Below are 123,267 nucleotides of genomic sequence, written 5' to 3'. Positions count from 1 at the left end.
GCGATCTCCTACACTGGCCGTACACCTCTGGTGATCGTCGAGGGGACACTGAATAGTGCACGGTACATCCAAACCAACCTCGAACCCATCGTTCTACCATTCCTAGACCGGCAAGGGAACTTGCTGTTCCAACAGGACAATGCACGTCCGCATTTATCCCGTGCCATCCAACGTGCTCTAGAAGGTGTAAGTCAACTACCCTGGTCAGCAAGATCTCCGGATCTGTCCCCCATTGAGCATGTTTGGGACTGGATGAAGCGTCGTCTCACGCGGTCTGCACGTCCAGCACGAACGGTGGTCCAATTGAGGCGCCAGGTGGAAATGGCATGGCAAGCCGTTCCACAGGACTACATCCAGCATCTCTACGATCGTCTCCATGGGAGAATAGCAGCCTGCATTGCTGCGAAAGGTGGATATACACTGTACTAGTGCCGACATTGTGCATGCTCTGTTGCCTGTGTCTATGTGCCTGTGGTTCTGTCAGTGTGATCATGTGATGTATCTGACCCCAGGAATGTGTCAATAAAGTTTCCCCTTCCTGGGACAATGAATTCACGGTGTTCTTATTTCAATTTCCAGGAGTGTATATATTACAGCACTAGTCGAAGGGTGTACATCCTCCATTATTCAGATTATGCACCTGAAAGATATGACACAATAAACAATAACTAGTTACTACAGCATAAACAGATGAGCTAATTACTACAAACTACGTACAGTACTCGTCATACGTTAATTATGGAAGAGCGCTGTATTCATTGACAAAGCGTATTTGATTTGATGCATTAATGACAGAAAAATCACTACCTGTATCCACGAGGTTTGCGGCAACCTAATATTGGGAAACAACTCTTTCCGATTGACTTTTATAAGGCTTGTGCTGGACAACTTCACTCTTCCACGTTCACAACTATGATATGACAAAGAGGCAACCGGCAAAACATAACTCTTCCCGTGTGCATTCTGTCCTGTGCCTCACTGGAAACAAGCATCGCAGAGTTTGCTATCTGTGATCCCTTGTGAGGAATTCGCAGCACCCTTACTCAGAGTTGTTTTCATGTGACAAGGATTAAAAGTTTAATACTTTACTAACTCACAGTGTTTGGGAAATTAGTTTGCCTACCTTATTATTATCATTCCTTATTAATTTACTTACCTTATTAATCCTCCTATCCCTGTCAATTGAGATATGGAAAAATACAAACAAAAAGAATAACATCCGCTACGTTTTTTCAAGATTTGAACCCGGGTTTTCCAATTCCCAGCCAATTACCTTGGCTGTTACACTATCGGCACCATTGGAGAAAAGTGTTTATCACGTGGGTACAGAAGCGCCAGTTGTAAAAATTTCATTCCTCGATTTCTGGAAAAGTTTGCATTTGTGGACCCCATACCTGATGATGAAAAATGCTCTATTTACAATTATCTATCGGTCCCTCCAATTTTTAGTCGATTGCTCATCATAACCTTTGGGGCGATTTTCTCAAAATAGCAGGAGTGTTGACCCAACATATCTTAGGTTTTACACAACCAACCTGCCAAATTTGAGCCCAATCGGTTGGCCATGTCCGAGGCCTTCCCCTTGTTAGTCAAAATTGTGAAAACTGTGCAGTGCCAACAAAGCACATTTTCCACCAGTAGCAGCTAACAATGTTGATGATTTGTCCTGGTAACAGTATGGCAACCCAGTGCACTGAACTCTGCACCGGAGAATGGATGACTGTGGGTGTCTGCATCAGGCCTGAGTGGTGCCAAACTGGGGAGATCTTAGTTCATGCCCCAGAACATGGGAAGGTCGCTGGATCCCAGCAAGTAGAGCTTGGGCCACAGTAGAATTCATGGCTGCAAAGAATCTGGACAGTAACTTAGCAGTAGAGGGTTCAAGACCCAATGATAGTGCTGGTAGCTGTATCATAGGAGCATCATTGTCTCTGTGGCAGCATTTGACACAGAAAGTGCATCATAAAATAGCCCAGCCATTGGACAGTACCTGGCTGGACTCACGGGGATATAAATATTACAGTTAAGAGGCTTATAATAAGGAAGAGGTAGCATTGCTCTAGTCTTCCATCACACAGAAACTATAACTAAGTCCTCAGACACTGACTACTCTTTGAGGGGCAGACAGTGTCTGAAGACTTAGTCATTGCCTCATGGAAATAAGTTGGAGCTTGGAAGTGGCTCATTGCACAAACTACTGTGGTGGTATGGGACACTGACTGCAGTGGTCAGTGGCTGGAACAGGGTACTGAGGTTACAGTCACCATTTGGTTCATTACACAACCAAGAATTTTGTGGAAAGTTACATTCAATAATTTGGTTATTTCATAAACTAACATGTTATTTTAAAAAGTTATATATTCTTGGAAACAAAATTCAAGAATACAGAATTGTAATAGGGTTTTTAAATGATTGTATTTTAAGATTCAGATATTCTGGAACATGAAAATTTTGAATGGGCCTACTAATAACTTGTAAAATATTAAGGTTTCAGAAAAAGTAATATGTTTATTGTAAAGTGGATAATGAGGGCTCTTAAATAGCGTACATCAGTCAAAAAAACAAACAATTTATGGCAGGGTTGAATTTTGATGCACACATGGGTTATAGTGAATACTCCCTTATATAAAATGTTTCCATAATGTATCATAAGAACACAAAAACTATAGCATGAATAATCAACTTTAGTTAAGTACTGCATCAATAATAACTTAGCAGTTTTGTGTTATCAGTTGGCTACAGTCGTATCTCAAGACAGAAAATAAAAAGTTGTATTGAATAGCTCAGGTGCAGTATATGTTGTTTCATCACATTCATAATGGAGTTCCATTACATGTGGTGTGCCTCAGGGCTCAATTCTTGGGCCAATATTATTCCTACTTTTTATAAATGATCTACCATCATGTACAAACCTGCTGTGTAAATTCACATTATTTGCTGATGATACTAGAATTTTTATGAAGAGTAGAACAGATAGTAGTCTTGATGAATCCATTAATTACATACTCTCAGGTATGGTTAATTGGTTCTAGGTGAACCGTCTCTCATTAAATTCCAGTAAGACCAGCTTTATTCAGTTTGTAGTGATTTGCCTACTTTGTTTCTTAATTGATCATTTGTTGATTGCCCCCAGTGTTGACATACTGGCAGAAAAATGGGGTTTCTAGACTCCGACAATGACTACTGTAAATAATGTAGCCGACAGGTGCACAGTTGCGTTTCACAGTATTTTAATTTCACTGTTCACAACTCCCTAATAATACACAGTTCTATGACCAGTGCACTATTGTTTACCTTTCAATAAGTCTCATTAATAGTGTGCAGGCAGACCTCCACGTTCTGCTACAATAGTTTACTATTGAACACCTACGAGCAGTAAAAACCTAACCACAAAGTTCACAGTTCTTAAGAATAGGAAGGTATGTATGGAGCAGACACTGTAATTGTTTTAATAGATGGCCTAATTGTTTAACGCTTATTCCACAGTTAAGTTGAAGCATTGTTGTTGTTCTAGCCAACACAGATTTCTCATCTGAAACTCGGCCATGGACTGACTGTCTCATGACCAAAAACTGGGCCCTTATTTATCATCACAATAATAGCTACTGAAACTACACATTGTACAAAGTTAAATTTACAGAAAAAATAGAATTAAAACTTAACTCATTAAATTAACTGAATACATAAAATAATTGAGTCTTTTTAACAATTTCTTCTACTACAAGAGTTAGGCTGAATTATTTGTTAAATTATGAAATTAACAAATGTAAGAATGTAAACAATACTTTTGACAAAAGTGTTAGTTACTTTGGAATTAATTAAGGGCTGGATTGCTAACATGTTTTCGAATAGAGTCAAATAGATACTTTAAGATTAATAGCATTTTGTCTTCCAAATGTTTATACTTATTAGACAATTTATATTTGCTTATAAGTCAACAATAGAATTTAAGTTATGAAATGATCATTGATTTCACCCAATAATGAAAGATACTAACAAATAATAGACAAAATAAATTAGAAAATCAATTACATACATAACACTAAGCACAAAATTAGATCTGATGTTATATTCTTTAAAACTGAGAGTCAGCCTTTCTCTATTATGAAAATACAGGTTATATACATACATGTTAATGGTATTTAGTTAAAATTAAAAAAACTAATTTAAGGAGGCAGATGGCATAACAAGAGGGGAATTAAAAATATCCCAGCTTTCTTCATCACAAGTTTTGTACAAAATCAGAAAAAGAGAGAGAGATAAGTGTGACATGTGGTAATCAGTGAATAGAAAGAATGGAAATAACAAAATTTCCTGGAGTGCACATTGACAGGAAAATTAACTGGTCTTCGCATATTATAGATTTCTGTAAGAGGCTTAGCTCTGCTACGTATGCTTTACGGGTTGTCATTACGTGTATTGAACCTAACGCTGCAAAAGTGGCATGCTATGCCTATTTTCACTCACTTATTGAATACGGCATTATTTTTTGGGGCAACCAGCCACTAGAAGGAGAGTGTTCATTGTTCAGAAGTGAGCTTTAGAGGCTATATGTGGATTGCACCCAAGACACTCATGAAGAAATAGCTTTTGAAAACTTAACTACATGCTAATATATTTTTTTCTCATGTGTTTTGGCTGTAAAAATATAGAGATACTTCAACCAAACAGTTATTTTAATAAGCATAATACATGGACGAAGAATGGCATACACAGCGAGTGTAGAAATTTGAGCTTGGTGCAAAAGGGTGTCCACTACACTGGAACAAAACTCTTCAATGCTCTTTTACTGAAATAAAGACAGAGATTCATAACAAGAGCAAGTTTAAGAAAGCCCTAAAATATTTCTGCTAGAAAAAGCTTTTTACAGTCTAGATGAATTTTTAAGTAAATAAATTGCAAAATTTTAACAATGCCAGGTGAATTTTATTTAACTTGAGCTCTGTATCCATTTGTGCTCTGTATCTGTTTTTTACATAGTGCTTTAATGGTTCTAAGAAAATATGTATAGTCTTTTTTCTGTATTGCTGCTCAAAGAATTACTGTATAAATTTTTATATAATTATGTATTCAAATGTCTGTATATGCTAATGCGAATGTCTGTAAAAAAACTGACATGTTCCACATCCTTGTGAACCCAACACAATTGGACCTGTGGAACATGAAATGAAATCAATCAATCAATCAATCAATCATGGTATGTAGATTATGTGTATAGCAGAAAACAGAAAAAAATAAATCTCAAAGCATGGGAAATTTTCCGATTTTTCCATGCAAATATACTATAATTAGAACAACTTTAAGGACAGAATTAAAGGGATATAACAAGAAAATTAAAAACTTAATTTAGAGTTGAATTTTAGTTGACATTTAATGTAAATAATGTGGGAACCATGAAAATCACATTAAACGTTATAAAAGCAGAATACACTTATTGATACTTTTCCTGAATATTGTGAATCTTGAAGCAAGGTTCCATACATAAGCTCATAAAGGGAAGGTATATGTGTAAGTATGTGAATGAGACTAGAGAACATGTAAAATGTGACTCTTGATGTTTCAAACCAAAAGAAAAAAAATCAAGAGGATAATAGTGACCTCTGATGTTCCAAAATAACTGAAAAATATTTGACATGAAAATAGCAGCCTATATGTGTGGGATCAATAGAAAAGTATTTGAAGAAAAAATGATAACTTCGAACATGCAAACAGCACTTAAATTACATTCAATGCAATAAAAAAAAGAGGCCAACAAAAAAAAATCTGGAAAGAGCTGAACACACATGTTTGCACTGCCCACAGCTGGCAAGTTAAGGAGTACAACTGTAGATAGTGAATCGATTCCACCTTCATACATTCCAATGTGTAAGCCAAACTTTGATGGCAGGGAAGAACAAAACTAAAAATCAATGACAAGAAAAGAGCTGAGTATCACAAGATCATTGAAAATATGTCCATCAGTGGGAATGTGATACATTTCAGTGAGCTGAGACAAGTGAGGGTTAAGCCAGGCCATGACAGTCCTTTCATTTTACACTGTTGCTTACCGTCATGACCTGGTGCCAGTGGATACATGACTCCCTCTTGCGCTTAGTGGTGCCTCTTTGGATGACGCATAGTTATAACAACTGACATATTGATACATCTGGTAAGATTAGAAGAGAAATGTCTATTTTTACTTAAGGTAATATAACTGAATTCCACAAAATTTGAATATCTGTGACCACAGTAAAAGAAGAAAATATAACTTCATGAACATACAACTATAAATCCTTTCATTAAATATCATTATTTTCATCAAAGCATTCAGATACACAACAATTTGGCAGTAGAAATATAGAAAAAAAAATACAATGTCTCAGAGTTTTTTCTTGGAGGAATCTGACAGTATTCTTGTTTGTTTATTGTTTCTAAATTGTACCTGAAATTTTTGCATGAGTTGAAATAAACATGAAGTCTTAAAATGAAGATATTATTTTCATAAAATAAATGTGTAATAACGTGAAAGTTCTGTGAATAAATGTTTCACATACATAAAATGTATAACTATTTCTATCATTTATATTTACTGTTGTGTGTGATAAGAGATATAGAGAAACACACACACCCACACCCACACTCACTCACTCTCTCTCTCTCTCTCTCTCTCTCTCTCTCTCTCTCTCTCTCTCTAGCTCTCTCTCTCACACACACACACACACAATGAGTACTAACACAGTTCTTGTAAGTACAAAAGTCTAAGACAGCTATTTACTAGTTTATTTGTGTGCTGACTCCATCTCCTTTGCTTTTAATCCATATACCAGTTAATTTCACAAGTAGTGTTTCATTTATTGTATTGTAATGGGAGGCCATTTCTATTCCTGTGAGACTGCTGTTTGTCATGTGTTTCCTCCATCCTGCCAAGTGAGCAGGGCCGCTGTAAAACTCTGGGTTCTTATCAGCAAAGCCTCAAAGAATAAAAAATGAGACAAAGAGATTCCCAGTTGGGAATACTTGACAGGTCCTGAGAGAATTAACAGATCTAGCATGTGCCGACAACTAATGGAAACCTTCTGAAAACCTCAGTTAGAGAAGGGAATTGGAACTACTTTCAACTTCTTTTTTCCAAAAGTAATAACATGTCGTTTCTGAGTAAATATGAAGACCTAGTGTGAGTACATGTAAAACATCCACATGAGTAAGACTTGCTCAGCATGTACTACATGATACTTGAAGACCTATTCAGTAATCTTCATGAAAACAACAATAAAATAATCAGCCTCACAGTAGTGACAAATAAATTTAACAACTACTTTTCAAACATAGCACACCATCTGTTTACCAAACATTACAACTCACAACCAGACTGCAATACACTCCAGTCAGATACAAAAATTCTTACAAGAACCCTATTTATGTCTCCTACAACAAGTAAGGAATTATCTGTCATTATAAAAAGGTTACCCAATAAATATTCAGCAGGTACTGATGAAATACCAGATATTATCTTCAAAGCAAATGTAACATCTATTGTAGAACCATTAATGGATATTTTCAATTCATCATTCACGAGTGGTATATCCCGGAAAATTCTGAAAATGGCAAAAGTGACACCACTGTACATGAAAGGGGACAAACATGAAGCTGCAAACTATAGACCTGTATCAGTATTGTCAGGCTTTGGCAAAATTCTTGAAAGACTATTTCTTAGAAGGCTGACAGCCTTCCTAAATAAAGCAAACGTAATAAGTGATGTGTAACATGGATTCAGAACTGGCAGATCAACATGGTCAGCTATTTATACCTTATTAAATGAAATTCTAACAGGAATAGATAATAAGCAACATGTATCTGACATATTTCTTGACCTTAGTAAAGCCTTTGATGTAAGTGATCATAATATGCTGTTGTAGAAGTTAGGTAATTATGGAATATGAGGCCTGCCAAACAAATGGATACATTTCTACCTTCATGACTGTCAACAGACCACTCAACTGAAATACAAAGACATAAAAACACAAAAAATGTAATTTTTACAGTAATGCATAAAACATTACATATGGAGTTCCTCAAGGGTCAGTCCATGGGCCATTTCGTTTCATTTTTTATGTTAATTATTTCCAGAAAAAATAACTACAGGGACAACAGAACTTTTGCAGATGCCAGAAATATGCTAATCAAATCATGTGATGAGGAAACCGTACAAAAAAACAGCTACAGGTATAATACAAAATTTAACACAATGATTCAGAACAAAGACGCTAATAATAAACAATGATAAAACAGTGACAGTCAATTTTCACAGTTTACAGAAACTACATCCTGCAAGACTGATTTTTAAAATTGATGGAAAAACTGTTGCATCTGTGAGATATACAAAATTTTTAGGTATACATATTCAGCAAAACCTAAAATGGGAGACACATCTTAATCATGTAAATAAAAAGTTAAACACACTTACATATGCATTAAGAATCCTCTCACAAAATTCAAGCCGTGCATCAGTGATCACAATGTACCATGACAGTATTCAGTCGCTGCTGATGCACAGTATTATCTTTTGGGGGAACTCCTTAGGCACCAACAAAACATTAAGGCTACAGAAAAAGATTGTTAGGATAATAAACCATGCTGAGTACAGGGACTCCTGTAGCCCAGTATTTAAAAATCATAATATACTGTCTCTTCCTTGCTTATATATGCATGAAATACTAAATTTCACCAAAGAAAGTATTTTAAAAGATGTAAATATCTTCAAGTATAACTGTGATTTCCACCCTCATGATACTAGGCAGAAGCATTATTTGCATGTAAATACAGTAAGTACAAACATTTGTAAGAGAGGAGTGTATCATACTGGCATAATGCTGTATGATCACATGCCAAACTATCTCCCACAGATGCAAAATTTACAAAAGTTTAAGGTGAAACTGAAAGAGTATTTGCTTGACCACTGCTTCTATTCTGTTTTTGAGTTTTTAGAGTACCAGAAAACTGTAGTGTAATTGCTCAAATGTTCTTAGCCAATCTATCACATTATTTCATTATATTAATGTTGTCATCAATATTCAACATGTATTGAATAATTTTTAATTACTTATCTTTTCAAAATAACAATGTGTATGATGTTCTATATACTGTACCAACCTGACTTGTCCTACATCATTTGTGCCAAATGTGTACCTAAACATGATTTACAGGACTAATAATAAAAAAATACAAATACATCTGAGGTGTGTATGGGATGGTTGTGTTTACGCTCTTGATTACTATATCTTGTCATGAGCAAAATTTACAATTCAGTGTCATCTTTTTGTGAACTGGTTGATGAATACTTATCAGACAGCAAATTAATTTATTTGTAAATACAATGAGGCTATGAATGAAACTGCTGTTCCACATTGAACAACAAAGCAAGATTTGGATATTTACTTCATCACATTTTTATAAAGCTATCCACAATTATTCGACAACCATTTTCCACAGTTTCAAGTGCCATGTAGTTGTAGGTTGTAAGCGTGTACAGAAACGTACAGACTAACATGCTGTTACTTAAATTACTGGAAAAAGAAAGATGGTTCTTGACATGTTGTCTTCTACATTAAAACATATTTTTATTTTCATAATTTTTATTTTACAGTAAGTCTTAAATTGACACCGATGAAAATATCAGTAAAACTGGAGATTTGTTCATTACCACATCACAAATAAATTCATTCTCATCATGGGTAGGCCGTGAACAACAAAAGAGAAATGTATTATGCAATCATTTGTTGTAAATGTTATTTTTCATATTATGCTTATTTAATGTTGTTGTGAAGAACTGATTCCAATTTAATTATTTTCTTTGTGATACTGAGGTAATAAGCTTTCTCAAGTTGTACTGTACATTCAGCGTGAACGGTTTGAAGGCTGTTGTTGTCGATATTTCAGCATTTCAAGATGAGCTTCATAGTAAGATGTCTTATGGTATGAGTAGTATTCTGGATTCTTATATTCACCATCTTTGGAAGCCCCAGGGCCCACTTCTGGAAGAAGAGCTGCTTTGTTTACTTGCATCTCACAACCATACAAAATCAATGAACATCAGTATACATACCTCCTGAACTTAGCTGAAAAACAGCAGAACTTAAGGATGGAACTTCTCCTGAGTCAGTAACAGGTTGTTCTTCACATTCAATTTCATCTGGTAAATCAGGAGAGACCGGTCCTCTGACTATCAAGTAGTCTGTGTAGTCTCTGTTTTCAGACACCTGTAAAATTGTAGTTTTTAATTCAAACACACAGTTTACACAAATTCTGCACTGTTTAAACCTTTCTCAACATATTCAATATAGCTGAGACTCTAGAGTGTTGTGTTAAACAGTGTGAATGAAACTATTCGCTATTATAATGGACCTCCTACTTGTCATCATCATTATCATTTAATGGCCCATTTTGATCCATTACATACATTGTTAGCACATAAAAGGGCTCATTGTCCAAAGGTGTTGACAGGAATATGTTTCAAAACATTATGACTTTTAGTAATAGAATGGTAAGAATCTCAAACAAACAAATACAAAAGCTTCCTTCCTTTGTGCTCACCTCTGATTCTGCATTTGTTTGTTCTTCACTTTCATCTGATATTTCTGGACAGACTGGCCCTCTGACTATCAAGCAGTCCATGTAATCTCTGTCTTCAAACAGCTGTAAAATTTTAGTTGTTAGTTCAAACATAAACATTGCACAAATTCTGGACTGTTTAAATCTTTCTCAACGTATTAAATACAGCTGAGCCTCTAGAGTGTTGTGTTAAATGGTGTGAATGAAACTATTCACTATTGTAATGGAACTCCTATTTGTCATCATCATCAGCATAACCATTTATTGACCCATTCAGATCCCTTACATTCTTTGTTATTACATTAAACATAGGGCTCAATTTCTGAAGGTGATAATAGGAATCTCCATCAAAACATTGTGACTTTTAGTAACGGAGTCATGAGAATCTAGATAAACCGATATAAATGCTTCCTTCCTTTGTGTTCACCTTTGATTCACCATTTGTCTGTTCACTTTCATCTGATATGTCTGGACAGACTGACTCTCTGACTATGAAGTAGTCTCTGTTTTCAAACAACTTTAAAATTTTAGTTGTTAATTAGAGTACAAACTTTATATAAATTCTGCACAGTTTAAACCTTTCTCAACATGTTAAACATAGCTCAGCCTCTAGAGTGTTGTGTTAAATGGCGTGACTGAAACAATTCAATACTATGATGAATCTCCAACATATCATCAGCAGCAGCATAATCATTCAATGGCCCATTTTAATCCATTACATACAGGATGCCCATAATTAATGTTCTAGTTTCAAAACGTTGCAGAGAAAGAACCACTGCTCAGAATGACATCAAATCTGAACAGCATAATATTGACACACCCCAGTGGGGATTAAGGTAAGTTTCACCAGTAGCTGGCACTGTAAATATCTAAACACAAATCAGATCAGCTACAAATGACAGATAAATCACAATATGATTAGAGTTGCACATTACATCACCCATTATGCTCAATATGCATGACTTTACAAGTCTGGCAGTCAACAACTGTGGCACAGCTGGTTAGGTAAGCTGATCCACCAAAGCAATGTCTTGCCATACTGGATGAGAAGAATTGGTTTTCAATTGTCCTGGGGCCAAAAAAATGCATAAAAACAAAATACATTGGTTTTCAATTGTCTTAGGGCCAAAAACCTCATAAAAAGGAAAATTCATCAGTTTCTAATTGTTGTGACACTGGTGCAAGACAAGTTGAATGTGCTGTCCACCGTTTTCTGACACAAGTTGAAATCAAGAAACATCATGTTCCACAACAGATCATTGTCTTGGGGGTCATTTTCATTAAGTGTTACACAATGCATGCTTTTGTTTGACCTACATTTGTAATTGGAGTACTGAATATAACATCTTTCAGATAACTCCACAGCCATAAGTCACATGGATTAACATTAGGTGATCTCAATGTCCAGGATGTAGGGAAACCACGGCTGATAATTCTAGCTTTTCCAAAAAGCCTCTGCAACTCCCATTCCACTGGCTGTGTAGTGTGCAGAGGAGCATCACCTTGCATAAAAATGATCCTACTGACACATCCATACTATTGAAGGGGTGGGGTGATGATGCACAAAAGATCGACATAGCATTTACCAGTGAAAGAACAGGTAACAGGATATGCAGGACTCATCTCTCAAAAAAGTACAGCCGTACAATAAACAATGGTATCATCCCACACTTCAGTCAAATCTGTGGCACTGGTTGATATGTATGTGGATTTCTGGTTGGGGTTGATGTGGTGGAAGAGACCAAACAATGAGGTCATCGGTCTCTGGATTTTCAGTAACACTCTGTATTGACATGTCTTTGAAGATGGAAATGGGCTTTGTCTGTCCACAGAATGTTCCTTCATCATTCATTGTGCACTTCCATGCGAGCCAGAAATTCCAGAGTAAACATTTGTCTTGCTGGTAGGTCATAGGAAGTGTGGTATTGATAGCCATGATGCCACGGCGTAGGTTGGCACTATGACACCAACACCGACAACAGTGCCCTCTAGCCGGTGCTGTTCTCTATGAGCTCCACTCCAGTTTCAGCCCATTTGATGAAGAGCAGATGGCTGGGCACCTCAGTGAAAAGTTATTTATTACTCTTCTTGCACCATAAACCACTTTTACTTTCTTGCAGTACTGACATGTATTACCTTTTCCTGCTCCTGCTCCTACCCACCCACCACCTTCCAGGTAGGATACGGAGGTTTGCGATGAGATTTTTATTTTTTCTGCTCTCCTATCAGTTGCTTTCTTTGCTCAGTCCTGCTTTCTTTTCATGTTAGTCTCACTATAAGACTCTCATTTGTGTAAACTATGGCTTTGCCACAGGAACAGGCTTCACTATCCCATCTTGCATTTTTTCAGGCTCAGCAAATTATGCAGCTGCTTGCTGCCATAAATGGACTGGTCACACTACAAACTGCAGCTACTTCAGCACATCTGACACCACCACCTGTACTGACACTGTCGCCGATGGTGCCGCCATTTTATGCCTTTAATCCTAGTGTTGAATGCTGACCAGAATACATTGACCAGCTCAAGGCACACTTCACAGCTAACAACAACCCAGATCCAGAGCAGCTTGCTTTTTTTCATTGACAACGCAGGTGTTGTGTTGTACCTTGTACCCATTAAATTGTTTCCCACCACCCGCCCAGAAACTAATACGTACCACAAAGTGATTGATGCTTTGAACTCCCACTTCCGTGACAGTGTAAATGTTGTAGCTGCACGTTAAAAACTCTTTCGTCTCTGGCATGGCCCTACTCAGTCAAATAAATCTTGGTTAGCGGACCTTCAGGGACTAATTTCTGATTGTGACTTGAATTGCTCATGTGGACACTCATATGTGTATATAATGATTAGAGCCACTATTGTGGATCACCGCATCTGCGAGCAAATCCTAAAATTTAAGAACCCATCTTTTTAGGGAGTAGTGGACTTGCTAGAAAGACAAGATACATTAGACATGGCTACTACCGCATTCAACATAACCCCAGGAGTGTCTACTGTTAGCACGACACAACATGTGCCCTTCCATCCAGCCCAGCCAGCCACGCTATGCTGCTTGTGCACACGTATACATGATTCAAACCCGGCACCCTCTAAGAAACTAAAATCATGTCCAAACTGCTTTTGTGCCCACCCATGGGACAGTTGCCCTTCCCGTCAAGCACAGTGTTCTTTTTGTAATAAGAAAGGACATGTGCAAGCTGTGTGTAGTAAGAGAAACTTTAATTTACAATTTGTCTCCCCTTCTTGTGACTCGTGTGGGCATCGCCACAATGACAACCGCCGTGACCATGATTTACATCAGCCTATGGATGTTAATGCCATTTATTCAAAGCCTTCTGGTTTACATACTTCAACAGCTCATTGTGTGAATCAAGTTTTGCCTGACACTTCCTCTCACATTCAGCACGATGCGAGGAAACTTTTTGTGACTTTGAACATTTGTGGACATTCTGTTTGCGTGCAGCTGGACACTGGTGCATCAGTTTCTTTACTGAACAAATAAACATATGGCTTGCTTGGTTCACCCCCACTTCTATGTTCACATTCAACACTGACTGCATTTACTGGACAGGGAATCTCAGTGCTCGGCATGTGTAGTTTGCAAGCCAGTATGGTGCGACAACCTACACAGTGTCTTTCCATGTGCTCTGCTCTAGTGATGTACTATGCATCAACCGTAGTGACCACGCAGACAGTGTTGCCACACTATGCGATGATTTTGCTGAACTCTTTTCTGATGGCCTTGGTTGTGCTACAGACTTTGCAGCACATGTTGTAGTGACAGACAATGTCATGCCTGTTTTCAAGCGCGCATGCCTGGTACCGCATGCACTGCACGATGCCGTAGCTGCTGAACTTACGCATTTGCAAGACAGCAGTGTCATCAACCCTGTTTCTGCTTCACCATGGGCTTTCCTCTAGTGTGTGTGAAGAAACTAAACGGTTGTCTCTGTATTTGTGCCGACTTTAAGTCTACAGTAAATCCCCAGACAGTGGTAGCTAAGTTTCCCTTACCACGTCCTGAAGACATTTTTGATAAGCTTGGTGCAGGAAAATTCTTTTCCACAATTGACTTATGGGACACATACTTTCAGATTATGCTTGACAAACAGTCACAGCCCTACTTTGTGATCAACACCCATCTTGGATTGTTCAAGTTTCGCTGACTTCCGTTTGGCTGTGCTTCGCCTCCTGCTATTTTTCAGTCTTATTTGCAGCAGTTGCATGCCACTGTCCCTGGTTGTTCCAACTATCTGCACAATATAGTTCTATCAGGTCACACCCCTGAAAAACATTTGCAGAATTTGTGTGCCTTATTTACTGTACTTTTGCAGGCAGGACTAAACTGTAACAGATACAAGTGCAAATTTTTTCAAACTGAAATTCAGTATTTAGGACATATGATTAACGGACAGGGTATCCACCCCTCCCTGTCACATCTCAGTGTGATTAGAGACTTGCCAGTGCCCATGAACGTGAAAGAACTTCAATCTGTTTTGGACAAAATTTCATATTTATTTGGTTTATACCAAATGCAGCGCAGATTGCAGTGCATTTGCATTCCTTTGGTTTGTTCTTCAGAATGTGACGCTGATTTCCACAAGCTCAAATCTGCTTTGTCGAGTGATCACTGTTTGATTCCGTCCCGTCTCTCCAAACCAGTTGTTTTGGCTCTCGATGGATCTTCTCACGGCATCGAAGTGGTTCTCTCACACCGCATTAATTCTGTTGATCACCTGATCACTTTTGCATCTAAGTTGCTCAATTCTGCCCAGCAAAACTATTCTCAAATCGAGAAAGAAGCTTTAGCTGTTATATGAAGCGACAAAGTTTCATTGTTTTGTGTACAGTCGCAAGTTTTATTTGGTCACCGACCATAAGCTTTCACGTCATTGTTTCACCCATCAAAGCCAGTTCCGGCCCATACTGCAAAAAAGTTGTAACATTGGTCTTTGTTTTTGTCTAACAACAATTACAAAATCTTGTTTTGGCCTATGGCGCAGCATGGCAATGCTGATGCTTTGTCTCGTCTGCCTATCAGTCCTGACGAAGTGTTTGATTCTTCCAAATTGTCATGCATGTTTATTGCTTAGCTGATGGTTTTCCAGTGGATTTTCATCACATTGCTGGCGCAACAGCTGCCATTGCTTCTTTGCAGATTCTTTTGCAGTATATTCGTACTCAGTGGCCTCCATCTGCTATGCAGATTTGAGATCCACTTGTTTGACGTTACTTTGCACAACGTCTTAACTTGTCTGTACACCATGGTGTTATCTTGTTATGAACTGACAATGATCAGTCTCGTGTGGTTGTACCTCATTCGTTGCAGTCGGAATTTCTCCACTTGCTGCACCCTTGTCATTGGGATATAGCACGAATGAAGCAATTAGCACATTGTCATTGCACTTGGATTGGATTTGATAAACATATTGAGAATTTGCTTGATAACTGTTACTCTTGTGCGGAACATTAATCTGCTCCGCACCAGCATTTCTTTGCTTGGCTGACTCCTCCTGCACCTTGGCAGCACGTTCATATTGATTTTGCGAGTCTGTTCTGGGACACCCACTGGTTGATCATTATTGATGCATACAGCAATTTTCCTTTTGTTGTCCCTATGTCTTCCACTACATCTGCCAGACTATTCGGGCTCTGATGTCTATTTTCTGCATTGAGGGCCTTCCTGAAGTTATTGTTACTGACAATGGCCCCCAATTCGTGTCATCAGAGTTTGAAGCATTCTGTGCTGCTAATGGCTTTTGCCATCTGACCTCAGCCCTGTTCCAACCCCAGTCAAATGGCAAGGCTGAACACATTGTGCGTACATTTAATTCACAGATGAGCAAGTTGCACACCACTCACTCTCACGAGTGCGCACTTTGGACTTTCCTTGCTTCATATTGCTCCCAGTTGTGTGGCACTGGTTCCCCAGCAGAACTGCTACATGGCCGCACCCATCGGTTGCTCCTGCAGCTATTGCACCTGCCACTGTGCGCTCCCACTGCTTCGCCTCGTTCCAGCTTGACTCTGCATGCTTTGGCGTTCTATCGCATTTTCTCTGGCAGGCAGCAATGGGAGCAGGGGCGCATTCTTTGCCAGCTTGGCCACACCTTATTTCTCATTTCTGGTCCCTCCGACACTGTCAAGCGACACGGGAACCAAATCCATTTGCGCCGTCCTTCGTGTTCTGTCTGCCTCTGGTTGTTTTCCGGCAGGATTGGAGGCTTCGCAGCTTCCACCGCTTGAGCCCACAACTCAACCGACAGTACCCCCCAGCTCTCACATCTCCCCGGGCTTGCGTCCCATCGTCAACGCTCCAGTCCAGTCACCTGCGCCAGATGGGCTCCTCTCGCCGCTGCCATGGCTGCACCTCCGGCTGCCACCGCCGCCCTCGCTGTCATCGCCGCCCCAGCCACGTTCATCTGTGGTGCCGGAACCAATGGATGCTGAGGCTGTCATCACGCTGCCGCTGCCGTCACTCATGCAGGTCATTGCTCCACCTCCGTCTACTCATCAGAGCATTACCAGTAGCAGTGCGAGGCCTGGGCAGGTTTCCACGGGGCGTTTTCCTCATCACCTCGCGAGCTGTTCAGGGTTGTGGGTAGACAGCATGTCCCAGCAGTTCCGCTGTCTGCCCCCTCAGCTGCACCGCACCTGGGTTGCTCCACCCACCGTCAGAAGCCATATTCAATGATGGTTCATCATTTCAGAGGGGGAGGGATGTGGCATCACTAGCCACTATGCCATGGTGTAGGTTGGCACTATGACACCGACACCAACAACAGCACCCTCTAGCCTGTGCTGTGCTCTACGAGCTCTGCTCCAGTTTCAGCCCATTTGATGAAGAGTAGATGGCCGGGATGCTTCACCTCAGCTTCGCTTAACTTACGACGGGTCTAAGGCTGCACACCTCAGTGCAAAGTTACGTATTAATCTTCTTGCACCAGTAAACCACTTTTACTTCCTTGTAGTACCAAAGTGTATTACATTTTCTTGCTCCTGCTCCTACCCACATGCTGCCCTCCAGGCGGGATACAAAAGGAAGCAGCTTCTGAACGTGGGTGACTTTCTATAGATAGCAATGCAGGTTAATTTGTAGGATTTTATGCACCATGCTCACATTCATGTCCAACATTCGGGCAATTCCTCATGCACTGCATGTTTGCACATCACTGCTCAACCCTTCCTGCAATGCTGCAGCCACATCTTTCACAGATGTCAGGTCAGCTGCTTTCTTCCCTCAGCCACCTTGCACTTCACAAGAATCTGTCTTTTCAAAATTTGTAAACATTTCCTCCAGACCCTTAGGAGACATCGAACTGTTTCTTTTCTTATACCATTGAGTGTCCAGAACTTCTTCAGTGCTACTGGCACACAGTCACTGTTCTTGTAAAAGAGCTTTACCACCAGTGATGATCCTTCATGGGGACTGTCACGTTGGGTGTCTCGGACTTATGAACAGCTATGTGATATGCGTCAGTTGGTGTGCATCATCTGCTACTTACTGTACTGTCTATTGGTAAAGTTTTTGTTAAAATATTTTTGTCCCATGACATTTCCCTCTTCATCAATAATATTCCTTCTGATTTGATGTAATTCTGGGCAATGTTTCTCTTTCTACACTGTTTTGAAAATGGAACTTTGATTATGAGCACCCTGTACTTTATTAACTTAGTACATTAGGTACTGGAGACTCCATTGTCTGACTTCTATCAACAGAATGCTGAGAATTTTGACAAATAAACATAAATGCTTCCTTCCTGTGTGCTTAACCTTTGATTCTGCATTTGCCTGTTCTTCATTTTCATCTGATACGTCTGAACAGATTATCAAGTAGTCTCTGTTTTCAAATATCTGTAAAATTTTAGATATTTTTTCAAATATGGAGTAGATACAAATGTTACATTACATATAGCTTACACAACATAACAAACATAGACGATGTTCTTGTGCATTATTTGAATGTGGTGACTGCAACTTTGCAATATATTATTATAGTACAGATTAGTGTAGAAACTGGTCCCCTAACTTTAAAGAAGAAGCTGATATGAAGTTTTGAAACATGTTAATGTTTTGTATTTATTTTAAACCATAGTCATTTTCTAATCTAGATGAATTGTCTGTCCCCACAGATGTAATTATACAAAAAACTATGTAACCAGATTTCAAAATTATTATTATTTTATTAAAAGCTAGTTTGCAGAACATTCCAGACAATACTGGAAGAACTTGAAATTGCTTTAAAATATTTCCCAACTTTTTTTTTGAATATTTGACAGTAACAGTTTGTTAATCTTGTGCCAAATGCGCAGGGAGAAAATTAGGAAGAAAAACAATTGCGTAATTAAAATTTTGGTTAGAATTAGTCTGGAATAATAATTCACAAAATTATTTCATTAATTTTGATAAGAAAATATATTTCTACCTAAATTATATATTTTGTAAAATATTCTGTAGTGAGAAATGATGCATCAAATTGTCAAAGATTAGTAATTATTAGCTGTACTTCCAATTAAACACCGATCTAAACAATAATAAGTAAAACGCTAACTGTTGATGTTTATTGATCAACAGCGGCAGTGCTCACCTATTTAGTTGCTATTATGTTCAACGTTAAGGCAGGTTATCTGTGTTACTTGTTACCAGATCAAAACTGTGTTAGGTTATGTTTGTTTTTGTCTAGGACATTGCACACAATAGACGAAAAATGATTTGGAACAGCTGTGTAGTTATTAATGTAGTTTCCAAAAATACCAGCAAATAATTCAATCACACTTCCCATAACTAATTTGATTGTTAAAACTTTTCTTAGTGATATGTTTTACACTCAGAGTCTTACACAGGATGTTAAACCGTAGTACTCCTTCCTTCTTCTTTTCGAAAACTGCCACATGGTGATGTACATTGATAATTGTTCGAATAAAACCAACCATAGATTTTCAAAGTATATTTCCACATAATGATTACGATATTTTTCATTTCACATTTTTTTAATGGCAAGATCATACATGGTGGAAATGTATTGTTATTGTATGTAATTGTTAATAAACCAGAAATAAAATACAAATTTAAAACTATCCAGACACCTTTTGTACAATGTAAAATTATGTTACGGAATACGTTTTTATGATTTACAAATGCAACAAGACACAAAACTAAATGATGAATATGGAATGAATTGGGGTTGTTTTCAAAAACTGGAACTAAAATCTGAACTGTAATAAGTGTAAGAATTAGTAAAATGGGCCTGGGATGTCAAAATAAAAAAATAAAAGGCCACTTCTAACCTACATATTTGGGAGAGAGATTTAACAGAGCATGTGATGAAACTTCTTTGTGAAATTTCAGACTACTAGTAAATGAAAAAAATGTTGAAATCATTGCCATGGTTAATAGACACAGAAAAGGAAAAAAAAATGTTGAGGAGGAAAAACTTAGGACCAACTAAAAGAAAAACAAAAAAGTTTTTTAATATCAGTGAGCAGAATATTTTATGTTATTGTGATTGTTGTTGTTGTTGTTGTGGTCGTTACAGTCCAGAGACTGGTTTGATGCAGCTCTCCATTCTACTCTATACTGTACAAGCTTCATCATCTCCTAGTAACTACTGCAGCGTACATCCTTCTGAATCTGCTTAGTGCATTCATCTCTTGGCCTCCCATTACAACTTTTACCCTCCACGCTGTCCTCCAATACTAAATTGGTGATCCCTTGATGCCTTAGAACATGTCCTACCAACCAATCCCTTCTTCTTGTCAAGCTGTGCCACAAATTTCTCTTCTCCCCAACTCTATTCAATACCTCCTTGCTAATTATGTAATCTACCCATGTAATCTTCAGCGTTCTTCTGTAGCACCACATTTAGAAAGCTTCTATTGTCTTCTTATCCAAACTATTTATCATCAATGTTTCACTCCCATTGTAACATTACAGGACATATTGGGACATATTGAAGTATTCGATACTGTAGACTTTTAGGGGATGTTGATACAGATATGCAAAATGTAAAGGGAAACTTTGGTGATGTTTAAATATTGTACTGTGCCAATATTAGGACATTTTGCACAGAAAGAACAAAAATAGAATTAGTGTAAATAAATATTAGTGTTAGTAACCTATTATCATTCAATTTTGTAATTATATTTCATTTTGTAAAAGAAAGACTCACTGTTTGCTGTAGCTCTGATTAATTGTATAAATTATCAGTTTTGAGCTAAATTATTTCGTATAATATGGACAAAATACTTTTAAAAACTCACCAGCTAAAGAGAAAGTATGTAAATGAACGTTTAATGCACACTTCTGGAACTTTCTATGGAGAAATTCTATATTATGATCGCAAAAATACGAAAACTTGTGAAAACTGTTTCATAACCTAATTTCGAAAGATGATTTGTATCAAGAAATATTGCTAAAAAGATTTATTTACGTTTTGAAACACGATTTAAAGCATTTTACATATAAATAGTTGTTCTAAATCACTCAAGAAATATCCAGAATCAAATGTCAAAATATTTCTGGAAACATCGGTACAAATCTGGTGAAGGTTATCCAGAAGCTGGTAGAAAAATGTTATAAAGTCTATTTGGAAATTATGCTTGTAAGAATTTATATGTGCTGATCCTTTTACTTGCTTTAATCTGTGCTAAAGTTCTGTAATGTCTGATTTGGTTTTAAGTCGTGAATTGCTATCGTATTGTAAACAAAACATTGCCAAAGACTCTCATTGTTTGGAAAGATATTAATACACCTAGGAGTTGTCAGTTTGCCAGTTCGGATATGCAGTGCGGTTAGCTCGGAGAGTGAGTTGTTGAGTCTGTGAAGTCTGTCAGTTCTGTTTGTAAATAAACGTCTGTAATGAAGAATTACTTGTTGTCGTCAATATGAACTCAAGACCTTTTGCAAGAAGCAGACACCTCCTAATGCAACGTTTTAATTTGGTGTTGAGGAGCTGAAATGATATAATTTGGTGCAGAAAGTCCTGGGACGTTATAATTTGGTTGAGGAAGCTGGGATGTTATACCGTACATGGCTGCACTCCATACAAATACTTTCAGAAATGACTTCCTGACACTTAAATCTATACTCGATGTTAACAAATCTCTTTTCTTCCTTGTCATTGCCAGTCTACATTTTATATCCTCTCTACTTCAATCATCTAACTAATTAATGGAAAATCTCATATAAAGATGTGAAACAATTACTAACAAAGAGATAGAGGGGTTGGCCAGTACTTACCTCAGCTCAGTACAGCCGATAGAAACACAAAAAACAACCGAAAATTTAAGTTCCTAGCTTTCGGAATAAATGTTCCTTCATCAGGGAGGAGAGAGGGGAAAGAAAGGGAAGAAGGGAAAGTGGATTTAGTTACTCACAACCCAGGTTATGAAGCAACAGGGAAAGGAAAACAGGGAAGGTAGCAAGGATGGAGGCATGGTTGTCAGAGGGAAGCCAAAGATATTCTACTGTAGGTTCTGTGCCAGCTTCAAACAAAAGAGGATGCATACAGAAGTAAGGAGGTGTAGAGTATAAAGATGTAGGATGAAAAGATGCATGAATGGCTAAAGAGGAAAGGGAAAGAGGAGAAGACTGAAAAGTAAATGGGAGTGAGGTTGTTTAACATAGGTTCAGTCCAGGGGGATGGCGGGATGAAAGGATGTGCTGGAGTGCAAGTTCCCATATCCGCAGTTCAGAGGGACTGGTGTTGGGTGGGAGAAGCCAAATGGCACATACGGTGTAGCAGGTTCCTAGGTCCCTACAATTATGCTGGAGGGCATGGTCCACTACTGGGTATTGAACATCTCCTAGGCGGACAGTTCGTCTGTGTCCGTTCATGCGCTCAGCCAGTTTAGTTGTTGTCATACCAATGTAAAAGGCTGTGCAGTGCAGGCATGTCAGCTGATAAATGACATGTGTAGTTTCACATGTGGCCCTGCCTTGAATTGTGTATGTTTTACCAGTAGCGTGGCTGGAGTAGGTGGTTGTGGGGGGATGCATGGGGCAGGTTTTGCAGCGGGGTCGGTTACAGGGGTAGGAACTGCTGGGTAGAGAAGGTAGTCTGGGAATATTGTAGGGTTTAACAAGGATGTTACGGAGGTTAGGGGGACGACGAAAGGCAACTCTGGGTGGTGTGGGGAGAATTTTGTCAAGGGATGATCACATTTCAGGGGTTGACTTAAGAAAATCATATCCCTGGCGGAGTAATTTATTGATGTATTCGAGGCCAGGATAATATTGGGTGACAAGGGGGATGCTTCTGTGTGGTCTGAGGGTAGGAATATTGTTGTTGGACGCGGAGGAATGTATTGCTCGGGAGATCTGTTTGTGGGCAAGGTGTGCAGGATAGTTGTGGGAGAGGAAAGCACTGGTCAGGTTATTGGTGTAATTGTTGAGGGATTCGTCACTGGAGCAGATACGTTTGCCATGAATACCTAGGCTGTAGGGAAGGGAGCGTTTGATGTGGAATGGATGGCAGCTATCAAAGTGAAGGTACTGTTGTTTGTTGGTGGGTTTGATATGGACAGAGGTGTGGATGTGAGCTTCAACAAGATGAAGGTCAACATCCAGGAAGGTGGCTTGGGTTTTGGAGAAGGATAAGGTTCAACACTGGGTCTAGTATTTGGGGACTGTGTTTGGGTAGTGAAATGATATTTCCAGTTGAGGTTCCGAGTGAATGAGAGGAGATCTTTAACCAGGGCAGTGTGGTTGAATTTAGGTGTGGGGCTAAAGGTTAAGCCTTTTGATAGAACAGATGTCTCTGGAGGAGAGAGGGATCTGGATGAGAGGTTTAGAACTGAATTGGGGTTGGTGATATGTGGCATTTGACTGTGATTATAGTTGAGATTTGGTCTGTGTGGGGTATGTGCTGGGATGGGGAGATTGAGTAGGGTGGCTAGGCTAGGTTCGTTGGCTATGAGGGGGGTTTGTTGACGGTTCTGTTGTGGTTGGTGTTTGTGAGAGATAGGGAGAGGGACCCCACTTCTTAGGTGTTGCACTAGCACTGTGGATAGTTTTTGCAGGTGGTGTGTGGCATGGGACTCAAGTTTGCGGCTGGCTTCTAGGATGATGTTCCTGAGTGCGTTCTCCAAGCAACTGTTTGAGAGGTGGAGGACTTTGAAGAGAGGTAGGAGCTGTTGGGAGTGGTGGTTACATGGAGTAGTGTAGAGATTCAGGACAAGTTGGGTAAGGGCTAAGGATTGAAGTTTCTGGAAGTCCAGGAGAGATTGGTGGAAGGAGGAATTGCACCCAGAGATGGGAACTTTTAGGGCAAGTCCTTTAGGCGTAATTCCAAAGGTTAAGCAGGAACAGAGGAAAAGTATGTGGGATTGCAGTTTGGCTACGGTAAATGCATGTTTCCGGAATGAATGTAAATAACGTGGTATATGATGAGGGTACATAGTGGGTAACTGGTGGGTAGGGAAATTAAATAACTAAAGTTAAAATAGTAATCATAAGAAGGAATGAAACACGGAAGGAAGGGCGAGAAAGAAAGAAATTGTGTTGGTAATGTTAAACACCAAAGAAAGACCATCAAATAAGAAAAATACGGAAAAAGTTGACCAGACCAAGCAAGTATGTCCAGATCAATACGGAAAAAGTTGACCAGACCAAGCAAGTATGTCCAGATCAGGCGAAAAAGAACACACGCTGCTCAAAAACAGAGATAGCGAGTAGCGAAAAAATATTGCGCGTGCCGCAAAAAAGATCGCGAGTGCGCAAAAAAGATCAAGCGGATAAATGCTCCACAACTGGGGTACTTGACTGTGTGGAGTATGTGTCAGAAGGACTGCGTCAACTCTCCGACACCTCAACCTACAAAGCTGTTACCCAGGATCCCATTCCCTCCAACCAGACTGAGCTGCAGAAAATCCTAAAAATCCAAGGTCCCTCACAAGGCCTCACAATGGCTTCCATAGACTTACTCACTCCACCTGAGCCACGTACCCCTACCTTCTACCTATTACCCAAAATCCACAAAGAGAACCATCCTGGCCATCCCATTGTAGCAGGCTTCAAAGCCCCAACAGAACGTGTCTCAGCTCTGGTAGACCAACACCTCCAACCTATCACCCGCAGGCTCCCATCCTACATCAAGGACACAAACCACTTCCTAGAATGCCTCAAATCCATTCCCACTCCTCTCCCACCTGAAACCTTTCTTGTCACCATAGATGCTACATCCCTTTACACAGACATCCCGCACACCCATGGTCTCTCTGCCCTTGAGCACTACCTTTCCCAACGCCCACCCGAAGATCTTCCAAAAACCTCGTTCCTTATCACACTTACCAACTTCATCCTCACCCATAATTACTTCACTTTTGAAGGCCAGACCCACAAACAAAGCAGGGGAACTGCCATGCTAACCAGGATGGCTCCGTCCTATGCCAACCTCTTCATGGGCCGCATGGAGGAGGCTTTCCTGAAGACCCAACAGCTGCTTCCCCTGGCCTGGTATAGGTTTATAGATGACATCTTTGTGGTCTGGACTCATGGTGAAGAAACACTCCTTCATTTCCTCCATAATCTCAACTCCCTTTCGAATCTGAATTTCACCTGGTCCTTCTCCAAAACCCAAGCCACCTTCCTGGATGTTGACCTTCATCTTGTTGAAGCTCACATCCACACCTCTGTCCATATCAAACCCACCAACAAACAACAGTACCTTCACTTTGATAGCTGCCATCCATTCCACATCAAACGCTCCCTTCCCTACAGCCTGGGTATTCGGGGCAAACGTATCTGCTCCAGTGACGAATCCCTCAACAATTACACCAATAACCTGACCAGTGCTTTCCTCTCCCGCAACTATCCTGCACACCTTGTCCACAAACAGATCTCCCGAGCAATACATTCCTCCCCATCCAACAACAATATTCCTACCCTCAGACCACACAGAAGCATCCCCCTTGTCACCCAATATTATCCTGGCCTCGAATACATCAATAAATTACTCCGACAGGGATATGACTTTCTCAAGTCAACCCCTGAAATGTGATCATCCCTTGACAAAATTCTCCCCACACCACCCAGAGTTGCCTTTCGTCGTCCCCCTAACCTCTGTAACATCCTTGTTAAATCCTACAATATTCCCAGACTACCTTCTCTACCCAGCGGTTCCTACCCCTCTAACCGACCCTGCTGCAAAACCTGCCCCATGCATCCCCCCACAACCACCTACTCCAGCCACGCTACTGGTAAAACATACACAATTCAAGGCAGGGCCACATGTGAAACTACACATGTCATTTATCAGCTGACATGCCTGCACTGCACAGCCTTTTACATTGGTATGACAACAACTAAACTGGCTGAGCGCATGAACAGACACAGACGAACTGTCCGCCTAGGAGATGTTCAATACCCAGTAGCGGACCATGCCCTCCAGCATAATTCTAGGGACCTAGGAACCTGCTACACCGTATGTGCCATTTGGCTTCTCCCACCCAACACCAGTCCCTCTGAACTGCGGATATGGGAACTTGCACTCCAGCACATCCTTTCATCCCGCCATCCCCCTGGACTGAACCTATGTTAAACAACCTCACTCCCATTTACTTTTCAGTCTTCTCCTCTTTCCCTTTCCTCTTTAGCCATTCATGCATCTTTTCATCCTACATCTTTATACTCTACACCTCCTTACTTCTGTATGCATCCTCTTTTGTTTGAAGCTGGCACAGAACCTACAGTAGAATATCTTTGGCTTCCCTCTGACAACCATGCCTCCATCCTTGCTACCTTCCCTGTTTTCCTTTCCCTGTTGCTTCATAACCTGGGTTGTGAGTAACTAAATCCACTTTCCCTTCTTCCCTTTCTTTCCCCTCTCTCCTCCCTGATGAAGAAACATTTATTCCGAAAGCTAGGAACTTAAATTTTCGGTTGTTTTTTGTGTTTCTATCGGCTGTACTGAGCTGAGGTAAGTACTGGCCAACCCCTCTATCTCTTTGTTAGTAATTGTTTCACTACTTCAATCATCATCAGTTATTTTTCTCCCAAATAGCAAAACTCATCTACTACTTTAAATGTCTCATTTCCTAATCCAATTCTCTCAGCATCACCTAACTTAATTCGACTAAATTCCATTATCCTCTTTTTGATCTTGTTGATGCTCATCTTATATTCTCCTTTCAAGACACCATCCATTCCGTTCACCTGCTCTTCTAGGTCCTTTGCTGTCTCTAACAGAACTACAATGGCATCAGCGAACCTCAAAGTTTTATTTCCTCTCCATGGATTTTAATTCCTACACCAAATTTTTCTTTTGTTTCCTTTACTGCTTGCTCAATATACAGATTGAATAACATCGGGGACAGGCTACAACCCTGTCTCACTCCCTACCCAACCACTGAACCACTGCTTCCCCTTCATGCCCCTCGACTCTTATATCTGCCATCTGTTTTCTGTACAAACTGTAATTAGCCTTTCACTCCCTGTATTTTACCCCTGCCACCTTCAGAATTTGAAAGAGAGTATTCCATTCAACATTGTCAAAAGCTTTCTCTAAGTCTACAAATGCTAGAAATGTAGGTTTTCCTTACCTTAATCTATTTTCTAATATAAGTCATAGGGTCAGTATTGCCTCATGTGTTCCAACATTTCTACAGAATCCAAACTGATCTTCCCTGAGATCAGCATCTACCAGTTTTTCCATCTGTCTGAAAATAATTCACATTAGTATTTTGCAACTGTGATTTATTAAACTGATATTTCAGTAATTTTCACATCTTTCTACACCTGCTTTCTGTGGGATTGGAATTATTATATTCTTCTTGAAGTCTAAGGGTATTTCACCTATCTCATATATCTTGCTCACCAGATGGTACAGTTTTTTTCAGGGCTGGCTCTCCCAAGGCTGTCAGTATTTCTAATGGAATGTTGTCTACTCTTAAGGCCTTATTTAGACTTAGGTCTTTCAGTGCTCTGTCAAACTCTTCACGTGATAGCATATCTCTCATTTCATCTTCACCTACATCCTCTTCCATTTCCATAATACTCTCCTCAAGCACACTGCCCTTGTATAGACCCTCTATATACTCCTTCCACCTTTCTGCTTTCCCTTCTTTGTTTAGAACTGGGTTTCCATCAAAGCTCTTGATACTCATGCACGTGGTTCTCCTTTCTCCAAAGGTATCTTTAATTTTCCTATATGCAGTATCTATCTTACCCCTAGTGAGATAAGCCTCTACATCCTTTCATTCGTCCTCTAGCCATCCCTGCTTAGCCGTTTTGCACTTCCTGTCGATCTCATTTCTGAGGCGTTTGTATTCCTTTTTGCCTGCTTCATTTACTGAATTTTTATATTTTCTCCTTATATCAATTAAATTCAGTATTTCTTCGGTTACCCAAGGGTTTTTACTAGCTCTTGTCCTTTTACCTATTTGATCCTCTGCTGCCTTCACTATTTCATCCCTCAAAGCTACCCATTCTTCTTCTACTGTATCTCTTTCCCCCATTCTTCTCAATCATTCGCTAATGCTCTTCCTGAAACTCTCTACAACCTCTGGTTCTATTAGTTTATCCAGGTCCCATTCCTTAAATTCCCACCTTTTTGCAGTTTCTTTAGTTTTCATCTACAGTTCATAACCAACAGATTGTGGTCAGAGTCCACATCTGTCCCTGTAAATGTCCTACAATTTAAAACCTGGTTCCTAAATCTCTGTCTTGCCATTATATAATTTATCTGAAACCTTCCAGTATCTCCAGGTCTCTTCCATATATAAAACCTTTTTTCATGATTCTTGAAGCAAGTGTTAGCTATGATTAAGTTATGCTTTGTGCAAAATTCTACCAGGCGGCTTCCTCTTCCATTTCTTACCACCATTCCATATTCACCTACTATGTTTCCTTCCCTCCCTTTTCCTACTATCAAATTCCAGTCACCCATGACTATTAAATTTTCGTCTCCCTTCCCTATCTGAATAATTTCTTTTATCTCATTATACATTTCAACAATCTCTTCATAATCTGCGGAGCTAGTTGGCATACAAACTTGTAGTACTGTGGTATGAGTGGGCTTTGTGTCTATCTTGGCCACAATTAATGCGTTCACTATGCTCACCTGCACTCCTATTTTTTTAAATTCATTATTAAATTTGATTTTGCGTTTATAACCCTCTATTCACCTGATGAGAAGTCTTGTTCCTCCTGCCACCAAACTTCACTAATTCTCACTATACCTAACTTTAACCTATTCATTTCCCTTTTTAAATTTTCTAACCTACCTGCCTGATTAAGGGATCTGACATTCCATGCTCCAATCCGCAGAATGCCAGTTTTCTTTGACCTGATAATGACGTCCTCCTGGTTAGTCCTCGCCCGGAAATCCAAATGGTGGACTATTGTTCCTCCGGAATATTTTACGCAAGAGGACACCATCATCATTTAACCATACAATAAAGCTGCATACCCTTGGGAAAAGTTATGGCTGTAGTTTCCCCTTGCTTTCAGCCATTCGGAGTACCAGCACAGCAAGGCCGTTTTGGTTAGTGTTACAAGGCCAGATCAGTCAATCATCCAGACTGTTGGTCCTGAAACTACTGAAAAGGCTGCTGCCCCTCTTCAGGAACCACACGTTTGTCTGGCGTCTCAACAGATACCCCTCCATTGTGGTTGCACCTACAGTATGGCTATCTGTATTGCTGAGGCACGCAAGCCTCCCCACCAACAGCAAAGTCCATGATTCATGATAAACATGATGAAATGATTAACAAAATTGACAAAAAGTGCAATAACACAGGCATACCACATGATAAAATTCATGAAATGAAAGATTGAAAGATGATTAAGAGGAAAAATTCAAAACAATAACATTTGACTTACTCAAGTAAAATCAGAAAAACAAACAATTCTATTTACATGTCCATTATAATTATCCGGGCTGTTATGCCTTGGTCGGTTGATGAATTCTGTGTCAATTCCCAATGTTCTATTTACAAAAAAAAGTTCAATGATGTGTCCCCTGCATTCAAAGTAACCCCCCCTGCATGATACGTGGTGCAGTATGCTTATTCAGTTATGTCATGTTGGGGAAATTAACTATTTGTGACATGTAATTGTTAAAACAAGTGATTAAGTTGCAGTTAAGTGGACTACACCATAATTTCGCCATTAAAAATAAGATGTAAGAGAAAATTTTGTGTTGTACTGATTATGAAGAAGATTTTATGTTATGCTGCTTACGAAGGCTTAGAGACTTTCAATTAGACATCTGAAGATTTGCTATAATGTTTAACTTGCTTTTCCATGGTTTGTAGTAATGAACATCAAAGATTATGTTGCCATAAAACGTTTCGATGAACAGATAACTATAACTTGTTCATACTAAGCAACAATTAGAGAAATTTGCTCTAGTATGCTACATAATTTTTTGTTTCTGATAAGTAGCGATTAATACTATGTGCTGTTATACATTGTGAAAGATACCACACTTACTATCATGGTAAAGTCTGAAACTAAAGTACTTTGGGTCTGCTTAGAAGTTACTTACTAGTTGATAATTGTAAGAAAGTTATTCAGCAGTTAACACACCTCATCTCTATATAAACTTATACAGGATAAAGGATTTTACACTTTCTTTGTTTGGTTAAACAAGTGTTTTCCTGAAGTAATTGAACTTAATTTCACACATATCTACTTAACAATCATTTTACTTGTGAAATAATATATGTTGCTGCACTGTAACTTTTTATTGTGTGACCAGTAAGTGGCAATCATTAATACTCATTCGTCATTAACTTGAAGTCATAAGCTAAATAATCTGCTGTTAACAGATTAAATATAGTATTATCTATAAGATAATTAAGAAAGTTAATTAAATTCTCTAGTGAATGAGCAATTACCTACAAATTCAGCGACAAAAACGTTTCTGTAATTAATGCAAAACAGTGACAATGCATAATAATGAGGTCTTATTTATGTTGCATTCTACTACTACTTAACAGTAGTTGAACCACATTAAGGTTAACAATTAATTTTGTGTTGTTTTATCCAGAAAAGACACAGAAATTGACTCTTTTAAAGATCCATTGTGTTTCCGTGAATAATATCTTTTGAGAGAATCTTGTTTTTAAAATAATTAAGTGAAGTAATTTTAGATAATGATGTAGAAATGCTACAGTTTATTAAATTTAACTTATGATTGTATTTTCTGACAGAGTGTTGTTGCACAAGTGAATATGGAATGATTATCTGTGAGGAAGATTATAATTTTGACATTCATTTTGTAAAAGTGAAGTACTAGAGACATTTCAGTATACTAACGTACATTAAATTATTGGAAATGTTGCTATGATTACAAAGGTCATCCAAAATTTACACTATACAAAGATGTATGATATTTAATAATATTTTTTATTACTATGTGATGAATCAATTCTGTCCTGTCCTTTTTGCTGAGATTTGTGAACTGTCCTACTAAATGATCTGCTGTACATAACTTTAAATAATTAATTTAAAGAATGAGATTTCTTTAGGCTGACGTATACTATGAGGTGTGATCTCTGCAACCCCAATCTTTAAACCAAGATTTAAGCTGTAAATCATTTGAAAATATAATTTATGTAATATAACATTTATGGTTACAACTAAATAAGTGTTGTTTAAATATTCCTTGTTGATTTTATTGCACTAAATAAAGCCAACAGGATTTTATTTTTGTAACAAGCAAAAATCACATACTTTTGTGAAGCTTGTTTGATAGTACACAAAATAACCTGTTAGAGAATTGAATTTTACTTTCTGAAAAATTATGGTATCTCTGTAGGAAAGAAATTTTCAAATAAAACTAATTTCCAGGGTTTAAACTTGCATATAAAAACTGGACTTGATAGCCAGAAAAAGAAAGGCTGCACAATTAATATCCAGTAGTGAGATCTACATCTTTCTTTACCAGCACTCAGAACACATTTAATTTTAACTAACACTAAGCATTTTGTTGGAGAAACATCACCATTATCCAGAAGTTCTTCCTCTGAATAGTCCTCTTGTTTCCTGGCAGAATTGTGATCACTGGCTATTGAAAAATCATTGTGTTCTTCATCTACTTCTTGTTCTATATCTCTGACATCATTCTCCATCCACTGGCTAAAAAGTTTATTGAACTTAGAGTGTGTAAAATTGTCACATTCTTGCTAACACATTTTGTACTGAACTGACGAAAGAACACATGTCAACACCAATCAGATAAGGCGATAATGCAACTGACAATAATAATTTGTAGGGTTGGCGATTAAAAGAAGGTAGGTGGTGTACAAAAATGTTCCGCCATAATTGACCTACGAGAGCGATGTGGAAAATTCTGGTGTGGCCTGAGAGACCACATCTCGTAAGTTAAGGGTTAATTACATTGTTATTAATACAAAGATCAGTGTAATTGGTGAAACTAAGTTACATGTCTACTAATTAAGTATAACTATTAGTTATAGAATATAAAATGGAAAGAAATGTTTTACACATGGTTTGCTGACTTGTATTTAATGCAATGTTGGCCAGTTACCATATTCTAATGTGCTGCAGCACACTGTAAGTATTACACTAAAGTTATGCCATCATTCTGCTTTGAATGCAGGCCTGAAATTGTACTAAAATTACGCCATTTCTCTTTGAATGCATGCTGATATGCAAATAAAATTGATGAAAACTTGTTTTGTAGAGCTTTCTCAGCAACAACTAGAAACCATTGAAACCACGGCTGAAAAATGGTCAGCCAAACTACAAGCAACTAAGAGCACCACAGCTGCCTGTTTTCTCTGCGAATGCTCTGATATGATGACATCCCTTCTGGCACTATGCATCCTAAACTGCTCTCGGCACCAGGACTGTATTTTTCTTTGAAATTATGTCTAGCATACTGTGCAAGCATTGACTTTTAAAGTATCATTTAATTTGGTAACTTTTTTATTTTATTTTATTAATCACAATATTACACTATTAATTATAAAATTTAGAAATAACAGTTCAGTTTACACGCAAAAAAACTAATATATTTGATTTAGTCATGATCACTGCTCTTGTAAGTCTAAAGGATGAGGGCTATATGGTGGTAAAACAAGGAAACATATGAGAAAATTTAGTATAAAAGTGTTTTCTGTAGGTGATCTGCTAAAGAGGCCCTTTCCCAGTATATATCTAGAGAAGAAAGTAAGATGTACAGTGTTAGGTAGAGGTACTTGAAATGTAAATCTAAAATCAGAGGGCATAAAGCAAGGCTCACCGATTTAGATTATGTAAAACTGAAAATTTGGAAATACTTGCAAAATATTTTGATCAGTATCTTACTTCCCAGAACCAATCAATAAGCGTAAATACTTAAAAAATTATGAAAGTCTACAATATTTATCCCCAACCATCAAAGGAATTGAAGAAGCTATTAAAACCTTATAAAGGTACTGGAGGAGACTCCACTACATTGGAACTTTTGAAATGTAAAAAACAAAAAAAAATGTTAAAATGAACCTTTGAGAAACATGGAAAACAGAAAAACTCCCAGGAGACTGGAAAGTGGCCTTGATATATCCACTACATATGAAAGACAACAAACAAGATATAAAAAGAAACACTGGAATTTCTTTGGAACCAGTTGCATACTTGTATTACAAGTTTCAAGATTATTCTAAACAGAGTAGAAACAACACTAGAGAGCAATTTAGGGGAATATCAAGGTGGTTTTAGGAAGGGCAGATTATGTTCTGCACAAATATTTAATCTGATGCCAATCATTGGCCACAGATTACTGAATCCAATAGGTCAGTATTTTTCATTGAAACTGTATGTAGCATACTGTGCAAATGTAGAAAGACTTTTTTAATGTCACTCATATCATTACACCATGGATGAATGGTCCAGAGCATAGACTGGTAATTTCTTGACCAATTTCAATAATAAAGGAAACCATCTTTTTTCCTTCTTGTTTCTAATTTTTTTTATTCCTCGCAATGTTAAAATGTTAATTATAAAATTTACATAGGTTTAAATTTATATACTTAAAATTAATATATTCAGTTTAATTATGATTACTTCCATTGTAAGGCAAAAGGCTAGAAACCATCATACTTTGCACAAGCCACCACTAATTTAATGAAATTTTTGTGAATACTTACATTTTCAGTATTTCCTGCTGTGTAATTACTTTCTTATTATCTTAAAAGAGGTGCGCTACTTAAGTAGGTAAAAGGAAGAGGACAGTAAGCACTAAGTTGGTGAGTTAGTTTCATGGATCATTTTGCATTATACATCATAATGATATGGTATGAGTCATTTTACATTTGCATCCCATTACATCAAGTATAGAGCTCACCATTATCTAATTATGATGAGCAGAAATTCTATCAGAATAATGTGACTGTTAATTACAGAATGTTGACAGTTTCAACAAGTAGGTATAAACGTTGACATCTTCGGTGTTCACCTTTGATTCTGCCTTTGTTTGGTCTTCAATTTCATCTGATACATCAGGACAGACTGGACCTTTAACTATCAAGTAGTCTCTGAAGTAGTCTCTGTTTTCAAATACCTGTAAAAATTTAGTTGATAAGTGGGATATACAATTGACACAGATGCTTTCTCAATATAATAAATACAGCTAAGGCTCTTCGATGAGGTGTTGAATGGTGTAACTGCAGTATTTTAAGGGAGCTTCTACCTGTAATAATTACTATTGTCACCATTTAATGGCAAATTTGGCCCATTATATATTTTGATAGTACATTAGATATAGGATGCTCATCATTAATGAAGATGGTGTACAAGTTTCCATCAAATTACTGTTACATTTTAGTGAATCAATGCAGAGACTCTTTAACAGTTAACTATAAATGTTGCTCTTCTTTTGTGCTCACCTCTGATTCTGAATCCATTTGCTCTTCATTTTCATCCCATGTATCTGGACTGACTGGTCCTTTCACTATCAAGTAGTCTCTGTTTTGAAACACCTGTAAAGTTGCAAAAGTTAATAAGAATGTACAAATTAGATAAATGCTGCATTGTTTAATTTTTAACAACAAATTAAGTATATCTGAGTCTTGTGTGTGTTGTGCTGAATGGTATTAATAATATTTTTCAGTAATAAGATGGATTTCCTATTTGTCATAATCATCATCATCATCATCATCATCATCATCATCATCATCATGTATTGGTCCATTTTGTTTCACTGCCTATACACATCTACATCTGTACTCTGCAAGCCACCATGAGGTGTATGGCAGAGGGTACATCCCATTGTACCAGTTATTAGGGTTTCTTCCTGTTCCATTCACATGTGGAGGGTGGAAGGAATGATTTTTGAATAATTCTGTGTGTGCAGTAATTATTCTAATCTTATAATTACAATCCCTATGTGAGCGATACATTCGGGGTTGTAGTATATCTGTAGAGTACCCATTTCAGTTATTTAAAGGTGGTTCTTGAAATTTTGTTAATAGACTTCTCCGGATAGTATATATCTGTCTTCAACAGTGCGTCATTTCAGTTCCTTCAGTATCTCTGTGACAACATTCCAAGGATTAAACAAACCTTTGACCATTTGTGTTGCCCTTCTCTGTATGCATTCAGTATACTCTGTTAGTCCTATCTGGTATGGGTCCTACACGTGTGAACAGTATTCTACAACCAGTGGCACGAGTGATTTGTAAGAAATCGTATTTGTAGATTGACACCCAGGTATTTGTATGAGTTGGCTGATTCCAACACAGGCTGACTGCTACTACAGTCATAGAATACTATGTTTTTCCATTTTTGAAGTGCAAAATTTTACATTTGTGAACATTTGGAACAATTTGCACCATGGTGAAATCTTATCAAGATCTGAATGAATATTTATGCAGATTCTCTCAGATAATATTTAATTAGCAATAACTGCTTCATCTGCAGAAAGCCTGATGTTACTATTAATATTGTCTGCATGGTCTAAACACACGTCCCTGGGCCACACCCAAAGTTTGTTCTACATCTAACGATGACTCTCCATTCAAGATAACATGCTGTGTCCTCCCTACCACAAAGTCCTCAGTCCAGTCACAATTTCACATGATACCCCATATAATAAGCATATATGTGGTACTAAGTCAAATGCTTTTTGTAAATCAAGAAACACTGCATATGCCTCACTGCCTTGTTTCAAGGCTTTCAGTATGTCATATGAGAAAGGTGCGAGTTGGGTTGCACGTGATCAATGTTTTCAAAATCTGTGCTGGTTGGCATTCAGGACATCCTTCTGTTTAAGACACCTCATTATGTGAGGCTCAGAATATTTTCTAAGATTCTACAACAAATTGTTGTTAAGGATATTGGACAGTAGTGTTGTGGATCAGTTCTACAACCCTTCTTGTAAACAGGTGTGACCTGTGCATTTTTCCAAGAACTGGGCACAGTTTTTTGTTTGAGGGATCTAAAATAGATTATAGTTAGAAGATGGGCTAACACAGCCACTTATTCCATATAGAATCTAACAGGGATTCCATCTGGTCCTCAAGCTTTGTTAAACACCACCAACACTAATAGTTATTTTATTCATCTTTTCAGTGGTAAGAGGATGAAATTGGAGCAATTATCCTTTTCTTTTGTAAAGGAACATTTGAAAATGGAGTTGAGCATTTAAGCTTTTGCTTTGCTACCCTCAATTTTGGTTTCTGTCTCATTCACTAGGGACTGAACACTAACTTTGGTGCCACTAACAGCTTTTACATAGGATCAGAATTTCTTTGGATATTGTGAAATATCATCTGATAACATTCTGCCATGATAGTCACTGAAGGCATCACACATTGTTGTCTTGATAGCCAAATGTGTTTCATTCAGCACCTTTATATTTGTAGTCATATGCTTTGTTTTACACTTATTATGCAGTAATCTCTGTTTCTTTAGATTAGATTAATACTTGTTCCATAGGTCATGAATACGACACTTCACAATGATGTGGAATGTGTCGGTTAATAAAAGATGTCTGTACAAGATATTACATTACACAAAATATTGCATGACACTAATGTTTAAGTTGTTGTTGTTGTCCCCCCCCCCCCCCCCCCCCCCCCCCCTTAATTTGTATCTAAAAATTCAGCCAATGAGTAGAAGGAGTTGTCATCTAGAAATTCTTTTAACTTATTTTTAAATGTTAGTTGGCTATCTGTCAGGCTTTTGATGCTGTTTGGTAGGTGACCAAAGACTTTTGTGGCAGCATAATTTACCCCTTTCTGTGCCAAAGTCAGATTTAATCCTGCATAGTGAAGATCATCCTTTCTCCTAGTGTTATAGCTATGCACACTGCTCTTACTTTTGAACTGGGCTGGATTATTAACAACAAATTTCATAAGTGAATATATATACTGTGAGGTTACTGTGAGGATCTCTAGATCCTTAAATAGATGTCTACAGGATGACCGTGGGTGGGATCCAGCAATTATTCTAATTACACGTTTTTGAGCAATGAATACTTTTCTACATTTGCAATAACCTTAATAGCATACTTAGCTGAACTCAGACGTTTCAGAAGACCATCAATGTGTTGCTTCCAGTTTAACCTCTCATCAATGGACACACCTAAAAATTTTGAAAATTCCACCTTAGCTACAGACTTCTGTTCAAAGTCTATATTTATTACTGGAGTTGTGTCATTTACTGTACAGAACTGTATATACTGTGTTTTATCAAAATTTAAAGAGAGTCCATTTGCTGAGAATCACTGAATAATTTTGTGAAAAATATAATTTACAATTACATCTCTTAGTTCTTGGTTTTTGGATGTTATTACTATACTTGTATCATCAGCAGAAAGAACTAACTTTGCATCTTCATCAATGTGGAATGTAAGTCATTAATGTATATCAAGAACAGTGAAGGATCTAAGACCGAACCCCATATTTGATAGTCCCCCAGTTTGAGGAATCAGCTGTTGTTTTAACATTACATGAACCACTTATTTCAACTTTCTGCATTCTTCCAGTTAAGTATGAATTAAACCATTTGTGCACTGCCCCTCTCAAACCATAATGATTTAGCTTATCGAAAAGAATTCCATGATTTACACAATCAAAGGCCTTTGAGAGACCACAAAAAATACCAATGGGTGATGTCCGGTTATTCAGAGCATTTAATATTTGATCAGTGAAAGCGTATATAGCATTTTCTGTTGAAAAGCCGTTCTAAAAACCGAACTGACAGTTTGTTAGTACTTCATTTTTACAAATATGGGAAGCTACTCTTGAATACATTACTTTCTCAAAAATTTTTGACAGAGCTGTCAGAAGAGAGATTGGGCAGTAGTTGTTGACATCTGACGTATCCCCCTTTTTATACAATGGTTTTACAATGGCATATTTCAGTCTATCGGGGAAAACACCTGCTCCAAAGAGCTATTACATACGTGGCTGAGAATCCTACTTATCTGTGGGGAACAAGCTTTAAGTACCTTGCTGGAAATGCCATCAATTCTGTAAGAGCTTTTACTTTTCAGTGAGTTTATTATTTTATTGATTTCAGAGGGAGAGGTTGGTGGAATTACAGTTGTTTCAAACTGCACAGGTATGGTCCCTCTATTAGTAGCCTTGCCTCTTCTAGTGAAGATCTAGATCCTATTCTCCCCACAACATTTAAAAAATGATTATTGAAAATATTTTCAATTTCTGATTGTTTGTTAGTACACTTGTCATTCAGTTTTATGGCACTAAAGTCTTCATGTGCTCTTGGTTGCCCTGTTTCCCTTTCAATAATATTCCAAACTGCTTTAATTTTATTATCAGAGTTACTGATCTCAGACACGATACACATGCTTCTGGACTTTTTAATAACTTTTCTTAGTACTGCACAATAGTTTTTATAATATTGAACAATTTCGGGGTCAGTACTCCCTCCTGCTGTTAGATACAGTTCTCTTTTATGGTTGCAAGATATTCTTATTTCTTTAGTTAGCCATGGTTTTTTATATGTTTTCTTGGAATTATGTTTAACTATTTTCTTGGGAAAACAGTTTTCAAATACCCTTAAAAATGTATCATGAAATAAGTTATATTTCAAGTTTGCATCAGGTTCCTTATACACTTCATCCCAGTCTAGCTGCTTTAGGCTTTCCCTAAAGTTTGCAATATTTATATTGTTAATTGAACCCACTGCTTTGAAAGTCTGATTTGATATACTGCATGGAGCTATGTCATGCACTGTAACTAGCTGTGCACCATGATCTGAAAGACCATTCTCAACAGGATAAACATTTATGTCCTTAAACTTATCTTGGTCTATAAAAAAGTTATCTATTAATGTACTGCTGTTCTTTGTTATCCAAGTAGGAAAATCAATGACGGAGCTCAAATTGAAAGAACTGAGTAATACTATAAGGTCATTCTTCCTATTACACTCTTTCAGGGAATCAACATTGAAATCCCCACAAATGATAATTTGCTTCCCCCTGTCTGGCAGATAGCACAACAAAGCATCCAAGTTTTCTAGAAATAGCTGGAAGTTCCCTGAGGTGGACCTACCGGTATACACTGTTACAATTATGAAAGTGCCATCATTTAATTTAAGTTCAGTGGCACATGCTTTCATATGTTGCTCTACACAAAATTTTTTAGTTTCTAAATTTTTTACACTGTGGAAGCTTTTGACATATATGGCAACTCCTCATCTCATCATATTATCTCTACTTACATGTGCAGTTAATTTGTACCCATTGATGCTAACCTTTTGCATATCAGTGACAATGTGATGCTCAGACAGGCACAGTACATCTATTACATTCTCAGTTTCTATACCTTCTAAACAAAGCAGAAGCTCATCAATTTTATTCTTCAATCCCCCAATATTTTGATGAAATATACTAACATTATTTTTCACTTTACTTTTGGAGGATCTTAAACTTTTTTAACATCTTTAGTACTTGCCTGGCTGAGTTTCCCACTGGACACTGATCTTACACTAAACAAGAGTTTCCACCATGAGATGTAGTTCCTCCCCCCTTTAAGTTTCCTGCTATCAGCCCAGCCAGTTTACCCTTCCCTTTCTTGTTGAGGTGTAGGCCATGTCTAGTATAGTCCCACCTACAGAGTGAATCAACAGGAACCACACCAATGTTTGACACCGCACCAGATCCAAGTAGCCGTTCCAACTCCAAATTAACTCTCCTGACAGAAGAGCTCAAATGAGGTCGGTCGTGGCGCTCCAGAACAAACACAAACCCAACACTGGTATGACTCAATGTTGATGCAGTCTTTGCCTGGTCACACTCTATGCTGTATCCCGGGTCTCTGTCAATACTGTTGCCCGGCCCACCCACAATAACCATGAAATCTTCCTTAGTAAAGCCTCTACATAGTGAACCTAAATCCTCTGTAACCTGCCTCAGTCCAGCACTAGGTTTGAAAAAACTTGTGACCTGGTATTCTGACCCTAATTCATCCTGCAGAAGTTGGCCCACACCCCTAGCATGCGAACTACCTAGCAACAAGACTTTCTTTCTCTTTGCAGACTTCCCTACATTCCTATTCAATTTGCTGCTGAAAGCTTGTTGAGCCCTGTCTACATCTACATCTGTGAGAGGCTCATCAGTTTCTGACTGAGGCAACAGTCAAACCTATTTTGTACATTAATAACAAAGCTGTCAGAAGAATTTCTTGGCCTGTTCCTTATGCCTGTTGCCACTTCCCACCCCTGTTTACCCTTCTCCCCCCTTAAAATGCCCAGTTCTCGCCTAGCCTCATCTAACTCAGCCTGAAGGGCAGCAATTTTCCCCTCCTGTTCCACAATCTTTCTATCTCTGCTGCATAGCCTACAGAACCACTGATGAGTCTCGCCCATTTTCCCAATTCCCACACCACTACAATCGCCCCAATGAAAAAAGTTACTACATTCATCACACCAGACCCCGGAGCTAACAATTCTACGGCACGTAAGGCACTTTACACTCATGGTACAAATCGATTTTAGTGACAGAAAGACAATTAAGTTACTGGAAAACAATGAAAATACGTGTATGAAAAATTAGGCCTACTTGTGACTATGAAAACAGTGGTTCAGAAGTTTTTTACTGGAAATTACTTAAGAGACGACTATACTCTGCAGATATAAAGGGGCAGCAAACGTATTTAGCACACTAAACGATCAGTAAATGCACTTAAAATTGCAGTATGAAGTTTAATCTTAAAGCTCAAAAGTTCGGCCAGGCCGAGATATGTAAACAAACGAACTTTACGTGATTACTGTGAAAATACGCGAGTAAGACAAAAATCTTTAATGGTACGCTTGAAGAGCACTATAATTAACGTAATTAATTAGTTTAAAGTGTTAAAAACAGTTTATTACTACTTAAATTATTTATCTTGTATGAGAGCTGTGACACAGATGTCCGTATTGCAGGCGCAGGGCTGTAAGTTTCTTTACAGTGACTATACATCAAGGAGGTTCCCTTCCATTACAAACTGTTCCAGTACAGGGCCAACTATTCTTTTAAACTTGAGCCATAGTGCCTCTACATACTCCTGCCCTGTGCTGAAGGTTTCAAGTTTCTCACTGAGATATGACACTACCGATTTTTTTACTAGTTTACTGAACACATATATCTTTCTTTTTCTATTAGTTGTCCTTTGTACTTTGTTAATCATTGTTGTAACAACCGCATCATGGTCACTGATACCAGTTTCAATGTGGACAACTTCAAATAGGTCAGGCCTATTTGTTACCCTTAGATCTAATATATTTACACCATGACTGAAGATCCTAACTATCTGTTCTAGGTAGTTTTCAGAGAAAGCATTTTATGTTTCACAGGCTGTCTTATCACACCTGCCACTAACAAAACTGTAATTCTCCCAATTAACTGTAGGATGATTGATGTCTCTATTGATGATAACAGTATGACTGGGAAACTTACGTACAAGGGAATGAGGTTTCTCTAATGTTTTTGGTTACATCAGGAGGTGAGTCTCGTGGGTGATAGAAGGATCCATTTACCATTTTATGCCCATCCCTGATACTGAGTCTGGCCCAAAATCTCACATGCAGCTTCAATTTCTATCTCAGTGGATTAGAGTTTCTTATCTACTGCAACAAATACACAACCTCCATTTCCCATTTGAAAATCCTTTCGATATACACTCAAATTTTCCCCAAAAATCTCATTGCTATCACTCTCAGGTTTCAACTAGCTTTCTGTACCCATTATTATGTAAGGTTCAGTGTTTTTGATGAGCACTTCAAACTCTGGCACTTGTTTGTGAATGCTTCAGCAGTTAATCACTAGGATTTTAATACTCTCACCTGTGTGGGGGGGGGGGGGGGGGGGCATTTCCTTCGATCTTACGCTGATATTTCTTGGTTTCCTACAGCTTTCATTATCTGGACTGGATGGAGAATCACCTACACTAAAAACTGTTGTGTGCACCCCACACACAGCAGCTACCTGAGTATGTAATGCACTCATGAGTTATTTAGAGGAACCCTACAGCTCTCAGCCCTATAGTGCAATCCAGGAAGTAGCGTCATAACTTGTCACAGAAGCTACGAAGCCTCTGGTACAGTCAATCCACCTTACTCAGAACCAAAGGGCCACAATCAGAACTCGAGGCAATACTGCAAATTGTGAGTTTCCTGGAAACACCATGCTCTTGGATGGTCTTCTCAGTACTTTTTGCCAGTTGCTGAAAAGACCTAAGAATAACCACAGAGCCCAGATGACAGGTATAATTTGTTCCAACGTTCACCATAGTCTGCATTTGGTTGCAACCTGTTCCCTCAACAACTGTCAGAATAGCCTCTGGGCCCCAGACATACACATTGAGTGCTTACAGTGCTGTTTTCTGTCCCATTTGCCATATGTTTGAACTGCTCGTGATTAATAGACACCTACCCTTTTGTGTTTGTCTCTTTCTGACACTGGAAAAAACATGTTTCCCCAAAACAGTTTCAGTGAAAAACAGCGCTTAAAATGTTAAAAATCTAGATCTAACAACAGAGGGGCATGGGGCAAAGCTCAACAATTTGGCTTATGTAGAACTGAAAATTTTGAAATACTTGCTAAATACTTTGATCACTGTAATTAGGTAACAGAAAGGGGACAGTAATTATTAAGTTAATTAGTTAGTTAGTTTCATGTTTCATGTTTCATGGATCATTCTGCATGATATATCATAATGATATGGAGTGAGTCATTTTACATTTGCATCCCATTACATCAGGTATAGAGCTCACCATTATCTAACAATGATGAGCAGAAACTCTATCAGAATATTGTAACTGTTAATTACAGATATGTATAAATGTTGACATCTTCTGTGTTTACCTTTGACTCTGCCTTTGTCTGGTCTTCAGTTTCATCTGATATATTAGGACAGACTGGACCTTTAACTATCAAGTAGTCTCTGAAGTAGTCTCTGTTTTCAAATACCTGTAAAGATTTAATTGATAAGTGGAATATACAGTTGACACAGATGCTTTATCAATATAATAAATACAGCTAAGGCTCTTCATGGAGGTGTTGAATGGTGTAACTGCAGTATTTTAAGGGAGCTTCTACCTGTAATAATTACTATTGTCACCATTTAATGGCAAATTTGGCCCATTATATATTTTGATAGTACATTAGATATAGGATGCTCATCATTATGAAGTTGATGTACAAGTTCTCCATTAAATTACCGTTACATTTCCTCAGGATAGTTTACATCTGTTTTCTAGAGTCTGCCATTTGAGTTCCTTCAATATTTCTGCGACACTTTCCCATGGATTAAACAACTCTGTGACCATTCATGCTGTCCTCTGTATTCACTCAATATCCTGTGTTAGTCCTATCTGATACAAGTCCCACACACTTGAGCAATATTCTACAAGCAGTCGCATGAGTGATTTCTAAGCAATCTTTTTTGTAGACTGATTGCACTTCCCCAGTTTTCTACCAATAGACCAAAGTCTACCTTCTCCCTTTCCCATGACTGCACCTATTCAGTAATTCCATTTCATCCCACTACAAAGTATTACAACCAGATATTTGTATGAGTTGGCCAATTCCAACAGTAACTCATTGATATTATAGTCATAGGATACAATGGCTTTTTTTTTATTTCATGAAGTGCAAAATTCTACATATTTGAACATTTAGAACAAGTTGCCAATCTCTGCACTACATTGAATTCTTACTGAGATCTGACTGAATATTTATGCAGCTTCTCTCAGATAGTACACAATTATAGATAACTGCCCCATCTGCAAAAAGTCTGATTTTACTGTTAATATTGTCTGAAAGTTCATTAACAAATGTCATGAATAGAAAGGGTCCCAACACACTTCCCTGGGGGCACACTCAAAGTTACTACTAGATGTGGTGGAGACTCTCCATCCAAGATAAAATGCTTTATCCTCTCTACCACAATGTCCTCAATCCAGTCACAAATTTCACTTGATACCCCATATGATCATACTATTGATAATAAGCATATGTGCAGTACTGAGTCAAATGGTTTTTTGAAAATCAAGAAACACTGTATCTGCCTCTCAGCCTTGATCCAAAGCTTTCAATATGTCATGTGAGAAAAGTGCAAGTTGTGTTACACATGATCGATGTTTTCAAAATCTATGCTGGTGACACTCAGGACGTTCTTCTGTTCAAGGTAAGTCATTATGTTTGACATCACAATTTGTTCTAAGATTCTACAACAGTTTGATGTCAAGAATATGGATATATTGGATGGTAGTGTTGTGGATCAGTTCTACTACTGTTCTTGTAGATGGGTATGACCCGTGCCTTTTTCCAAGGACTGGGCACAGTTTTTTGTTCTAGGGATTTACAACAGATTATAGTTAGAAGAGGGGCTAACTCAGCTGCAAATTCAATGTAGCTTCATTGAAATTCCACATGCATGGCTGGTCTTCTCAATCTTCTCTGCCAGTCACTGGAATGATCCAAGAATGACCTTGGAGCCCTGATGACAGCCATCATTTGTTCCGAATGAGGCCCCCAGGCACACACACTGAGTGCACCCGGTGCCCTTTCCTGTCCCTTGCTGCCATTTCCCTAAAGGGTACCATCATTCTCCATATGTTTGAACTGTTGACAATTAATAGACCCCTACCCTTTTGCATCTGCCTCCTTCTGACACCAGACAAAACTCATTTCCCAAAAACAGGTGAAGTGAGTCCCACTGGCTCAGTTTCAGTTTAAGTGAAAGGCAGCACCTCAACTTGTTAGTTAGGGTGTTTAGTACAACACCTGAGGCCTTTCTGGTCCCCATCACCCTTTACAGAACAACTAGATCTACCATTGGCATGCCACTTGCAGTCAAGTGGATGAGTAATGGCAGAAGCTGTGCTTTCTGCAGAGGAGACAGGATCCATAGGAGAGGATAGTACTTGAGGTACCTCTGATGCAGGTATCACAGGCACACAATTCTCAGGAGCTCTTCCAACACAGTGATTTGCAGTAGCTGTCAATTGTTTGACATTAGTCAGGGGAATTTCCAGCTGCTTATGAATGTCAACCATCTCATCCCATGTTTGCTACATTTTAGCTGATGCAATGTATTACAAGGCAGTGAACAAATAACTTTGAATTAAACGTGCTGATTATCTTCTAATCTGTCGAGCTAAACAGTTGCTAATTTCTTATAGGAATCAAAGCAGATATGCAAAACAATATTTCTGTTAAGGCAATGAGTAAACACGTGATAGAAATTACTAGGTTCCTAAAACGTTTTTATGTTAATTATAGTTGTTAGCAAACTCAAAAACAGAGTAAATTTATGATAAATGTAGATAATATATAGGACTATTCCTCTTTGAGGGAAAACTAGATGTAACACAATCTGTCAGTTAGAAAATCTGCTATAGTAACTAAATTACAAACGCTGATTTGCTATAAATTGCTTATATATTATGCAAAGAACAATGGTAGCTTCCAAAAACTCTCAAAAAAGCATGTTTATTTCCATTGATTTACAAAAAATTCAGGGAATATGTGTACTTTGGCTGAACTGTGAACAACAAATGCTGATTTGCTATGAATTAAATTAAGTATTCTGAACTTTATTGTTATATTAATTATAGGGCTCACCATTGTCTTAAGATGATGAGCAGAAGCTTCATAAAAATACTGTGACTTTTAATGGAAAATGCTCTAAGTCTCAGAAAATATAGTTGTTCCCTTCTGTTGTGATCACCTTTGATTCTACAGTTGTTTGTTCTTCACTTTTATCTTATATGTCAAGACAAACTGATCACATAATCTCTGTTTACAAACAACTATAAAATTTTAATTGTTTATTTAAAAATACAGTTGATACAAATGCTACATTGTTTAAAGCTTTCCAAACGCACTTATTCATTCACTGTGTTCTGTAGATTACATCAAAAGAAGAACCTCGGTGGATGTGGAACAAACCAAGATAACATTAACAAAAGAAAAAATCATAGAAATTTAACCCTTACACTATAACAACAATAAACAATCACTTTACTGCTTAGTTCTATTCATATTTATGTCACAATACCAGAGAAGGAAAGTTGCTACTCACCATATAGCGGAGATGCTGAGTCGCGATAGGCACAACAAAAAGATTCACACAATTATAGCTTTCAGAAATGAAGGCCTTTGTCAGCAATAGACACACATACACACACGCACACACACACACACTCACGCAAATGCAATTTGCACACATGTCTGCAGTCTCAGAGAGCTGAAACTACACTGCAAGCAGCAGCACCAGTGCATGATCGGAGTGGTGACTGGGTGGGGGTAAGGAGGAGGATGGGGCAGGGAGGGGGAGGGATAGTATGGTGGGAGGGGCAGACAGTGAAGTGTTGCAGTTTAGACGGAGGGCAGGAGAGAAGGTGCAGAAGGGGGAGGGGGTAAGTAGCAGAAAGTTCCTGTCCGTTTACCACATGGTGCCCTGCTCATCACAGTTGATGCCACCTCCCTGTACACTAACATTCCTAATGCCCATGGCCTTACTGCTGTCGAACACTACCTTTCCAGATGCCCTATGGATTTCAAACCAACAACCTCCTTCCTAGTCGCCATGAGCAACTATATCATCACCTACAATTACTTCTCCTTTGAAGGCATTACCTACAAACAAATCCGTGGTATGGCTATGTGCACCTGCATGGCACCATCCTATGCTAACCTATTCCTGGGCCATCTAAAGGAATCATTCCTAAAAACTCTAACTCCTAAACCACTCACCTGGTTCAGGTTCATTGGTGACATCTTTGCTATATTTAATGAAGGTGAGGACAGCCTGTCCACATTCCTCCAGAATCTCGACTTCTCCCTCATTTGCTCCACCTGGTCCTACTCACCCCAACAAGTCACCTTCCTAGGTGTTAACCTCCACTTCAGAGATGGCTACATCAGTACCTCCATCCATATCAAACCTACTAACCACTAGCAATACCTCCACTTCGACAACTGCCATCCAAGAAGTCCCTTCTGTACAGCTTAGCCACCTGTAGTTGCCGCATGTGCAGTGATGAGCAGTCCATCTCAAAATATACCGAGGTTCTCACTGAAGCCTTCACTGACCATAATTATCCTCCCTGCACAAAAACAAATCTCCCGTGCCTTATCTTTCCAGTCTCCCGCCACCTCCTAAAGTTCCACAGTCCGGCCACAGAGGAGCATTCCCTTCGTAACTCAGTACCATCTGGGACTGGAGCAACTGAATTACATTCTCCATCAGGGCTTCGATTACCTCTCGTCATGCTCTGAAATGAGAAATGTCTTGCGCACTATCCTTCCCACCCTGCTACCGTGGTATTCCGCCGTCCACCAAACCATCCTTACACAACCCCTGCTCCCAATCCCTTACCTCATGGCTCATACCCCTGTATTAGACCTAGATGCAAGACCTGCCCCATACATCCTTCCACCACCAGCTACTCCAGTCCGGTCACTAACACCACCTATCCCATCAAAGGCAGGGCTACCTGTGAAATCAGTCATGTGATTTACAAGCTAAGCTGCAACCTCTGTGCTGCATTCTATGTAGGCATGACAATCAATAAGCTGTCTATCTGCATGAATGGCCACCGACAAACTGTGGCTAAGAAACAAGTGGACTGCGCTGTTGCTGAACACGCTGCCAAACATGATATCCCTCACCTTAATGACTGCTTCACAGCCTGTGCCACATGTATCCTTCCCACCAACACCACATTTTCCGAATTGTGCTGGTGGGGACTTTCCTTGCAATACATCCTATGTTCCCGTAACCCACCTGGCCTCAACCTTCGTTGGTCACTGACCTCACCCATACAGCCCCCTCCCTGTTCCCATTCCAGAACTACACAGGCATCATTTCACACCAGTCTTTTAATTTCTTTTTATTTCCTCCTTTCTGCTACTTACCCCCTCCCCCTCCACACCTTCTCTCCTGCCTTCTGTCTAAACTTCAACACTTCACTGTCTGCCACTCCCACCATACTATACTTCCCCCTCTCTGCCCAAGCCTCCTCCTTACCCCACCCAGTTGCCACTCCCATCATGCACTGCTGCTGCTGCTTGCAGTGTAGTTTCAGCTCTCCGAGACTGCAGACGTGTGTGCAAGTTGCGTTTGCATTGAGTATGTGTGTCTACTGCTGACAAAGGCCTTAATGACCGAAAGATATAATAGTGTGAATGTTTTTGTTGCGCCTAGCCTGACTCAGCATCTCCACTATATGGTGAGTAGCAACTTTCCTTCTCTGGTATTGTTACATTCCATCCTGGATTTTCCATTATTGGATTTTCGTATTTATGTCAACTATATATAACCAAGTAAATAAGGAAAAAAGGTGCTACTTTGAAAAAGAGGTGCTACTTACTTTGTTATATTAAATAGTTTCTGTTTATGGCCTAATGGTAGTTTAATATTTACCTGATTATAAATCAGTATTCTTTAAATAACTACATACGTGTGTACACAGAGTCCTGTTTATGATGCAGTAATAATTATCATGCTGATATTTAATGAATGCAGGTACTTGCCTCGTAGCCAAATGAATGTTTAAAAGGCATAAATACAGACATTGAGATAATTTGTAGAAAGAGAGAATAATATGACATGTTGCAAGAGATAGACATGTAGCTTGGGACAGTCTCACAGCAGAGAGAAGTGCAAAGGTGACCATGAAAGGCAGACCATACCACTGATGATGGCTGTCCCATGAAGTGTCATGCTGCTGTTTAAAGGCTCAGCACCACACATGGTGTTCACTGGTTGTCACGCTGCTCACTCAAACTACCTATCAGACTGGTCAATAGACAACAATCCCTGTGTTACCTGAACAGTATTTATGGATATTATTTGAAATGAATGGAGACATAGTCTTGACTATTTGCCATGAACTGATTTAGTCTTTCACTTTGGCATGGTAACTGTGCCTGCTTCATGTTGGAAAGGAGGCCAGTTTTGAACCATTCTGAGCGTTCCTCACTACAACCCCCCTGCATCTAATGACATGGTTGCAGAACAGGGTCTGGAACAGTTTCCAGAAGAGTGAGTATCCATAGGAAGTTTAAAAGGCAAGACTCTGAATGTATTTCACGTAACAGAGCACAATCGAGCACACCCTGGGGTCAGAGAGTAGGATGATCATCCAGACTGCTTGATGTTGTTCAGCATCAGAACAAAATCTGAAAATCAACAGGATAAAGAGAAAAGGAAAGATATGAAGCTTTGCAATGCTAACACATGATACCTTCATTACACTTTCCACTGGTCACTTAGATGTGGCATACGGAGACTTGACAGGCTAAAAGAACTGGTACATTTGTATGAGAGTACTTTTTTTTACGTTAACAATAAAAATTCCTAGTACCCCTTACACTGGAGGCAGCATGCACACACTTCCTCCTTCTGCATAACACATTTGTGTAGATGTTGAGTGGTCACTTCTACAGGAGACAGGTTGCCCGACTGGGGAACTTAAAACTTACAAGTCACGTAGGCCAATGGTGACATGGGCACCAAGTGGATTTACAAAAAATATTACAAAATAAATGATTTTTACTGAAAGAAATGCGCCATTTTAACTGGACTTCGAACTTTTCAGTGATGTAGCAACAGGAGGTAGGCATACAATGGCCACAGAGGTCCAAAGGGTGACACAGCTGTATGGTGAATGTGGCACCTCATGTAGGAGGTGGGTAGCTCAGCCAGCCAGGTACGCTTGTACCTCTGTGACACTGATACAACTAATATTAACCTAGAGCCACAGGGAGGTTTTACACAATGTCATGACCTTACATGCTAAGTGAAAATTTTACAAGATTTCTTAGTACATAAGATTCTATAAAAGATTCAACTTGAGTTAAAATTATCCTAGAGATAAGTCCTCTTTATAGGTACAGTTTTTGATGAGACAAGAACTTAACTTACAAATTACATGATGCTAATTAATTTTACTTAAAAAATAAAATGTAGTGAAAGGCCTTTCACACAACTAAAACTTGTTAAATCTTAATGACCTACTCTGTTACATAAAGCACAGAACATTTCTCCAATACTTGTGAACACATACCGATTTGGAACTTGGAGAAGCTCTTTAGTGTAAAACCTCTGTCATGATATATTCTACCTTGATAATCCTTCAATATGACAGTGACTAAAACTTAAAACTATGAGGTTCGCCGATGACATCATAATTCTGTCAGAGACAGCGAAGGACTTGGAAGAGCAGTTGAATGGCATGGATAGTGTCTTGAAAAGAGGATACAAGATGAACATCAACAAAAGCAAAACGAGGATAATGGAATGTAGTCGAATTAAGTCGGGTGATGCTGAGGGAACTAGTTTGGGAAACGAGACACTTAAAGTAGTAAATGAGTTTTGCTATTTGGGGAGCAAAATAACTGATGATGCTCGAAGTAGAGAGGATATAAAATGTAGACTGGCAATGGCAAGGAAAGCGTTTCTGAAGAAGAGAAATTTGTTAACATTGAGTATAGATTTAAGTGTCAGGAAGTCATTTCTAAAAGTATTTGCATGGAGTGTAGCCATGTATGGAATTGAAACATGGACGATAAATAGTTTGGACAAGGAGAGAATAGAAGCTTTCAAAATATGGTGCTACAGAAGAATGCTGAAGATTAGATGGGTAGATCACATAAGTAATGAGGAGGTATTGAATAGAATTGGGGAGAAGAGGAGTTTGTGGTACAACTTGACAAGAAGAAGGGACCGGTTGGTAGGACATGTTCTGAGGCATCAAGGAATCACAAATTTTGCATTGGAGGGCAGCGTGGAGTGTAAAAATCATAGAGGGAGACCAAGGGTTGAATACACTAAGCAATCTCTTTAACATCACCTGAGCCTGTATCTTGCAGTAGCTTCTCCAATTTGAAGAGAGAGTCTATCTTATGTCTGCACAGAACTTCATAAGGAGTGTTCTCAGCTGACTCATGTATTCAGTTGTTATAGGTAGACACAATGTGCAGCATGTACTTATCCCAATCATTATGAGCTTCATTAATGCAATAAGAAAGCACCTTAGTGACAATCTTGTGAACAAACACAACTCCCCCATTTGGCTTGTGGTGGAAAGATGTTGTCAGCTCACAGGACATTTAAAAAAAAAAAAAAAAAAAAAAAAAAAAAAAAAAAAAAAAAAAAAAAAAAGGAGAGAGAGAGAGAGAGAGAGAGAGAGAGAGAGAGAGAGAGAGAGAGATAAAATTTGTCCCTGTATCTGTCATATTGCGTCAGGGCTTTCAAAAGGCAAGACAAAGAATGTAACAAAAGCTTTAGCTACTGTCTACTCTATCATATCAGCAATCAGTACCATGACAAGGTATGTGAGAAGTGATCAATAATTGACAATATATATTTGGTTTCCTGTTACACTTGTGGAAGTGGTCCTAACATGTCCAAGGCTACAAATTCAAAAAGTTTGAAGGCCTCATGTAGTGTTTTCAAAGGAATTTTAGGCTCAGTTTATTGTGCTTGCTGTGCACAAGGAATGCAAGTGTGGGTGTAGTCCTCAATAGTGCATTATCACCACTTCCACCAATGAATTGTCACTGTCCATGCATTTTTTGCCTGCTTTTCACTATGGCAACACTGAATGCTGTCATGACTCAGTGCAATAATGTGCCAGTGGAGTACTTTCAGAATCAGTAACCAATTTCCTCATGAGGTTTTATGGTATTAAATGCCATCTCCTGGCACAAATTCCAGAAGAGTAGCAATTTGTTGACATTCTGCATATTGTTCCTGCACCTCCTGCAATCTGGCAATAAGTACCTCATCTGCTTGCAACAGGCAAATCTCCCGGCTCAGCAGGTCAGTATTGTGGTGCATCTTCCCAGGAATATGGCAGACCTCATAAAAATATTTGCTCAGCTTTAAATCCCATTGTGTTTTGCTTGACTCTAAATCCCACTGTGCGAGTCAAATAGTTGTGTCTTTTAAATTTTAGAGCCACAATAAGGCAGCATGATGAGTAACTGCAGTGAATGCCTATCATAGAGTTGGGATGTAAAATAGTTCACACTGAATACCTGAGCCATCAAGTTTTTCTCAGCTGTATTATAATTAATTTTGGCTTTGTTGAGGTGATAGTGTGCCTAACCAATTGGTTTCTCTATGCGATCTTGCTCCTGGATTAAAACAAAACCCATGGTGTAATCACTAGTGCCACAGGACAGGATAAATGGTTTTGAAAAATCCAGATAAATTAAGAGGCAGGATTTAGTCAGATTATCTTTAATTTGTTTCATCTCCATTCCAAATTCTGAGGTCTTTTTGGAAGGGGTTGCCACCTGTTTCAATGGTTTTGTTAAAGGTTCCTTGACAGTGGTGTAACAATGCACAAAGTTAATAAGACCAAGAAATGACTGCAGCTCTTTCACTTTCTTGGGAAGGGGAATTATCAACTGCCTCCATGAGGTGTGGAATTTATAATGTGGCCCACATATTGGACCTTAGACTCCACAAGAGAATGCTTCTCCAATTTTCTTTTGAAGATGACACCTTGTGAGTATGAAAGTTTGCTTATTAGTTGTACGGTATATTCCACTACTTTCCACAAAAAGACAATGATATTATCAAAATTTACCCATCATATAGTGGGTTTCAATGCACACAATAATAAATCTGCAAACCATCGAAAATTGGTGGGTGCATTTCTCAGACCAAAAGGCATTCTAAGGAACTCATATAGCCCAGAAGACACTGCAAATGCCATCTTAGGTCTGTCCTGAGGCTGGAATTTGGTAGTAGTCTGATGTCATGTCTAGGATGGTTAAAATTTTTGCAATTTCCCAGTCAATTGATGTTTCATCAATGTGTGGGAGCAAATATGTATCAGAGCTAGGTATACGAGTCACAGCTCACATTTCTCACTATTAATGTTTTTGTTCAGTATAGTAACAACAGAGGAAACCAGAGAAGGTTGAAATATCCCAGCAACTAACTGCTATTGTATGTTAGCCCCATGACCAATGTAAATGGTATGGAATTCGGTAGGGCTTTTATACTACTGGCTGTGCATTATCTGTCAGAATTTCATACTGTGTTAAATCTGTGGCCAGTAAATATTGTCTTACCTCAAACAGCCCTATGAAGTCCTCCCATATGGGATAAAGCTAGTTTCTGCCCAGTTCTGACAAATACATGAAATTTTCTTTCAACTTGTTTTTCAGGGCTGCATATAAGTAATATCTGGAACACAGTTCATGCATCTGCTGATAGCTGGTGCTGCAGTCTTGCAGCTAGAATCACTGAATCATAGATGGTGCTAGAGGGAAATTAAAAATTTCAAAATGGCGCTGATGAAATTAAAAATTGCAAGAAGACAGTGGTGTGAAATTTAAGAAAGTGAAATGGTGGAATTAACACTGAGGTGCAAGCAGAAATTAAAAAAATTAAAAATTAAAAAAAAAGTATTTGAGATGATGGAACTAGCTAGCTTATGCAAGACGCTATTATGATTGTACGTTAAAAATACTTGAACAATCTGAAGATAGTGTCCTTTTCAAAAATAACTGAACAAGCTGAATTTTTTGTATCATGCTCCAAAATATCAGAATGATCTTTTTTGTGCCATATTTGTAAATATTCAAACAATCTAAAACTTGTACAATGTTCAAAAGTACTCAAATAATCTGAATTTTTTGAATCATGTTTGAACACATCTGAACAGTCAGAGTTTTTTGCTCCATGTTCAAAAGTATCTGAACCAACTGAATTATTTTTCAAAAAACTAAGGGTTTTTTGCTTCATGTTCAATGTATCTGAACCAACTGAATTACTTATCAAAAAATGATGTAAATGTTGCAACTAACAGTATTTACACATCTAAAATATGTAAGCTTCAGTTTCAGCAACACACACACACACACACACAGAATTTTTATGCCATGAACTTACAGGTTAAACAGCACTTATGAATGCCCTTAGTTCAATCTCTATACAATGCTTGTTGAAAGGCACAGTTTACTCTAAATTATATATTTCCACATCTAAAACGTTTTATGAAACACTTGATGCTTTTTAAGTGTTACAATGTTACTTCCATGTTTAAAAGTCTAAAAAAATACACCAGTGGGACCAACAGACAATTTTCATGTCAAGTGCCATGATGTTATTACAACATACACACTTATAGTCATCAAAATTAATGCTTAAGACATGACTGTTTGCTCTCAAATTACGAGGACCCATGTTATTTCTATGTCTAAATTGTTACAAAACATGTCGAGCATGATAAGCAGGCAGTTGATGTTTCATTTTTAGCCCTTAATAAGGCTACATAAAAAAACATGACTAATCAAGCCAGTAACTGTTCTAAACAAATGTTGGCTAGTATACTATGATAAACAGGCAAGCACTGATGGCTGAACAAACAGAAAGGTTGTCTGAATTACTGTCAGCTACTGGGCGAATGCAATCAATATTGACTATAACTTAGACTTTTGTGAACTTCAAATTACGTGTTACAGTGCTGTTTATACATGCAAATTGTTCTATAACTGCACAAAACACATGTAGCTGAATAGAACATGCTAAGCAGGTGTTGACACTTCCTCTTAGGTCTAAGTGAGGCTATGTTAAAAACAACATTGGAGATTATCATGACATTTACCAATGGAATACACTGTCTAGACTCTATAAAATATTTACAGACTGTATTTCCATAATCAACTATTAAATAATACCAACACCTAACTGTAATGCCCCAAAACATGACATGTTACCAAACAATGTGGCCAGAGACAAATTAACTGACCCAGCAGTATTTTAGGGAAGGAAGAAATTGTTTTTATGAGATTTTTATTGCATTGTACCACTTAAACTACTTTTTTCTATATGCATAAATGTAAGTTATTAATGCTCTGAATACAAGATAAAACATAGCCAGAGACAATGGTGAACAAGGTTCAACATTGAGATAAGAAAGCTCATCCATGTTTCTTACAATACAATTAGAATTCAAAATGAAAATCTATTATTTCTCAAAATACGTAACACTTCAAGTACAAAAGCACATGAAGCACTGGATCACATATTGGCCTTAATGATAAAACTTACAAATTAAGCAGTACTTGTAGCTGACTCACATCTGGCATCTGTATCACACTTGATGAAGCACAATTGACCCCTAAATTAAATATTTACACTTCTAAATTGCCTTATTACTTATCAAAATAAACATGGCTTTCTTATTAGTACCACTGATATAAGATACAAATTAATTGGTGAACTTAATTCAGTGTTAGTACCACACATTTAGGAAATTAAAAATATTTTTTTAAAAATTGTTCTATAGAGTGGTTTCATGATGATGATACAAATTTTCAGGGATCATGGAAAATGTAAATGTAACAATTTGTGATAAGTGACTCTGGTCCTAAAATGACTGAGTCAAAATTTGTAAATGAAAATCAGTCTGATGCCACTGACAGTGGAATACATGTTATGGTAGTGTTGCTGCTAAGATTGCAAGGTAGGACACTTTCAGAAATGATAGTATCAACCAAAATAAGAAAAAATATGTACTAGACATGGTTTTAAAATGCACACCTAAAGATCTATGAGCACTTGTTCATCTTTGATACTGTGAAAAACATCACTTCTACTGAACTAATCACCCCAGCTCTTAACATATGCATTTCAAAGCCCATATTCACTGTAACTTTTCATGTTTCGGTCTCTACCACTTCCTCCAAAACTATACTTCTAAGTAGATGAGATGTGTTTCACAGTATCAAAGACGAACAAATGCTCATAGCTGTTAAAGTAAACATTTTTTTACTAGCCTTTTTCTCTTGTTTTTGTCTGTATTATCACCTCTCAAAGTTACCTTCACTACAATCTTGGCAACAATTGTATCGTTACAGATATTCCTCTTCCAAAGGTATCAAAATGATTTTCGCTTATAGCTTCTGACTCAGTCATTTCTGGACCATGTCCTTTACCTCAAATTGATACAATTACTGTTCTCCATCACTCCTTAAGGTTTGAAACTTGATGCATTTAGAAGGATGACAATTGAAATCCATGACTGACCATTCTGATTAAGTTTTCCATGATTTCTCTAAATTGCTTCAGGCAAATGGCAAGTTGATTCCTTTGAATGGGCACAGCCAATTTCCTTCCTGATCCTTCCCTAATACAAAATTGTGCTCCATCTCTAATGACCTTGGTGTTGACAGGATATGAAACACCAATCTTCTAATCTCCACCTCTGTAACTTCATCACATAATCACCCATGTAACATTCTAATCCAAAAATGGGCATTACTGATGATCTAACTTACAGCTTAAACTGCATTTATTTACAACAATAGTTTGATCATTGAATTAAAGTAGACAGTTTTATTCTCACATTTAAATTTGCCAAAAACACATCTTAGTTCTGAAAAACCAATATTAAAGTCAGTCAAACAAATTAGTGAGCCTCATGTGATGGAGTATTAACTTAATTCTTCAGCACAAAACGTTTCCCATCTTTGCTGATAATGCAGACTTAGCTGACATGCAGTGTAGAGCACATTTAACATGTGGACAAGGTTCCACACACGGAGAGAAAAGTTTATCTCGAAATGACAATCTTCGCACATAAATAAATTTGTTTATAAAAATATGTATTTGTTTCGAGTACAGACACACCTAGGTTTGATTATCATAATAAGCCAGTAACTTTATGGACCTCAGATCACAAACAAAAATTAGAACTTTGCACCAAAATGAAAATTGTTATGTTTCTCAAAACATGTAATAGTGTGAGTAAAAACATTTGAGGCACTACTCTCATAACTTAATTGTTTTGTAACAATAAAGAAATACACATGGCTTGCATATTGGCACTTCTGATAAAATGTATATGTTAAACAGCACTTGTTACCAGCTAAAGTTCAATATCTGTACTGCACTTTGCAAGACACAGTGGACCCTCAAATTAAATATTTCCACACCTAAACCATCTTTATTGTCTACCAAATTAAACAAGGTTTGCTTAATGGCATCACTGATATAAATCACAAATTGATTGATGAGCTTAATTTGATGTTTGTATAATGCATTCTAGAAACTAAAAAGAAATAAAACTTTGTTCTATAACATTACAAAACAAACATGATCATCACTGCTCATCTAACTTACAGCTTAAAATGCCCTTTTTGATGAGAATAGTCAACCACTGTACCAAAGTAAACAATTTATTTATTTATTTGTCCTTGAGACCTTGTTGTTACATATAATGTACATAAGATGTTGGATATCATTTAACACAATACTGTTTTTATCATTTTAATATCATTAATCTCTTTTGGTTACACTACTTATTGGTACATTATTTGTATTTGTTCAGTGGTTGCAATGTTACTATGATTTCAGTGAGCAAGAGTGCGGGATTTTCAGTCACATGCTGCTGTAGGAATACTGTGGTTCCATATATATGAAGACATGGTTGTGGGAGAAAGAGTGATTTTCAAGATTTTTCAGTGTTTGGAACCTTCTATGATTCTTATGATTCTTTTTTGTATTCTAAATAACTTCGTGGCATTTGGAGAAGCTCCCCGGAAAATGACTCCATACTTCGGCACTGATTGGACACTTGCATAGTACACCCTTTTTAGGCACTCTTTGCTATAGTAGCTTTCAAGCATCCTCATCACATAGCAGGATGTATGCAAATTTTTTGCTGAGATTGTCAACATGAGTTCTTCACCTGACGTTATCCTGGATCCATAGTCCAAGAAACTTTGTCAACTCTATTTACAGCTTTGGTTGACAACTGGATGTTATTCCCATACCAAAATTTTTATTAAAACATTATCTTATTTTGGCTAAAGCTGGTATCAAGGTACCATGTGTGGCTATTCATAAGGGAACTCCTGCAACTATAAATGTTTTCTCCCCTACCAAGCCATCTGTGCTGGTAGGGGCCACTTTATTTTGTGTGACCTTCACTTCTATCATGAAGTTGCACCTACAGTATGACTATCTGTATTGTTGAGGCTTGCAAGCCACACCACCATGACAATGAAATGCAGATGGGATTTCAAGCAAATTTTCACCCAATAATTAACTACAAATAAATCTTGTAGAGGAGATGCATCCCTATCTACGATTCAGGATAGCTCCTGTAGACAGTGTTTGGGTGAAAAAGTCTATAACAGGTTACCAGCAGACACCAGGCAAAAAACTGAAAATCCTCGAATACTCACGGGCAAAGTGTGTTCCTTACTTCCTATTTCTTTGATAGTTTATTGGAATGTTTGGACTCAAGAATGTAAAATCCATTTACCCATAATGTTTGTATTAAACAGGTTTTAACTTTGTTAGGTAATAGAGAGCTGATATTGTTCTTGGTAAAGTTACATAAATACTTTGTTTGAAGTATTATATAAAAACAGCAGCTGTATAGTTTAAAAGGAGGAACAGTCTTCTTTTATGAAGTAGCTGTTTTTTTTCTGCTATATACTAATATAAAGTAATGGAGAAGTAATTTTCATAATTGTCAGTGTCAGCACATTACCACTAATCATAATTTGTTTTCAGAATACATTAAAGAAGTAGCATATGTTGGCTGCTTCTGCCTGTTAATGTGTAAACTGATTTGTTCCACATCCCCGAAGGTACTCTTTTCAGATAGCACTTGTGAAACATGAAGTGTTAATGAATGATGAGCAGCTGCTCCACCAACATGTTGTGACATTTTACTGCTACAATTCTGAGAGGTTCAGCAGTTTTGCTATTTTCCTTCATACTCACCTTTGATTCTGTATAACTTGATTCTTCACTTTTATCAGATGTGTCAGGACAGACTGGTCCTCTTACTGTCAAATAGTCTTTGTTTTCAAACATCTGAAAAATTCTGGTTGTCAATTGCAATATAAAGTTGATGCAAGTGCAACATTTTTAACAATTCTCCAGAATATGAAATACTGCTGATGCTACTAGGTGTTGTAGTACACAGTGTTACCAATCTTTTTTTTATTTTTTATTTCAGCCGAGCTCCTATTCATCATCATAATTATTATCATCTTCTTTTATCGGTATATTGTGACTCACTTAAGTTCCATTACCTCAAACTCCTGGCCCCCATCACCCTAAATCCTCTCCTCTAGATTTCTCACTGATCCATATAGGATCTTATAGATCTCATAATTAAATTTTCCTTGAGGCATTTAAGTCTCATCTTTATCAGTGATAATAATGGAAGCTTAATAAATGAATTAAAATTTGTACCACAGCCAGGACTTGAACCTCCCTAATAAGCAAGGAGACCCGGGTTCAAGTTCTGGCTGTGTCATAAATCTTAATTCATTTATTCAGCTTCCATCATTATCCAGACAGGATCAATAAGACTAACCTTCAGCCCCATAGCAAAAGTATACGTATGCTCATACATATATGAAGTAATGTAGAAGTAATTTCCATAATTATCAGTGTGAGCACATTAGCACTAATCATGATTTATTTTTAGTAGTGATTGCTTCTGCCTGTTAATGTATAAACTGACTTTTTCCACACCCCAGAAGGTACTCCTTTAAGATGGCATTTATAGAATGTGGTGTGTAAATAAATGAATGAATGATGACGAATAGGTGCTCCACCAAAATATTACAATACTTAAATGATACAATTCTGAGAGCTCCAGCAGTTTTGCTGTTTTCCTTTGTACTCACCTTTGATTCTGCACACGTTTCTTCTTCACTTCCATCTGATGTGCTAGGACAGACTGGTCCGCTAGCTGACAAGTAGTCTCTGTTTTCAAATACTTGCAAAATTCTAATCGTTAGGTGGAATGTACAGTTGGTACAACATACAACATAGCCAAGCCTCTTGGATTTTGTGTTGAATATCATAAACTAAATGTTTGCAGTTTTTAAAAATAAGTGGTACTTGTCTTCATTATCAGTTATTGATCTTATTTGATCCATTGCATATTTTGTTAGTATGATGGGTATAGGTTTCATAAATATCTGTATACGATGAGCAGTTTCTTGGTCCTAATACTGTGGATGGACACTCACTTCGACCTGCTTTGTAACACGTCAAAAAAATGGTTTAAATGGCTCTGAGCACTATGGGACTTAACATCTGAGGTCATCAGTCCCCTAGAACTTAGAACTACTTAAACCTAACTAACCTAGGGACATCACACACATCCATGCCCGAGGCAGGAGTTGAACCTGTGACCGTAGCGGTCACGCGGTTCCAGACTGAAGTGCCTAGAACTGTACGGCCACACCGGCTAGCATTGTAACATGTCCTACACACCTAAAAAGGCTCATCAGGTGAAAGTTTCTACAGATAATTTTCATATCAAAATAAGTAACAGATATCAAGTATTATCAGACAGTACTGTAGTGCAAAAAGGGAAAGTCATTGCGAATTCTTGTGAATACCTTATGGTAAAGGGTCTCAATGAGAAACCTTTCACTCGTTCTGGCAGCAAAAAAAGTACTACTAGACAATATATTAGAAACAAATGTGATGATAAGGTAAAAACTTTATTGCTGGGGAAAAATGATAGAGCTGAAACTCAGAAAGTAAGTCTGTAAAATGTCATTTAGGGCAATTAATAATGAAAATCTCATTATCTTCAACTCATTGACTAGAGTCCAATTTATAGAACACTGAAAGTCAATGACAAATTCAACCTATTTAGAAATGAATTTATGTGCCACTTTGAAGCTGTCTTCCCTCTAAGAACTGCCAAAGAACAAGTACCAGAGCCATACCAGCAAACAGTGGCTCACAAAAGGAATAAAAACATCATGTAGAACTATAAGACTGTTTTATGTTTCTCTCAGAAATAGAAATGATCCTGAAATAAGGGCTCATTATAAAAGGTCCTGCAAAATCTTAAATGAAGTTCTGATAAAGGCAAAAAGTATGTCCATCAAATCAGAAATACATAATTCTGGCAACAAAATAAAGACCATCTGGGGTATTATTAAAAGAGAAACTGGTAGTTACTCAAACGATGCACAAAATATTGCAGTCAGACATAATGGGAATATCATTGATAAAGGTGAAAATGTTGCAGAAATTTTTAACAAACATTTTTTGACTGCAGCGGATAAAATAGGTTGTAATGGTTCTATAAATGCGGCTCTGAATCTTTTACAAAGAAGTGGACTTAGTGCAACACCCCAGATTAGCATGCCTCCTGTCACTGTAGAGGAAATTAAGAAGATAATAAGGACCATCAAAAACAAGAACTCAACTGGTATTGATGATATTTCCATCAAAGTCTTGAAACACACACACATCTTCATTTGTGAAGTCCTGTGCCACATCTTTAATGAATCACTGAGACTAGGAATTGTCCGTGATAGACTTAAATATGCAGTGGTGAAACCATTGTACAAGAAGGGTGACAGAAACGAAGTAACCAATTATCATCCTATTTCACTCTTAAATTGTTTGTCCAACATTCTTGAGAAACTCGTACACAGAAGGATTCTTGAACATCTTAGTAAATACAATATTCTCAATAGAAGTCAATTCGGTTTCCAGAACAACATCTCAACAGAAGATGCAATATATTCTTTCACCAATGCAATTCTTGAATCAATCAATAATAAAATGTCTACAACTGGGATTTTTTTTACCTTTCTAAGGCGTGCAATTGTGTGAACCATGAGATCTTTCTGAGAAAGGCAGAATTGTATGGATTAACTGAAGAAGCAGGGATGTGGTTTGCCTCCTATTTAAAGTACCAGAAACAGAAAGTCATGGTAAATGAAACTAATGGGGAACCAGTGTCTTCTTCTTGGGGCACAATAAACTGTGGAGTCCCACAGGGATCTATTCTAGGTCCTCTACTTTTTCTTATTTTCATAAATGACCTTCCAATGTGTACAAGGGCTAAGATAAAGTTTACTTTGTTTACTGATGACACAATGATTCTGACAGACAATTCAACAAGTACTTATCTTGAGATCACTGTAAATGCAATTTTTCAGGAGACCTTTAACTGGTTTACCTCTAATGGATTATCAGTAAATTTTGAAAAATCTCAATTGATTCAATTCCATACAAACCAAAATATTGAAGGTGAGATTAATGTTAAATACAATGATGGGAATTTAGCAAGAGTGGAGTCAACAAACTTTCTGGGTCTACTTGTTAATAGCAATCTACACTGGTCCTTACACATTCCTTACCTATATAAAAAACAAAGCTCAGAAATTTACACTATTCATATGATTGCTTCCTTCAGTGACTTAAATACTTTGAAAGCTGCCTATTTTGGTTATTTTCATGCCCTGATGGCCTATGGAATTATTTTCTGGGGAAACCAGCCAAAGGCAAACAAAATCCTCATAGCCCAGAAAAGAGTAATTAGGATTCTGTGTGGTGTCAATTACAGACATTCCTGCAGGAAACTCTTCTAAGAGCTGAGAATATTCACAACAGTATCTCAGTATATTTTCTCTCTCATGTGTTTCTTGTGTAAAAACCATTCCCTTTTTGAAATGAAGAGCATGTATCATAACTATGACACTAGGATAAAAAAATGATCTACATCTTGAGCAAAATAATCCATGTATGGTTCATAAAGTAGTACACTACTCTTGCATAAAAATATTTAATGCTCTCCCTCAGGCAATAAAAATGTCAGTTTCTGATCCACCTTAAACAGTATATTCTAAGTAAAATCATTTACTCTTGAGCAAAATAATCCATGTATGGTTCATAAAGTAGTACACTATTCTTGCATAAAAATGTTTAATGCTCTCCCTCAGGCAATAAAAATGTCAGTTACTGATCCACCTTAAACAGTATCTTCTAAGTAAAATCATTTACTCACTGAACGAATTTATGTATGAGAATATGTGAATGGATTTTGGTCTATTGTAAGACTGTTCAATGTTATTTGTAACTTTTTACAAAAAAACAATTCTTGTAAACATTTTATCCATGTAATATATTATTCATTGTACAACCTATTATTAAAAACAAATGTCTCAAAGCTATGTAAATGGCATGTTCTACACCCAAGTGATTTATCGCTAATGGGTCTACAGAACACAAGTGAAGTAAATAAATAAATAAATAAAAATAAATGAGATCTTATTGCTGAGTCTTGGCAGTTACATATAAGTACTAATTAAGGCTGTTTTCTTTTGGGCTCACCTTTGATTCTCCATTTGTCTGTTCCTCACATTTATCTGTTATTTCAGTGCAGTCTGTTTCTTTGACTGTCAGGTAGTCTCTGTTTTCAAATATCTGAAAAATTCTAGGTGTCAACTGAAATATAAAGTCAATACAAGTGCTGAACTGTTTAATGATTTCTCAAAATAAGAAATATAGCTGAGGCTTTTGGGTGTTGTGTTAAACAGTGTGTGTCAAAGTTTATTGAGGCCCTACTCATCATCATAATTATTATCAGCATCTTTTACTGGTATATTATGACCCACTTAAACTCCAACATCTTACAATCCTGGTTCACAGTTGAATTCAATATTCTCTTCCAGATTGCTCATTGATCCAGAGAAATCATTTCCTTCAATAGGCTTAGCCTTCAGGCCCATTGCAAAAGTATACACATACATGTATGCTGTAATGTAGAAGTAAATGTCATAATTACCAGTGTGAGCACATTAACACTAATCATAATTTTGTTTTAGTGTTAACATGTAAAGTGATTTGTTCCACATCCCAGGAGACACTCCTTCAAAAAGGCATTTATGGAATGACATGTGTAAATCAATGAATTGATGAGCAGGTGTTTCACCAGAATGTTGTCACTTTCTAGTGATACAGTTCTGAGAGTTTGTGCAGTTTTGCTGTAGTCCTTTGTACTCATATTTGAGTCCACTCGTAATTGTTCTTCACTTTCATCTGATTTGTGAGGACAGACTGGTTCTCTGACTGTTAGGTAGTCTCTGTTTTCAAATACCTGCAACATTCTAGTTGTTAGAAGGAATGTATAGTTGAGAAAAACCCTGCATAGTTTAGAATTCCCCAAAAGCATGAAACATAGCTGGGTGTCTTTGATATTGTGTTGAAAATTGTGCATAGGTGGTACTTATCATCATCTTTTACTGGTCCATTTTGATCCATAATATACTTTGGTAGTACATTGGATATAGGATTCTTAAATATCTGAACACAATGAGCAATTTCTCCACCCCAATACTGTGACATTTTAGTGGCAAAATGCTGAGTCTCAGCAGTTAATATAAATTCTGATAAATGCTGCCTTTTCTTGTGCTCAGCTTTGATTCTGCATCTGTCTGTTCTTCACATTCGTCTGATATGTTAGCACAGACTGGTCCCCTGGCTCCCAAATAATCTCTGTCTTCAAATACCTGAAAAATTTTAGTTGCTAACTGGGCTACACAATGGATAAAAGTGCTGCATTGTTTTATGATTTACAAAAATATATCTGAGGTCACTGGGTATTGTGTAAGATAATGTGTGTCACAGTTTGTATTATTTCATCTGAGCTCTTACTCATCATCATCATAATTAGCAGCAATATTTATTTGTATATTTTGACTCAATTGAAGTCTAATACCTGAATATTTTGACACCCAATCAATGACAATCCTCTCCTCCAGATTCCACACTGATCCAGAGACATCCTTTTTTTCAATAGGTCTAAGCTTCAGGCCCACAGCAAATGTCAATCATTTGCCCATAACTATAATTTTCAAATATGACATCACAACCCAGCCCAAACTTACAACTACAGAAAGAGCATCAAACCATTTCTATAATGGTTCCAACTCATATCCATAAGGGATCACAGTCTTCTTACCCAACACCACCTCTCAATGTTTCAAGAAAAATGATTCTGAAACCTCAAAACTTACCAGATTTGAGTATTGAACTTGATGCAACCTGTGGAAAAAGGCTCTACCACTGTTGTAGTTGATAATAGGGAGTATGTGGCACAGGGAATTTTTTCAGCTCTCAGATACTCTAGCATACAGAAATATTTTTAATGATCTCATTCTTTTCTCCACTGAGCTGCAGAAGCCCTTAGACCATCACTACTGTCTACATAAAACTCCTCACTCTTCCTGACTCTTACAGTCTTACCTTCTACCTACCCTCAGAAATAAACAAAAGAACTATCCCAGCCATCCCATTGTGGCAGACTTCAAAGCCCCTCCAGAATGCATCTCAGCTTTTGTTGGGCAATCACACATAGCCTCCAATCCCACATAAAAGACACCAATATGGTTAAATGTCTTAAATGCATTTCCACCTCTCACTGATTTGGAACCTGCCTTTTAACTATTGATGTAACCTCAATTTGCACCAATATCCCACATATATATGGTCTGTCAGCTCCAGAACACTATCTCTTCCAATGCCTCCCATAGGTCCCCATGAAATCTCATTTATTATCACATTGGTCAATTTCATCCTTATTCATAATTACATCACATTAAACGATCAGGCTTAACAACAACGTCATCAGTACGTCTATAAGAACTAAGGTAGCGCAGTACTATGCTAGACTTTTCATGAGCAACATAGAAGAAGCATTCCTCAACACCCAGAAGCTGGTTCCATAGCTCAGCTGATTTACTGATGGCATCTTTGTAATTTTTTCTCACAGGAAAGAAGATTACTTCACTTTCTGGGAGAGCTTAAGTGCTTTCTGTAATTGAGGTCCACTTGGTACTTTCCCAAATCCAAAATTGTTGGCTGACATTGACCTCCATCCCACTGAAGTGCACATCCATACCTCACTGAACATGAAACCAACCAATAACCAACAATACCTCCACACTGACAGCTGCCATTCTTTCCATGTCAAAAGCCCAGGCCCCTACAGCCTAAGCACCTATGACAAATGGATCTGCTACAATACTGAATCCCTCAACAAGTACATCATTAGCCTTTCCCAGGTTTTATTCTCTTGAAGCTGCCTCTGAGTACTTTTATTTTACTCCATATCTAAGATATAATCAATAATTGATATCTACAAATTCATGAATAGATGAATTCTTAGATATGAAGAAGTAACTGGAAAAAAAAAAAAAAAAAAAAGAAAGAAAGAAAGAAAGAAAGAAACGGAAAAAGAAAAAAAGAAAGAAAAAAGACACATCCCTTCATCATTGTCTCCAATCATCACAGCACAATAAATCTGTTTGGTAGATGGATTTTGAATTTTGAGAACATACACAAGAAAACTGTAGTCAAGTGAGTCTCAGTTACTTTTTCATCTGCGAATACTGGAATGTACCTCTGATGTTCTTTTAAAATTGTACAAAACATCAAGTGAAAAATATTTAAATAATGAGACCCCTCCTGAATCTCAATAGACCTAAGATAATTCTGGGGCTCTATAGTGGCAGTCATTGTCAAAATGAGGCTAGAGTTGCTATTTGTCTCACAAATGACATTAGGTCATGCTTTATGCAGATTATATATGGTCTCATTGTTCACCAGCAATTTATAAAAAATAAATTCCGTAATAGGCCCAAAGGTTTGGAATGTTGGTGACCCTAAATTGCCTTGCACAAATCAAGAAGCTATGGTAAATTGCAGTTCTTGTAGTCTTGCTTGGGCTACCTCCTCTTGTAATGTTCATACTAGGACATTTGCAAGGAACTGGTCGTGTTATATTGTGTGTCTTCATCACTCTATTGTTCTCCTAAATAACCTTTCTTCTCTAATTCTTTGCAGTACTTCCTGCTTGGAAATGTTTCAGAAGATTTTATTTAATTTTTGCCTATAGTCCATGATTCACAGCCATATAGTTCAATGCTCCAAATGCGGGTCTGGACACATTTTTCCTCACTTCAGTATTTATGTTGTTTGAACAAAGCATTTTTATTTTATTCATGCACATTGCTTTTGCATCTCTAATTCTTTATTCTATATCTTCTAAGCTTCTTCCTTCAGTTATCTTACTTCCCAAATATTTGTGTGATCTTGTTTATTAGATTATACTTACCTATAATCTTCGGTTTGTGCACATCTGTTAGTTGTTGTTGTTGTTGTTGTCTTCAGTCCTGAGACTGGTTTGATGCAGCTCTCCATGCTACTCTATTCTGTGCAAGATTCTTCATCTCCCAGTACCTACTGCAACCTACATCCTTCTGAATCTGTTTAGTGTAGTGGTCTCCCTCTACAATTTTTACCCTCCGCGCTGCCTTCCAATGCTAAATATGTGATCCTTTGATGCCTCAAAACATGTCCTACCAACCGATCCCTTCTTCTAGTCAAGTTGTGCCACAAACTTCTCTTCTCCCCAATCCTATTCAATACCTGCTCATTAGTTACGTGATCTATCCACCTTATCTTCAGCATTCTTCTGTAGCACCACATTTCGAAAGCTTCTATTCTCTTCTTCTCCAAATTAGTTATCGTCCATGTTTCACTTCCATACATGGCTGCTCTCCAAACAAATACTTTCAGAAACGACTTCCTGATATATAAATCTATATTCGATGTTAACAAATTTCTCTTCTTCAGAAACGCTTTCCTTGCCATTGCCAGTCTACATTTTATATCCTCTCTACTTCGACCATCATCAGTTATTTTACTTCCTAAATAGCAAAACTCCTTTACTACTTTAAGTGTCTCATTTCCTAATCTAATTCCCTCAGCATCACCCGATTTAATTTGACTACATTCCATTATCCTCATTTTGCTTTTGTTGATGTTCATCTTATATCCTCCTTTCAAGATACTGTCCAATCCGTTCAACTGCTCTTCCAAGTCCTTTGCTGTCTCTGACAGAATTACAATGTCATCGGCAAACCTCAAAGTTTTTACTTCTTCTCCATGAATTTTAAAACCTACTCCAAATTTATCTTTTGTTTCCTTTACTGCTTGCTCAATATACAGATTGAATAACATCGGGGAGAGGCTACAACCCTGTCTCACTCCTTTCCCAATCACTGCTTCCCTTTCATGCCCCTCAACTCTTCTGACTGCCATCTGGTTTCTGTACAAATTGTAAATAACCTTTCGCTCCCTGTATTTTACCCCTACCACCTTTAGAATTTGAAAGAGAGTATTCCAGTCAACATGTCAAAAGCTTTCTCTAAGTCTACAAATGTTAGAAATGTAGGTTTGCCTTTTCTTAATCTTTCTTCTAAGATAAGTCGTAAGGTCAGTATTGCCTCAAGTGTTCCAACATTTCTACGGAATCCAAACTGATCCTCCCCGAGGTCCACATCTACCAGTTTTTCCATTTGTCTGTAAAGAATTCGCGTTAGTATTTTGCAGCTGTGATTTATTAAACTGATAGTTCGGTAATTTTCACATCTGTCAGCACCTGCTTACTGTGGGATTGGAATTATTATATTCTTCTTGAAGTCTGAGGGTATTTTGCCTGTCTCATACATCTTGCTCACTAGCTGGTAGAGTTTTGTCATGACTGGCTCTTCCAAGTCCATCAGTAGTTCCAATGGAATGTTGTCTACTATGGGGGCCTTGTTTCGACTCAGGTATTTCAGTGCTCTGTCAAACTCTTCACGCAGTATCGTATCTCCCATTTTGTCTTCATCTACATCCTCTTCCATTTCCATAATATTGTCCTCAAGTACATCGCCCTTGTATAAACCTTCTATATACTCCTTCCACCTTTCTGCCTTCCCTTCTTTGCTTAGAACTGGGTTGCCATCTGAGCTCCTGATATTCATACACGTGGTTCTCTTCTCTCCAAAGGTCTCTTTAATTTTCCTGTAGGCAGTATCTATCTTACTCCTAGTGAGATAAGTTTCTACATCCTCACATTTGTCCTCTAACCATCCCTGCTTAGCCATTTTGCACTTCCTGTCGATCTCATTTTTCAGACGTTTGTATTCCTTTTTGCCTGCTTCATTTACTGCATTTTTATATTTTCTCCTTTCATCAATTAAATTCAATATTTCTTCTGTTACCCAAGGATTTCTAGCAGCCCTCGTCTTTTTACCTACTTTATCTTCTGCTGCCTTCACTTCTTCATCCCTCAGAGCTACCCATTCTTCTTCTACTGTGTTTCTTTCCCCCATTCCTGTCAATTGTTCCCTTACGCTCTCCTTGAAACTCTGTACAACCTCTGGTTTAGTCAGTTTATCCAAGTCCCATCTCCTTAAATTCCCACCTTTTTGCAGTTTCTTCAGTTTTAACCTACAGGTCATAACCAATAGATTGTGGTCAGAGTCCACATCTGCCCCTGGAAATGTCCTACAATTTAAAACCTGGTTCCAAAATCTCTGTCTTGCCATTATATAATCTATCTGGTACCTTTTAGTATCTCCAGGATTCTTCCATGTATACAACCTTCTTTTATGATTCTTGAACCAAGTGTTAGCTATGTTTCCTTCTCTCCCTTTTCCTACACTCGAATTCCAGTCACCCATGACTATTAAATTTTCGTCTCCCTTCACTACTTGAATAATTTCTTTTATCTCATCATACATTTCATCAATTTCTTCACCATCTGCAGAGCTAGTTGGCATATAAATTTGTACTACTGTAGTAGGCATGGGCTTTGTGTCTATCTTGGCCATAATAATGATTTCACTATGCTGTTTGTAGTAGCTTACCCGTACTCCTATTTTTTTATTCATTATTAAACCTACTCCTGCATTACCCCTATTTGATTTTGTATTTATAACCCTGTATTCACCTGACCAAAAGTCTTGTTCCTCCTGCCACCGAACTTCACTAATTCCCACTATATCTAACTTTAACCTATCCATTTCCCTTTTCCCATTCCACACTCCAATCTGTAGAACGCCAGTTTTCTTTCTCTTGATAATGACGTCCTCCTGTTATGTTAGTCCATCTGTTAGTATGGTAACCATAACTCATAACTCCAAAGGTTCTTTGGAGATTTCTTTCATCAGAAGCTATCACATCTATGTCATCTGCAAAACTACACATCTGCATTCTTTCTCCACTTACTTGGATACTTGTACAGACTTCTTTGCACTCATTTATTGCATGTTTTGAGTAGATGTGGGATAGGGATGGGGACATATTGCATTCTTGTGTAACAACTTTAAGAATTCTAGCTTCTTTTACTGTATATCTTACCTTTACTATCATTGTTTGTTCTTGTGTAGTTCTTTACTTATTTGAACAAAGCATTTTCATTTTACTCATTAACAATGCTTTTGCATCTCTAATTCTTTATTCTACATTTAGAATTTCCATTATTTTCTCCACTGGGCAGTGTCAAATCCTTTCATGAATTCTACATAAGCTATGTAAATTACGTATTTTGTTATGGTGGTGACATGTTTCAATTGGTGACATTCATTTTGTTCCCAATCAAGGAAACACAAGGAGACTAAGTCAAAACCTCACACATTGCAACAACTACAATATAACTAAGGTGGGGCACGTGATCGTCACATTACCCAGTTAAAACTTTTTCTCAACAACCAGCTATTCAAGTAGCATATATTACATTTTGAGGCTACATGAGTATCACCTGAAGCATGGGCAGAGCTTATGGTTAAAGAGGATTGGTGGTGCTATTAATTTCCAACTCTGGAACCCTCAGTTTTGTAACCTCATGCCGAGACAAGTTAGTCAGTTCCAGCAGCACATGTTGCTTATATAATGGTATGGATATTATGACTATGCAACTAAGGCATCAAGAAACTGCACAAGCTTTAAAAAGTAGCCTATGTTTTCATATACTAACCAAATTTTAGCTGTTAATTGGAATGAACTTAATGGTGTGTTACAACAAAAACATACTGATTTCTGTTTACCCACAAAAGTTTGGTTACTAAGAAAATTTCACAATAAATATAAATGCTGTAAATCCCCATACTCACTTCTGATTCAGCATCTGTTCGTTTTTTACTTTCATTTTCACCTGATTCCTCAGAACACTCTGACTGTTTGTCTGCAGAACACACTGGGTTTTCACACGCCTGTAATCATATCATTAATAGTTTGAATGTGCAGTTAACATAAATATTTTTTACTTTTCCACTCACCTCTGATTTTTTATTTGATTGCTGTTTACTTTTAGCTTTTCCTGGTTCCTCTGGAAACACTGGTCCTTTGGCACTACAATAGACTCGATTCACCCATGCCTGCACAGATAGAGAGAGAGAGAGAGAGAGAGAGAGAAGATAGTAGAGTTTATTCACCTTCGAACATTTTACATGTTACTGATGTAAATATTTAGGTATAAGGTAAGAGACATGAGGCACATAAAATTTCATGATATTTACATCAGTGACAGATTGTTACATACAATGTGAAAATTATATATGCAGGAACCAACAATTTGTTCCAGTTTAGTACAAGAGTAATTAGTCAGAACTTTATGTCATTTAAATCTGGTTGCTCATTCCCTTTTATGGTGTAGTATGGTTTCTTCTTAAACCACACTGGTGAAACAAATTTTAAGGGGCTGTAGGGAACAAAACGAGCAGCTCTTGAAAGTCTACCGAAAAATGTGAGGCGTAGATACTTGTAGCTGTTATGTACCTTAGCAATTGATTGTCCTGTTCTTGTGTTCATGTGTAGACATCCTACAGTTAAAATTATTTAAATTCTCTTTAACACTGTGAAGCCAACTACACATACAAAGGCTAAGTAGCGTCATAATATTGAGCTCTTTGAAGTGATATTTACAAGATTCTCTTTGAGTAATTGCTGCTATGCATCTGACAGCCTTCCATGCCATTTGAATACAATATTTTTCTGGGGCAGTTCACCCCATAAAAGAGTTCCATAGATAACATGGAAGAGGAAAAATAAAAAATATGCATGCACTAGAAGTGTTTTGCTTACATTGTTCCTCAGTTTGTAAAACAGATAAAACACTTGAGACAGTTTGGAGAACAATTTTTTTATCTCTGTGATTTGACCAGCTGAATTTCTGATCTAAGTAGAAACCTAACGGTATAATTATTTTGTGATCTTTGTTGGAGACTCTTAACTGAAAACAATGTCTTCAGTTTTGTTATTGTTAATTTTTTAATAATTTGCCTGGGACCCATTAGAACATTGGTCTGTTGTTATATTTACGTTATGTCACAGCTGCTCTAGGTCATGAACTTGTGTTTTAAGAGTTGTATCATCTGCATACAGTACTGTCTCACAAGACAAGAAGGGGGGGGGGGGGGGGTAAAGATTTACATATACAATAAACTGGAATGGATCCAGTTCTGATCACTGTGGAATGCCTTTTGTAACAAGTAAAGAGTCTGATCTTCAGGTGTTTACAGTTAACATCTGCTCTCTAACCCAATAATGTGAAGAGCATCCTCTCCGACTCTGCAGTACTGTAGCTTTTTATAGGTAACCTATGGGAGAAAATATCAAAAGCTTTGCTAAAATCCAGGTCTATTGCACAAATTGTTTTCCTACTCTAAAAAGAATCATGTACATATGTACTTTTGTAATGATGGTCTCAAATGCCATGTAGGTGGAGATATAATGTCTGAAACCATATTGTGCTGGCTCATCTGTGCGTTCATGCAATATTCTATAATTTTTTATATGACTGATATGAGCAAGATGAGACTATGGTTATAAGGAGATGTTTAATCACCTTTTCTATGTACAGATTTTACAATAGTAAGTTGTGGCAATTTTGGAAGATTCCTTCATGTAGCATTTGCTTGATAATTTCGGTTAGTGGCAATAGAATTTCTATCTCTATATTTTAGTTACATAATTAAAGCACAATTTTAAAAGTCATAGAGATCTTCTGCTTCTGAAATGCTAAGTTTGGCGGTTGCTTCAATAACATGACTGTAGGATACACAAGACAAGCAGAAGTCATCATATGACTTACTATCTAGAGCTGGGAGAAAAACTACAGCATTATTTTCATCTTCAGTGAGATTTTTATTTCAGCCAAAACTGGTAAAGTGCGTGTTTAAGATGTTTGGTTGAAGTGGAATGTTTTTATGATTATATTCAGAGCTTATATCTGTTTTAATAACTTTCAATGCTGCTTTACACTAATTTGTTGAACTGAGTATACAGTTGTCATTGGCTTTCCTCGTGGCTACTCTAATTTCTGATCTATAAACCCTTCTCGCTGCTGTATAAATTTCTTTCTCTGCTAGAATCTGTTGCAATCATTTCCCCTCTATGTTTGCTCAGATGTGGTCTGTACTTGTTCCACATTTCTTGAAGTTTATTAGACAGGTTCTACTTTGTGTGATTCTTGTGATATCTGGGATAACATGAGTCAAAGTTTTGTAAATAACTCTAAAAAGTTCTGTCCTGATTCATTGGCAGACATTTCAAAGGTGATCACTGCACCCCATGTCGTATGGTTAAGATTGGTTTTTAAGATTCAATTTATGTACATTGATTGGTCTGATTACCCTTCCTAGTTCTGTATATCTTTATTCATCCTGTAAATCGTGATTAAGTACATTGTTTGTACAAACAATATAGGATAAGTCAGATTTCAAATAGTACAAAGAAGTTTGTACATACTGTGATTTGCAAAACAACAGTCAATACATGTTGAATGCTGGTAACATAATTATAAAAAGCATAAGATGATTGACAGAATAGTATGGTTAAGAATAATTATGCGATCAATTGCACCATATTTCCTTGGTGGTCCAGAAACCCAGAAACAGAAAAGAAGCAGTGGTCAAGTAAGTATTCTTTTACTTTCACTTTAAACTTAGGTAAATTTTGTATCTGTTTCAGAAGTAATGGGATGATTCTATAACATAAAGCAAGTATGAAACACTCCTCCCTAAAAAAGTTTGTACTTACTGAACTGACATGCAGGTAATGCTTCTATCTAGTATCATGAGAGTGGAAATCACAATTGTGCTTGAAGATATTTTCTTCTTTTAATAAGCATATTATTACAAAGATTAGTACTTCATAGATATAAACAAAGAAGAGGCAGTATACTGAGACTTTTAAATATTGGTCTACATGAGAATTTGCATTTAGATGTATTAATATTCTAACAAACTTCTTTGGAGCCTAAATGTTTTTGTGACACATATGGAGTTCCCACAAAAGATAATTCCATACATTAGTAGTGAATGGATAATGCCATGGTACATTGTGACCACTGATGCATGACTGGTACTTTGTGAGTGGTTTCTTACAGCATATGTAAGTGTATTTAGCTTTTTATTTATGTTATTTATGTGCACCTCCCACATCAGGTTAACCTGGGTATATATACCCAAAACTTTTGTCACGTTCACAGATAGCCTAGGACAGTTTTTATACAACTGTTAAAAATTGGTGTTGGTAGATGGAATTTCTGTGAAGTGTGAAAATTGACCAAAACACAATTTTTTCAGAATTTATTACTAGCTTATTTATTCTGAACCATTGTGTTAAATCTTGTATTACACCTGTAGCTGTTTTTTGTAGGCTGTCTTCATCACATGACTTAATCAGGATATTTGTGTCATCTGCAAAAAGTACTGTTGTCCCTTAGTTAATTATTGTTGATATATCATTAACATAAACAATGATAAGAATGGGCCCAAGGACTGTCCCTTGAGGGACACCAAACTGATTTCCCGTGCACTACTATAAATATTAGAAATTCTGTGCATTTTTATGTCTTTTGTATTTTACTTGAGTAATCTCTTGATGACTACGCAGGTAAGAGTGGATCCACCAGTTTGGTATGCCTTATATTCCATAATTTCTTAACTTCTGCAAAAGGATGTCATGAAAAGTTACATCAAAAGCTTTTCTAAGATCAAGGAATATGACAGAAACATGTTGTTTATTAACTACTGCCTGTTAGAAGTTCATATAGGAAGGTAAAAATAGCTCAGTGTGTTGATCTGCCAGTTCTGAATCCATGTCCTGAATTTCTTTATTTAGGAAGGCTGTTAGTTTTCTAAGAAATAGTTGAGGGACTGTCTTTTTTTTTTGTTTAGAGGGTGCCTAAGTCACTGCCCTGCATGATCTGAAATACTAAGGTTCACAGTATTAAATTCTGTTTTATTACACTGTACGTTGCAGATTACATTATCTAAATGTGCGCTGAGTCTCGTGGGCTCGTTATTTAGACAGCAGAATTTGAGTAATCTTAATGTGTCTAATAGGTGCTTCAAACAAGTCTCATATCTAATGTCTGCATTAATATCACCAAATATAGAATTCTGTAATTTTTATATTTTAATCCTAGAACATAACCGGTGACCCAAATTGAGAAGCAAGTGTCGAATGGATGAATGGATGGAGAGGGTTGTATGGGCACACAATGGCAAGTCTTCAGCGCCCGCTCAGTAACAGATTGAGACGGGTGTCAAGAAAATACTCAGAACAGTAAGATAAGACAAAAGGTAAAACACAGGTAAACAAATGTGGGACGAATCATGCTGTCAGCAGTAAAACATGGACAACACAAGAAGCAAGTGTCTGTTGGGAAAACATGAAGAGGGTAAAACAGTAAGCTATTTGCCCCGAAAATACTGGCCTGAAAAACACTGGCCTGGAGAACACAAGTAACGAGAATCGCTCAAGGAGGAAGAATATTCGACAAGGACCAACTGCTTCCACTGGATACACATGTGGCATACTAAAATGATTTGAGATATTTTTTTTAGATTACATTCTCGTTCTGTGTTTGTGTAACTATTGTTTGTCTTCAAACACTGGAAAATTCAGATTCACACAATTATAGTTTTCGGCCATTAAGACCTTTGTCAGCAAAACACACACACACACAAGTCTGCAGTCACAGACAACTGAAACCCCACTGGAGTGCAAGTTGCGCACGTGTGGTGTGTGTGTGTGTGTGTGTGTGTGTGTGTGTGTATTGTTGACAAAGGCCTTAATGGCCGAAAGCTATAATTGTGTGAATCTTTTTGTTGTGCCTATCGCAACTCAACATCTCCACTATATGGTGAGCAGCAACTTTCCTCTCTAATATTGTTTGTATTCTATACTCCTGGCATGCAGTCACTCAAATTATCGCGTAAGAGATGGTGCAGTTTTCTCTTGGGTTCTTATTCCATAGTGTTCTCGGCAGTTAAAATATGTATCAACCCGTTTTGTTTGTGAACCTATAAGATGAGAGTTTTTTATTTATTGTCGTGGAAAGACTGTGTACATTGTGAGATGCACTTTTCTTTAATCTTCCTACGATAAAAGATTCTACGTTGCTTCGCTTTTAGCCATTTTCATGGCCAAACCTATGGGTGGTAGTTGAATCAACGAAGGTACATGTATGTAGAGGTTCGAAATTAGCATAGTATTCTAGGATTACGAGCATTAACTTATCGTCAGTTTTTCATGATTTTTCTATAAATAATTCTGTGTTATTTCTAGGAGAATGGCATGGGTGTGTATCGATGAAACAATTACTCATGGAAAGGAAAAAATCTAGATGAGGCCATTATCTAGAAGTGGATGCCAAATAATTAATGATGATAAATTTGCAAAGACCAGAGAGAGAGATATTCAAATTAATTGAGAACAGAAAAATGTGTAGAATAGTATACCACTTGTAGCTGATTGTCACCACGGAGGATCACAATGGACCATATTGTTCCATTCACAAAGGGGTATCGACAATGTAGCACTACAGCGAATCTCGATGTGACTGCATCTACAGTTCAACACACCATGCAATTCTGAGATCTAAAATGTTTTTAAAGGAGTCTCACTTCAAACTGTCCAACAGTATATTTGATGCTACAGTGATGACCTCAATCTACCAAATTCTACTGTTGACAGTCTTGTTGTATATGAACACCAAATGTGATGATTTTAGGCGTCACTGGAGACGAGTCCAGGGTGTTAGTACTGCCTTTCCTTCAGTTGATTCCATGTGACACCTTCCAGTGGGTCAAGTGCGACAAAAAACGGTCAAGTCGTCTTTGAATGCCACTGTTTCCTTGACTTGCTAAATCCCCCATAATGTTTTGCTATGAATACGCCTGGGATTATTGATGATTTGTGGCCTTGCATACAAAACTGCAGAAGGGAGATTCCCCCTGAATAATCCAGACGCTCTTTGATTCACATAAGGCTTCGTACCATACTGTAACGAATTCTCAAAGTCAGAGATCATCTACAAATCTATATGGTAAGGTACCTGTAATTTTACTAGCTGTATTGTATCGTCACGTAGGCTTACCGTATTAAAGTCCATTTCAGTCACGTGCAGGCCCACTAAAATCATTCTTGATGCTGCAGCATCCATAAACTTTATTGTATTTTGATCGAAGCAAGCATAATTACACTTTTCCAAATGTGCACAATGATGTGTCTCTGTAATTATGGCCGCAATACGTTTATCTTTCTCGGTTACCGGTACTAATTAATGATACCAACGTTCTTTTATTACATTGCCCTATTTTCGTTTTTGTGATGGAGGGCCTATGTAAATCAGTATGGTACCGGTAGTCGTATTAACTAAAAGAAACACTTTTTTAACCTTGTTTCACAAAGTTTGTGAAGGCTAAGAAAGTGTTTCGCTCAATTAATAAAATACAGGAACCTATCCTGCAATGTTTCACCAAGAACCCACAGCTGATCATTTAAAATATAGTAATTAAGATGCTAACTATGTAGGGTACATTTTTAATCTATCAGACGGTAATGTACCTGTCTACATGCTGTTGAGGGCGAGACCAAGCGTTTTAAGCAACTGGCCATTTTAGCATACAGTATTTGACTTATTTCACTTCCTAGCTTTTGCTCGAAAATTTTTACCCGCGTCACTGCAAGATTTCATAGAGTAGCCTACAAGCTGTAACTGCTTACTCTGTGATGTGCAGGCATTAACGAACAAAAAGTTCGCGAGAGTAAGTAGGGCACTGTTTCGTCCTGTGCCATTTCCATAAAATAAGATGTTTTATCTGTGAAGCAGCTGTTTTCCTTCCCCTCGCTTTGTGGCGCGAGATGGTGATAATGTTTGCATCGTTTAGTATTTTTTCTGCAGTATTTTAAGGAAAAAGTTCCTATCCAAGTGAAGTACGTCATCTGAATGTGGACTATATGTATTATATGTTGCCCTGTCGTATAAAACAGCTTTTTCAAAGATGTAGCAAGTTCCCTTTGTAAAACCGAATTTACGTTAAAAAGTTACTCAGAACCCATATATATAAAATATCTTATGGAGGTAGATGTTCTGCTTGCGAGTTGCGAGCAGAGTACTTCATGAAAAAAATCATTTCGGGAACGTACTTTTCGGCAACAAGAGCTTCAGAGTCGTAACTTATGCAGAATTATTTTTCCAGCTATAAATTTTTCTGTGTAACTAAACCAAGCACAGAAGTACTTTAGAGCTGAATCGAAAATGCATCTGGTATAGCTAACATAATGGCCACAAGTGTTCAATACGGTACCCGTACAAACTTTGCACTACTCAAAGAGTACGGATATGGCAACTTGCACATCAAAATATCTGTAATTCTGATCATATGTCCAAGACGTATATCGAGGGCGGCTCTACTAACGGACGAAAAAGGCAGCAGTTTAGGTCGTAGGATGTTAGTACAGAAAGGGTACGAACTGGATGCGGGGATACGTAAAAAAAGCAGCAAATTATGTTATACTTTAATTCACATCGCTAGCGGTGTTGCATCCTCGTCATATCAAATCATTACCAGGACACAGCAGTATTGCAATCACGAAGTACGAGCCACTTCAGCCCCCTCGTCATGACACTAATTGGTCAATAATGTCGCAGTAACAATGGATAAATTTAGTTCCTCGCTAAACGGAATACACCTAAACAAAACGTGATAACGTAAATACCCACGTCCATATACTGCAGACTGTTGTGAAGTGCATGGCAGAGTGTACTTCCTGTACTCATTCACGTGTAAAGCAAGGAAAGAATGACTGTTTAAACGACTTAACTGAATCTTGTCTTCGATACCATTAGGAGAGCGCAACGTCGGGTGTTACAGTAGTTTATATTCCTAGATTCGTCATTTGAAGCTCGGTCTCTAAACTTTGTAAGCAGACTTTCTTACGACAGTTTGCGGCTATCATCAAATGCCTGACTGTTCAGTTTCTTCAGCATCTCTGTGATACTTTCCCACGTGTCCATTCGTGCTCCTCTTCTCTGTGTACATTCGATATCCCCGTTAGTCCTATTATGGTACGGGCTCCACGCACTTGAGCAATATTCTACGATGGATCCCACGAGTGTTTTGTAACTAGTGTCCTTTGGAGGCTGATTGCATTTCCCTAGAATGCTACTAATAAACCGAAGTCTGCCACCTGCGAGTGAGCCTATGTGATCGTTCCATTTTAGGTCCCTACAGATTGTTACAGCCAGATATTTGTATGAGATGACCAATTCCAGTTGTGAGTCGTTGATATTGTAGTCACAGGACAATATACACTCCTGGAAATTGAAATAAGAACACCGTGAATTCATTGTCCCAGGAAGGGGAAACTTTATTGACACATTCCTGGGGTCAGATACATCACATGATCACACTGACAGAACCACAGGCATATAGACACAGGCAACAGAGCATGCACAATGTCGGCACTAGTACAGTGTATATCCACCTTTCGCAGCAATGCAGGCTGCTATTCTCCCATGGAGACGATCGTAGAGATGCTGGATGTAGTCCTGTGGAACGGCTAGCCATGCCATTTCCACCTGGCGCCTTAGTTGGACCAGCGTTCGTGCTGGACGTGCAGACCGCGTGAGACGACGCTTCATCCAGTCCCAAACATGCTCAATGGGGGACAGATCCGGAGATCTTGCTGGCCAGGGTAGCTGACTTACACCTTCTAGAGCACGTTGGTTGGCACGGGATACATGCGGACGTGCATTGTCCTGTTGGAACAGCAAGTTCCCTTGCCGGTCTAGGAATGGTAGAACGATGGGTTCGATGACGGTTTGGATGTACCGTGCACTATTCAGTGTCCCCTCGACGATCACCAGAGGTGTACGGCCAGTGTAGGAGATCGCTCCCCACACCATGATGCCGGGTGTTGGCCCTGTGTGCCTAGGTCGTATGCAGTCCTGATTGTGGCGCTCACCTGCACGGCGCCAAACACGCATACGACCATCATTGGCACCAAGACAGAAGCGACTCTCATCGCTGAAGACGACACGTCTCCATTCGTCCCTCCATTCACGCCTGTCGCGACACCACTTGAGGCGGGCTGCACTATGTTGGGACGTGAGCGGAAGACGGCCTAACGGTGTGCGGGGGGACCGTAGCCCAGCTTCATGGAGACGGTTGCGAATGGTCCTCGCCGATACCCCAGGAGCAACAGTGTCCCTAATTTGCTGGGAAGTGGCGGTGCGGTCCCCTACGGCACTGCGTAGGATCCTACGGTCTTGGCGTGCATCCGTGCGTCGCTGCGGTCCGGTCCCAGGTCGACGGGCACGTGCACCTTCCGCCGACCACTGGCGACAACATCGATGTACTGTGGAGACCTCACGCCCCACGTGTTGAGCAATTCGGCGGTACGTCCACCCGGCCTCCCGCATGCCCACTATACGCCCTCGCTCAAAGTCCGTCAACTGCACATACGGTTCACGTCCACGCTGTCGCGGCATGCTACCAGTGTTAAAGACTGCGATGGAGCTCCGTATGCCACGGCAAACTGGCTGACACTGACGGCGGCGGTGCACAAATGCTGCGCAGCTAGCGCCATTCGACGGCCAACACCGCGGTTCCTGATGTGTCCGCTGTGCCGTGCGTGTGATCATTGCTTGTACAGCCCTCTCGCAGTGTCCGGAGCAAGTATGGTGGGTCTGACACACCGGTGTCAATGTGTTCTTTTTTCCATTTCCAGGAGTGTATATATATATATTTTTCGTTTCGCTTTTACGTGTCTGCACATTTAAAGCAAGTTCTCAATCTTTATACCACTTTGAAATCAAGATCGAACTGAATATTTGCGCACCTTTTTCAGAAAGCATTTTCTTATAAATAACTGCATCATCCCCCCAACATCCACAGTGCTGAGTGTCAACTGAGTTTGCGGATACAACACACTTCCCTGGTGTGCAACTGACGTTACTTCAAAATGGCCAATGACTTTCCATCCAAGATAGTATGCGGTTCATTCCGGCCTTCCCTACCAAGAAATTCTCATTCCAGTCACAAATTTCGCGTGATACACCCAATGATCGTACTTTTGGTAATAATCATAGGCATGGTACTGAGTCAGATACTTTTTGAAAATCAGGAAATGTCCGGCTACCTGGCTGTCTTGATCCGTGGTTTTCAAGCTGTTATCTCAGAATAGTGCTAATTGGATTTCACATGAGGCACGTTTTTGGAATCTGTGCTGATTGGCATGGTGGAGTTAATTCTGTTCGAGATATCTCATTATATTTGAGCTCAGAATATGTTCTAAGATTCTACAACAAAGAGATGTCAAGGATATTGGAAGGCAGGATTGTGGCCCACTTCTGCTACCCTTTATGTAGATGTGTGTGAGCTGTACTTTCTTCCAAACATTAGGTACTTTTATTTGTTCGAGCGATCCACGATGCATTATGATAAAAAAAGGGGGGCTAACTCAGTCGAAAATTACCTATAGAATTTGATAGGGATTTTATCGAGCCTGAGGCTTTGTTCGATTTGATCAATTGCAGTTGTTTGTCAACAACACTGACACTAATCCCTACATTACTCACCTATGCAATGGTACAATGGTACAATGGAGCGACGCCCTTGAATTTTTCTTTGTGAAGGAACAAATGGATTTCAGAATATCTGTTTTTGTTTTGTTGCTCTGAGTTTCAGTTTCTGTGTCGTAACTTTGGTATCATAGACAGTCTTTACATGCGACCATAATTTCTTTGGCTCTTTTTTGGGGGGTCCTTAGGTCATATTGTGCTACGGTAGTCGTTTGAAGACTTCACACATTGCCCTCTTGAGAGCCAAATGCATTTCATTCGGCATCTTCGTATCTATAGCCCTATGCTTTGTTTTAAACTTGTTATGCAGTTGCCTCTGATTCTTTAAAAGTTTCATTACAATGACTGCACACCATGGAGCATTACTCCCATCAACTGCTCTAATATGTACATGTAGGTATGGTCAACAGTTCCTCTTAACCTGAACAACAATTCTTCCAAATGTCCTTTCCAGAGATAAATGTTTCGAATTCCTCATGGAGATAGGACACTAATGCCTCTTTACCTATTTTGTTGAATACATAAATTCTCTAATTGTGTCTGTATCTGGATGTACTTCCCCAGAAGTCCCCATTTAAGTGGGTAGGAGTGGACTGCGAAACATTGTTGTCAGGTGGTGACGCCTGCTACCGAAAATCAGACCAGCTACATCTACATCTACATACATACTCCGCAATCCACCATACGGTGCGTGGCGGATGTTGCATCGTACCACAACTAGCATCTTCTCTCCCTGTTCCACTCCCAAACAGAACGAGGGAAAAATGACTGCCTATACGCCTCTGTAGGAGCCCTAATCTCTCTTATCTTATCTTTGTGGTCTTTCAGCGAAATGTAAGTTGGCGGCAGTAAAATTGTACTGCAGTCAGCCTCAAATGCTGGTTCTCTAAATTTCCTCAGTAGCGATTCACGAAAAGAACGCCTCCTTTCCTCTAGAGACTGCTACCCGAGTTCCTGAAGCATTTCTGTAACATTCGCGTGATGATCAAACCTACCAGTAACAAAACTAGCAGCCCGCCTCGGAATTGCTTCTATGTCCTCCCTCAATCCGACCGGGTAGGGATCCCAAACGCTCGAGCAGTACTCAAGAATAGGTGGTATTAGTGTTTTATAAGCGGTCTCCTTTACAGATGAACCACATCTTCCCAAAATTATACCAATGAACCGAAGACGACTATCCGCCTTACCCACAACTGCCATTACATGCTTGTCCCACTTCATATCGCTGTGCAATGTTACGCCCAAACATTTAATCGACGTGACTGTGTCAAGCGCTACACTACTAATGGAGTATTCAAACATTACAGGATTCTTTTTCCTATTCATCTGCATTATTTTACATTTATCTATATTTAGAGTAAGCTGCCATTCTTTACACCAATCACAAATCCTGTCCAAGTCATCTTGTATCCTCCTACAGTTACTCAACGACGACACCTTCCCGTATGCCACAGCACCATCAGCAAACAGCCGCAAGCTGCCATCCACCCTTTCCAAAAGATCATTTATGTAGATAGAAAATAACAGCGGACCTACCACACTTCCCTGGGGCACTCCCGATGATACCCTCACCTCCGATGAACACTCACCATCGAGGACAACGTACTTAAGAAGTCTTCGAGCCACCCACATGCTTGGGAACCAATTCCATATGCTCGTACCTTAGTTAGGAGTCTGCAGTGGGGCACCGAGTCAAATGCTTTCCGCAAGTGAAAGAATATGGCATCCGTCTGATACCCTTCATCCCTAAAGCCGTGCTGATGCATGGGCAGCAAATTCTCTGTCTCAAGGAAATTCATTATATTCGAACTGAGAATATGTTCGAGAATCCTGCAACAATACGATGTTAATGATATTGGTCTGTAATTTTGAGGATCCGTCCTTCTACCATTCTTATATACAGGCGTCACCTGCGCTTTTCCAGTCGCACAGGGAGTCGGACCGTATCAGTGTTGATGCCCACCATGGCAACATCATTCAATAACAACAATGTCTGTTTACACAGTGTAGCTATGTGCTCTAGTCCAACTGACAGTTCTCTCTGTACCTTTCGTAGGCCAGCCAGGAATTGTTCAGTGGGATAGCAACGCAGGTCTCAAGTGCCATTGCACTACATGATGCATGGCCTCCTGCAATGGCGTCATTACTGCTTAGCATTCCCTATGATGTCAACCAGTTGGGGCAGAAGTCTTGCCAGAGCTGCTTAGGTATCTAATATATCTGGCCGGAATATGCTTCTCCACTCCATTTCCGGCGAGTCTGCCGGACTGGCGGCCGGCGGATATTCTTGTCGTGGACAAGGCTCTATGTGGTACCAATTCCACTACCTGGCGTATAGGGTCAGGAAGCGTCCGGCATAATACGTCGCTAGTCTCCACAAACACGCCACTGATCATCTGGCTTTTCTAACATGTGCAGCGGACGAGCTCACTGGGATTTAGACGGGCGAATTTTTATTAAGATTCATTAGAAAGTGGAATTATTGTTAACGCAACCCTGAAGTTTTATCTCACAAACAATCGATATCGGCGTCCTGGTCTAATCATTGCGACAGGCAGAACACTCAGCCGCTACTGTGTCTGCCGACTGGAATTTCTCTCACTGTCCCACTGGCAAGGTTGGACACACTTCTCAGGTCTGCTAATTTGGACTGTAACGGAAGTGAAAATAGCAGGACTTGCGTGAAATTTTGCATCTCGGCTCGCTGCCGCCTCTGCTACGAGAACGTCGTAGCGATTGATACTATCGCAGCAGCGATCTGGATTTTCGGATTTCAGTTTCCAGCTCTTCGATCTTCACCAGAAGATCCTTCACTGATACAGAAGAATCACACGTCACAGGAGACACTTTCGTTGAGGATGATTGAAGTTCACAAGTGCTTCACTTTTCCACCATCCGATCAGCCATCTGCGCTAGGTTGTCCACATTTTCTTGAAGAATGTTTCTTGCTTTCGCCACTGTTCATGAGATCCAATATATTTTGGACAAATCGGGGTCCTAATTGTGATAACAAATAATTGAAGTAGATTGCGTCAGTCTGTATTCCCGCTATTGTAAATTGTGCTTCAGCCTGACAAAACCATATATCAGCTTTTTCAATCTAGACTGGAGGATGTTTCACACTAACTTCGTCCGCTACAATTTTCGTATGACTGAGACATTACTGTTCCCCCTATCTGTCATCATATTTCTTTCTTGTTTCGATCACGTCAGGGTCACCAGTTGTTGGTCTTCTTGTCCAATTAATCACAAAAACGCAGTACTTTAGATTCAAAATCATTATTGGGAAACTTCCTTTTTGTTACAGGACCAATATCACGCTCTAACAACAAAACAACTGAACTCTAGATTTCTAACTCTGTACATTTCAAAATGACATTTGTTTTAAAAAGAAAAATAAAGTTAACACAAAGAACAATTATTTACAGAACTGTATGTTACGAACATAAACATAACCTTACATCTACCGCGACCAGATGTGTCAGCGGTTTCCCAAACCCAATGCTGTATAAAATTTGTGCTTTCCAACATTCCCTTTGCATATTATTATGTGTTGTTGTATTGTCTATGTCAAATTCATACCACGCAGTTACTCATTCCTGTGTAATGAATCCATCATCGTATACACGGTGTGTTCACAATTCATGTCACACGCTCCTAGACATTGAAAAGGAGAAGGGGGCTTAGTAGACCAAGTTTTACATATGAATCCATGTCCAGAAACGCCATTAAAAGACGCTACAGAACGTCAAAGTTATAGGCGCCATCGTAAATGTATGTATATTCATGGTGATACTGTGATGATGTTAAAAACTTTCAAGGATTGTGGAGAAGAATAAATGAATCAATTTGAGATAAGAGCCATTTTACCGGAAACGAACGACTCGAAAGTTATGAGTGGAAACCTTTCTGATAGCTCTGACAGTGGAATACATGTACTGGTTCTGGTGTCGCTAAAAATGTAGCGAATGCAACTTTCAGAGGTGGAAGTTTGGACCAAGACAAGAAAAAAGTCTAGTAGGCATGACTTTTAAGATGCTTCCCTGAGAAGCTATTAGCACTCGTTCATCTTCGCCAGTGTAAAACACATCTCCTCCGCTGAACAAACGCGCACAACTCTTAAGTCATGCATTTTAGAGTCCATGTTTACTAGGCATTTTCTCTTGTTTTGGTCCATACTACCACCTCTGAAAGTTTTCTACCCAACAATCTTTGCAACAACAGTACTGGTGCGTGTATTCGACAGTCAGGGGTGTCAGAACGGATTTCACTCGTAGCTTTCGACTCGTACGTTTCCGGTACAGGGACCCTTCCTTACCTCAGATGGGTACGTTTATCCTTCTCCATCATGCTTGGGAGTTTGTAGCACCATCACAGTATCACCCTGTATAGATATACATTTCCAAGCGCTGACGCCTATAGCTCTGACGTTCTGTAGCGTCGTCGGATAACGTTTCCGGACATGTGTTCCTATACAGAACACGATCTACCAAGTCCCCTCTAAAACCTCTAGAAGTGTGTAATATGAATTGTGAAACGCCCCTTATATACTGTGCTACATTTCAAAACCAACTGTAAATTGCATCATATCTCCCCATCCCCTGTTTTTTATAGTTATATTTTGTTGTCTTGTTTACCTCTCTAAATTATGTACAAAAGAAAATACGCACTTATATTCTCCTGTGTTTCTTGTGCCCTATTTACACTATGTATGCCATATTCGTATCAAACAGCTTCATGCTTTTTTGTACAAGCGATAGCAAGTCATACCATGACCGCAAAATTGAACATTACTCTGCCTCTCTTGTTCACTGTTGATTTCACTATCCATAAAATTAGTTTTGGACCTCATGTAGCCTGTCGGGGTGGCTGAGCTGTCCTAGGCGCTTCAGTCTGGAACCGCGCGACCGCTACGGTCGCAGGTTCGCATCCTGCCTCGGGCATGGGTGTGTGTGATGTCCTTAGGTTAGGTAGGTTTAAGTAGTTCTAAGTTCTAGGGGACTGATGACCTCAGCTGCTAAGTCCCATAGTGCTCAGAGCCATTTGAATTTTTGACCTCATGTACACAAGTGTCAAAAACAAACAAACAAATATTGTTAATTACCTGTATGGTCCTGACTGTTTTACAACCGAACGGAAATTGTTACGAAAATGGAGCTGATAATACGGACAATATGCTGTACTGAATAATACGAAATAACCCACAAACGAAACCCTATTAAGAGAAAAATGGCAAGAAACGCTGTATAATAAAAGTAATAATAGTAATAAACAATATAACAATAATAATAATGAGTAAGTGAAGTTCAGGAATAAATACAAATGCCACCACACACGCACTGTGTTGTTCATTCAGGAACAGTGATTTCACAATAGTGATTGCGAACGATGAATGTGTGAAACAAATTACTTTCGTATACCAATCTCATTTGATGAACCCCATATTTGTGCATCAAATTCCACGGACTGACACAGCAAAGCAGCAAGCAGCATTTTGCGGACTGGACAGCAGTTTCAGACCCACCAGTTCGTGTGTGCAAAAACGCAAAACTCTAGCCACAACATGCACACCTGACGTACGGCTGCGCTGTCATCTAGCTGTCGATTATTATTATTATTATTATTATTACTACTACTACTATTAATTCTTCCACACGTTTGATGCAATCGTTTCTTTGTTCTTCTGTTACGGTTGTTTATTCTGTGGAACAACAGGTTTGCTACTGTCAAATAAACGAAGCGAAAGCGGACTGTCAATAGAACAATGATATAAACTCCAACCAGGCCTTTTACATATCAGGAACATGTTGTGCCATATAACAGTTTCACACATATTACAGTACAAAAACTGGCATGACCACTCATCGAATCCGGGACCCTTAGTACGACAACCTAACGCTCTACCGACTTCCCCACTTTTTTTCCTTTTTAGCTTCCCGTCACCCCTTATAGCCCATGCCTTCCGCTCACCATAATTTGTCATCTTCGGCGAGGTTCAACGCTGTAACTAAACGAAACGCTCCTCTTCAGATAAGGAAATTCAAACCATTCCTCATAACGGAAAGCAGAACCATCTTTTTAGGAAGCAGCACGTTCTCTCAAAGCTCTTGATGATTCCTCAAACGTACACGAATAAAAACTTTTGAAACAAATGTAAATTAAAATAAATTAGCAATTACAAAATAAAACATCATTTTATCCTATACCTTCCTTTTGAAATACGATGTATAACATGTTTCCAAAGTTTTTCTTGTGGTTCTTTTTTGTCAGCTGCTTATAGTAATGTAGCATCTGTAATCCTAAGTGCCTTTGGGGTTAGTTTTGTGAATGACAAAGTAAACAAAGTTGCCGTATAGCCACATTACGTCGTTTAATTAATTAATTTTTTTTTTCGCGGAAAACATGTCTGATCCAGAGCAGTTAGTTCGTTCGTAGTGATGAATCGACCATCAGGTTTCCTGAGGAATGCCATATGCTCCTTTATTTAGGTCATTATGTCATAATACGCTGAGCACACGCAAAACCTTTGCTTTTCGCGGGTAAGTGCTCTACTGTCTGAGCTATCCAAGCTACCTCACAGTTGCAGTTCTGCCAGTACCTCGTCTCCTACCTTCCAAACTTCACAGAAGCTCTTCTGTAAAGTTTCATATCTGCGCACACTATGCTGCAGAGTGAAAATCTCATTCCGGAAGTCCTATAGTATTAGCCTCTCATTTGTTGCTATAATGCCATGAACCACATGGTACCACGTCGACCGTACTACCACAGTTAAAACTTTGTTACTAGTGTTCTGCCATGTTGTTGTTGCTGTTGTGGTCTTCAGTCCGAAGATTGGTTTGATGCAGCTCCCCATGCTACACTATCCGGTGCAACCCTCTTCATCTGCGGGTAACTACTGCAAATTAAAACCTTCTGAATCTGGTTACTGTATTCGTCTCTTGGTCTCCCTCTGCGACTTTTGCTTCCCGCGCTTCCTTCCAGTACTAAATTGGTGATCCCTTGATGCCTCAGAACGTTTCCTACCAATCGATCCCTCCTTCTAGACAAGTTGTGCCACAAATTCCTCTTCTCCCCAATTCTAGTCAGTATATTTTCATTAGTAGTGATCTACCCATCTAATCTTCGGCATTCTTCTTTAGCACCACATTTCAAAGGGTTCTATTGTCTTCTTGTGTAAGCTGTTTATCTTTCATGTTTCACTTCCATATGTGACTACACTCCATAAAAATAGTTTCAGAAGACTTCCTGACACTTAAATATATACTCGATGTTAACAAATTTCTCTTCAAAAACGCTTTGCATGGCATTACCAGTCTACATTTTATATCCTCTCTCCTTCAACCATCATCAGTTATTTTTCTGTCCAGACTTATCTACTACTTTAAGTGTCTCATTTCCCAATCTAACTCCCTCAGCATCACCTGATTTAATTGGACTACTTTCGATTATCTTCATTTTTGCTTTCTTTGATGTTCATCTTATATACTCCTTTAAAGGCATTGTACATGCCGTTCATCTGCTCTTCCAAGTCCTTTGCTGTCTCTGACAGAATCACAATGTCATCGGAAAAACCTCACAGTTTTTATTTCTTCTCCCTGGACTTTAATTCCTACTCCAAATTTTTCTTTTGTATCCTTTACTGTTTGCTCAATAAACGGATTGAATAACGTCGGGGATAGACTATAACTCTATGTCACTCCCTTCTCAACGACTGCTTCCCTTTCATGCCCCTCGACTCTAATATCCGCCACATGGTTTCTGTACAAATTGTAAATAGACTTTCGCTTCCTTTTAATTTACCCCTGCCACCTTTATAATTTGAAAGAGAATATTCCAGTTAACATTGTCGAAAGTTTTCTCTAAGTCTACAAATGTTATAAACGTAGGTTTGCCTTTTCTCAACCTATCTTCTATGAGAAGACAGTATTGCTTCGCGTGTTCCCGTATTTCTCCAGAATCCAAACTTATCTTCCCCGAGGTCGACTTCTACCAATTTTTCTGCCACACAGTATTACAATCTTTGGTATGATATTTCGTTTCTGTTATGTTCTTGACTAAACTCCTGTATTGTATATCAGGAGCAGATGGTAAGGCGCTACGTCTGGGTTTTTATGTATGCTCTCTCTGCAACTATTCCTAACAGGAGCTATAGACGATAGACGTTTACAGTTACGCTTTTTCTGCCTTCCTTATATCAGGTGTCATTTATTACTTACCGTTTTCGCACACTCTCCTGGACAACAGCGTATAGCACAAACTATATCGGTGTTTTGGTTGATAATCTATCGATTTACAACGTCTAGTATCGATCTGACTGTCTGATATCACCGGCGATGCGGTCAGCACCGCAGCGATGTCGCTAGCTCAGGCCCTGGGCACGAACCCCGTGGAGGCAGGACTGGCAGAATACACAACTCGGTGCAGGAAGCGTTGGACCGTGCAGAACCAAACGTTGTGCTGCACAATGGTCGGCGGTGTTCTGGCGTAAAATCAAGCGCCGGCACGCCGACCGAGAACGTTAGAGCAGAGTGGGCTGTGAAGAAGACGTCAGCCAATTGCATGATTACCGACCCCTCTCTAGGACGACAACGCGATGGCAATGCCCTCTACGCCAAGAGAACATAGCGCTGCACCCGCCTGGCCGCGCGCGCTTCTACAGAAGCGTCAAGACCAGCGTCCAGGATAGAAGCATCAACTGTATTACTTCACTTGTATTAGAAATTGTACACACTCAAGAGATATCTTATTTACATGTCGCCCTTTACTTGCGACACTTCTGTGTTATTGTCAAAGTTAAGTATTGTCATTGATTCATTTCGTAATAAAACTCTCTCTCTCTCTCTCTTATTCTTCCCGGGCCCCGCATATTAGTTTGAAAAACTGACAATAAGGGCATCACCGACTGTAGTTGCTAAAGATGCCGGCGAATCAGGCAGTTTTATGTGCAAGAATTTGCTCGTTGCCAATCGGTAGTGCGTGTGGAAAGTGCTTTCCGTGAGAGGTATCACAAAACACTAACGGTTTGCAACGGCGTTGTGAAGTAGTACAAGAAATTGCTGTTTGTGTGAGGCTATACTTCATGCCGACTGGGCATGTCAGAACAGGCGAGGGACGTGATTTTGCGAAGCCCCACAAAGTCTACCTATCGACCTGGCCCAGAATTCCACAAATATTTACGAGATTACATGAAAAGGGACGTTTCCACATCACTTGCTACACCTCTAACACAGAATCTCAGAGAGTTGCGACAATGCATCGCAGCAGCTGTTCTCACTGATGCCTCTCATACGTTGGGTCGGTTATGCGCACAGGAGGACCTCCGATTATATGTGAACCGCGTGACATAGGTTGGCCACAAAGCACATTTACGAACATTGTGAAAAGCATTGAGAGTTCGCCTTTCACGTACAGCGTCATTTGTTACTTTGTTCCTGGCCCGTTATCTGTAATTGTTTTCTGAACTGTTTTACGGAGTTTACTCTTTCACGTGCTGTATGAAAACAAATGGTTCAAATGGCTCTAAGCACTATGGGACTTAACATCTGAGGTCATCAGTCCCCTGGACTTAGAACAACTTAAACCTAACTAGTTGCTTGAATTGTTGTCTAGCGGTCCGAGAATCAGGATTTCTAGGCACCCCATGTTTGACGAGTAGGCAGGAAGCAACAGGCGGCATCAAAATGAGGGTAGGAAGATTAGGGTTGTGTCCATTCGACATCGAAGTCATTAGAAATGGAGGACAAGCTCGTAACGTTTCACGGACGCGGAAGGAAACTGGCTGTCCCCTTTCAAACGAACGACTCCAGCATTTGTCTGTAGCAATTTAGAGAAATTGGGGAAAACTTATATCAGGGTGGCCGGATGCGGATTTGAACCGTCGTTCTCCCGAATGGGTGTCGGCGATGTTGTGAATTTGATTCAGGACACTGGCACAAATACTGGTCATCAGGTACTATGCCACCACCCGTCCTGTCTCCTCTTCTGTAAAGGCAAAAGGGAAATTGTCAACAGCATGTGGTTTACCCGTACGGTCATCCATCCACGTACTGCCCACACCTGATGATCTGATGGGAACCAGTGTACCCACCTCAGCATGACCGTTGACATGCAAAACTGCTAAAACAATTGATGATGTGACGGGAACTGGTGTATCCACCTCGGCACGGCCGTCGACACCCAAAATAGCTAAACCAATGCCTATGAAATTCAAAATTATGACTTTCGCACTGACTCTAGATCATGTCCAGTATACTGAATTAAGAATTAACAATATAATGCAGTCTGTTTGAAATCGTGCAATGAAAGGAGATCGATTTTAAAGACGTAAAACTGGCAAGGATAAGTCCCCAGCTGTGGGATCGACTTTTTGAAATCATCTGTATGATGATGTAGGTTAAGATCCGAGGAATCACAACCTGCAGGCATGCACCCTGGCTGGCCCTCGTTTACGAGTACAATCGACGACAAAAAAAGTCGGCATTTTGAGTGACAGTCAATAGCGTTAGATAATTAGTATTAATAGGACTGGTTGTGTGACGTAATGGATAGAGTAAGGATTCGCGTGCAGAAGGTCGTTGGTTCGAATCTGGTCAGGTGCTTCAAGTTTTTTTAGTTTTATATCTTTATCGAAATTATTTTGATCATTGTTTATTTTCAACTGATTGGTTTATCTGTATTTATTTATTTCTGATCCTTTGTCACTGCATTTTAATTAACATATGAACTTTTTCATTTGCTCTCATGTTTCTGCCTATCATTTTTCTTCCACCTGAAGTCTTTGTTCATGTGACATTAATTAACTTTTTGTATTAATTACGAATTAATTTCTTTCATTTTATCATCCTGTTTATTTTGTCCATATTATTATTTTCATTATTTCTATTCCTCATTTTACTTGAATTTCGTTTTACTTACAATCCCTCCTTTCGCTTAAACCTTCATCTGCGTCATTTTGTTCATAGCACAGTAAGACTCTAGAGTATGTCTTAAATGTTTATACGATGATTGAAATCCAAACAAATGCACAGCTTATATCGAAACATACATTTTTCATATCATTGCACAGTCAGTATAAATAGGTTATTTCGTCTTTTGTTTTTTAACCTATAGATCGGCATTTTACAAACATTTAAATATTATAACAGATAAATATAATTAAATTCACATTCACAAAACTTCCGAATGGAAAAAAACTACGTAAACAGAAAATGAGAACAAATGAAAAACTTCATGTGGAGATTAAAATGATGTGACAAAGCAATAGAAATAAAAATTACATTTAAAACAGTTAACTGATAAAAATTATGGGTAAAGTTATTTCAATAAAGCTTTTTTAAAAAAATTCTATGCAACTGACGACAATCGAACCGACGACTTTCCACAAGTGTAGCCCTTACCCTACCCATTGCACTACACAACCAGTCTCCACAATACTCATTTCTCAGCGCTATTGAGGATCACTCACAATGCTGAAACTTTTTTCGTCAAACAAACGCAAACGGGGGCTCACCAGGGTGAATAGCAGCCGAGTGTGATACGTAGCATCTTAACCTACATCACCGTATATTTGGTTCCAAAAAGCCGTTCCCACCGCAAAGAACCTCTCCTTCTGAGTGTATTTTTGGACAGTCCGAAATAAGAAGACTTCTTGAAATGCATTTTATCATACATATCCTACCTGGAGATACTGACAGGTTTCAGATAGATTATATAATGGCAAGACAGAGATTTAGGAACCAGATTTTAAGTTGTAAAGCATTTCCAGGGGCAGATGTGGACTCTGACCACAATCTATTGATTATGAACTGTAGACTAAAGATGAAGAAACTGCAAAAAGGTGGGAATTTAAGGAAATGGGACCTGGATCAAATGATTAAACCAGAGTACAGTGTTTCAGGGAGAGCATAAGGGAACAATTGAAAGGAATTGGGGTAAGAAATACAGTAGATGAAGAATGGGTAACTTTGAGGGATGAAGTAGTGAAGGCAGCAGACGATCAAGTAGGTAAAAGATTAGGGCTAGTAGAAATCCTTGGGTAACAGAAGAAATATTGAATTTAATTGATGAAAGGAGAAAATATAAAAATGCAGTAAATGAAGCAGGCAAAAAGGAATACAAACGTCTCAACAATGAGATTGACAGGAAGTGCAAAATGGCTAAGCAGGGATGGCTAGATGACAATTGTAAGGATGTAGAGGCTGATCTCACTGGGGGCAAGATAGATACTGCCTACAGGAAAATTAAAGAGATCTTTGGAGAAAAGAGAACCACTTGTATGAATATCAAGAGCTCAGATGGAAACCCAGTTCTAAGCAAAGAAGGGAAAGCAGAAAGGTGGAAGGAGTATATAGAGGGTCTATACAAGGGCGATGTACTTGAGGACAATATTATAGAAATGGAAGAGGATGTAGATGAAGATGAAATGGGAGATATGATTCTGCGTAAAGAGTTTGACAGAGCGCTGAAAGACCTGAGTCGAATCAAGGCCTCGGGAGTAGACAACATTCCCATAGAACTACTGACGGCCTTAGGAGAGCCAGTCCTGACAAAACTCTACCATCTGGTGAGCATGATGTATGAGACAGGTAAAATACCGTCAGACTTCAATGAGAATGTAATAATTACAATCCCAAAGAAAGCAGGTGTTGACAGATGTGAAAATTACCGAACTATCAGTTTAATAAGCCACAGCTGCAAAATACTAACGCGAATTCTTTACAGACAAATGGAAAACTAGTAGAAGCCGATCTCGGCGAAGATCAGTTTGGATTCCGTAAAAATATTGGAACACGTGAGGCAATACTGGCCCTACGACTTGTCTTAGAAGCTAGATTAAGGAAAGGCAAACCTACGTTCCTAGCATTTGTAGACTTAGAGAAAACATTTAACGATGTTGACTGGAATACTCTCTTTCAAACTGTGAAGGTGTCAGGGGTAAAATACAGGGAGCGAAAGGCTATTTACAATTTGTACAGGAACCAGATGGTGGTTATAAGAGTGGAGGGACATGAAAGGGAGCAGTGGCTGGGAAGGGAGTGAGACAGGGTTGTAGCCTCTCCCCGATGTTATTCAATCTGTATATTGAGCAAGTAGTGAAGGAAACAAAAGAAAAATTCGGAGTAGGAATTAAAATCCATGGAGAAGAAATTAAAACTTTGAGGTTCGCCGATGACATTGTAATTCTGTCAGAGACAGCAAAGGAATTGGAAGAGCAGTTGAGCAGAATGGATAGTGTCTTGAAGGGAGGATATAAGATGAACATCAACAAAAGTAAAACGAGGATAATGGAATGTAGTCGAATTAAGTCAGGTGATGCTGAGGGAGTAAGATTAGGAAATGAGACACTTAAAGTAGTAAAGGAGTTTTGCTATTTGGGGGGCAAAATAACTGATGATGGTCGAAGTAGAGAGGATATAAAATGTAGACTGGCAGTGGCAAGAAAAGCGTTTCTGAAGAAGAGAAATTTGTTAACATCGAGTATAGATTTAAATGTCAGGAAGTCGTTTCTGAAACTATTTGTATGGAGTGTAGTTAGTATGGAAGTGAAACATGGACGATAAATAGTTTAGACAAGAAGAGAATAGAAGCTTTCGAAATGTGGTGCTACAGAAGAATGCTGAAGATTAGATGGGCCGATCACATAACTAATGAGGAGGTATTGAATAGAATTGAGGAGAAGAGGAGCTTGTGGCACAACTTGACTAGAAGAAGGGATCGGTTGGTAGGACATCTTCTGAGGCATCAAGGAATCACTAGTTTAATATTGGAGGCCAGCGTGGAGGTTAAATATCGTAGAGGGAGACCAAGAGATGAATACACCAAGCAGTTTTAAAAGGATGTAGGTTCATCTACACATCTACATCTACATGACTACTCTGCAATTCACATTTAAGTACTTGGCAGAGGGTTCATCGAACCACAATCATACTATCTCTCTACTATTCCACTTCCGAACAGCGAGCGGGAAAAACGAACACCTAAACCTTTCTTTTCGAGCTCTGATTTCTCTTATTTTATTTTGAGTATCATTCCTACCTATGTAGGTTGGGCTCAACAAAATATTTTCGCATTCGGAAGAGAAAGTTGGTGACTGAAATTTCGTAAAAAGGTCTCGCCGCGACGAAAAACGTCTATGCTGTAATGACTTCCATCCCAACTCGTGTATCATATCTGCAGTAGGTACTGGGAGATGAAGAAGCATGCACAGGATAGAGTAGCATGGAGAGCTGCATCAAACCAGTCTCAGGACTGAAGACCACAACAAATACATCCTAATGTCACACATGCTGGTACTATAGGTATGAGTGAGAGAAAGTGCCGCAGTGGTAAGACAATCAAATCGTGTTCTGGTGGACAGCAGATCAAATTCCCGTCCGCCCATGCAGATTTATATTCTCCATGATTTCCGTAAGCTCCTTAAAGCGACTCCCGGACCTTCGCCAATCCGAGCGTGTGTTTCGTCTGTAATAAGCTCGCCGACGATGGGACGCTAAATTGCAATCTTCCTGCCTCCTAGATGTGTGACTGCACAAAAGAAAACAGCAGTATCTGACTACGACCTGACATCAGTTCGTGTTATTAAGTCGTTCTCTATCACTGGTTAGATTACCCTCAGTTGTTATATTCCCTTGCCTTTCTTCTCGAGATCTTTTTAACTGAGAAATTTGTCGGTACAGGACACAGCCACGAAAAAAACCCCACCGTCGGAAAGATGCGAACTGGTGCCAGGGCCATAGAGACTCACCACTTGCCGAGTTCCACCAGCGCCACGGGCGGGCGGCACTGAGGATGAAGATATCGACTTCGCCTCGGCCAGTTGCCGGCCGAGTGCAACCCGCCAATGACCGGATGACAACGGACAGAAGCCCACTCGGAAGATAGAAGAGCAGCTCTCGCCCACTTGGTTGTAGATCATCGTCCAGGGCTGACTTCGATAGGGAGCGTCATTTAGTGAATTCTTAGACATGAACAGAAAGTTGTTGTAATTTGCATTTGCTATGCACTGTGAAGTTTACCTACGATATTTTGCACATAGCCATTGGGGGCCTTTTTTGCGTTATATTACGAGCAGTGTTGCAGAAGGCGATATCAAACAAGGAACAAAGATAAGTAAACCTATTTAAGGGGGTAGGACGTCAAACGGGCCGACTTGGAGCAGTAGAGGCACCACAGGACATTTTAATTTCCACTGTCTATACTTTTACAAAAAAATTCATAAAATTTTGTCAGCATGACCAGGAAGGATTCAGAATTCACACTCATAGCAGTGGAAGTTCGAAAACATAACGAAATAATTTTTTTTAGATATGAAATTTCATCATTTTTTTCACTTACTAATGGCAGTATTTGTTGCTATAGGTACACTTTTCTTCATAAGTAAGAGAGATTCTTCGATGAATTGTGCACAGCATACAAGCCATACTTAAAGGTGTATGAAGCTCTAGAATTTTCCAAATATATTAAAAACTGTGCTAAAAATTGGAGGTAATTAACTATAAAATTTGTGTTTTTCATAAACATGAAGTTTAAAATATAACAGTTCATTTGTTTTTTCATAAATTAAATAAATTCTCGACTTTCATACAGCTGTGAGTATGGTATGTATGATGTGCAAAATTCATCGAAGAATCTCTCTCACTTATGAAGAAAAGTGTACTTATAGCAACAAATGCAGCCATTAGTGAGTGAAAAAAATGATGAAATTTCACAAGTAAAAAAATTATTTTGTTATGTTTTCGAACTTCCACTGCAATGACTGTGAATCCTGAATCCTTCCTGGTGATGCTGACAAAGTTTTATGAATTTATTTGTAAAAGTATAGACACTGGAAATTAAAATGTCCTGTGATGCCTCTCCTGCTCCAAGTCGGCCTGTTTGACGTCCTACCCCCCTTAACTCATTTGTCTGACTTTGTTACTAATTTATTGGAGCGTTGTAGAATCTTCGTTCTCCTGTCCTATTACCTGACCCTGGGGCATAGCTCTGTAATCGTGGCAGGGAGAAATCGGCTTAGCGGTGTACTGCAGCAGAACTCTCAAACTCGGCCTCCACAGCAGTAGTGACGAGGCCTTTACAAAACCGGCGACTAGGCTTTACAAAATGGTGCACGGAAAAATTTAGGAGCACCCGTCATCTCAGAACTGAGACGAAGATCCTAAGCTAAGTGAAAATTGTCTAGCATATTCTTGGCACCGTTCGCTACGGCCGCGGCCACGAGAAACGCAGGAGGAGAGTAGTTAGGTTGTGGAAGGTATCGCCGAGGCCAGCTGCGCTGGGTTTCTCGGCTGAGGCGCGAACAGCCCGACGGAGGTGGTTTAAATCTAGAGAGTCTGCTGACCAGTGGTGTACGATATACTTGCCCTGGTGCTCTGCGTACCACACATGTACACTGCGTGTGGTGTGACATGTTGCTCTGTCCTGCTGGAAGAGACCATCGTGCCGAGGAAAAACGAGCTTCATGTTGGAATAGACATGGTCCCCAAGGATAAATACTGGGTGATAAATTTGAAAACTGAATAAAACACGGAATAATGTATACAGAGACGTACAAATTGATACACAGGCTTGGAATGACATGGGGTTTTATTAGAACCAAAACAATACAAAAGTTCAAAAAATGTCCGACAGGTGGCGCTTCATCTGATCAGAATAGCAATAATTAGCATAACAAAGTAAGACAAAGCAAAGATGATGTTCTTTACAGGAACTGCTCAATATATCCACCATCATTCCTCAACAATAGCTGTAGTCGAGGAATAATGTTGTGAACAGAGCTGTAAAGCATGTCCGGAGTTATGGTGAGGCATTGGCGTCGGATGTTGTCTTTCAGCATCCATAGTGATGTCGGTCGATCACGATACACTTCCGACTTCAGGTAACCCCATCGCACGGACTGAGGTCTGGGGACCTGGGGGGCCAAGCACGACGAAAGTGGCAGCTGAGCACACGATCATCACCAAACGACGCGCGCAAGAGATCTTTCACGCGTCTAACAATATGGGGTGGAGCGCCATCCTGCATAAACATCGTACGTTCCAGCAGGTGTTTATCAGACAGGTGGGGACGATGCGATTCTGTATCATATCGGCGTACCTCTCACCCGTCACGGTAGCAGTTACAAAACCAGAATCACGCATTTCCTCGAAGAAAAAAGGCCCGATAACGGTAGATGTGGTAAATCCAACCCATTCCGTGACTTTCCACGATAGTTCTAGGATTTTCGGTAGCCCAAATTCTGCAGTTTTGGGCGTTGACAGACCCTCGGAGCGTGAAATGAGCTTCGTCGGTCCACAACACGTTACTGAACCAATCGTCATCTTCCGCCATCTTTTGAAACGCCCACACCGCAAATGCTCTCCGCTTCACTAAATCGCCAGGTAACAGTTCATTATGCCGATGAATTTTGTACGGATAGCATCCGATGGATTTTGTACGAATAGCATCGGAAGGTACGCCTAAGTGCCAACTAAACAGTAGTGTATGGAATGCCGGTGCGACGTGCGACTGCACGAACGCTGACTTCCCCGTGCATAGACGAACCCGCTACAGTCTCCATTTCTTCCTGAACTGTCTCAGCAGCATTACGCCTTGTGCTCGGTCGGCCACTACGGGGTCTATCGTCCAAACAACCCGTGGCTTCGAACTTCGAAATCATTCTCGCCACAGCTGCATTTGTCAACGGACCTTTACCCGTTAGAATCCCCTACCTACAGTGATAGGATCGTAACGCTGAGCTAGCACATTCCCCATTCTGATAATACCGCTTCACTAAAAGCGCCTTTTCAGGTAACGTCAACAAGCTGCGACTGCTGGCGCATCTGATTCTCTCTCATTACAGTTCCTTTTATACACGATTGTCATGAGCAGTCACTATCCAGCGCCATCAGTCGGACATTTTGTGAACTTTGTTTATTTTTTTTTTTTTGTTCTAATAAAACCCCATGTCATTCCAAGCACGTGTGTCAATTTTTACCTCTCTATCTACGTTATTCCGTGGTTTATTAAGTTTTCAAATTTATACTGTCTTTTTGATCACCCGGTACATACTTGTGTTGATCCGTCGTTCCAGAAGGCTACATCACTCACGATATGCCACGAAAAAATTCCCCAGACCATGATGCACCCTCCAGGTTGCAGAATGTTTGCATTCAGACGTTTCACCCTGTACAGGCCAATGGCCGTCTGTCCGGTGGAGCATAAAACGCGATTCATCTCAAAATACCACGAGTCGCCACTCAGCGGATGGCCAGTTGCGATATTGGCGTACGAATTTCATCCTTCGTCGCCGATGAACAGCAGTCAGCATGGTGCATGAAACAGGCGCCTGATCTGAGGCCCACGCGCAGCAACGTTCCCTGAACGGTCATTGAGGAGACGTTGCTGGCAGCCCCTTGCTTCATTTGGGCGGTCAATCGCTCAAATTTGCACGTCTACTCGTCTGTACATACCTTTGCAGTCCTCATTCTTCCATGTCATCCGTGGCCTATGGTGCACTACAGTTGCCTCAGCGGCTGTTTTGGATAACGCCATTTTGTCATGCACAGTGTACTTTAATCACAGCGGCACGCGAACGGTCTACAAACGTAGCTGTTTCGGAAATTCTTCCACCCTTGGCCGGAAGCCATTGATCATGCCCTTTTGGACGTCAGATAAAGCGCTTCGTTTCTGCATTTCGATAGCGACTACACTGTTTTCCGCGTCCGTCCGACATGCTTTATATACCCTCCACTGTCAATGCTGCAACCTGCCGTCTGTGAGCGGTTATTTCGCGTTCACGTCTAAAACAGGCCGTGGTCACATTAATGTGAATGGACCATGTATTTATAGCACTAGGCAATGCGACAAGTGCAAGAGTAATCTTACCTGAAACATTCGTATATCTAAATGCAACATGATTTACCTGTTATAGATATGCACACCGGACGAAAAATTTGTAACCCTCCCCAGAAATCACTCTAAAGCTGTGTAGCATTGCCTTTACCCTTGATAATGACATCATTTCGGCCAGTAATGGAGTCCATAAGTTTCTTCACGTGCGCCGTATCCAGCTGAAGCCACTGATTGATGATTAGATCCTACAGAACAACCAAATCAAAGGGATGTTGATTGTTATCTTACACCTGTTGGCCGCGCGGGGTTAGCCGAGCGGTCTCAGGCGCTGCAGTCATGGACTGTGCGGCTGATCCCGGCGGAGGTTTGAGTCCTCCCTCGGGCATGGATGTGTGTGTTTGTCCTTAGGATAATTTAGATTAAGTAGTGTGTAAGCTTAGGGATTGATGATCGTAGCAGTTAAATCCCATAAGATTTCACACATTTTATTTTTATTTACACCCGTTGTTCCAAATAGTCCTAAACATTTACTATGGAGATCTGGTGACTTAGCAGACTGTTCTAGGTTCCGCAGGGTGCACGAGTGTTCGTCAAACCACGAACGTTTGTGCACAGCCCTGTGAACACAATTCTTGTCATCTTGTAAGATGAGAGAATCCAAGGTATACTTCTCATGAGGACTCAGATGTAAGGGCAACTCCTGTCTACCGAGAATGATGAAATAAACACCGTGGTTCATGTTCAAAAATGGTTCAAATGGCTCTGAGCGCTTTGGAACTTAACTACTGAGGTCATCAGTCCCCTAGAACTTAGAACTACTTAAACCTAATTAACCTAAGGACATCACACACATCCATGCCCGAGGCAGGACTCGAACCTGCGACCGTAGCGGTCGCGCGGTTCCAGACTGTAGCGCCTAGAACCGCTCTGCCACTCTGGCCGGCTGAATGCTCATTCAAGAGTTGGTTCACTCGTTGTGTTACATCATTTGAAAGAAGTCCTACAGAGGTTAGTCAACGGCATGAAAACACTACGAGAAATGCACGCTTGAACTTAAATGCAAATGCTGGGCAAGCCCTGCATGTGGCGCTGTTGTATCTGATCGTGAGCGGCATCTGTGGAGTGCCCACAACACTTTTCACATGTCTGTGGTGGTCAGCATAGTGTTCTGTGCAGTTATGAGTGCGTTACGTCGGAGCTAAGTGAATTCGAACGTATGCTCGTATGTTGAGTGATTCAGTTACCAGGGTGGCCCTAGTATCTGGTGTTTCAAGAGGCACAATATCGAAGATTTATACAGCACAGAAGGAAAGCAGAAAATATCATCAGCTAAGTCAGAACGCGGACGAAAAATATGTGTTAAGTGAATCGAGGGAGAGTGTGACGAAAAATAAGGAGACAACAGCTGCAAAAGTCAGTGCAGAACTGAATGTCCCACTCGCGAACTCTGTCAGCACCGAAACAACGTGAAGGGAACTCCAGGAGCTGGGAACTGCAGGGCAAGCTGGAATTCCAGAATCATTCATCAGTGACGCAAATGCCCTAAAATGCAGACATAGTACCGAGGTCATAAAACTTGTACTATGGAGCAATGGAGGAATATTTTTTCTTCGAAGGTTTCTTGTTTGACACCGTTTCCAACATGTGGTGGAGTTCACGTCTCAAGTGTGAAACATGGCAGGGGGTTCTCTGATGACTTGGGCAGCCGCAATGTGGTATTCCATAGATCCCATGAGTGCACCGTAAGGTCGAATTACTGCTAAGGATTATGTGACCATATTGGTTGGTCAGGTTCAAATCATGTAACAATGTTTGTTCCCCAGTTGCGATGCTGTCTTCCAAGATGTCTGGGTCCTTGCTCACACAACTCGCATCGTCCAGGACGGCTTTTGTAAGTAGTAGGGTGAACTGCCGTATTTTGCCTGGCCATGACGATCATCAGATAACAATAGAGCCGTTTTGGTTTACTTTGCAGGGAAGGGTACTTGCTCGCTACGCGCCTTCATAATCGTTACGTGTACTCGCCACTAATTTGCAGGAAACGTTCCAAAAGAAATCCGTTGGAATTCGATTACTCGATAAATAGTACAATTCTCAAGGCTGTCAATTCAACTAAGTACCTGGGTGTTAAAATTACGAACAACTTCAGTTGGAAGGACCACATAGATAATATTGTCGGGAAGGCGAGCCAAAGGTTGCGTTTCATTGGCAGGACACTTAGAAGATGCAACAAGTCCACTAAAGAGACAGCTTACACTACACTCGTTCGTCCTCTGTTAGAATATTGCTGCGCGGTGTGGGATCCTTACCAGGTGGGATTGACGGAGGACATCGAGAGGGTGCAAAGAAGGACAGCTCGTTTTGTATTATCGCGTTATAGGGGAGAGAGTGTGGCAGATATGATACACGAGTTGGGATGGAAGTCATTACAGCATAGACGTTTTTCGTCGCGGCGAGAGCTTTTTACGAAATTTCAGTCACCAACTTTCTCTTCCGAATGCGAAAATATTTTGTTGAGCCCAACCTACATAGGTAGGAATGATCATCAAAATAAAATAAGAGAAATCAGAGCTCGAACAGAAAGGTTTAGGTGTTCGTTTTTCCCGCTCGCAGTTCGGGAGTGGAATAGTAGAGAGATAGTATGATTGTGGTTCGATGAACCCTCTGCCAAGCACTTAAATGTGAATTGCAGAGTAGTCATGTAGATGTAGATGTAGATTGGAAATCATGCAGGATCCGTATTTATCCATTCTCAGACAACTGGAACTGTTTTGAATGACAACAGTTTTAACAAACAGTCTGTTGCCTCTTGTCTCGGTTTCTTCGGCCGACGTGTATTTGATGGTTTTTCTGACGCTTCGCCATCATGAGTGGCTGGCATTGTCACAGCTTCGCCGTCCATTGGTGGTGGTGAATGGAGTCGAGCTCGCGGCCGCAGATTACATGAACCTAACGAGCCAACGTCCACAGTGCCCAATTTCGGAGCGGATCTCCCATTGCTATCCGAAACGGTCATTCTATGCAGCACGTAAATCCAGGATCCGTTCACCTTGAGACTTTCTTCTTTCTTTTGAAGTTATTCTCATGTTTGTATATTTCTATAGCTTCTCTGAACAGGCGGAGCCTCTTCTCTACAGCCAGCACTTCTGTGTCGGCGAATTTTACTTTTTGGTCGGCCTTTCACAGCGCGTGCCCTGCCACGGCCGATTTCTCCACACGCCCCAACCTGCAATGCCGCTCATGTTCTGTGATCTTAGTGTTGACTGATCGTTCTTTCATTCCAACATAAAGTTTTCCGTGTGTGCGTGGTATGCGGCATTTTCCCGACATTCAAGTGGGTCCCTTTCCCCCTTTGCCGTTCTGAGATACGCTTTGATCTTCTTTGTCGCTTTGCGCAATATATGGCCGATTCCGGCCCTCATTCTTGGAATGTATGGCAGAAAGGCCATGCCCGACGTTTCTTTTTCCGATGAGTCGCTTCGCCGAGTATTTGACTCTGTCACATTTGTTACATAACTGGTGGAGTACCCATTGCTCCTCAGAACGGTTTCCAGTCGTTGCACTCGCGTCTGAGGTGCTGCAGCTCACATATTCGTCTTGCTCGCGTTACGAGCGTAATAATCACGCCTCTTGTCTGGATCAGGATGGTGATTTCACAGTTTGTGCAGGTATAAGTCCTTTATTTGCCGGTTTTTGATACGTGCTGTGTCTTTTCACCATCCCTTGTGACCAGCACGTCTAGAAGGGGTAGCTGTTTGTCGTTTTCTACTTCCATGGTAACTTTTATGTTGGCATGGAAGCTGTTGAGTGTTTTAGGTAGTCGCCGACCTGTTCCTCACCATGGCTCTACACAACAAAGGCATCATCGACGTATCTGTACCACAACTTAGGTCGAGCACGTCCAGTGCCTGTGCTTCGAAATGTTCCATGAAGAAGCTGGCCACCACTGGACTAAGAGAACTTCCCACGGCGACGCTCGTGAAAGTTGCCATTCCACGTGAAGTAGCTCGTGGTGAGACGTGCATGAAAGAACTTTGTGATGTCTTGCGGGAAAATGGAATCTATGTACTCCAGAGAGTCACTGAACGGCACTGTGCCAAACAAAGAAACAACGTCGAAGCTGACCAGTATGTCGTTTGGTCCATGTTTCAGTTTCTTCAGCTTCTCAGTGAAATACATGTCATGAGTTCTTTATGTACGTGTCAGTCTACAGATAAGCCTATGATGCCTTTGTTGTGTAGAGCCATGGTGAGGAGCAGGTCGGCGACTTTTTAAATCACTTGAACGTCTTCGACGCCAAGATAAAACTTACTATGGAAGTAGAAAACGACAAACAGCTACCCTTTCTAGATGTGCTGGTCACAAGGGATAGTGAAAAGACATAGTACGTATCGAAAACCGACACATACGGACCGATACCTGGGCAAACTGTGAAATTACCACCTGAGCCAGGAAAGAGGCGTGAGTAATAAGCTCGTAACGCGAGCATGACGAATATGTGAGCTGCAGCACCTCAGACACGAGATGCAACACCTAGAAAGCGCTCTGAGGAACAATGAGTACTCCACCAGTTATGTAAGAAATGTAAGAGAGTCGAATACTCGGCGAAGCGACACATCGGGCACGGTTTTTCTGCCACATATTCCCAGAGTGATGGCCGGAATCAGCCATGCAGGCAAAACGTCAGAAAAATCATAAAACACACGTCGGGCAAAGAAACCGTGACAAAAGCTAACAGGCAGTTTGTCAACAAGTGGCCGCGAAAGCCTTAACAATTTTGACATCATTTGTCATACATCACATTAGACCTGGTAATGTTTTGTATTTATGGTGTTTCCATATTTTTGTCTATCTCCTCTATGTCCAGGCTTGTTTAAAGTATCTGCATTACTTGCATTGGCACGGATGGGCTGATTGTCCATGAATATAAAACCAATTAGAACACGTTGGGAACAACAAATAACACCGTAGCAGGTTTTATATTGATTAAAAATTGCAATGAGGTGACTAGTTTACGCCTGGGCAGCTACGCTGTTGAAACCTTTGATTGTGGTGACGTTGTGTTTGCAGAAATTCTTTATCTCTTGCTGTGGGCTCGGTGTTCTACCCGGAAAGCCGCAGTGTGTTTTCTCGGCAGGATAAGATGAGGTAGTGGGTAGGTGACGCAAAGGTGACGTTGGAATTCAGAAATCTCCACTTCCTCCTGGAAGTGGTTGCCCGTAGCTTGTGCCTAATGCTGATTTAATGTTGTGGGGGGTTCTCTCGGACTGATAAACTGATGAATTTCTATTCACCAACATTTACTCACATATTTTTCATGTGTTATTTTGTTTTCACATTACGTGCGAGGCTAACGCCTATGAAATTTTATTTCACTGATGGAAGCAGTAACATATGCTATGAAAAAAGATTTCTGAACCATGATCGGAGCAACATCGTCAGCATTACTCAAACTAGCGTTATATTTGACGTTTATTAGCTCCATTCACATAGCAACAAGAAGTCTGTTAACGTGTAATAAATATCTTCACCACAGAAATGAAATGACACGTTTGGATATTACCAACGTTAGTCGCGTGCAAGCCATGAGGGTGGTGCAAAACTTGTCTTGAACAGTATGGATATTTTTACACAGGTCAGAGCATTAATGGTTCAAATAGCTCTGACCACTATGGGACATAACTTCTGAGGTCATCAGCCCCATAGAACTTAGAACTACTTAAACCTAACTAACCTAAGGACATCACACACATCCATATCCGAGGCAGGATTCGAACCTGCGACCGTAGCGGTCGCGCGGTTCCAGACTGAAGCGCCTAGAACCGCTTGGCCACTACGGCCGGCTCAGAGTATTAATATTGTCACTAACTTACAAGAGTAAAAAAATCATGTTGTTGCAAGTTCCAGGATTTTCGCCTTAGATCTGGCGCTACACCTCAAAAATTCTGTGCGCTAGGAGGTTAGCAGTAGGATAGAGCTGGGCCTGCAGTCTACTACATTCTCAACCACATTCTCAACCACTGTTCAGAAGTGTACACAGAAGGGATACCCGAAATTTATCACGAATGCTGACAGAGATCCAGGCACGAACACTTACAACGAGAGGTAGAGCGGTACGCTGAGCAGTGGCCTTCTACTGTACATCCGAATCTAATGACGCCTATGGATGAGGATGACATGGCGGTCGGTCGGTACCGTTGGGCCTTCAACGCCTGTTCCGACAGAGTTTGTATATTGTCAGAGTTTTTCTCTGAAATGTGTCTGGGTGGTAGGCGATTACTATAGTAACCGTTTCTAATTTTTGTACAGCTCCCGTCGTTAATATATCTCAATTATTTGATGCATGTGGTCACATATTTAAGTACTTATTTCATTCAGCATGTGTTGCAACTAATAACAGCATTTTTTGGGGCTGTAGTCGATTACAACATGTATGTGTAAAGTACAGCAATAAAGGTTCACCACATCATATATTTTAAAATAAAGTAATTGAAGAGCGTTTTTTCAAAACCCAATACCCAAAAAAAAATTCAAAATTGAGTTAGCCGCGGTAATGACATCATGTTGATCTTTTACGTCAGCTTCTGAACCACGTTTTAGCAAAAGTCGACTACTGCTGCATGTATGGACACTCCAAATCACAAGGTTTTAGCAAACTACGATATATGCATTCTTATAGTTATAGCAAAAGTCGACAAATACCGTATAATTACTCTCCAGTGTCTCATCTCTCTTTCCACAGCAAACTGTTAAGAATAATGGAGTATACTGGTTGCTTTAAGCGATGTTACTCATTGTTGTAACAATATTTACCGGCGGGAATAGTTTACAACCTGACTCCATTCTCGTCCTAATACCTGAAGCTCCCTTTAAGTCAAGTATTCACGTGATGGTTACACGTACATGTACAAAGAAGTATTGCAAGCGGAAGGACAATGGGTGATGATTCTTGTGGTTTCGAAAACGGTATATAGGTTAAAAATGTTCCGATGGTAGAAAATCCCGACTTACGAAGAGCTTACATCGACTTGAAACGCAAAGCAAAACGCGTAAAGAGGAACATTTCATTAAACGCAATCATAGACCTTATGTTTTGCCTTTAAAGGCTGAAGGGATGAAAGAATGCAAAGCTGTTAAACTCTGCTAAAAATATATATCCCACTTTCTTCAGCCTGTGTCATCATTAAATAGAATAGATCGAGATAAATTTCTGTTAAAATTTCTCAATATTTCTTCTTCTCAGCGCAGCGTAATGGACACTTACAGGACAAAAAGGAAGAAAACAATGACAGTGATATATACCATTAGGAAAAGTATTGGAAAAGTAGTCTCTGTGCTGCCACTTACCAAGGAGTATCTGGCGTGTCAAATGAAAGCAGAGGAGGTGACAGAACAGGAAAGGACCATAAGAAGGTAACTACTGCCATTAAAAATAATATAAAAAATATATAAATGCAGAGAGAGCCACCATGGAAGGGGGAAGTCTACTAGAGGTTATTTGCCTCCAGATATAACAGTCGACAAAGTGTTCAAGAGATTCTGTGAAGAAAGAAGAAATTTAGGACTGTAAAGAAGTGCTGCTCCTTACGAAACTACAAGCACATATTTTACAAACATTTCAACCTGTCATTCAGGACACCTAATACTGGTACCTGCTCCAGGTTGTAATGACACATTCCGACGCAGAGACATACAATACCTTAAAACTGCGCCAAAGATTAAATTGAGAGGCATGTAGATTATAATCTTTGTAATGTTCACATTGGATTCTCTTTTGTTTCATACTCCAAGAAGGAGCTAAGAGACACTTTCGATTGTTGCCTTGTGGAGGATGGACGTAATTTTTGGTGTATGCGGAAAGGCACCTCCCCCCATGAACCACGGACCTTGCCGTTGGTGGGGAGGCTTGCGTGGCTCAGCGATACAGATGGCCGTACCGTAGGTGCAACCATAACGGAGGGGTATCTGTTGAGAGGCCAGACAAACGTGTGGTTCCTGAAGAGGGGCAGCAGCCTTTTCAGTAGCTGTAGGGGCAACAGTCTGGATGATTGACTGATCTGGCCTTGCAACATTAACCAAAACAGCCTTGCTGTGCTGGTACTGCGAACGGCTGAAAGCAAGGGGAAACTACAGCCGTAATTTTTCCCGAGGACATGCAGCTTTACTGTATGATTAAATGATGATGGCATCCTCTTGGGTAAAATATTCCGGAGGTAAAATAGTCCCCCATTCGGATCTCCGGGCGGGGACTACTCAGGAGGATGTCGTTATCAGGAGAAAGAAAACTGGCGTTCTACGGATCGGAGCGTGGAATGTCAGATCCCTTAATCGGGCAGGTAGGTTAGAAAATTTAAAAAGGGAAATGGATAGGTTAAAGTTAGATATAGTGGGAATTAGTGAAGTTCGGTGGCAGGAGGAACAAGACTTCTGGTCAGGTGACTACAGGGTTATAAACACAAAATCAAATAGGGGTAATGCAGGAGTAGGTTTAATAATGAATAGGAAAATAGGAATGCGGGTAAGCTACTACAAACAGTATAGTGAACGCATTATTGTGGCCAAGATAGATACGAAGCCCACACCTACTACAGTAGTACAAGTTTATATGCCAACTAGCTCTGCAGATGATGAAGAAATTGAAGAAATGTACGATGAAATAAAAGAAATTATTCAGATAGTGAAGGGAGACGAAAATTTAATAGTAATGGGTGACTGGAATTCGAGTGTAGGAAAAGGGAGAGAAGGAAACATAGTAGGTGAATATGGATTGGGGCTAAGAAATGAAAGAGGAAGCCGCCTAGTAGAATTTTGCACAGAGCACAACTTAATCATAGCTAACACTTGGTTTAAGAATCATGAAAGAAGGTTGTATACGTGGAAGAACCCTGGAGATACTAAAAGGTATCAGATAGATTATATAATGGTAAGACAGAGATTTAGGAACCAGGTTTTAAGTTGTAAGGCATTTCCAGGGGCAGATGTGGACTCTGACCACAATCTATTGGTTATGACCTGTAGATTAAAACTGAAGAAACTGCAAAAATGTGAGAAATTAAGGAGATGGGACCTGGATAAACTGAAAGAACCAGAGGTTGTACAGAGTTTCAGAGAGAGCATAAGGGAACAATTGACAGGAATAGGGAAAAGAAATACGGTAGAAGAAGAATGGGTAGCTCTGAGGGATGTAGTAGTGAAGGCAGCAGAGGATAAAGTAGGTACAAAGACGAGGGCTGCTATAAATCCTTGGGTAACAGAAGAAATATTGAATTTAATTGATGAAAGGAGAAAATATAAAAATGCAGTAAATGAAGCAGGCGAAAAGGAATACAAACGTCTCAAAAATGAGATCGACAGGAAGTGCAAAATGGCTAAACAGGGATGGCTAGAGGACAAATGTAAGGATGTAGAAGCTTATCTCACTAGGGGTAAGATAGATACTGCCTACAGGAAAATTAAACAGACCTTTGGAGAGAAGAGAACCACGTGTATGAATATCAAGAGCTCAGATGGCAGCCCAGTTCTAAGCAAAGAAGGGAAGGCAGAAAGGTGGAAGGAGTATATAGAAGGTTTATACAAGGGCGATGTACTTGAGGACAATATTATGGAAATAGAAGAGGATGTAGATGAAGACGAAATGGGAGATACGATACTGCGTGAAGAGTTTGACAGAGCACTGAAAGACCTGAGTCGAAACAAGGCCCCCGGAGTAGACAACATTCCATTAGAACTACTGACGGCCTTGGGAGAGCCAGTCATGACAAAACTCTACCAGCTGGTGAGCAAGATGTATGAGACAGGCGAAATACCCTCAGACTTCAAGAAGAATATAATAATTCCAATCCCAAAGAAAGCAGGTGCTGACAGATGTGAAAATTACCGAACTATCAGTTTAATAAGCCACGGCTGCAAAATACTAACGCGAATTCTTTACAGACGAATGGAAAAACTGGTAGATGCAGACCTCGGGGAGGATCAGTTTGGATTCCGTCGAAATGTTGGAACACGTGAGGCAATACTGACCTTACGACTTATCTTAGAAGAAAGATTAAGAAAAGGCAAACCTACGTTTCTAGCATTTGTAGACTTAGAGAAAGCTTTTGACAATGTTGACTGGAATACTCTTTTTCAAATTCTAAAGGTGGCAGGGGTAAAATACAGGGAGCGAAAGGCTATTTATAATTTGTACAGAAACCAGATGGCAGTAATAAGAGTCGAGGGGCATGAAAGGGAAGCAGTGGTTGGGAAAGGAGTGAGACAGGGTTGTAGCCTCTCCCCGATGTTATTCAATCTGTATATTGAGCAAGCAGTAAAGGAAACAAAAGAAAAATTTGGAGTAGGTATTAAAATTCATGGAGACGAAGTAAAAACTTTGAGGTTCGCCGATGACATTGTAATTCTGTCAGAGACGGCAAAGGACTTGGAAGAGCAGTTGAACGGAATGGACAGTGTCTTGAAAGGAGGATATAAGATGAACATTAACAAAAGCAAAACGAGGATAATGGAATGTAGTCAAATTAAATCGGGTGATGCTGAGGGAATTAGATTAGGAAATGAGACACTTAAAGTAGTAAAGGAGTTTTGCTATTTAGGAAGTAAAATAACTGATGATGGTCGAAGTAGAGAGGATATAAAATGTAGACTGGCAATGGCAAGGAAAGCGTTTCTGAAGAAGAGAAATTTGTTAACATCGAATATAGATTTATGTATCAGGAAGTCGTTTCTGAAAGTATTTGTTTGGAGTGTAGCCATGTATGGAAGTGAAACATGGACGATTACTAGTTTGGAGAAGAAGAGTATAGAAGCTTTCGAAATGTGGTGCTACAGAAGAATACTGAAGATAAGGTGGATAGATCACGTAACTAATGAGGAGGTATTGAATAGGATTGGGGAGAAGAGAAGTTTGTGGCACAACTTGACTAGAAGAAGGGATCGGTTGGTAGGACATGTTTTGAGGCATCAAGGGATCACAAATTTAGCATTGGAGGGCAGCGTGGAGGGTAAAAATCGTAGAGGGAGACCGAGAGATGAGTACACTAAGCAGATTCAGAAGGATGTAGGTTGCAGTAGGTACTGGGAGATGAAGCAGCTTGCACAGGATAGAGTAGCATGGAGAGCTGCATCAAACCAGTCTCAGGACTGAAGACAACAACAACAACAGCGGAAAGGCAGCCATTTTGTTAGTAATTATGGTTTGTGCGACGAGCAGAGCAAGTCTTATTGTCTTGTGAATAAAAAATAGTGAAAAGTATCGAAGTGTTACGAAAATTATTTAAAGCGACGTAGCATTGTATTCCTTGGTTTCCACCGTCTTCGTGAAGTGAACCGATGCCAATTCATGATGGTACACACGGTCAACAAAGAGAAGAACATCGATGGCGACTAATGAATTAATATTGTGGCAGAAGGACTAATTCTACGTCTAAGGTGAGAACTCTGAATAAATCAACAGTGACGTAGAATTCAAAAATGTAATTAATCAGAATGGTTAATTATATTACAGGCAAATTTCACACAGCACTGAATTTGTCCGCATTCAATACGGTCAATACAGTCCGTTAAAAAGCCTTTCAAAAATTCTAAAGTTACAGTTCCATGTCCATAATTTTTCCTCTTTTCAAAAAACCAATAAATTTAATTTTTTAAATTATTTCGCCACACTGTCGACCGTGACCGGACAGTGCTGGTGGAACAAAGAGTAAGTACTTGATTGTTGTACTACAAATGTACTTGTACTAATTACTGTTTCTCTGTTACATGACGCACATGGAAAATGACGAATAAGGTGAAACAATATTAACTGTATAAACGGATGGCACAATAACCACAAGGAACAAGGACAAGGATTTACAAAACTAACGTAATCGTGAGTGACGCTGCTCAGCCGGAATTAAGCTAGGAAAGCGCAAACGCATACAGCGGCTGCACCTTGGCTTTGCTCCACTTAAAGCAGAAACTTTTCCTTTTCAGATTAAAATCCTGGTAGTGTTTGTGAATTTCCGACGCGCAACAAATAAAAATCGCGAGATATTTTTATTAACTGCGAGAGAATTTAAAGATTCAGATACACAGTAAAGTACAGATAAAAATAATAGCTTCACAATGGAGTCGGAGAATTTTAATTTGACAAATGTTCATGGACACGTCACCAATTCTGACAATAGTGGCGTAAATGATGACGCAATTAGTTTTTCAGCACAACATAATGTAGAAGTAAATACAATTCAATTGCACTCCACAGGGATTAACAATAACGAACCACTTGCAAGTGAAACCTTGCACACAGTCGATGAAGCATCGATTACCAGATCAGATGAAAATATTTCGCGTGAAATCAGTGAACCTAGCCCGGTTTTGATTCAATCAGATCGTGGTAGAGAAACAAAGGTTACAAATAATGGCATAAATACAAACACACAAGTTTCGTCAGTTACGCTTGAGGCATTATACAGTCTGATTCCAACGTGAGCGAGCAATTATCTGATTTAAAGATCAGTCACAATACAACGAACACAAAACTGTCGAATCTAGAAATCAGCCACAACACAACAAACACAAAACTGGCAAATCTAGAAATCAGCCACAACATGACAAACACGAAATTGTCAAACGTGGAAATTGGGTTCCAACAGCAGTTTTCAAATGTTAACACGCAATTAAAAAAAAAAGCACAAACATTTTGATCAACGCTTAAATAAACTCACCAATGAAATCGATCAAAAGATCGAAGACAAAGTCATCAAAACCGTCAATAGTGTATACAATGTATTGGCAAATGACTTCGAAAAGAAATCGTCAGATCTTACAGGGTGTTTCAAAAATGACCGGTATGTTTGAAACGGCAATACAAACTAAACGAGCAGCGATAGAAATACACCGTTTGTTGCAATATGCTTGGGACAACAGTACATTTTCAGGCGGACAAACTTTCAAAATTACAGTGTTACAATTGTCAACAACAGATGGCGCTGCGGTCTGGGAAACTCTATAGTACGATATTTTCCTCATATTCACCATGCGTAGCAAAGTTCAATTGTTTCTGGATTCTGGCGGTACACCTGATCTTTCAAGTGTCCCCACAGAAAGAAGTCACAGGGGTTCATGTCTGGCGAATAGGGAGGCCAATCCACGCCGACTCCTGTATATTTCGGATAGCCCAAAGGAATCACACGATCATCGAAATATTCATTCAGGAAATTAAAGACGTCGGCCGTGCGATGTGGCCGGGCACCATCTTGCATCAACCACAAGGTGTTCGCAGTGTCGTCTAAGGCAGTTTGTACCGCCACAAATTCACGAAGAATGTCCAGATAGCGTGATGCAGTAATCGTTTCGGATCTGAAAAATGGGCCAATGATTCCTTTGGAAGAAATGGCGGCCCACACCAGTACTTTTTGAGGATGCAGGGACGATGGGACTGCAACATGGGGCTTTTCGGTTCCCCATATGCGCCAGTTCTGTTTATTGACGAAGCCGTCCAGGTAAAAATAAGCTTCGTCAGTAAACCAAATGCTGCCCACATGCATATCGCCGTCATCAATCCTGTGCACTATATCGTTAGCGAATGTCTCTTGTGCAGCAATGGTAGCGGCGCTGAGGGGTTGCCGCGTTTGAATTTTGTATAGATAGAGGTGTAAACTCTGGCGCATGAGACGATACGTGGACGTTGGCGTCATTTGGACCGCAGCTGCAACACAGCGAACGGAAACCCGAGGCCGCTGTTGGATCACCTGCTGCACTAGCTGCGCATTGCCCTCTGTGGTTGCCGTACGTGGTCGCCCTACCTTTCCAGCACGTTCATCCGTCACGTTCCCAGTCCGTTGAAATTTTTCAAACAGATCCTTTATTGTATCGCTTTTCGGTCCTTTGGTTACATTAAACCTCCGTTGAAAACTTCGTCTTGTTGCAACAACACTGTGTTCTAGGCGGTGGAATTCCAACACCAGAAAAATCCTCTGTTCTAAGGAATAAACCATGTTGGCCACAGCACACTTGCACGTTGTGAACAGCACACTCTTACAGCAGAAAGACGACGTACAGAATGGCGCACCCACAGACTGCGTTGTCTTCTATATCTTTCACATCACTTGCAGCGCCATCTGTTGTTGAAAATTGTAACTACTGTAATTTCGAAAGTTTGTCCGCCTGAAAATATACTGTTGTCTCAAGCATATTGCAACAAACGGTGTATTTCTATCGCAGCTCGTTTAGTTTTTATTGCCGTTTCAAATATACCGGTCATTTTTGAAACACCCTGTACAAACAAACAGCAACAGGAACTGTCAGAAATAGTAGAAACACATAATCAAACACAAACCGTACAAAAAGAAATACATGAAAACGTACAGGCTATTCAATTAAATTTTAACCAGAGTACACTCCGCATGTGAAGAAATACCTGAGCAAGTTAATAAAGTTAACGAAGAAGTCTGTTTTCTGAAACAGGAGACTCGACGTATCAACGCGGACATTACCAGAATAAATGAAACTTTAGAAAACGGTAATGTAAATGAATCAATAACTGACCGGGAAACAAAACTTTTTGAAAAATTAGGTAATTAAATCAAAGTAGCCGAGGACAGAATACGCAAGGAAATTGCTGGTAGACTGAATGTTTCAAATGACTTGCCTACGTCAAGCAACAGGCAGCGCGACACTTATTCGCCCGTGCCAGATTACGATGTCAATAACGCAGAACATCGCGCGCCCAGTCGGGCGTATGTGCACGCACCGGCGCAGGCAAACAATGGCTATTCGCCAAACGTGGTGCTGCAACAGGCAGTAAGCGTGTCGCCTTGGATCTCGGCGATTCTAGTCGATGAGAGCCTATTGAAACATAGACAGTTTCCAGTTTTCTCCACAGAATCCAGAAAAACTCATCCAGTCGTATTCGTAAGAGCATTTAAAAATGTCTTACCAAGAAACTGGACTGAGGCACAGACGATTAGATATGTAGTAGGCTTCACACAAGGCGACGCACTTTTGTGGGCCACAGACATGGCTGAGCAGTGCATCACCTGCGAACAATTTGAACGGGCTTTCTTGGAGAAATATTGGTAAACTGTGGTCCAAGAAAGACTGCGACGTGAGGTGTTCAACCCACAACCGTTCAACCTCAAAAACGGCGGGTTGAGAAAGTATTTCGAAAAGTATTTGAATAAGACGCGCTATTGGAACAATCCAATACCGCACGTAGATGTTCTCAAAATTCTGAAAAACAGACTACTCGCGAACTTACGCGAAAAATTAGTAACCATACCGGAGAACGACCTTGAATACTTTCTTTCCGTGCTCTAATATATGAAGAAGAGCCGAGCACAAGTAATCGGAATGAACACTCCGTAACCAATCAAAACAACGGTAACGGTAATCATTTTAATGGCAGTGGACAAAACCAACACAGTTGGCATCCGCATGCGACAAGGCCAAATGATGGAAACTGGAATTACGGAAATCGGAGCAATTCGGCGCCACAGAGACGTGAAGACCGAAGATATAGTACAGATTTCGGTCCACGCCGGTATGGAAATGATAGAAATCACGTGAATGATTGGTCAGGTCCGCGTTATGAAAGGCGGCACAGAAATGAAAATTACAATAGTTACGGTAATAGGAATGACCGAACAAGGAGAAACAGCGACGACCGGTTGCAAGAAAATGTTGCACGCAGCGGTCCGGAGACTAATTGGCGACAGAATAACCACTCAGTACGCTTCATAGAGGTAACGGAAAGTAATGAGGCAACGCCGTTGTCTCCCCCGGTAAACAACAATCGGTCGTAATGAGCCCCCACCGGCCGGCCTATTTGACAACAGGGGGCACAAACATGCACACATTACATCTTAAACAATTATTTTTAACATATGATCAGGATGCTACCGTAGAAGATCTATGTGAAGAAGAGATAAAAGCACAGAACAAGGTAAGTGACTTCGTGCAGGCTGTAATAACAGCAAATATACGAACTATAATTACCAACGTAATTTTATATAAAGGCGCATCTACAAATATTATTTCTAACAGTTTATTTAAAGAAGTTTCGAAAGCAATAAAAGTACCAGTGTTGCCAACGGAAAATTGTAAAATCTTGACAGCTGTAGGTAACAAGTCAAAAAGTATTAAGTGGCCAACGCAAATACCTGTTACCATTAGCGATGTCACGATAAACTGTACATTCTTAATCGTTGACAAATTAATCGTCAATTGTATTTTAGGTTTGGAAGTTTTCCGGCAGTATAAAGTAAACATCGACATAGGCAGTGGACTTTGCTATTTCGGAGTGGGCAGTCGTAGTGTGAAGGTCAATCTTGTAAAGTCAACAATAGAGCGTAATGGACAATTACAGAAACAAGCTGAAGTAAAATTAGTTTACCCACAAGTGTTATTGATAGATATTCCTTTCCCCGAGCAATTAGACACGGCAATAATTAACGAACAGGACACCCACGAGAAGGTAGGAAAATCCACTTGTCTTTCAGAAACTCAACAAAATGAACTCGCAGATCTTATTTATGAATACCGAGGCATTTTTAGAAAACATAACTCAAATTTCAATGAAACATCGAAACTAGTAAGCAACTGAGGGCATATGCCAGCTTTAAAACGCATAGTTAACCACACCTAATGAAACATGTGTTACTGTGAGTCTTAACACTATAAAATGAACCACACGGTACTTTTGTAGTCTAACTCAGTTATGTAAGAGGGAGGAACAATAACAAATTAGCGCGAAGATCAGGGTTTGTTCGCTTGAGACGAGCAACAAACCACGCGTCGAAGTTGCAATCCAACGCTCAGCTGATGAGCACGCGATAGCTGCATGGCAAGACGAGGTCATTGGCCGTGCTGTAGGCAGCGAGCCGGGGAGAAATCTTCCCCTTTCCCTGTCCGATCAGCTGAGTGTATACAAAGCGCGAAGGCGCATGCGCGGTCTAGTCCAGACGACACGTGACTCATATTACTCGATGGCGGCTGTCACGACTAGCGTTCACCAACAATGCAGAGTTTTCCCCGCGCCTATAGTCCAGTCGTGGTACGTAAGCGCGCAGGCACGGAACGTTTTGAGACCACGCTTACTATGAGACACAGTGACGAAAGTCATTCAAAAACAAGAAAGAAAAGGGTACACAAGTCTTGTAAATAGTAGTTTAGAAAATTTAATTATGAGCTGATACTACGTAATATTAAGTGAACATACAAGTACGTACTGGTCATGAACGGTATTGTAATATTATATTATATTGAGTAAAATCTTATCTTGTACGGAAGGAGAAAGAAAATAGCATAATAAAAAAAATAATGCAGATATATAACCAGAAGAAAGACTATGTACACGAGAACAACACACGATTCCATATAGGGAAAAGCTAGCGGCAAAGACGAAAGCAAAGAGATAACGCATACATTTACATTACACAGTAGTGAGCGGATTTTCAGAATGAACAACAAGGTAAACGCGTGAATTTTTGTGACTAAGGAAGAGAATGACACAAGCTTTAAAATAGGAAAATAATAAACAGATCTATGCAGCGTGAGTAACGAACTGAATCGCCCTCAAAACAAATACCTACGATTTATATATAGAGAGAGACACATTAACGTTAGGAAACACCTAAAGCACTGAGCAAACAACTTTGTAGAATATATAAGCTATACACGAGGTTACATGTACGAAAGTTAAAGTTTAAAGGAAGAAAATATGGAATGATTGCGCATTAATGGACTGTAAGGCAGTTATGTACGTAAGAAGAAATATTTAATTGTAAGTATTATTAGTATGAGGGGACAATGCTCAGCACAACCTGAATTATTGTGGAATATTGAAGGAATGGTGCAGGGTACCGAAAAAGGGCCCCACCAGCAAAGTGTATATTATAGTGGTAGATATTTTTTGGTGTGTATAAACGTATGTACTGTATGAATGTGTGGAAGGCGAGAGAAGCTCTGTACATGTACGGAACCTAAACAACATAGAAGTGTTTAAGGAAAATTAAACTCTAACACAACCTCGTATAAAAATGTGTGCCTAACGTCAAGAAATAACTTAATTAAAACCGTAAGACCCTACGAGTTTACGAGAAAATACGAAAAACCTGATACACAGGGCAACATTAGCGATTCTTCACTCATGTATGCAGAAGGAAGCTATGATTTACTTTACATACTTGAAACATGAAATGATAAATCATGTGAAAATTATATCTTTCATACATATCGCGATTTACAGTCACAAAGAATGAAAATGATATCGCCGCTATACGAGAAACAGGTAAGTAGTGTAATCGACGACCTGTAAGCAAAGGAATCATCTATAAAATGAATTATGAACAAAAAACTTCATACAGAATTTTATGCTGCACTGAAGCTACGAATGTCGGATTATTCGTGTACATAGATTTTCATGACAACCGATGCATTAAAATGTCTGTATTTTTTCTCCCGTGATAACACAAGACGCCTATAAGCGCACTTTAATTGAAGATGATACACGCACACTGTACATAGTAATAGTAGTTACACCCTGAACTTCAAAATTTTATGTTTATATGTCCATGTTAATGCAGGAAGTTTTATTAGGGTTAATGATTTACAAGCACACCAGAATGTGCTTACGCCCAAAACACTGTACATATTAGGGTTATGTTGCATATAAACGATTATTTCGTGCATTTTCAGATTTTATACGGAAAAATCGTAGCAAACACGTAGTCGTTGCCACTACCCTAAGTATAAGGTGGAAAATGCCCTTCCCAAGCTTCAGTGTAACGGCTACAGATGTATTCTCTGCATGCTGATGCATGTCGTTGCGTATGACGAATACGTAACGGAGGTAAACCTTAACATATACTCGAGTTCAAGAAGGAAAACAAAGGACTTGTTCCTTCTGACTGAGTAATGGAAAAATGTGTGTGGGTAATAAAATCAAAGACGAAGATGCCACTACGAGTGGTCAAAAATTTTTCAATTTTCGTCCATAGTTTTTTTCCTGTAGCTAATGTAACCAATGTGTTATATGTTATTCCACTGTATGTGGTGTACGTTGTATTTCATGCCAAGTCCCGTTTGACTTACAAATTTGTGAATACTTATGTACATTGACCAGAAGTATTGAGGGAAATGAATCTCGGTACAATAGCTAAAAGGGGTTAATGCGAAGAAAAAAGTATAGTGAAAAAGAAAGTTTCGATCGCAATACTCCCGGTTATAGTGATGTGTGCAAAAATTAAAATTGTGCAAAGTAGTGCTACGTTGCAAGTGTCAGCGAGCCTAAACAAGTGACATCGAAAACTGAAGAAGCTTGTGTCGTCAAACGACCCATGGCGTCACAATAGGAAAGGACAATGCCAAACAAGTTTGACATGGTACGCTTCTTACTCGCAGCTGCATCGACAGAGATCGTCCTCCGCCTCGCACACAGTTTGGTGTGTTCTTCGGGGCACATATTCCAATGTACCTCGTCGTATCCAGTCTAAGTACTGGAAGGAACTACAAAAAGCAGACGCATACTGAGGTTCGGAAGTCTCGACGGTACCCGCACGTCGGTGTATATTCAGTGCACTGGCGCGCGCATTCAACCAACGTCGCCAGCTAACGGACGACCAATCAGCCGCGCGTATCTCCCGCCCATATTCAACACTGGGGCTAGCGAACAAAGCTCGTCGCCCCAGAATAAATACAGAAAGCAATACAAGGACTTAATTTTCACCTCTGATGAGGAAGGAAACATTTGTAAATAACGTTGTATTCATTGTATATTTTATTGTACAAACTTTACATGATGTCGTTTTCTCAGTATTAGCCAAAACTTTGCATTTTAAGATTATGGTTTGTAAATATTAGCATAAGTATGCCTAAAAACTGACACACAATCAGTAATACCAAAGGATTCACAGTGCCATGAAAATGAGACAGTAAAAATGATATTTGTAAATAAAAGATCCCCCAACGTATCAATTGAAAGGTCGACTACTGTATCCTGTCAACCAAATAAAATTTTCTAGTGACAGTATACAGTAGGGAGGCAGTTGTAATGACACATTCCGACGCAGAGATATACAATACCTTAAAACTGCGCCAAAGATTAAATTGAGAGGCATGTAGATTATAATCTTTGTAATGCTCACATTGGATTCTCTTTTGTTTCATGCTCCAAGAAGGAGCTAAGAGACAGTTTCAATTGTTGCCTTGTGGAGGATGGACGTAATTTTTGGTGTATGCGGAAAGGCAGTCATGTTGTTAGTAATTATGGTTTGTGCGACGAGCAGCGCAAGTCTTATTGTCTTGTGAATAAAAAATAGTGAAAAGTATCGAAGTGTTACGAAAAGTATTTAAAGCGACGTAGCATTGTATTCCTTGGTTTCCACCGTCTTCGTGAAGTGAACCGATGCCGACTCATGATGGTACACACGGTCAACAAAGAGAAGAAGATCGATGGCGACTAATGAATTAATATTGTGGCAGAAGGACTAATTCTACGTCTAAGGTGAGAACTCTGAATAAATCAACAGTGACGTAGAATTCAAAAATGTAATTAATCGGAATGGTAAATTATATTACAGGCAAATTTCATACAGCACTGAATTTGTCCGCATTCAATACGGTCAATACAGTCCGTTAGAAAGCCTTTCAAAAATTCTAAAGTTACAGTTCTATGTCCATAATTTTTCCTCTTTTCAAACAACCAATAAATTAAATTTTTTTATTTAGTTCGCCACAAGGTGTAAGATTTGTTTAATGAAAATAAAAGCAGAAACATACATGCAGAAGAAGAATGAGCTGCGAACTAGACACAGATTACGTAAAATTCGTGCAAAGCGGTTTTATGATACAATGAAAAAAGACGGACCCACTGTTATAAAGACTCGCTTTGACATGCAACAGAACCAACCTATTCCTGAACTATCAGTCAGTGAAATTTTCTGTGCTAGGCAGTTATAGTTATACAGTCTGTGCATCATGATCCACACTAACGAGCAAAAAAAGGAAAGTATCGTTCTTTACACCAAGCTGGAGAATCTTCAAGAGGATCCAGTCAAGTTCCTTCAGCTTTGTTGGACTTCCTTTCTGACTTAAATAAAAAATAAACAAATGATGGCCACAATACTATACATCTATTCTCTGATTCTTGCAGCAGCAAAAATAGAAACAGTTGTATGATGGCGTTGGTTACAGCGTTCCTGGAAAAGAGCACAAGATTCAGTAACATTTGTCACTTCTTTCCGATTCGTGGCCATAGCTACTTGCCTCCAGACCGAACGATGCGTGAATGCCATCCTCCGATCCTATCGATCGGAGTGCAACCATATCGGCAGCATATTGGCGAGGCATTCGTCTTCATCTTGTGAATGACTTCCTTCAGGATAACGACTAGAGTGGCCAGCATGTTCTCCATATATGAACCCTATCCAACATGCCTGGGATGGATTGAAAAGGGCTGTTTGTGGACGACGTGACCCACCTACCATCCTAAGGAATCTACGCCGAATCGCCGTTGAGGAATGGGACAATCTGGACCAATAGTGCCTTGATGAACTGGTGTATAGCATGCCACGACGAATACAAGCATGTATCAATGGAAGAGAACGTGCTACTGGGTATTAGAGGTACCGATGTGTACAACAATCTGGACCACCACCTCTGAAGGTCTCGCTGTATGGTGGTACAACATGCAATGTGAGCTTTCCATGAGCAATGAAAAATGTGGAAATGATGTTACGTTGATCTCTATTCCAATTTTCTGTACAGGTTCCGGAACTCTCGTACTGAAGTGATGCAAAACTTTTTTTGATGTGTATTTTGAGATTCCAGATGATGCAAAGAAGTTTTACAAAGATGTTCTAGACAAAAAATACATAGACATAAGAGGTAAAACTTGATAATGCCAATGTGATTGTAACATGTAATGCTTTTTGTAATATTCATTTCATACTTCACGTAGTATTAATAATAATGATATAAGCTAAACAACTGTGTTAAAATAATTATCACTGCTACTACTGTATTATGCCACTGTCTTTCTGTTATTATTATTTGTATCCTCAATAAAGTCAAAAACTATATATTTAAAAGATGCTATACTAAATAACATATGCATAAATATGCGTTTTACAGCAATGTAGGCATATAATAAACATTTATCGACTATTGAAAAAAATTAAAAAATTGCACTTAATGTACTGTCTTAAAAATTAAAATTTAATCAATTTTAGTACAACATACTAATGTCAGTGTGATCTAGTACTCATGTAAAAATTCAAATGCTCAAACATATCTATCAATATGAAAATAGAAAAACTTATTTTATGAAAAACTGTATTGCATCTATCGAGTTCTGAAAAAAACGCTCCTCAATCAAAAACAACAGGCAGGACTAACAGTTAAAATGACACTTTATATCTCTTTTATAAAATATGTATTGCACAGTCAGTACATTAAAGAAGTTGTTGAAATTATATTAAACATGTTGAAAATTAAACTTTATTCTGTAGTGTTTACTTATCAGTCTTTGATTTTAACAGCGCACTTGTTTTTATTAATAACACTTTATTTAAAGAAATATAATGAAATTATGATGTTCACAAAGCAATTTCTATACAGATAAAAGCTACTTATATTACGACTGACATACCACAATTGAAACCCTCTTTTTTCCACATTTGAAAGAACACTCTGTTTTTCCAAAAATACTTTGTTTGAAAAATTATTGTTGATAAAATGTTCCGTATTCTACAATATTGTAATGTAAAACTGAAAAGGAGGCAATAGCTGAGGACGAGCTGTGTGCCAGGGTTGCTGTGTGGTGCCAATAAAACAAACAGAAATCTCAAACAGTTTTAAGCCGCAGCGTGGCCGAGGCATCCAACGACCTCCTGTGTGTTGTCGCCCTGCAATGCCGACAGACCTCATTGCCTCTGTCAGCAGCAACTCCG

General features: G+C 39.3%; 1 protein-coding gene across 4 annotated transcripts; it reads right to left on the bottom strand.

The window, feature by feature from the left end:
- Positions 1-9,555: 9,555 nt before the first annotated feature.
- LOC126271987 (uncharacterized) lies at positions 9,556-77,678 on the bottom strand. 4 transcript variants are annotated; one of them, XM_049974460.1, is made up of 11 exons: positions 77,494-77,605; positions 70,914-71,012; positions 70,749-70,847; positions 63,136-63,228; positions 58,756-58,848; positions 42,849-42,953; positions 34,423-34,515; positions 33,993-34,097; positions 10,570-10,671; positions 10,082-10,235; positions 9,556-10,010 (listed from the first exon to the last, which is right to left on the bottom strand). In XM_049974460.1, exons 1-11 carry the CDS (start codon positions 77,542-77,544, stop codon positions 9,874-9,876), a joined length of 1,131 nt encoding a protein of 376 aa, XP_049830417.1. In that variant the 5' UTR covers positions 77,545-77,605; the 3' UTR covers positions 9,556-9,873. The 4 variants fall into 4 exon arrangements, with proteins under 4 accessions (XP_049830417.1, XP_049830418.1, XP_049830419.1 ...); XM_049974461.1 differs by lacking the exon at positions 58,756-58,848 and having other exon boundaries at positions 77,494-77,678; XM_049974462.1 differs by lacking the exon at positions 63,136-63,228 and having other exon boundaries at positions 77,494-77,655.
- Between the last annotated feature and the right edge of the window lie 45,589 nt (positions 77,679-123,267).

Source organism: Schistocerca gregaria, chromosome 5 (assembly GCF_023897955.1).
Source record: "Schistocerca gregaria isolate iqSchGreg1 chromosome 5, iqSchGreg1.2, whole genome shotgun sequence".
NCBI classification, from domain to species: domain Eukaryota; kingdom Metazoa; phylum Arthropoda; class Insecta; order Orthoptera; family Acrididae; genus Schistocerca; species Schistocerca gregaria.
This window is presented reverse-complemented; position numbering and strand designations above follow the sequence as displayed.

Bases quoted from the DNA above. Each gene is read 5' to 3' on its own strand.
- LOC126271987 (XM_049974460.1), bottom strand. From the start codon at position 77,544: ATGGCCAGTTGCTTAAAACGCTTGGTCTCGCCCTCAACAGCATGTAGA. The intron at 58,849-63,135 runs GTGAGCCCAAAA...AGAATTTTTCAG, and splicing joins AGACAAATGGAGAATCAAAG to ATGTTTGAAAACAAAGACTA. The intron at 10,236-10,569 runs GTGAGCACAAAG...ACAATTTTACAG, and splicing joins AAACAAATGCAGAATCAGAG to GTGTCTGAAAACAGAGACTA.